At 40.9% G+C, this 144,179-nt stretch overlaps 1 protein-coding gene across 2 annotated transcripts; it reads right to left on the bottom strand.

Moving 5' to 3' along the window:
• Positions 1 to 77,847: 77,847 nt before the first annotated feature.
• On the bottom strand, positions 77,848 to 140,818 carry LOC136867254 (CLIP domain-containing serine protease HP8). Of its 2 annotated transcripts, XM_067144395.2 has the most exons (6): positions 140,754 to 140,818; positions 107,859 to 108,035; positions 92,856 to 92,968; positions 90,559 to 90,732; positions 84,110 to 84,266; positions 77,848 to 78,284 (listed from the first exon to the last, which is right to left on the bottom strand). In XM_067144395.2, the coding sequence occupies exons 1-6, from the start codon at positions 140,809 to 140,811 to the stop codon at positions 78,010 to 78,012; spliced, it is 954 nt and encodes a 317-aa protein (XP_067000496.2). In that variant the 5' UTR covers positions 140,812 to 140,818; the 3' UTR covers positions 77,848 to 78,009. The 2 variants fall into 2 exon arrangements, with proteins under 2 accessions (XP_067000496.2, XP_068083161.1); XM_068227060.1 differs by lacking the exon at positions 107,859 to 108,035 and having other exon boundaries at positions 77,852 to 78,284; positions 140,754 to 140,815.
• Between the last annotated feature and the right edge of the window lie 3,361 nt (positions 140,819 to 144,179).

Raw genomic sequence — 144,179 nt, 5'->3', positions numbered from 1 at the left:
AGGCAGAGGCTTCAGACGTGCATCGAACAGGACGGTCGGCATTTGGATGACATTATTTTCAAAACCTGGTGTGTATGTGTATGTGACGCAAACGGCAAACACTACTCATTCCAACTGTGCATTAAATATTTAAATGGCTTGTTGCGTTGCCGAGTTATTTACGTTTGAAATTCTAACGTATTTTTGCCGCACCCTATACTTCCCAGGCTAAAAAGGTGTTCCAACTCTCAATGACTTTGTCAAAAGCCTCATAACGCATGTCATTCGAAAACTTCCGTTTCCATTCTATAATTCCCTTTCTGAATCTGGAATAGCGATGTTTGAACCTTCTAATCATAGCGTGTGGGGAATGGCTGACTTGTTCTTGTTGGCTCTTATCTGTGCTCATACTAATACTAATCGATGCACAGAAATTCTTATATCAATCTTAACTCCAAGATCACCTCTGGATTGGCCGAAATTGTGGTATGCAGGGTCCAGCTCGATGCTCCTGTTTAAATTCCTTGGATTATTTGTTATCTCCGGGGCCATACTGAACCCATAATTCTACGATGAGAAAAATATTTTTTATTTTTCTCAATATTTATTTCAAATCAACAAGCTACTTTTATTTTTGAGGGCAGCCATGTTTGGCTCCTAAGAGCCTCGATGTCGCGTGGGAAAGATCTCAGCCGCGGCAAGCTCGTGAAATACCGTGACACCTCGGCGGACTTCGAGTGCCCGATAATTCTTTAAATTCACGGAATTCTGCGTGACGAGAGATTTTGGCAATACAGTAAATAAAGAAATAAATAATCTAAATTATTCTTAAACCCTACGTGAAGACAGAACCCCCAGGGTAAAACATAAATGCAGTTGAGCCTAAGTACAAATCCGCGTCAGATCAGTGGACTAGCTCCATGTGCCAAGGTCAATGGATGAAGAAAACCCGCGAAACGCCCGGGCAGAAATAATTTATTTCACCTGTTGCGAGTGTGGAAAAATTATGAGATTAACATCTAAAATAATTACAAGTCTGTCCGGAATTCTGGGACAAGTCTCATAAAAATCGGTCTATTGGACGCGAAATTAGCAGATTACGCAATCAAGCTTAGTAGTGTGTGTAGCGTCCCTCATAAGACTATAAAAGGAACCCCCACTGCACATTTTTCAGTGTCGATCTGGTTTTTGAAGCGGCGGTAGCTTACGCCCGTCGTCAGCAGAAAATTGTACCAGATTGATCTACAAACAACTTAGTACATGTTCGTGGCTAAGGTCCACATATTCGGTTAGAAAGGGAAGGTGACAGAAAATTTCTGAACTTTTGCCGACAAACTGTGAAAGTATAGGCGTCTGTTAAAGTACACAGCAAATTTTATTATATCACCTCATGTGCGTTCGAAAGTGGTAAGAGAGTTGGGAGCTAGTCAGAGTAGTTCTGATTTCGTTATCTGTTGAACACCTGTTATATATGTGGGTGACAACTCTGGGAAGAAAGCAGACAGTCGCAGTTGACTGCAGAACGAGGGAGGTTCGTGGTATAAATTATAACGAGGAAAGTGCGTGATTTGTGTTGTAATTTAATATCGTGTGAAAACGGCAGTGTTTGTAAGATTGATATGTTGAAGAAGATGATGTTATTTGTACCAATGTACGGCTAAAGGCACGAGGTCATCTGGCGACAATGTAGCCAGAATACCGAGGATGACTCCATTTTGCAGGTCTGTCTATATTTGTATTATGTTGTAGTTAGATTTTATTGTTCTGCCCCAACAAATTTTTCAAGATAATTGTCGGGTTGATATTTGTAATTATCAGGCGAAAAGTGTTATAATTTTGGTCAGCGTGTGAAAATTTTAGTTTGTAAATTTCACGTCAAGAAACTGTAAAATGCGACGTTTAAATCTGGTGTTAATGTTCTATGAGATATTGTCCAAAGTGAGGAAAATTAGGAAAGCTATAATGGTAAAATAGTCGTGGCGAATGTTTTAATTTCAAATGTCAGTTGAATTCAGAAATGTTGGTTAATAATAATAATAATAATAATAATAATAATAATAATAATAATAATAATGTCTACCGCGGGATAAAGAAATTTTTCTATGTTAAAAGTGCATTTAACCAGGATATTTTACAAGGATCGCAGACATTTAGAAAATTTCAGTGAAATTCGATAGAGTTATATTTATTCATGGGAAGTAAAATTTTGGGACATCGTGTATATCAATGATACGGAAAATCGCGGTGTGTTCTTGGATTCTCGAGGTCCGAAAGTAGTAGTAACAGTAAAATAAAGAGGTGTAATTTATAATGGTTGTTGTTTTCACTAGAGGATTGAAAATGAAAAGGGTCTTGGAAATATAAGCAAATGGATTGAGAGCGAATAATTTATATATATGGAGATGAGAGGGATAGGAATATTAAAGGGGAAAGGAAGCCTGGATTTTAAGTGATACCGCTGGGATAAGGCGAGGAGAATCAGTTTGAGACAGGCTATGTTTGCCGAGGAAGTATTTGGGAGACAGGCTGTATTGTGACAGGCTGTAGAGTATTCCGCTACCAATCCGAAATTTGAAACGACTACTGTGTGAGGCATCGTAGATTTGTAGTAAGATCCCAAGTGAAAACGACTCTAGTAAAAGGTTAAAAATCTTGGTAGTAAAAGTCAGGTGACTAGTTACGTAAAGCCCGTATGAATATTAAGATAATGTGACCTCAAGGATAAAAGAGCATTTAGAATACATGGTTGGTGTTGTATTGAATTTCGTTTCACTGGATATGTCATTGATATAAATATTTGGAATTGACGGTAGGCGATTTGAGAGTTTCTAATGCGGTAGTGATGATTATTATTTTGAATACATCCACTAAATGGTAGACGTGTGTTGGGAATTATCATTGCTTCCCTAAAAACTTCATTGCACAGGCTGAGATTGTGTTTGAGGTGGAGAAATGTTCGTCACGTATATTTATTTTCGACTTCACGTATTGTAACGAGATGGAGACTTACTGCATTTTTCGAGTTGCATTCGTTTAATAGTAAGAGACGTTGTTCCGTTGTGTGTTACTAGTCTGACCAGGTTCACCATTGAAATGTTAGAGTTGGTTTGAAATTGTTAGTTCGCCTGATATGCTAGGGGATGCGTATTACGCCCCATTTTTACGCCCGACCATAGATTTAGGACGTCACATGTTATCCTTGGAGTTACTGATGGTGAGACGTCCTAGTTTACGCCCGACGATAGAATTTGGAAGGTATCGTGTACATAGAGATTAGTGTTAGGATGTACAGATTTTAAGTGAGCCCGACGATAGGTCTGGGATGTCAGCTGTACATACTCAAGTCTCAGATTAGATGTTTCTTTTGTTTTTGCGAAGTGACCTGGGCGAAGGTAGTATCTGCAGTAAACTATGAAATATGAAGAGGGTTAGATCGATAATAATGAGGCCAACTAGTGCGTAGCTCCAACAGCTGGAAGGTGTTCCCTAAGATAACGGGGCCGCTATCGGTGAATGAGGGTTGCCCAAATATTGGATATCGACCTGATGGAGATTAAATATTTTATTGTAATTCTCCATGCGTGTTGAGTTTTAATGACTTCGATATGTTATTTTATTTTACGGACTTAATTGTTTAGTCGTTCTGACGTCCGTTTCGTTTTGATAGTGTGCATATTGACACTCAGTGTATTAGTGTGAGACCTGAGTTGCGAATGCGGTTTCGATTCGTCAGCCAGTAATATTATATTTATTTTCAATCTTTGTCATACTTTCATTTTATTCGTAGTTGAATTCGATTAAGTAATCACTTTATAGGTAGTGTGTTGGGACAAACAATAAATAGATGGATCTGTAATGGTAGTCATTGTTTTTTTAAGGAAAGAATTCCTTTTGTTGTATTTTTCAATGTGGACTGGTAATTTTATTAAGCGTAACAAAACCATTTCTAACCTGAAAATCGGTTTGAGAATAATACTTTTCAAGTGATTTACCACTTTTTAATTAACTTCAGTGTTTGGCATTTCTCCTAAATGCGTGATGAATAAGTGTTTCCTGCATTTCGCAGTTTTGTTCCTTTAGAACGACGTAACGTAAGATCCTCGCGGATCATGTTGTTGTTGGTTCTTTCCGAACAGCTGTTTGGGTGATGCACATTTAGCATCGGGATTACCTTATCACTTAAGGGTGTCATGAATGACAAATACATGGTGGAATTTGATTTCAATTGTGAATGATGCTGTTAACTCGTAGTGAACACCATGCTTTCCCATAATATTTCGCAACCTATCCAAAGCAACTGATAGTCAATTTGGTTCGATTGGTGAAAGTCAGATTTTCCACGGATCGTGTGGATTAACTCTCAGTTCTCGTTTGGAGTAATAGGTGCCCGGTTTTCAGGTCTTTCCTTTTCCAGTTTTTCAGTTTCGCTGTCCACTAATGTACTAATTTCTCCGAAGCAACTCTTCGATATTGGGAGAAATAAATCAACGCTATGCAATGTGACTGCGTTTGAAACATTCAATAATAAATAATTTATAATTTTTTTTATTTCAAGGATTTATATTAAAATAATAATGTTGTCGTGTCATTTCGATTTTAATAAAAGTTAGTAAGCACATATTTGCTCATTTCAAGTAGTTAGGCTCTCTTCTGAACCCCATCGTTTGGTTAAGATCGCGACCGAATTTATTCCCGCAACGACCCATGATTTAAGAGTTCTATATTGTTCTACTCTAGCAGCCGTGGCCGACCAACGATGGAATGGTAAGTTCAAGGGTTCAATACGAAGTTATTAGTTTGCAGATGTGCGGTACAGGATTGTGACGACCTCCAAGGGCATGTATTAGATGCTTCAGTCGCAATAAGGAATGATGCAAGGACGTGAAAACGTGTGCGAGCAAGTTGCCCCAACAAAGTCAGGAGCACTATTTTCTCTTATTTTATCCTTACCCTCAGCAAACTGAGGAGTTTTATTTTGTTGCTGGTAATTCTCCATTTTTTTTTTTTTTTTTTGCTATTTGCTTTACGTCGCACCGACACAGATAGGTCTTATGTCGACGATGTGATAGGAAAGGCCTAGGAATGGGAAGGAAGCGGCCGTAATCTTAACTAAGGTACCGCCCCAGCATTTGTCTGGTGTGAAAATGGGAAACAACGGTAAATCATCTTCAGGGCTGCTGACAGTGGTGTTCGAGCCCACTATCTCCGCATGCAAGCTCACAGTAATTCTCCATTGAACACAGCGTGCAGATCTTGACAGGACTATGTAACATGTACGTAGGACAATGCTTGACTGAGAATGCATTAGCACACCTACACAGTGGCACATTACTAAAATTACTTTGTCTTTAAATCAATCAATCAATCAATCAATCAATCAATCAATCAATCAATCAATCAATCAATCAATCAATCAATCAATCAACGCTCGCCTGGTGGCCATAATCGCCAAGGCGCCAAGTCTATTTGGTCTGACACAGTGGTTAGCCGGTTCGAGTCCTGTTGGTCGAAAAATATTTCACCACCGGAAGATTGGCCGGCAGGATTGGGGAGGTGGTGGTATACAATTTCTAGTCACTAGATAGAGAGACAAAAGCCTGGATTAAATTCCAAACCTCTCCGCAGTGCTCATATGGAGTGAGAGCATATGACGCTATTGGTGGTGATTCGTCCGTCGGATGGGGACGTTAAGACTTGAGCAGACCACGTGTTGTTATACTACAGGTGTAGGCTCTGTGCCAGCACCTTGTTTCACCCTCTCCCTACTATCATATATCACGTCATTCATTTCATCTCATTAACTCGTCTGATGATGGTTGCCGTCAGAAAGGGCATCCGGTCGTAAAAACCCGCCACGACAGACTCATTTCACTTTATACTCGACTCCGTAGTGAAACTGGATAAGGGTTGGACAAACAAACAAACAAACAAACAAACAAACAAACAAACAAACAAACAAACAAACAAACAAACAAACAAACAAACAGATACCAAATGGTTTTAGATTGAAAAGTGAATAAGGTGGCTAGTAAGTCAGTGGCTACCGAAATGAAAGAAATATAGTAAAATTAGATGTCACAAACGGGGCCGGGTGGTAGGAGAGAATTATTTCGTTTTGACCAGGAAGTATGGTATGTAAGTTGTATGAACAATGTGGTGTAAAATTCTGAAGTCAACACTTCTCGTATGCGGTGGGTGAGTGTTTGAAATAGGTGTGCAGCTACTATTATATTGGTCTGTATTTCGTTTCCCCATGTGGAATAGAATGTTCTCAACTGAGGTAACATGTCAATATTCCAGGGTTATGGTAAGCCTTTCAAAGCATGAAACACCTTTAAAAAGAAATAGAATAAAAGAAGGAAAGGAAGAAGAGACAATAGTGTTGACCGACCTCTTATCTGTAATCTGAAAATTAAATATCCTGTAGAAGGACAAGATCATCTACCGCTGTTTAGAATGTCACTGACCCATATTCGACTTCTTTGGTCATTGCTTTCTTAGTCATAGTCTGAATTACTTTTTCTGCCTTTAGCAGTCGCTGTTTATCAATAGTATGATGACCTGTTGACATGTTTTCCTTTGGTTTTGAAAATCCCCAGCCTGTTTGCAGTCATTCCACCGGGTCAGGGATGAAATGAATGAAGGCCCCATCTAGCGGCGAGGATAGGGATTGTGCCGGTAGCCGAAGCCTGTCGCACTCCTCTGGGGCAATGATTAATCAATGAAAGATGAAATGAAATGATATAGATAGTATTGCTGGAATGAATTATGACAGGGAAAACCGGAGTACCCGCAGAAAAACTGTCCCGCCAACGCTTTGTTCCCTTAGGTTTTGTCCGTAGGAATGACAACACGTCTTTTCCAAGTGCAGTTTCATTATAAACGCTGGTAACTACATCCAGTGCTCCTACTTTGTAACGCTTCCTGTGATACCTTCGGTCAGACTGGAGGGCTGATACTTTATTTCAAGGTTTTGCAAGTACTTATGGAGGAATTTATCACTGAAATCGGACACACCGCTTGATTGCTTCCACCATTGCAGCGATCGGCAGTAAATATTTATGACGATATTCCAAGGTCGAGCGATAAAGTCCTTGCCAAGCACAAATAAAGACACTGTATTTATGACGATATTCCCTTTCTATCATTTCTGACTTTTGATAGCCAAAGCTATAACTTTACCACTGCATTAAGATCAGTGGAAAACTTATGAAAATAGGTTGTCCGTACCCTCTGCCTCATTTGAAGTGTATTTGTATTCAATATTGTTGTAGTAGGGTAATGTGTAATGTGTGTATCAGTCAGTCGACCGCGACCAAGACAGTAATTTACCATCACATATTTTCTCCCTCGCATGTCTTTGTGCAGATTTTACGCTCATATACTTGATTGCAGAATTTAGTTACTTAATAATAATGTTATTGGCTTTACGTCCGACCAACATTTCTTACGATTTTCGGAGGCGCTGAGGTGACGGAATTTAGTCTCGCGGGAGTTCTTTACGTGCCAGAAATTCTACCAATAGAGGCTGATGTATTGAGAGCACTTTCAAATACCAAGATTGAACCCCCTAGTTAGAGTCTGAAGTCAAACCGGGCATTGTTGCTAACTCTGAAGGGAGGAGTTCATTAAGATGAAATACAATAATACAATTTCAGCTGAATACCGCTTAAATTTAAAAATAATGTTCATACTTTGAGACATGATATTGGCAATGAAAGACTGCAAATTTTCAAACCTAATTTTCTCAGATGTAACATGTTTGACCAATGTATTTTGCGTGTTAATTTTGTAAGAGAGAGTTGGTAAAAACATCATCGTAAGAAGAGTATGGCGTTTCCATATGCACCCTCAAACTACAAATCAAGTCCCGAGTTGATGTCATACTCGTAGCTTCTTTGAGATCATAGATAGTTAATTTAGTAGCCAGCCAAAACAGGTTCACAGTATTACGGTTTTACAATTTGCTTCTCTAAAGCACTAATGTTAATAACAAAACCTTCACTTGTATTGATTTAAAACTAATCTTATTTATCCAGAGTCTCTAAACAAGGCTTTTTTTCTTTGTGAATGAGACGTCGGTAATGTGTCAGTTACACTGGTATTATACCTACAACATGATGATATTGTTAATGCTGCATATGTATCACTTGTCGAACCCTTACCGTAAAATTCATGGTTTTAAAATCTTCTTAATCCTGACTATCGTTAAAAAATATACACCAAAGATAGAAAAATCTCTACCAGCGCAATAAACACCATCACAGGTCTCTATAGTAATGGAGATACAACAATGTAAACAAAAGCTGCCTTCCCAGCACCTATGAACATGAGCAACATTTTTGTCGTGTTACCAACATAGAAAACCAAAAACTATTATAAACTATATATTACGATCATGTTACAAATAAAGGCTCCCACACACAGACGCGACGTCTGATTATATTCTGGTAAATGTAAGCCCTCGTACTGACGTGGTATTCCCGAGAGCACTGTGCCATCTCCTCGGTAAACAGTCATGGATCCTTCTTTGAAGGAAGAAGTTTCATTTCTGACAGGTGCTCTTAATGAAGTCGAAGATGAACCCCGGTAATTATTTTGCTTGCACTAATTTTGTATAGATATTCACAGTAAATATAACTGTGTATATAATTACATAAGGAGTTTTAAAACTTAATATCTGCCCGTAGTGACGTTTTAGGCCAAAAATGAGGAGCATTTGAGTATATGATATAAACGTATCGATAGAGGAAGTGGTCAAATTTTATAAATTGATTCATTATTCGTTCGATCACTCATCTAATTACAAAACATGGTGATCGGTCTCCAGTTTCTTAAGTTTTCCGCATCTCAACTATTGTGTTATAGGACGGTTCTGGCTTTCTTGAGAGCGTAGAAGGAAACAGACATATCTAACAGTAGTGAACGTTGAGACGACTCTAGTATTTCTTTGATGTGTCGAAAACGGGATTGTTACACAGAAAATTAAATACAAATTCACCATGGGCGCCCGCAGGATCTTTTCCAGGGGGGGAGGCACATTAACAATTTTCTTGAATATAAAACCAATATAACGTCAGCAAAATTAAATTGTTTACAGAAATTTCCAGTAATAACAGATGCTAGATGACTGTCAGTAAGTTCAGTTTATGAAATAATCTGGTATGCTATTAAACAATTGAACATCAACATTTTTAGAATGGGGCAAGGGCCCCCCCCCCCTTGCCCCACTTGCGGGCGCTCATGAAATTCACCGTTATATTAGTATGTGCGTTCCGAGAACGCTGATTTAAATTCAAATATCAACGTAATAATTAGTTAATAATTATTGTTTCGTCGTATTCCTAGCACGAATCTGAACGTCTCTCATGCGTGTTAATTAATTTCCATGCAGGAAGAGGTCTCTCTCCTGTGTCTGCTGCCCGTACCGTGCTTAATATTATCACCTTATACTGCTGGAAGAAAAACTTAACAAAAGGAGATCGTTATAAGCAATTCAATTACTTGTAACTATGATTAAGATCCCTAATCTGCAGAGAATGGAACTTGGAAACCCCCAAAATGCGCGCAACAATTCGCGATCTTCTCTCTCCGAAAATATCCAAGAGCCAACGTTCTTCACTCACGAATTGTACACCCACCGTTCGAGCGTTCTGCCAGTTTCTGCATCAAAAGGCCTTGGTATTCGGGGAATAGTGAGTTCGAACCACACTGTCGGCAGCTCTGAAGATGGGTTTCCGTGGTTTCCCATTTTCATACCAGGCAAATGCCGGAGCTGTACCTGAATTAAGGTCACCGCGACTCCCTTCCCATTCCTAGCCTTCCTGTCCCATCGTCGCCGTATGACCTATCTCTTTCGGTGCGACGTAAAGCTACTTCTAACAACAACAACAAAAAAAGCCCTTAGGATGGCCGTCATCTGCATAAGCTTTTTATCGAGCACCACGGGTACGCTCTGATCTTTCAAATAATCTTAAAACACCCTCCCTCTAACTAATTAATTAATAATGTTGGAACCATTTGATGAAGCTAACTTCACAGGGGGAAATATATTTAATTATGCCCAGTGATAAATTTTTATGCTATTGGCTTTACGTCGCACCGACACAGGTAGGTCTTACGGCGACGATGGGTCAGGAAAGGGCTAGGAGTGAGAAGGAAGCGGCCGTAGCCTTAATTAAGGTACAGCCCCAGCATTCGCCTGGTGTGAAAATGGAAAACCACGGAAAACCACCTTCAGGGCTGCCGACAGTGGGGCTCGAACCACTATCTCCCGAATACTGGATACTGGCCGCACTTAAGCGACTTCAGCTATCGAGCTCGGTCAGAGACTGTCTGTCGGCGGAATGAAATTACACGACATACAGTTCAAATACGCTGGAATATCGTCCTCGGAATTAATTATATACGCCCATGAAAGAATCAGGAGAAACCAACGTACAACATCATGGTGATCGGAAAAGTAGGCGAAATCTCTGGAGTGAGTCTCGAAGAAATCCGTCCAGCGCTTGTCAAATGGAACGATTGCACCGTGGTAGATAACGCGTGGTACCATGTCCCTTGTGTGCGTATAGGCCTATATAACCTTCTTATAATTTAGAGAAGCAGTGTGCGATCATTAGTCCGAGGTGACGAACCTGTGATAGTCGACACCAAGAAGATGAACTACAGAACTACAGAAATTTAAGTGTCAGAAGCTAGACGTGAAAATCTCACAAGCCAGTTGGCCCTTAAAATAATACGAGTCAGTCAATTAAATAAATTTTACACAATATTATCCGATGACCCTGTCTCGATATGTAGTCCACCGAAAAATTTATCTTAGTACTCGATATAATTCCCACACCTTTTCTTCGACTAGTCACACGATTGTATATGAGACTGTACCAATCCTTTAGCTCTTTACTTCTACCCTCCTTCCATATTGTTTCTCTAACACTCCTCAATTACTTCCAAATACTTCTTGTCTTTGTGCCGACGGTGACTGTCACAAACGTGTTCTCTCTTCTCCCTTATTCTCCTTATTGCTTAGCCCTTGAATTCTTATCATTGCAGTCGGGATCTGCTGCAACGAGCCGCTTGTTGGATGCTCTCTAGCTTTATTCCGCTTTCCTATATCCTCTTCCTTCTATCCGATCAAGTCATGTTTTCAGTCGGAAATACAGGAATGCAGTGGATGGACAGAGTACTTCATAAGATCTTCGAAGAAGAATAAGAAGAATAAGCGTTTGCGGATTGGGGAACAGCTGTCTGATACAATGGTAAGTTGAAACAAGACATCGGAGCAGTCAAAGTTAGCAGGTCTCTAGGATGGATGATAGGAGAATTCAGGCAGCTTAGATTAGATTTGTCAGAGACACGGTTGGAAATGCAGGACGAGAATATTGGTAATGATGAGAGACGTGGCTCAAATTAGCAGACTGCAGGTCAAAATCGAGTTGTATCGAGTCGGCTCGTGTTGTAGGGCCAGAGGAATGTTTCAATGCTAGTAGAATGCCAAGGAAATATGTACGAATTTCACTTGAAAGAATGAAAAGCAACTGGACCACCAAAACTGACGTGGCAACAAGCAACATCGCGGTAAAAGTGCGAGACTGGGACAGCGTTGAAGAAGGAGAAGAAGGAAAAGAAGAGGAAGAAGGATTAAGAAGACCGAAGTTAGTGGGAATGATTCATTCATTTTAGAAACGATAGGAATTGAATACTACTTGGAAAGGGACTGCATAGAGCAGCTAAGAACATGTAAAGAATAGTTCTAAGATTTAATGATATTGAAAAGCGACAAAATGTCACTAGGGGAATTTTGTATCGTAATTGAGATAATGAGGATAAATATGGATAACATTAAAAATAAATAAATGAGGGGCATAATATGGTTGTTAATGGGGTTGCACAGAAATGAAGCATACAGACAAAATAGAGATGAAAATAAATGTTTACTATGTTCTTAAGAAATGGGATGGGCACAACTTATAAAAGATTGTTTAGAGACAATGGAAGCAATGAGGAGGATATGAGATAAATTGGTAATGATTTCAGCTGTATCGATTGTAAAGTTATTGAACAGAGAGTGAATGCATCCGGGAAGAATTGCAAAATTATTCATCATTATTAGGGGAAGTGGAGTGGTAAATTGGTGGAAGGAAAAGAGGTTATACATGCGTGTTACTAACAGAATTGTACCTAAAACAACTAGAAAATATAACTCCGTTGAAGAGTAGAGCAGATAGGTGCGTAGATTTTAGATATAGCATATAATTAGTTTATCGTCGTAGATCTATTTGTCTGCACGTTTTTTGTTTTTCTTTCGGAAGGCAATATTAATATTCATTTCAGGAGTCGGACATATGGAGGTACTGAAGATAACTACTGTGATGACCTCTTTGGAGCGGGTGTCAGGCTTCCTCAACAGCATGTTTCATTTCTTACAATAATATTTCTAACAGACCTTTCAGGCCATTCATTCTCTGTTCAATTTCTAAATCACTCACAAATATTAAATTTTGATTCATATTTTCCGGACACGCACGTTATTCTTTATTTGTGATTTTAGTGCCTGTTTTTCAATTGTACTAAGGGAATGTCGGGAGGTATCGGACACTTTAACTTTTCTGCCATAATTTTTTTATGGTATACGAAAAACATCATGTAATACGTTTTATTAGCATCTACATTCTTATATTAACGTACTCACTAGAATATATCAAATTACAATTTAAAATACGGACAATATTAACAAATTATTAGGTCATTACAATTTCGTAGGTTTGTATAATGGAGGGTGGTATCCGACGATCAATCTTTCTTAACAAAAATCTATTTTTTCACATTCAATGTACAAACGAATTAACGTTCAGCCATTCTGCAAATATCACACTCATTAGCGTTGAAGATTCTTGACGGACTAAACAAATATTTGGTCATAAGGTCATTTAATTTTTCAAAAATTTGTCCTCTAGCTCGTTGTTGAAGCCTACTGCTTTTGCAAGCTGGTAGACTCAGGCGTCCTTAAACGGAGGTCCTGGTGTCTCTTCATAAAATCATTTAAAAAAATGCCTTTCCTGCCATCATTTTAGTTTTATTAAGTTTATGTTCAGCTCTCAATTCTTCAGCACATTGATACACAAGTTTTAAAAATTCTGTTTTTTTGAGTCGCATGAGCTGGCTGTCCGGGCCTCGATATGCGTGTATAGGCTCTTCTTCATCTGAGAATGTTCTCTGATAAGTCTCACTGTTCGCCGTACACGCTTTAATTGGAATCTCTTCACCAGCATCAAGAACTTTAATTATATCACCTAACGTGCTTTTGTGGAACAGAGGAACATTGACTGGCCTCTCCAGTGATTTAGTTGGAACGAAATATTTACAGGAACTCACCTTAGCAATTTACAAATGGACTCGTATTGGGTGTCAAAATTAGCGGCCTCATATTTCCGACAAGTTGTTTCATCATCTGAACGTCTCCCCTTTCGTAGCCATGACTTTACATATGGATGTGGGTTAAATATATGCACAGGAGGTCCAACGCTGCTTATGAAAATAAGTCCCCTTGATCTTGCATCCAGCAGCCCATTTCTCTTTTCGGTGAGGATCTCATTCATGGTACTGAAAGCTCCTTCAGCTTCTGTTGAGATGGGAATGGTCTGTACAGTCTTGATTAAAGGCATGAGCTCCGCTGGAATTTCCTTGGTCTCGACATACTTTCTAAAAGAGTTAATGTACCTTGTCTTGTCTGAAACGTGGAAAAAGTCACAAAGGTTGCCAACACTCTCATCACCATAGTAGATATTCAAAGTAGAAGTGGAGAGCCAGTTATTTTTGTATAGTACCTTTGAATCACTGATACCTTTTGGCATTCTCTCATGTCTCTGCTGACTGGAGCTGGAACCAAAATGATATGATGTGGACACATTTTCCATAAGCCTGTTGTTTAAATTGTTCACAAGACTTCTGAAAAACTGCTTTCTGTCAATTTTTACAACTTTTTTTTTAGAATCATGTAATCCTATGTTTCTAAACATTTTGTTTTCTGCTGCTTTAAGAACTGTTCTGTAGTATTCTCCAGGAGCTGAGTTACACATAGATTCAAACACGTTTATAGTGTGCTTGATTTCATTTTGAGCCTCTGACAGACTTGTCTCTCTTTTCTGCAACTCTAATGACAAATCAGCTAACTCAACAAGAGCATCATACATAATTGCTATACTTTCTAGGAATTCTACACACGTTAACATATTTTCTAGGCCTTGGAATTTTGCCCTTTGGAGTCTCTCTGATGGTCATTTTTTGGGCTCACTAAAATGTTTTACTAGTGCACTATAGTTTTCCCAGACAGCTTTTACAGTTCTCTGGCTCGATGCTACCCATCATATTGTAAATATTTTGGATTCACTTGGATTCACACAAACATAACAAGTGGAAGAAGGTTGTTGTGCTCACTTCCCGCTCTCCGAATCCAATAGCAGTGTAGCCAACATTAGAGAACCAGAAAACCACCCAGGAGTGTAAAATCGACCTATTTTATGAACATAAAACCGTAAGATTCGATATTAGTCCGCTAGAGTACACCAATGACGTTTTAGTGCTATGTATAGATTATAAGATTTTCTTACTGAATGTAAAAATCTTACGTCATTGTAAAGGAGGAAAATATTTTCCGGAACGGCGTTCCGGCCCGTTCCTGTCCAACTAAACCACTGGGCCCCTCTAATACTCATTCTATTGTCCCTGACACTATTCACGGCTAACACTATATTGCTTTCTTCCCATTATGCTCGTATCTTCCCCATGCTTACCTAAAACAAAGGATAGTACTATCAGTAACCTGGACGGGACTGCAACCTATGATGTCCGATACCGCACGCCTGTTTCGTGTCCGATACCGCCCGAATGACTCCCTTAAGAGACAACAGCAAAGGAACGAGAACGTCCGAAAAGAAACTGGTTCTAAACCCACGATATTACAGAGCAACGAATACTGTTTCTGCTAATGTAATTAAAGTTCAATGCAACTTATCCTTATTGCTGCTACTTCTTGGTAAAAATAAATTCGTGCCGGCCGAAAATCATACAAAGGATAAAAATACACGACCACTCATAAACGACCTTGCCTTTCTACTGAATAGGATATACCCACCCTTCAAACATGCAGGCGGACCTGTAACTAAACAGGTTCTACCACATGCTGCTAACAAAGACATCCGTGATTGTCCGACACCAGCCGCCGTCCGATACCTCCCGATCCTCTCCTATATTCAGTTTTGTAAACTGCATATATCGAAAATTAAGATTAAAATAATCAATACCCTCTCCCGGATCTATGGTTTCCGAAATTATGGGAAATGAGTATTATCTTATATTAAATCTACTGTTAACACTAAGGTTTTGAGCTTTTCTATAACCCATCAGTGCAAATACATTTAGCCTTCTTTATTTGATTGAATATAAAAGAATACTGCAGTTAAGAACAGTTATGTTGAATTTTATTTACCGAATATCATAGGGTAGACAAAATTATCCATACATAGATTTTATTACCATCCATTGATACCAATATTTTACAATTGATGCTCTTCACATCAACTGAACATGCGTCATTTTGTCGATTCACCGCACGTTTCTTCTTTCTTGTCAAATAGTTGGTAGAACTTCTAAGTCCATATCACCAAATACGATGAGGATGTCTTGCCTCCTTGACTCAACCCAGGAAGCTTTCGTAGAGGTGATGGCTCCTCCCCGCCATCACCCGTGGCGACCATCCAGTAAGTCGATGCGCTTTGTCGCCCCCGGAATCCTTTCGGACGCGCACCTCATCCCGCGTATTTGTTAATATCTCCGAAGTGTCAGTCGTTACCGACACTCGGGACTGAATCCCCAAACAGAGAAATCTCGTGTTCTGAGGAGCAGTACCTCGTGTCGAGTTCGACTGTCACCCGGACGATGTTAACAAGTACTGCGGGGGAGTACCAACTGCGATCGCAGCAGGCTTCCCCGTAGTGATGGCCCCTCCCCGCCATCACCCGTGGCAACCATCCAGAGAGTCAGCACGCTTGATTGCCCCCGGAATCCTTACGGACGCGTGCTGTGTGAACGGGGAATAGCGAAAACAATTATTACGCTTCTTATATTAACTGAATGCGGACCGCACGGTAAGCGACCTGTTCAACAATAGTATGTTCCTGTGTTGCCTGTGCACCGAATGTGTTGCGACTATAGAGCAGAATGAAGGCTTCTCTCAATCTCATTATCTACTGTCAGATCTTAAAATTATGTTACACTAAGGAATAAAGACATGAGAAAAATGAACAGAGTTTCTCTCGTGCATTATATTGTTTCCTACTGGAGGATTTTTCAATTGGGCTGGGGACTGCCCTCGCATTCAATTCTGGACAAATACTCCTTTAAGGATATCAAATACTGTAGTAGTGTTTCCACCTCAGTCCTGGATATGGTCCATCACACTCAATGATCAGTGATTACTATGTGCCGGATGTATTACAAGCTGCCACTTTCTCATATTAATATGTTTTTGAGACAATAATGAGATTATACGTTTCCTTAGAAACAAGTCCGACATGTGAGGCTTCCAGAAACTGAAAAGTAATATCATTTCCAGTTATTCAGAGCACTTCCTTCGTGATATACAGGCCGTATCAAGGCTTTCATCGACCCGGGAATCCACATGAATGTCGTAAAAAAATGTAAATACTTACATAGCTACATAAAATCTTCCCCTCCCCCCTTATATCAGAAGCAATCATAAATAACATATTCATTTTAACGTAATTTTAACATAATATGTGCATACTTGAGTTCTCGCTCATTACGTTTAATTTCAATAGTCATTCAATAGCCGTACATAATTCTATTCCTTCCTGTAAGAACCTGTGAATCTTATACAAGAACATGAAATCCCCAGGGCTCTTAACTTGCGAGAGTGGGTTGGCGACCCGGGGGCCTTAGCTGAGTCCTGGCATTGATTCCAGGCTACTCCATTTCATCATTCCTATCCGACCTCTCTTTGTCAACACTTGTTCCCTTCCGACCCCGTAGCTATTAGGTTTCCGAGGGCTAGGGAATCTTTCATTTTCGCGCCCTTCGTGGACCTTGTCTTTCCTTTTCCGATACCTTCATTTTCCGAAGTAGCGGATCCCTTCTCTACCCGATTAGTGTGATACAGAGGATGGTTTCCTATTTGTACTTCCTCTTTAAAAAATAATCACCACCATCACCGGATCCCTTCCATTTCTATCTCCGATTAGTTGTACTTACTCTTAAAACAATAGTCACCACCACAACAACATGAAAGTAATTAACATCGTCACGTTTTTGTTCCATTTTTTTTTTGTGGTAGACCTACAACTATTCAAGAACTACAGGAAAGATTGTATGTAGGGTTGGTATATATTTGCGTTTTGAAGTGTTAAATTAAGCAGTTTTTAGCTTTATAAATGTTTAATGAGCTTTTTATAGTGTTCTGAAGAAAGACAGAAAATATTAGTTCATTCATCAAAATGTGTAATATTAACGTGAAACTAAAAATGGCATTTGCATACAGCTGACAGTAAAATAAGAATGGATAAAGTGTAGTAGAATTGGACATTTATTTTAAAATGATATAGACTAAAGCGCAACAAAAGGAAAAACAAATTTATAATTGACTAGCGAATGTACCCGTGCTTCGCTATGGTGTTCTATATTGCTTACTGATTTCTACGTAAATTGCTGTACACGCAGTGAGAAGATTATATTATATTGCATGTCTAAGCGTTATCCGAGAAAAACCACAAGGACGACCGCATACGTTGCTTCCGATGTACGATGCGCGTTGGGAATTTTAATGTTAATGGCAGGCCACGGTACCTACTGCCTAATGCCATTCAAAATGGAGATGGGTGCTTTCATTACAAAGAGAGAAATACACAGCAGAATGGCACCTTGGTGTCTCTCTTGCCTTCTACCTACCGAAAAACCACAAGTTTACAAGAATGACGACGAAAACTATAACTTATAACAAGTGGTAAAAATAGAGGAAAGATATTAGAGACGAGAATAAGGTGGAAGGAGAGGTGCAAGAGTACCAATATGAGTTTAGAAGCGAAGATCTACAGCGGACCCAATCTTCAACGTGAGACAATTAATGGAAAATATTTGAGAATATGGAAATGGTCTGATTAATACACTCATAGATCTGACAAAAGCATACGATAGTGTTCGCAGGGAGAAGTGGTGAAACTATGGTCAAAAGAGACTGGGTGCACAAACTTTAGAAATGATTGAAGCAATGCTCAACAAGTGCGTCAGCAGTGTACAGACTCAGGGTGGAAAGAACTGAAGGTTAACTTAGACAGGGGAGTGTGCTGTCACCTATTCTGTTTCTAATGGTTATAGCCGTAATTATAAAGAAGACAAAGGAAGCCTCCAAGAACAAAGAATTGTTATTGTGCGTAAATGAGAGAATCCACTGTATATGCCAATCACTTTGTTTGGTTCTGAGCTCTCATATATTTCAGCCACCTGTGACACACACTCTTCCACTATGTAACCGTGGTTCTCTGTCCTGTCGTACTACTTACTAGAAACTTGCCTGACGCACGTGATGTCCGGTCTTGTAACACACCACCGCCTCACTGTCCCTGTTTTCCTATTGGTGGAAATATTCCATTAAAAACAATTCCTATATTTATATGAACGGTCAATGTATATTATAATAATCATGGTTTACCTGGATGCTGAAAATTAAAATGCCAAAGCTTTCTTTTCCTACATCATTCAAACTACACGTCACTTATCCATTTACTCTTGCGTGAGCAGATTCAACACCTAACCAACACGTAGCAAGTTGTAGTTCCCAGACGTAACAGTGAAGCTCTAAATGACCAAGTACTCCACTGTACGTGGTTTTAGCATTATATCATGTGTGCATTTTGGAGTTCTCTCCTAAATAAATTATTAGTTTAGATCAAAAGTCTGTGCTTATCGCGTAGAATTTATGAAGGTTGCTCAATCGACCACTGACAGGCCTTATAGAACAGCTGGTGAATCAATAAGTGTTCAGATCTTCATACCTTGATGCAATGTAGAGTCATTTTGAAGTACATTCCGAGTAAATTTGGAAAATAGCCGTTCCAATCCTTCTAGTATTTTTATAGGTTTATCAATCTAAATATTCCAAATCAATAACCAGGCAAAAGTTTCTTCAAAGGACCAAGACTGCTTCATTCGGTGAAACAAGTATAAGGAGATTAAGATGAGTTAACTATAGAGAATGTTCTTCACAGACAACTAACATTATCAGTAATTCGTTGAACATTCACACACTTCAGATGAACAAGAATCTAAATATATTCTGGTCATCACGATGAGAGAGTATGAGAAAGCCAATGTGCATCTTCTTTTTTCTCCTGGTATGAAACGTCCCTGTGCCATTTAGACAGGCTGTCACTGTTTTCTAGTGTATTGAACCCATGACCTTTGTGGACCAAACGGTACAGTATACAGTTAGTTCCTTCCTCGGAGTTAACTGATTGCCTGGTTCCATTATTAGGCTACTTCTGCAGAGACATAGTAGATCCTTGTAGCCAACTACATCTGTGGTATTCCTGTCCGTTGCGTGTCAAACACTTGTTACGGGGTCGTTTATGAAGTCAGATGAATCTTCTTGGCCAGTTTTATGATCAGATGCAACCTTATGAAAGGCGTTAATGAGATGAAATGAATTACGTGATATATGACAGTAAGAGTGGAGAGGGTGATGCCGGAGCCGGCACATAGCTTTCTCCTGTGGAATAGCACCAAGGGGTCTGCGCAAGTGTTAGGTCCCCATTCGGTGGATGAATCACCATAAACAGCGTCGTACCTCTCACTACGTAAGTGTGGTTTGGAATTTAGTACAGTCTTCCGCACACAATCTAGTGATTAGAAATCGTACACCACAACCACTCATTCCCCTCCGGCCAACATTCTAACCATGTCATCATACCATATAGACTTCACGGTTAGCAGTACTCCTAAATGTTACTTAGATGTGGATGAGAATAGGAAAACCACGAACCTGCTACGCAGGCGTAGCAGGGGGAGAGGTGATACTCCCACGTGGCGCGTCCCAGGTGGCGGATAGGGGGGTCCTAACCGGCTTGCCGGCGGACTTGAGGGAAATAAAATACCTCTCGCGGACCAAACACACTTCCCCCTGCGGGTGGGGGACGCACATGTAGAATACACCCGCGGTATCCCCTGCCTGTCGTAAGAGGCGATTAAAAGGGGCGACCAAGGGCTGGCTGAATTAGAACCATGAAACTAATTTTGAATCGTACCATCACGCGGGGAACACCATAGGTTGCCTGTACTTGCGAGTAGTACCACTAAATTCGGTACGAAATAGGTTTGTGTTTAGTTGCAGTAAAAAGCCTGGCCTGGTGGATTCCAGTACCCGTGCGTCGTACCCATGTGGGCAACACCGCGGGTCTGGGCGTAGCCTGTGAGTTGTACCACTATATGAGCAGCACCGTGGGTCTGCGTTGCCTGTGATTAGTACCCACTATGTGAGGAACACCACGGGAATACCGGCGCCCGTGTTTAGTACACCTAGGTGGGGAACCCTCTCGGTTTGCGTTGACTCTGAGTTGGGCCATTGTGTGAGACACACCATAGGTCTGCGTTACTTGTACGTATTGCAATACTTGTGAGTAGTACCATCTTTTGTGGAACACCGTGAGTCTTCGCTACTTCTGATTAATACCCCAACATGACACATACCATGGTTATATTTTACTCGCGACATGTACCATTCTGTGGGGCCTTAGACGTGGATTTTGCACCCCCTTTAGACACCAAGCATCATTGTGCTTTATAAGTGGTTCCTTGTTCGGTAATAATGTTATTTTCGATCTGTATTGAGTCCGATCCACTGGTTTTTGTTTGTTTGTTTTGTGTTTTGTTGAGTTCCTGTCCATCCATTCATTCTTCATGCCATATTTTATTTTTATTTAGGTCAGTGGATGCCTTTGCAATTTTTGCTCCTTCATTTCGTGCCATTAGGGGCCGATAACCTTTGATGTTAGGCCCCTTAAAACAACAAGCATCATCATCATCATCATCATCAGAATAGGAAACTGTTCATCTTTCATGGATACATCCGGGTAAGAAGTGCGAGACCGTTCCTAAATCTTTTAAAGCAGGGCAAAGCGAAGATTACAATTACGTTTAAGGATGTAGAATATTTTGAAATCCTCAATGAATGAAAAAACTACGAAACAGATATTCCATTTTTATATACATCAACGACAGACCCCAAGTATGCCTTAAGTAACACATGAGCACGCTAAAGTTTATAAGTAAGTCTGTGACGGTGTTTTCCGATCTGTAAAAGGCAGCCTTTTATGTCACAGTTTGGAGTAAAGAATCAACCAAATAATTATAAATCTCATTTCGAGTTTAATCGCGGTATGCTTCTCAAAATAAATTCTCTATTCACCTCAATAATTGTGTTATGATTTAGGACTGTTGTGATTTTAGGACTTCAGTGAAAACGCAGGGATGGCCTAATATCTCCCGAGGAGGAAGATGGGAGCTAATAGGCATGTGGACATACGATCCACTGAAATACATACACCAGGAGGAAGACGAGTAATGTTAGCTTCAAGCAAAGCTAGTACATTCTAAACTACTCTGTTGCGAATTGTGCGGGTGGCTAGTTATCATATCAGCCGATATAAGGGATGACAAAGGAGACTCTACTTCTGCAATTATTGTAATCATACAGACAAGAGAAATCTCATGATCAGAGTTGCCGTGTACGTGAAATAAAAATAAAAATGTATCGTCGAGGATTTAAATGAGGTTCGTTACTTATCAGCTGTAAACTTCGTTCCATATACTGAAACTTAAGTTATATTTCAGCGTTCATATCAGCTCATTAAATTGCAAATTACTCAGAACAGTCAATACCATTTTATGTCATTCATAGCACTTTTGTACAAATCTAAGCCTGACACTGAAGGTAAATTTACTGACATGAAAAGCTCAGACGGAAAATCCTTATTTTACAACTTTTCACATCACGTTCATGTCGAAATTATCCTCTCTGTATATTAACAAACAAGAACAATCACACAGCAAACTCTAGAGAAGAATTTTTTCCACTTTGAAGGAAATAAATATGACTGTATTCAGAGACTGAAACACCGGCGAAATCCTTTCAAAGTTCAATAATGGGCAAATAAGTGACAATTGCCATCCTTCATAGAAACAGCCTGGGATGTGCGACATTTAGTACGTAAAATGCGAGACGCCTGGCAGCCCTGCTGTAAATGACAATAATAATAATAAAATAATAATAACAATAATCATTGTACCGGGAGGTACACCTCTACGCCGCAAGTTTAAATATTGCGCCAATTGGAACTCATCTACAGGAGAAACTCTGAACTTTAAAAACTGTATCAACTAACACGTTTTCTCAGAAGATGTCACTACCGTAAATTTTGTGATTACGAAGTTGTCAGTACTGTGTGGAGTTCAACTTGTTTTGTTTTCTATTGATCAAGAAGTGTGAACATTCTCTGATAGATGTCTCTACAAAAAACTATGATCATGCACCCTGGTGCGAAGTAAGGAACTTTTTGAAGAAATTTTGTATTCATAAGTTTACTAAATTTCGTTCTTTCATTTGTGGGTTGGCAATATTAATATTTTCTTTCCGCCAGTTTTGAATTGAGCCAATCCAGAATTTTTGTAATTAATTTTTGACCAATCGTATCTTTCTTCTTCAATTTTGATGTGTAACTTTTAGCCAGAGAATAAAAGCCCGTGGGTGTGGCTGTTTTATTCCTGAAAGGTTTCGAATTTTCCTCGAGGGTATAAAAACTACTGATTTTCTTGTCTCTCGGCCACTCGAACATCTAGCATAGAGTATGGAAGTGTAGTAGGAGGCGGGTAGCGACTCTTTCATCCGGCAGCAGCTCTTCAACAAGGTAATGGCCGCTTAACATCTTTTTCTTGCTAGCTCAGCAGTTTAACCCGCGTGGAAGGTTCGAAACCTTTATTATGTAACCTAACTTCAAACATGTAATTTGCCGTCGCTTTTGTAAAACTTCACATATCTTTAACTGTAAATCGGGGATAAAGAGTGCTTTACCCTCTCGAACTCCCCTTCATTTTGGGATTTGAGGTGACTACGATTTTTTACTCTCCCTTAATGTGTTAAATTTATTTTGTATACGAGTCACCTCCATAATTTGGGAATAGCCCCTGCTTCATCGGCCTAGTGCTTCTTAGGTTTTAAGAAGTTTCATGTGGGAGTGCAGATTCACGCCTCCATCAATTTTTGCATTTTGGGCCACTAACTTAACCTATTATTTTTCTACTAAGGCCCACTAGGTTGGGTACAAGATACCCCTGTTTCTTTGTAAGTGTGCCTTGAGGGCAGTTAAGGGTAAAGTCCGTTGTGGCCTTTGATAGGCTCAGAACGTTGAGAGCGGGTTAGCTCTTTTATATGTGGTAAAAGTGCCTCAAAGAGGCTTGGTATTCAAAGGTTCGAGCAAGCACTCCATGTTATTAGGGGTTTTCTGCCCTTTAGTAAGTGGTTGTGAGCTAAGAGCTCAGAAATTGTAAAAATTGGGGCTTGAAGCCCGGGTTGTTAAATTATCTCTAAATCTTGGCTTTCCTGATCTTGTACCGGATTTGGCTTGGTGTTATGTGTTAAAGTTTGAAATTTTATGTGAAAATTGTTAAGTTTTGCTATTTTCGAAAATATAAACTTTAATGCAATTTTAATTCATATCTCAGCTTTGTTGTTAAACCCATTACAGCCCACACCTTCTTTCACCTCTGCATTCCACGGGTAACCCCGTAATAATAATAATAATAATAATTGTACCGGGCGGTACACCTCTACTCTGTTTATTTAAAAGTTGCGCCAGTTGAAACTCCTCTTCTGGAGGAAGGTTGAACTTTATCTATTCTATTAATTCTCTACTTTCTCAGAAGATGTCACCACGTGGAAAATTTTGAGTTTTTGAACTGTGTCACTTTTGATGTGTTTTTGTTTCGCTTGAAGTAAGAAGTGTGAACTTTCTCTTCTAGAGGACACTACTGAAGATCAACAATAGTGCGACCTAGTGCGGAGTCAAAGAACTATTTTGTTGGAGAAATTTTTATTTCAAGAGTTTGTTCTTTGTTAAATTTCCTTCTGTCATTGTTTAAGTTGGCTGTATACCCCTCTTTTTCCCCTTAGTTTTGATCTAGCCAATCCCGAATTTCTTTAATTAATTTTCCACCAATAATGTGTTTCTTTTTCCTCTATGTAGGGGTTTCTTTTCCCGAACCAATAAAGATTTTGTGGGAGGGTGTTTTCTTTCCCCTAACGCCTAGAATCTTCCGCGAGAGGATATAAACTGCTGATTTTGGGGTCTCCGGGCCACTTCTGTTCCATCTTTCAGTGTATTAAGTACATAGCAGGAGGCGGGAAGCGCCTCTTTCTTCTTCAGCCGTTCAACACCAGGTAATGGCCTATTAATAACTTCTTTTCTTGCTAGGTCGGCAGTTTAACACTCGCGGCGGGTTCGAAGCATTTCCATCATGTAACCTTTTCCTAATATGTAATTACTCTTTTCATCTTTTTCTTGTAAAGCTACATATTGGGATAGAGAGTGCTAACCCTCTCGAGCTCCCACTCACATTTGTTTTGAGGTGAACTTATTTTCTCAAACTATTCTTCGGTTATGTAATGTAAAGGGTTCTTCTCTAAGTCACCTCTGTAGTATGGGATTAGCCCTTGCGTTAGTGGCCCAGAGCCAGATTAGGTTTTAAAAACAAAGTGTATTAGGAGTGCAAGTTCGCCTCCTCTCAAATTGTTATTTTAGAGGTCATGTAATCAACCTTCTTTTTATGTAATAGACCTCCGTAGTTTGGGTATTTTACCCCTGTAAATACGTCCTTAGAGGACAGCTTGAAGGTAGAGTTTGATGTGGCCTTGTGATAGGCTTACAATTTTGAGAGCGGATCGCTCTTTGAAATTTGTTTCTGTATGCCTCGTGCAGGCTTTATGTGTAATGTTTGGAGCCAGTGCTCCTGGGCATGAATGGGGTTTTCTGCCCCTTGGCTAAAATTTTTTTTGGAGTAAGGCGGGGCTGATTGCCCAAGAGTTATGAAGTAAGGGCACTGAGCCCGAACCCAGTAATATTGTACCTACATTTTTGCTACTCTGTACCTGTTATGATTGTTACCTCTTGTTTTTGAAAAGAAAATATAACCTAGTTAAATTTTAAATTAATTTTACATTGCACGTTAATTTCGTAGCTTGAAACCCATTCACACCCGCACCTTCTTTCACCTCTACCTACCACGGATATATCCGTAACAAGTGGTAGCAGAGCGTGGTTGAATGGGTCTCAATTTAGCCCCTTTTGACGGCTAAACATTGCTTTGATTCGAACTCTAACAATTTTCTCAGTTGCTGGAATTTTTTGAGTTTTTCAAAATTGTTCTGTCATCATGCCCGGCCCTCGCGATGTTCTCCTCCTTAACTACTTGCGCAAAGAGGAGTTGATATATGAGTTAACTATCAGAAACGTTCAATCTGGAGGCACGGTTGCAATAGACACTAACAAGCTTAGAGAGTCCCTTGATTTGCCCATTTCCATCCCCAATTTGGGAGAGAAAGAAATTGACGACTCTCTTTCCACGATCACGGAGAATATTACTGGGCTAGCTTCCGTAGTTAGTTTTTTTGATGAAAATGATCCGTCTCCTAATCAAATTAAGCGTGTGCAAGACAGGCTGTATCACTTTGCAAATAGAGTTAATGATCTGTTGTCTCTAAAGGTGAATGACGTTCAGAGGAAGCAAGCTAATACGCTCCTTGAAACTATTTCTGAATTGTCTAATAAGGTCACTCAATTGCTAACCGGCGAAGCTCCTCCCAAAACTGATCAACCCGCCACGGTGAATGTAGGTAACGAGGAAGAGCCTCCTCAGGGAGAAGTCAATAGGATAACCGTTGCTGCTCAAACTATCTCTGCCCCATCGAACAACGAATCTGAACGCCGTGCGTCATTGAGTAACATCCGCTCTGAATTAACTTCTTTGCCCTTGAAACCTTTAACGACTATGTCACCTGGGTTCAGCAGCTTGCCTCATCCATTGGCAATGTTGCTTAGAGGTATCTCTAAGTTTTCCGTCAACACCACCAGTGACGTAATTTCATTTTTAAGATTTCTAGTGGAATTTCAGGATCATGCCCTTGTGTTTTCTCTTTCCCCATGTCAAATTTTGCAAATTATCTATCCTTATGCTATTGGTGTTCTATCTGACAAAATAGTTAGAGCCATCGCCGAGCAATCTTCTATTGAGGATTTCCATGCCCATTTGCTAGCTAACTTCATCCCGGCTAGGGCCAGGTCCTCCCTTATTCAGAAATACTATTATCGGGTACAGCGCTTGGATGAAAACCTGGCAGACTTCATCCAAGATATTAAGTTTTATACTAGGGTGTTTGCTCTCCACTTCCCTGAGGATCAGATCGTGCAAGCTATTGTCGAAGGGATTTCACCACCCTACAGGTCATATTTGTGTTTCGCGGCGTGCCCGCAAACCTTCTCTGAACTGGAAGCATTAGCCGTCTCTGCGGAAGGAGTTAGGTATGCCGATTCCTTGCGTGTGGCGAAAGAACCCCCGCCTTCCTTTAGTAACACTCGGCCTCCACCTCGCCGACCAGTCAATCCCCGTAAATGTTATGCTTGTGGGTCGCCTTACCATCTGCGGAATAAGTGTCCTCTGATCAAGTCAAGTGGGACAAGGAATGGAGCAGGGTCATCACAAGGCTGTTTTAAGTGTGGGGCCTTCTCACATATCGCCAAGAATTGCCCAAACTCAAATAGCACCCCCTCCTGCTCAACTTCTGGTGCAAATTCCAGCTATGCCAATAATAAAAAGTGACTAGTGGCGTCGGCTGAGCCGACTAATCCATATTCCCGAGACTCAGCCCCTAGTAAACAGGTTGTAAATGCAGAGAACGACCAGCCTTCAAATTCATCTTTTGAATGCCCTAAAGAGTGTCTTAGGATTGCGGCGGATACCCCCGCACCTGTTCCTTTTCTTAAGATTGAGTTAAATAACGAGCCTATAACAGCTCTCTTAGATTCAGGCAGTGTTTGTTCCATTATTTCGGCTGATTGGTATTCTAAATTGAAATCTGTTTGTAAACTCCCTGACTATGTCTCTTCTCCTGTTCAATACGTTTCGGCTAATTCATCTCCATTAGAAATTCTAGGTTCCTTACTGGTCAAAATTCGTGTTTTTAAGTTTACATGGAAAGTTAAATTGTTTGTGGCCAAGCAATTGTCTTGCCCCATTATATTGGGAGCTGACTTTATTTCTCACACTGGTCTTGTGCTCGATCTCCAGAGTAGGTCGTGCACATTCAAATTTGCGTCCAATTGTAGAATTCCCTTGTTAAAGTGTAATTCTGTATCCTGTTCATCTATTTCGCCTACCCAGGATGAGATGTTGTTAGACCTTAGACATCTACCTGAGGAGCAGGCTGATAGTATTCGCAAACTGTGTCAGTCGTTTCCCGAGGTGTTCTCTGATACTCTTGGTGTTACTGACCTTATTGAATACAAAATTGAGGTCACGGACTCGATTCCTGTCCGTTTTCCACCGTATAGGCTATCTCCACCTAAAATGAAGGCTCTGAAAGAAATCATCGATCAGATGTTGAAGGATGGTATTATTAGGCCCTCTAAGTCAGCGTATTCTTCGCCTATTTTTCTAGTCCCGAAACCCCAAGGAGGCTTCAGGCCTGTCATTGATTACAGGGCTCTCAATCGGAAGGTGGTGTTGCAATCTGTGCCCCTTCCCGACCTTCATTCTTGCTTTTCATGGTTTCGTAAGGCCAAGTTCTTCACTATCTTGGACTTGAATCAGGCCTATAATCAAATTCCCCTTGCCGAGGAGTCTAAACATCTTACAGCGTTTGCCACGGACTGGAATTTATACGAATACAAACGCGTGCCTTTCGGGCTCCCCACGGGGGCAGCTGTGCTCACTAGGCTACTAGATAGGGTCTTCTCCGACATCAAATTTGAGTACTTATATCACTACTTGGATGATGTCGTTGTATTTTCCGAGACTTTTGAAGAACATCTAGATCATCTGCGAGAAGTTCTCGATCGCCTTCGTAAGGCTGGGTTAACTGTTAAGTTGTCCAAGGTTGCCTTTGCTAAGCCCTCAATGTCATTCCTGGGGCATATTGTGTCACCCGATGGGGTAGCTGTCGATCATTCTAGAACACAGGCCATCCGTGATTTTAAACCTCCTAAGGACATCAAAGGTATCGCTAGATTCATTGGTATGGTGAATTTCTTCAGGAAGTTTATTCCTAACTTCGCTAATAGAGCGGCGCCCTTAAACCTTCTTCGTAGGAAAGGCGTCAAATTCGAGTGGGGACCTTCTCAACAAGCCGCTTTCGAAGATCTTAAATTAGCTCTCTGTAATGCCCCTGTACTTGCTATGCCTGATTTCTCGAAGAAATTCATCGTCCAAACGGACGCGTCGTCGTCAGCTGTAGCTGCAGTCCTTCTTCAAGAGACTGAACTAGGGAGGCGTCCCATCGCCTATGCATCTAGGACTCTATCGGCTCAAGAAGCCAAGTATTCCATCTATGAGCTCGAAGGGTTGGCAGTCTTATTCGCCTTAGAAAAGTTCCGTCTCTATCTGGAACATGTCAAATTGGACCTGGAGACAGATAATCAAGCCTTAAGCTGGGTCTTACGTAGGCCGCGTCGTACTGGTCGTATAGCCCGTTGGGCCATCCGTATTTCTGCCTTCCAATTTGATGTACGACATATCAGAGGTACCGAAAATGTTGTTGCTGATGGACTCAGCCGTATGTTTCATAACGACGTCGAAACCCACGAACCGGTCGACAGTTCATCACCTTCCGAGTCCATACTATCCGAGGTTAATGCCATCCTAACAGATGCTCCCATGCTTTTTAGGGATATTGAGAAATACCAACGTGAAGATCCGACGCTGGCTCCTATAATGGAAACCCTTTCTTCTGGGGAACATGCTGTCCCTTATGTTCTGAGGAATGGTGTTCTATGTTGCCCTTCGAGGCATGATAAGTTGATGAAAGTTGTTGTTCCAGCGGTTCTTGTACCTATGATCTTCAAGTATTATCATGAGACCCCATTAGGAGGGCATCTGGGTATCTTTAAAACTCGTGAAAAGATTCGTGAAATGTTCATCTGGAAAGGTATGGACGGTGAAATCCGTGAACTTGTAAAAGCTTGTAAATCTTGTTTGCTCAGTAAACCAACCATGTCCACCAAGGTAGGCCTCTTGTCTTCGCATCAAGCGTCGCGCCCCATGGAACGCCTGTATATTGATTATGTGGGACCCTTCCCCCAGTCAAAGGGCAATGCCAACAAGTTCATCTTTGTGTGTGTAGATGGTTTTACAAGATTTTCCTGGTTATTTCCGACTAAGCTGGCTACCGCTCAGTCAACCATTACTTGCTTAAATTCTATTTTTGCTTCTTTTGGTCCGTGTCAATATATTGTATCTGATAATGCTAAGGCGTTCACATCAAATTTATTTCGTAAATTCTGTTTTGACTTGTCCATCTCTCATGTAACTACTTCTGCTTATTACCCTCAACCTTCTCTGGCTGAACGGGTTAACCGTAATCTCAGGTCCGCACTCATTGCCTATCATCATGAAGATCCTTCCAGGTAGGACACGTCCCTGCATTGGATAGCTTTTGCTTTGAATTCGGCGGTTCATGAATCTCACAAGTTTACTCCAGCATCCTTGATGTTCAAGTTTGTTCCCAACTCGCCGCTCTCTAACCTCTGGTCTTTGAATGACATTCTACCCGAGACAATAGATCCGGATAACATTAAAGATCTTTGGAAGAAGGCTAAAGCCAATCTTAAAGTGTCTCATGAAAAGGTTAGGGAAAGGTATGATCGTGGACGGAGACCCACCACTTTGAAGGTAGGTGACCAGGTTATGGTCAAAAATTTTGTTCCCGCGGGCAAGCTTGCCCCCAGATTTCATGGACCTTGTATCATTCTCGATTTTCTTACGCCGGTTACCTTATTGCTAAGTAATCCAGCCACCGAGAGGATATTTAGAGTTCACCTGTCCCAGGTGAAACCGGTGTAATTTCTGTGTTAACTTGCTTCATATTATTTTGAAAGGATATGAAGGTTATATTTTTTTTTGAGTTTCACTTTTAAGGCATTCTGCCCCTTCTGTAATATTTTGGTTTTAGATGTAAGCCTTGTGTAAAACCTGCCCCGACCCGTTAAACTGCCATCCTGTTCTTGCCACGGCCATTACCACGCTCCCGTCTCCTGCTTCACCTTACACTGTGGCTTCATAATAGTAAATGCCATGGATATCTACACGCCGCTGGCCCCTCAACCTCTCCACAAGCCTGTACCCTCAAAGAAGATGATAGTCCAACACAATTCTGCCGCCTAGCTTTAATGTTTCAGCGCCCCCGCAGCCGCGCAGCGCCGTGCAGCGACTGGGGAGGGGGATGGGCCCCCTCCTCTCCAGCGAGGACGACATGTGCAAGGCGAGCCGGAGCTCTCCTCCCGGCCAAGGCTGATGTGCGGCGCACGACCTACTACATGCCCGCAGCCTGTATCTGTTCACCGCGGGCGCGGCGTACTTCAACACCTCTGCTCCCCTCATAGTGCGGGCGAGCGGTATCTCAGGGTACTTGAGGGGTCCGAGCGGCCTCCGTTGGACGCAAGCTGCAACGGCCGGTCTGGCCATCCGACTCAATCTACATCAACTACATGGACAGTCACCATAAGCAATAACTACACTTGGGAATTCAACAACAATATTTGGTGGACATTGCAAAATTTTTCTTCACTTTTAAGCATTAAAAGTTTATCTTCAGAAATTCAAATTCTACAAACATAAAGACTTTCATTCACCTGCAACAACAACATTTTGAAACTGAATTAAGAAATTTTGTAAATGCTTCTGCTATCTATCTTCGTATCAACATCATTACTTGGACTTTGTTTCAAACTGATTTCATGTGTCACCCCTGGAGGAACTTTTGGGGGGGGGGGAGGTCTGTACCGGGCGGTACACCTCTACTCTGTTTATTTAAAAGTTGCGCCAGTTGAAACTCCTCTTCTGGAGGAAGGTTGAACTTTATCTATTCTATTAATTCTCTACTTTCTCAGAAGATGTCACCACGTGGAAAATTTTGAGTTTTTGAACTGTGTCACTTTTGATGTGTTTTTGTTTCGCTTGAAGTAAGAAGTGTGAACTTTCTCTTCTAGAGGACACTACTGAAGATCAACAATAGTGCGACCTAGTGCGGAGTCAAAGAACTATTTTGTTGGAGAAATTTTTATTTCAAGAGTTTGTTCTTTGTTAAATTTCCTTCTGTCATTGTTTAAGTTGGCTGTATACCCCTCTTTTTCCCCTTAGTTTTGATCTAGCCAATCCCGAATTTCTTTAATTAATTTTCCACCAATAATGTGTTTCTTTTTCCTCTATGTAGGGGTTTCTTTTCCCGAACCAATAAAGATTTTGTGGGAGGGTGTTTTCTTTCCCCTAACGCCTAGAATCTTCCGCGAGAGGATATAAACTGCTGATTTTGGGGTCTCCGGGCCACTTCTGTTCCATCTTTCAGTGTATTAAGTACATAGCAGGAGGCGGGAAGCGCCTCTTTCTTCTTCAGCCGTTCAACACCAGGTAATGGCCTATTAATAACTTCTTTTCTTGCTAGGTCGGCAGTTTAACACTCGCGGCGGGTTCGAAGCATTTCCATCATGTAACCTTTTCCTAATATGTAATTACTCTTTTCATCTTTTTCTTGTAAAGCTACATATTGGGATAGAGAGTGCTAACCCTCTCGAGCTCCCACTCACATTTGTTTTGAGGTGAACTTATTTTCTCAAACTATTCTTCGGTTATGTAATGTAAAGGGTTCTTCTCTAAGTCACCTCTGTAGTATGGGATTAGCCCTTGCGTTAGTGGCCCAGAGCCAGATTAGGTTTTAAAAACAAAGTGTATTAGGAGTGCAAGTTCGCCTCCTCTCAAATTGTTATTTTAGAGGTCATGTAATCAACCTTCTTTTTATGTAATAGACCTCCGTAGTTTGGGTATTTTACCCCTGTAAATACGTCCTTAGAGGACAGCTTGAAGGTAGAGTTTGATGTGGCCTTGTGATAGGCTTACAATTTTGAGAGCGGATCGCTCTTTGAAATTTGTTTCTGTATGCCTCGTGCAGGCTTTATGTGTAATGTTTGGAGCCAGTGCTCCTGGGCATGAATGGGGTTTTCTGCCCCTTGGCTAAAATTTTTTTTGGAGTAAGGCGGGGCTGATTGCCCAAGAGTTATGAAGTAAGGGCACTGAGCCCGAACCCAGTAATATTGTACCTACATTTTTGCTACTCTGTACCTGTTATGATTGTTACCTCTTGTTTTTGAAAAGAAAATATAACCTAGTTAAATTTTAAATTAATTTTACATTGCACGTTAATTTCGTAGCTTGAAACCCATTCACACCCGCACCTTCTTTCACCTCTACCTACCACGGATATATCCGTAACAATAATAATAATAATAATAATAATAATAATAATAATAATAATAATAATAATAATAATAATAATAATAATAATAATTATATATTATATAATATATATTATGACCTTCCAATGACGTGCAATTACATGTCAGGGAGTCATTGAAGGTCATAAGCATGATAAATGCATGTGGACGGCATGGTGGTAAAATAAACTATTGATGTGCGGCGAATTTATATATTCGTAAGATATGAGCCGACACAACTCGCGAATTGATAGTAGATCTTATGGATGAGAATCGATAGATCAAGCTCGGAACCCCGTGGTACACATCGGACCGCGTATAAAACCGTGTAGTCACAAGCGGGTATCAATAAATACTTGCAGTAACAGTTGAGAAGAAAATCGGCCAGACATCACATCTAGTATAACAGACATTAAGGAGGCCATGGACTGAGCCGGAATTATATGCATTTAATTATCTAACAGGCGTGTGGCGTGACGTATTTCAAGTGGAAAGAACAAACAATAGTAGCGTGTGTTCCTTTGTGGATCTCTGTGATAACGTTCCTCAATGTCAAAACCAGATGTAAAGAAATCAGGATCGTAGTTATGTAGCTTATGGAAAGCAGCCTCGTTTTTTATTGAAATAATGAAGTTGGAATTTGTTTTAAATGTCGATTGTTGAAGAGTACAAAAAGGATCGTGAAGCAATAGAGAGCTCAGCCCGTATATCCGAATTAAAGCTCATAAAATTGAAGAAGTTGAGGCCTAAATACGTTAACAAACTAAGTATAGCATTGAGCGATATAAAATTTACACAGGCCAGTATTAATCTATAACAGTGGATTTAAAAAATATGTACGAATTCGATCTAACCATTCTGTTCAAGTTTCAGGTTGAACTCAAGATGTTGCCTGTATTTGTGAATAAGGAAGTTCATATAGAAGAGATGTCCGAGTAAACTGGTAGGATCCTGGTGGATCCGCACTCTGCCGAGATGAATGAGATGGCTGAAGAAATAACCTGACGACCAATACCCATGGAAAAACGAAGAAGTCAGATGAGTAGTCGAACCTTGCCCTTCTTGTTTACTTGTAGATGCTTATAGTAGAAGTAGATTTTTTTTTAATGTCACACAGGTGATATAAAATGAAATGACTTGAATGTTCTAACGTGCTAACGGTGTTGGTAACGTCATGTAATGCTGCTGCGTATATTAGAATATCGTTTTCCGTTGGTGAATACTAGGGTTAGGCGATCTTTCCTGCGTTGTTTTCGGTGTTTGTGGAACAGTTATAAGGCGTGTGTGATCTTGAATGCCACAGGTAAGTTTTGATGTGCTGATGTGTGAAATATTTGAAGTGGTGATCTTATGGTAATGTATAATTCCGCGGAGTGTTGTGATATGTTTAGTGGATCGACTCAGTGATGGTCGTATGAATAATAGTGAAGCTCTTCAAAGATATTTAGCTCATTTATGTAGGGGATGATGATTTCTCATTATGTGGTGGACATTGTGAAGCGTAAAATATGTAGGGTCATCTAAAGGTATAGTTGACGGTATAAGCAGGGAATGATTTATTGAGTGGTGAATTGCGGTAGTAATGTAATTCTTTGAGATGGCCAATGGTTAGGATAATAGTATTGAAAGGTATTTCCGCCGCGTATATTTGAGTTTATTAGATGAGCGTGTTTCGTAGCGTTGTTTTGAATGCTTTTCGAAGAGTCTGGTTAGGCATGCGAGCTGACATGAGTTTAATTTGGTATCACATGGGTAGCGGAATGTATTTACGAATATACGAGTAGGATCTTCGACAAGCTACTCGAACGACTATTTGATTGTGAGATTATTGTCACCTGTACTGTAGATCAGCTTGTAGTATTGCTAGATGTAGTAAGTTAGCGCTGTAGGTGTATTTTCAGCAGGATGGAATGGAGCCGATGCAACGCAGATCGTCTGGCACTTGATAGTTTGCTTATTTATGTCAGTAGATAGTACCTTTTCGGGTGCAGCCACATGACGCCGTTGGTTGGACGGAGACATGCAGTTAATTGATCATGGAGCACTGATATTATTATGTATTTGATGGATTTTCGGTGTTTATCATGCGCTGTTAGAAAATTCAAGTTATTACTCAGTTAGTTAGGTAATTATAATGAAGTAATAAGAGAAGTAGAGCAGGGAGGACAGGTTCGTCTAGTAATACGTCAGAAATGAACAAACAAGATGATCGATTTGAGACTGAAATTGCTGATTTTCCATTATATCAATTTATATTTATTTAAATGAAACAGTGTTGCGTAATGATGTGATTTTAACTTAATGACTGACAATTATTTTTCAAGATGGACTTGATTCTTTAATACGGTGCGGTTGTGATGCACAAAGTTAATATTTTTTTACGTTGCATATTCAGTTGTTCAGTTGTAGCCAGTTAATTTCATTTTATTAAAATTATTATACTTCCAATTTCTCATTGCAAATATTCATTTATGCCTAGTTTTAGTGAGCTTATTATCTTGAATCTGATGTTAGATTATTATTGGACTAAGTATTGATAGGATGTGACCTCTTCCTTTCCGAAGGGCCATGCCCTGAGTGGAAGATCATGTAACCCCTGAATACTAGTCGAGCGAAATTATAAAATTTATTATCATCTCCGAGTTAGGCGTCCCACGAACGGTCACATAGGGTATATTTAATAGTTTTTGGCTACCCAACAGCGGGGCCTGAAAAGGAAGCAACGGGATATGATAGCAAAGGTTCAGTTAGGCAAATGAGAAATTGGAAGGTTGTGTCGGTTAATCAAAGATCAGATTGTTTGTTCATTCATGTTTATTGCGGTAGCTATCAGTCATTTCGGTACGGGTTCGGGTCCATCAGGGCCTAAATAGTCAACTGATATACTTAGCGGATAGCGAGTAGAGTTAGGTAGGTGACATTTGAGGAACGGTAGGAGAATAAAGACATTTATTGTTCGGTTACCATAACATTAATAATGGCGTCGTTGGCACAAGTCAAGGCACTGTTAGAAGAACTGGCAGGAAGGGTAACGAAAGCGCAAGAATCACAGGAAGTCGCTCTGAAAGAAATGAGAGAATCGCAAGAAACATTGGCGAAAGAAATAAGAGAATTGCAAGAGACAACGGGGAAAGTAATGAAAGAATTGCAAGACACAACGGCAAAAGAAATAAGAGAGGCACAGGAAACAATGGCAATGGAAATGAGAAAAGAGAACCAGGAAAGGCAGGAGGCGACCAACAGAGAAATCAGGGAGAACCAACGGATCGTTTCTGAAATAGTCCAGCAGAATTCGAAGGTAATGCAAGAAGAAATGCTAGCACTGGGGTCGCGGATGTCCGAGATACAGGCTGACATACTAGAGGACATGAAAAATTTGAGGAATGAAGTTACAACGGTCATAAACGAAAACAGGAAAGAAGTCAATGAAATGTTCGCCGAATTTAAGGCCGAGCTGAAGGTGAACGTGAGCGATATCCAAGCACAGGTTGACCGCGATCTAAATGTGTTAAAGGAGGAAGTAGTAATTATACAAGGAAAGATCGTTGAATCGAGCACCAGCTGGGAAGACAAGTTCAAAAAGATATCTGAAGATGTTGGGGAAATCAACAGAGGTGTTCATGAGGAGATGAACACAGCAAAAGAAGACATCAGTAGCAAGTTCCAGTTGATCATCGACGAGTCAGATAAAAACCGAACACTGATTGGTCAGCAAATAAAGAAATTGAGCGATGAGCTTGAGAACGTACAAAAGGACATTCAAAACATGAAAATTGACAGCGAAACAACGAAGAGGCTTGTACTGACCACTTTAGAGAAATCATCGTCAACGGATAACGAAAGGAAGACAGAAATAGATTGCCAATTTGAGATTCCAATATGCAATACTGATAGTAGCGAGAACGGCGTCATGCATACTGGGAATGGTACCCAGATAATTAATGTGATTCGCACTAATGAGGATAGACCGAAAAAGTTCACTGGGAACATTAAGTCTGGAATGACTCCTCGGGGTTTTATCCGAGAAATTGAAGAGTATTTCCGTGAGGCGAAGATAATACGTGAAAGACAACTCAAAGCGGTAGAACGTCACCTGGACGGAGCGCCACTGATATGGTATAAGGCGTTCAGATATGTTTTCGAGGATTATACCGGATTTAAACAGGCGTTTTTAGAGAGGTTTTGGGGAATTGATGTTCAACAGAATGTTAGGTTGGAGCTATACTCAAAAAAATACTCTCTCGGTGGACCAAGCTGCTTTTCAGATTACTTTACTATGCAATTCCACCGTCTAAAAGAGTTAGATTCACCGCCGACAGAACTAGAAATGGTACGAGCTATAATTAAACAATTTCCGCCTGACGTTCAGCGATTGTTAACTGCAGCAAATGTACAATCTGCAGTACATGCTGAGGCAGTACTGAGACAACTTGACAGTACGAATACGCAGGTTGGAAACCGAATAATAAAACACATAGAGCCATCGGTGAATGTCGCTACACCAGTGGAACGAGAAGAAGACTGTCGAGGAAATAATCAATGCCATTGTGCGAAGAGGTGGAAGCAAGAGAGATATGATAACCAAGATAGTAACCAGCAACATAGAGAATGGACATCGCCTCAGAATAACAATGGAAGGTACTCGCGATTTAGGAGAATGGCACACTGGAACTATCATCGGGATAGATGGCCGTGCCGGAGAAACAGAAGCCAGGGAAGACCAGGACAGAGGAGTGAAGATCGAAATGGGGACGTCGATCAGGAAAAAAGGAAATACCTGGAAGAATTGAAACACCAACAAGAGGCAAAGCGTTGGGAGGAAGCAATTAGGAACCAGGAAATGAATGCGGACTGTGTAGGTGCGACAAGTCTCCAATACCAGCAACAGCAAAGGGATGATGCTTTAAGTAGAACGCTCAATCCTGGTGCAATTCCGTTTGAGGCTAATCCCAAAGAGAGGAACGGGGTGAAAAAAAAACAACGACAACTTAGAATTTGAAGAAGATAAGATAGATCTTGATGAACAGCTGAATAGGCAACGAGAATGGATTATCAGCAATATAGAGTCTTGGGAATTCGAGCCCGAAGAGTTATTAGAAGACCGCCAGTCGGGCGAAGTTGAAATAAAAAGAGGACTTCCTATCATCTGGGTAGCAATATTGGGCGTCAGAGTATACTCTTTATTAGATACAGGCGCCAGCATTAGCATTATTTCAAGGGTATTTTTCACGGAACTTCAAGGCAGAGCACGAATTCCTGTCATACCGGTGGCCAATGTAAAGATAAGAGGGATCATACCTGACAAAGTTGCCAGTTGTAAGGTGCAAACCTTTCTACCGGTGGAGATTGGAAGGGTCACATTTGAACATCCGTTCTTGGTAATGGATAAAATCCAACACAATGTAATAATAGGCTCAGACTTTATAAGAGAAAACAACATCGTTATCGATTTGAACAGAGAGGAGATTCGGATCAGACACAATAATGAGGAACGAACGCATGTTACTGCTAGAATTGAAAATAAAAGGGTATGTGAATTACATAAAACCATGAACATTTCGGTCGAAAAGGTAATGCAGTTAGCAGAGGAAATCATGGAGAAATATGACTCAGAAGACCTGCGAGAAACTACGACTGAAGAAGGAATTGGAGGTACGGCTGGACAGGGTCTCTAGATGGGCATTATATGCACAACAATTTGACCTTCAAATACAGTATTTCCCTGGGAAGTCAAATGTATTAGCCGATAGTTTGAGCAGGAATCCTCCGGAAGGTGTGCGAGAAATGAATGTCATAGAAATAACAGCTGAGGACGAGGAATGCCTCCAAGATCTGAAACGTTTATCAGAGTTGCAGATGAATGACCGATGTTTAAGATCAATAATTGAAGAGTGTCAAAGAGTCGATGATAGGCCAGATAATCACGGAGTGAATGCGCTAACGGCTGAGTACGTCTACAATAACAATTTGCTATATAAATTTATAGATAAGGAGAAGAAGAAATTAAGGGTAGTCGTCCCGCATAAACTGAGATGCAAATTAATATGGTACGTACACCGTATGATTGCTCACGGTGGAGTTGATAAATTGACAGCTACAATTGGTGAGACGTTCACGTGGGTTGGATTGAGAAGACATGTTAGGAAAATAATTAGAACATGTGACATCTGTCAGCGTGTGAAACACAGCTCAATATTATTATACCAACAGCCAATTCCTATAATACCAGATAACCCCAGAGAAATTTTCGCAATGGATTTATATGGTGTGTTACCAGTCAGTAAACGAGGTAACCGGTTCATCTTGGTGACCCTAGATCTCATGTCGAAGTTTGTATCGTTACAACCAATCAGGAAGGCTAACTCGAAATCCATCATCAGAGCGTTAGAAAGACAGGTTATACCAGAAATGGGAAAACCGAGTTGCGTAATCACTGATCACGGGACTCAATTTACATCTAAAGAGTTTGCTGAGGCGCTTGCAAGGATGAACATTCAACACAGGTTTAGTTCAATTAGGCATCCAGAGTCGAACGCTGCAGAGAGGATTATGCGGGAAATCTCCAAGCACTGCAGAATTTTCTGCTCGGAACGTCATTGGACATGGGCGACATACTTACCAACGATCGCAGAATGCATGAATAATACTTGGCATGAGTCAATTGACAACATTCCTAGCACGCTTCATCTGAATCATCATCCTCGGCGTCCTTGGAATGATATTATCCCAAGACGTGTAGATGAAGTGCCTGAAGCTGAAGATAACGTTCGACGAGCAAAGTTACGCATGGTAAAACAAGCGGAGAAAAGAGCGAAAAAAATGAGATATAGGAAGTTCCGGAAACCATTGGAGATTGGGACCTATGTTTTAATTAAAAAGCCTGCTGTTTCTGATCCCAAAGCAAGATTTTTCTCGAAGTTTGCCCACCTATACATTGGACCATTTAAGATCGTGGAAGATTTAGGCAATAACGCCTATAGGATTCAAAGTATGGACTCAAAGAACATGTCAATATACAATTCTGCCAATTTGCGTCAATATTACTTTCCTATCACCAGAGAAGAAGAGGAAACTAATCTCGTTTTTGAAGATGGTACGACGGACGACGAACTGAGTGAAGACAATCCTATGGACGGAGAGGAAGACACCTGTTAAGTTTGGCAACGGATACCGCTAAGATAAGGGTGACGAGTTAATAGAAGAATGGATAAGTTCTGATCTGGAAGATAAGTGCGAGTTGTTCGGTCATGAAGTTAGAATTTGGTAACATTAGAAGAAAAAGGAAAAGGAATTTTGTTATTCAGAATCACATGATAAGAAATTTCTCCCTATGTTCAAAATTTCTTCTCCAAGTAAGGGGGGAATATGACCTTCCAATGACGTGCAATTACATGTCAGGGAGTCATTGAAGGTCATAAGCATGATAAATGCATGTGGACGGCATGGTGGTAAAATAAACTATTGATGTGCGGCGAATTTATATATTCGTAAGATATGAGCCGACACAACTCGCGAATTGATAGTAGATCTTATGGATGAGAATCGATAGATCAAGCTCGGAACCCCGTGGTACACATCGGACCGCGTATAAAACCGTGTAGTCACAAGCGGGTATCAATAAATACTTGCAGTAACAGTTGAGAAGAAAATCGGCCAGACATCACATCTAGTATAACAGACATTAAGGAGGCCATGGACTGAGCCGGAATTATATGCATTTAATTATCTAACAGGCGTGTGGCGTGACGTATTTCAAGTGGAAAGAACAAACAATAGTAGCGTGTGTTCCTTTGTGGATCTCTGTGATAACGTTCCTCAATGTCAAAACCAGATGTAAAGAAATCAGGATCGTAGTTATGTAGCTTATGGAAAGCAGCCTCGTTTTTTATTGAAATAATGAAGTTGGAATTTGTTTTAAATGTCGATTGTTGAAGAGTACAAAAAGGATCGTGAAGCAATAGAGAGCTCAGCCCGTATATCCGAATTAAAGCTCATAAAATTGAAGAAGTTGAGGCCTAAATACGTTAACAAACTAAGTATAGCATTGAGCGATATAAAATTTACACAGGCCAGTATTAATCTATAACAGTGGATTTAAAAAATATGTACGAATTCGATCTAACCATTCTGTTCAAGTTTCAGGTTGAACTCAAGATGTTGCCTGTATTTGTGAATAAGGAAGTTCATATAGAAGAGATGTCCGAGTAAACTGGTAGGATCCTGGTGGATCCGCACTCTGCCGAGATGAATGAGATGGCTGAAGAAATAACCTGACGACCAATACCCATGGAAAAACGAAGAAGTCAGATGAGTAGTCGAACCTTGCCCTTCTTGTTTACTTGTAGATGCTTATAGTAGAAGTAGATTTTTTTTTAATGTCACACAGGTGATATAAAATGAAATGACTTGAATGTTCTAACGTGCTAACGGTGTTGGTAACGTCATGTAATGCTGCTGCGTATATTAGAATATCGTTTTCCGTTGGTGAATACTAGGGTTAGGCGATCTTTCCTGCGTTGTTTTCGGTGTTTGTGGAACAGTTATAAGGCGTGTGTGATCTTGAATGCCACAGGTAAGTTTTGATGTGCTGATGTGTGAAATATTTGAAGTGGTGATCTTATGGTAATGTATAATTCCGCGGAGTGTTGTGATATGTTTAGTGGATCGACTCAGTGATGGTCGTATGAATAATAGTGAAGCTCTTCAAAGATATTTAGCTCATTTATGTAGGGGATGATGATTTCTCATTATGTGGTGGACATTGTGAAGCGTAAAATATGTAGGGTCATCTAAAGGTATAGTTGACGGTATAAGCAGGGAATGATTTATTGAGTGGTGAATTGCGGTAGTAATGTAATTCTTTGAGATGGCCAATGGTTAGGATAATAGTATTGAAAGGTATTTCCGCCGCGTATATTTGAGTTTATTAGATGAGCGTGTTTCGTAGCGTTGTTTTGAATGCTTTTCGAAGAGTCTGGTTAGGCATGCGAGCTGACATGAGTTTAATTTGGTATCACATGGGTAGCGGAATGTATTTACGAATATACGAGTAGGATCTTCGACAAGCTACTCGAACGACTATTTGATTGTGAGATTATTGTCACCTGTACTGTAGATCAGCTTGTAGTATTGCTAGATGTAGTAAGTTAGCGCTGTAGGTGTATTTTCAGCAGGATGGAATGGAGCCGATGCAACGCAGATCGTCTGGCACTTGATAGTTTGCTTATTTATGTCAGTAGATAGTACCTTTTCGGGTGCAGCCACATGACGCCGTTGGTTGGACGGAGACATGCAGTTAATTGATCATGGAGCACTGATATTATTATGTATTTGATGGATTTTCGGTGTTTATCATGCGCTGTTAGAAAATTCAAGTTATTACTCAGTTAGTTAGGTAATTATAATGAAGTAATAAGAGAAGTAGAGCAGGGAGGACAGGTTCGTCTAGTAATACGTCAGAAATGAACAAACAAGATGATCGATTTGAGACTGAAATTGCTGATTTTCCATTATATCAATTTATATTTATTTAAATGAAACAGTGTTGCGTAATGATGTGATTTTAACTTAATGACTGACAATTATTTTTCAAGATGGACTTGATTCTTTAATACGGTGCGGTTGTGATGCACAAAGTTAATATTTTTTTACGTTGCATATTCAGTTGTTCAGTTGTAGCCAGTTAATTTCATTTTATTAAAATTATTATACTTCCAATTTCTCATTGCAAATATTCATTTATGCCTAGTTTTAGTGAGCTTATTATCTTGAATCTGATGTTAGATTATTATTGGACTAAGTATTGATAGGATGTGACCTCTTCCTTTCCGAAGGGCCATGCCCTGAGTGGAAGATCATGTAACCCCTGAATACTAGTCGAGCGAAATTATAAAATTTATTATCATCTCCGAGTTAGGCGTCCCACGAACGGTCACAATATATATAATATATATATATATATATATTATAATAATATATTATATTATATTATATTATATTATATTATATTATATTATATTATATTATATTATATTATATTATATAATTATATAATAATAATATTATATTATTATTATTATTATTATTATTATTATTATTATTATTATTATTCATCAAAAAAGGAACTCTTATTGTGTCAAGGTTAGGACTCCCATACACGTGATGACCTTGCGGCTGTCCTACTCCTGAAGAGGAACTATTTCACATTATTTACTTCACTTTATTACCTCTAGATGATCCTGGTCGTTCTCGCTCAGTCTACCTGCTTTCTTAGCTAATGCCCTTAGAGGCTCGGGTTCAATCTCCCACTCTCTTACAGATGTAAGTGTGACAGATTCTGGTATGTAGTTGAAGTTAATGCCACCACCTGGAAAGAGCAGCACGATAGGTCACAGCTGTACTTGACCATCACTATCACTGCGTCCAGTCGTCACTTCAGAACACTTTGATATCTTCAAGTCACTCACGGTCATCTGGTGGTCAACAGAACTTTGCATCCTAAGAAACGCATAATTGAAACGTCCTGTAATGATAAAATTTCCTCTTTCACGCTTCTTAGAGCGAAACCGTATTTTGGTGCTTCTCTGTCGGTCTTTTCTTTTCGTTTTCAACTCGTGTAGACCCGGATATTTTCTCTGCTCATGGCTGCGTTCATAAGCAGGAACTCTCCCTTTACCTCTTCATTCATAACGTCGCTTTTTTCTCAACTAGAAGTGCCGGTGTGGTACAAGTTCACATCAGCTAAGTTTTCGTCCACAGACCTTCCCAATAACTGGAACCACGTCAGAACGCTGCCGGATAATGTCAAAAATTTAGTTACTTGGGGAAATGTTCATTATCTACCGAAGCAATCCCATTTTTGCCTGCTGTGATTGGAGTAATGTGCCCTTTTAGCTATAGCCGACCAGTCGGTGCTGTGTAATGGAACAAGTCAGTCCGATGTATCTTTGTTTTCAAAAGCGTTGATTCCTTATCACAAAGAACTAGACCTACCATGATCCTTCTGATTAAATGTCCTTAATGCTTAATATTCCTGCACAGGTACCTCAAGTATGGGAAACTGTCTACAATCCTGAAAGAAATTATAGTCACTTCGTTGGAGCCAGATGGTTGGCTGTATCCAGGTACTCACTTTTCAGTACTTTATTGAACATTCCTCTGCAGGTTTTGTGTAGTGTTGTCAAAGACGTGAGTGAATAGCAGAGGCCAATAATGCTTATTACTGGTGCACACCTATTGTCCATATAATCATACAAAACGTCGCAACTTGCACCCTGCTAATTAGCGTTTTGAGTATACGCTGATTCCGACGAACATTCTACAGTGTACCACTTGGTGCATCACACGGTCAAAGGCGTTCTCCACATCAATTTACGGGATACATCCGTACATTTGTAGTGTCCATCTAAACTTCCATATTTCAATCTGTGAACTCATCCAATTACATTTTCTTCAGAATGATTACTAACAATGGAATATACATATCATTATCTTCATTTTGTAGTGACTTGGTCTAAATTACACTGACTGACAGTGCAAATGCAACACCAAGAAGGAGTGGTCAGAACTTTATGCCAATTGCAGGGTAGACTGACGTCACTGAGGTATGCTCATGATGTGAAATGCGCCGCTGTGCTGCGCACGTAGCGAACGATAAATGGGACACGGCGTTGGCGAATGGCCCACTTCGTACCGTGATTTCTCAGCCGACAGTCATTGTAGAACGTGTTGTCGTGTGCCACAGGACACGTGTATAGCTAAGAATGCCAGGCCGCCGTCAACGGAGGCATTTCCAGCAGACAGACGACTTTACGAGGGGTATGGTGATCGGGCTGAGAAGGGCAGGTTGGTCGCTTCGTCAAATCGCAGCCGATACCCATAGGGATGTGTCCACGGTGCAGCGCCTGTGGCGAAGATGGTTGGCGCAGGGACATGTGGCACGTGCGAGGGGTCCAGGCGCAGCCCGAGTGACGTCAGCACGCGAGGATCGGCGCATCCGCCGCCAAGCGGTGGCAGCCCCGCACGCCACGTCAACCGCCATTCTCCATTCTTCAGCATGTGCAAGACACCCTGGCTGTTCCAATATCGACCAGAACAATTTCCCGTCGATTGGTTGAAGGAGGCCTGCACTCCCGGCGTCCGCTCAGAAGACTACCATTGACTCCACAGCATAGACGTGCACGCCTGGCATGGTGCCGGGCTAGAGCGATTTGGATGAGGGAATGGCGGAACGTCGTGTTCTCCGATGAGTCACGCTTCTGTTCTGTCAGTGATAGTCACCGCAGACGAGTGTGGCGTCGGCGTGGAGAAAGGTCAAATCCGGCAGTAACTGTGGAGCGCCCTACCGCTAGACAACGCGGCATCATGGTTTGGGTCGCTATTGCGTATGATTCCACGTCACCTCTAGTGCGTATTCAAGGCACGTTAAATGCCCACCGCTACGTGCAGCATGTGCTGCGGCCGGTGGCACTCCCGTACCTTCAGGGGCTGCCCAATGCTCTGTTTCAGCAGGATAATGCCCGCCCACACACTGCTCGCATCTCCCAACAGGCTCTACGAGGTGTACAGATGCTTCCGTGGCCAGCGTACTCTCCGGATCTCTCACCAATCGAACACGTGTGGGATTTCACTGGACGCCGTTTGCAAACTCTGCCCCAGCCTCGTACGGACGACCAACTGTGGCAAATGGTTGACAGAGAATGGAGAACCATCCCTCAGGACACCATCCGCACTCTTATTGACTCTGTACCTCGACGTGTTTCTGCGTGCATCGCCGCTCGCGGTGGTCCTACATCCTACTGAGTCGATGCCGTGCGCATTGTGTAATCTGCATATCGGTTTGAAATAAGCATCAATTATTCGTCCGTGCCGTCTCTGTTTTTCCCCCAACTTTCATCCCTTTCGAACCACTCCTTCTTGGTGTTGCATTTGCTCTGTCAGTCAGTGTATTTACTCCTACATCGCCACTGCATCACATATTTTAAAAATAGTTTACGTAAGATGGTACTTCGGATACAAGAGCGTAACATCAATGTTCCTCACTGCTCGTCGTTCATCCTTTGATAATACTGTAATTAGAGTAATTACAGTGGTCTCTGCATGTTCCCTCCTTGAAAATACTGTGAGGGTCTCAACATATTAGTCTGATGCCCTCGGCTACCGTGAACTATCCTGCTGCAGATACTTCAACATGCACCTTACCGAGGTAAATGATTATAGCAGCTACGTATGACTTCCAGAATTGCAACATTGCCAAAAAGTTCTGCACATGACCTCAATGAACTCGAGATAGAGATTCTGAAACTTCGTTGACCAGACTTTACTGTCAGCTGACACCCATAGCCCATAATTCCGAAGATGCGCTTCTGGTGAAGAATTACTATTATTATTCATGTCCCTTTATCATTTTCCAGTTGAGATGTTGATGAAATATGCTGAAGAGTTCTCCGTGATAATGTGCACATTTCCCAGCCTTCATCATATTGATCTGACGAGTGTTAAGTGTTGGAGAATACAGCGCAAAACTTCCTTGTCCTAGACTCAGACAACAGGATGAGCTGAATAAACATCGACCTGTAACAAAAGAAATACAATAGTGGCCTTAGACAGCAAAAAATGTCAGCTGATATCGTGATCATAACCTAGGGACCTCCAGTTTTGTATGTAATCCAAGCCACGGGGACGTGCATTTCCATTTTAAAACTCCACGAAGAAAGGCCGGGTTTCGAACCATGGAGCCTTGACAAGAAGCCACTCAATCCGCCACTCAGGTATCACGCATCCGGAGCGTAGTGCAATGTAAGGTGTTAATTTAAAGTATTCTTATGTTAACAGAAATATGTTTCGAGAAGTTTGAAAGCTGGAAAAAATGACAGGTGGTGGCTTACGCGGTCTATGTACTGCTTCTTCCCTTGTGGACCGTGTCATCAGAGGAACCATGAGGCTGAGCGCGCACCAGTTAATTAGAACAAGACAGAACATTTTTAGATAGGATTAGTTACACAATGTCATTATTTCCTTATGGAGCAACGCAGACAAGTTAGTCAACGGATTAACGTTTGCAACTTTCTCATAAGTCAGCGTTAGGCTATCGACAAGAACGACTGGTTTTCATGCGATGTGTGATGAAATTTTGTTCTGCTGGCACAGAAAAATGGAGGAACATGAAAACGGAAATCTAATGGAAAACCTGTGGAAGAAAGAGACAGAAAATGTTCACGTGGCAGGTAAGTGGGTTACATGAACGATGTTGATCCACGAAATATCACTGTAATATTTGTCACAAACGAAAGGTAATTATTGATTTACTCAAATAAAGTCTCAAATTCCAGGTTGATTAAGAAATACCGTCGTTACTAGCAAGAAATATCTATACGTATTTACTGGCTGTAAATAGGAGTCCATGGTGTTGCATTCCGCTGCTTGCGCCGTCTTTTGTTTCTTTGTTGAGGTCCAGTACTGGCACCGACGAATGGGAGTGCTATGTCTGCGATTTTTGTTATCTTTTGCCATATGAAAAATATGTCTTGCATTCCGCTGCTCGCGACGTCTCTCTTTTTAGCGAATGGGAGTGCGGCTATTTTGTTGAAAAATAGCATGATCCCTGGACCAATACATAGTTCAATGAATCACTTAATGCACATGAAGTGACATCCCATCAAATTACATCGAATGAGAAAAGTCAATAAAACTACACCAAAGAACTTCAGTGAGCAAAGACATCACAGACGACAGTGTTGGACAAATAAAACACTTACGGAAGCGCTGCGACGTAGCAGAAATAGTTGTTGTAAGGCAGTAAAGTATGTATTCTCTAAAATGAAATATTTCGTATTATTTCTTAATCAACCTGGGATTTGAGACTTTATTTGAGTAAAAGCAATTACTATCTTCCATTTGTGATAAATATTACAGTGACATTTCGTGGATCAATATCATTCACGTAACTGAGAACTTAAATGTAACAATATTTCTTAAAGGCCCATAATTTGCAAAGCTAGTACTTGGATTAATAGCCTTTCACATATAATTTCCTGAATTAAATTTGTCTGCGACACGTTCATATTTATGTATTCAATTTTTCACGAACCTTGTCGTGCCTCTGACAAAAAATAGTTCTTGAATTCGTTTCTTATTTTAAGTTGCCTCATTCGTAAGTCTGTGAATTCAGATATTCCGATAGGACACGACTCTAGAAGGAACTGAATTTCTAAATTTTAGCTTTGTACGCGTTCAGCCATCACAATAATACCTACTATGTCAGGTTGAACGTTTATCTCTGTTGCATAAACTCGGAACCTACTGAGTAATATACCAAGGAAACGGGAGTATCTAGTTTTGTCTTCTATAAAACTGTTGACTATGTCTTGTCTAGGCTATGAGGTGTGTGTTCTAAATCTAAGACCTTCATCACTCCTGTGACAACATCGAAACGAGATCGGTAATCCACAAAATATCAAGATTAAAAGACGGAATTTCTTTACTATAAAAAGATTATAAGCGGTGAGAAGCTCCTTAAATGAAAGACATAATGTGTGTCACTTTGCTACCGATCGAATCTATTCTCATTTCTCTTCTTCCCTGTCCGAGCTAGTGCGTACTATCCTCCTTCCACGAAAGTCGACCAAGTATCTGTATATGAATCAGATACTGTGGACACTGCTCCCTACCAGGATCGTATGCTTATCACTGTGTTAAAAGATGACACATGTTGATAAATGATCGTCAGTCCAACGCTATGTGTCGTGTGTAAACGCGGTTCTGTCGATGAAAATGTGGTCCTTCATAATGTACCGGTCATAATGTACTGGCTTACCTGCGCTGTGGTGTATTTACCATGAAAAGGCCTGCTCCCTGAACCAACAACCGCTGGTCAGCACCGGTTTGTGTTTGACCTTCCTGTTTCGAAGTTATAAATATCCCTGGTAACAACCTGTTGGCATGACAGCGAGGAAACGTGTAACAATGCCCGAATGATCTGTCTAGAATGTGTTCTCGCGATAATATAAATGGATGTACTGGAAGTAGTCAAAATAGCAGACAAACTGTTAGTTGGTTCTGTTGTTCGGAACCAGGGTTGGGCAACATATCGAGATTCAAAGGCGTGGATTGACGACTACGGGGATTAGCTGATTTCTGGCATTTCTTCCAATTACTTGTGCCAGGCTCCTTACTTTCAAGTATCTTATCCGACGTCCCTTGGTCAACTCTTGTTCTTTTCCTACCCCGACAGTAAAATATCCGTGGCCTATGAAATATTTCATTCTCACGCCCTTCGTGGCTCTTGTCTTTCTTCGGCCGATACCTTAATTTTCTGAAATTGTCTTGCTTTGACAAATCGGTGTGTGTTCTACATCTAAGACGTTCACCACTCCTGTGACAACATCTTTCCCCTCTGATCAGTGCTAACATAGGATAGTTTTTTCAGTTGTACTTCCTCTTAAGCAACAATCACCACCACCACCACCACCACCACAACACATCGATGACGACCTAACAACAGATCGGGAGAACAGATTCAGTACTCGAAGATCGCTTGCTATAAGGATTTGAATTAATTTCTACCATGAATTCACATGCCAACCTTGGAAATTTGTTTTGTATTTTCACTTTCAATTGCTCGCATATGAATACGTGGTACAAGGGTTGAAAATAAAATTTCCCTCACATGGGTATGATAAAGTAAGGCTGTCATTGTCATCCTTATTGATTCTGTGAGTCAAAATTGTTTCAGAACCTAAGGAATGTCGGTTTGAGATTCTGCTGCATTCTTCTCTACGGACTGCCGTTGCTTTTCTTTTGAACGCCTGGTCTGCAACAACGTAATTTTGTGACGCCTTACTTTCCAGCATGAACTTCATTCAAAATCGGGTACAGACTCGGTTAACTAATGAACGTAAAAAACTCGGTGTAATCGCTTTCTCACCCTACAAAGGCTATTCTAAACGAAATATCCTGCCAAATGTCACACGAAGTAGAGAGGTGGGTGTATAGTTCTAATTTACATTCATGCCATCTTAATGTCATTGCCTGATGCAATTTGTTTAGTGTTTCTATGTAGAGTTAAAATTCATTGTTTAAAAGATGAAACTATTCGAATATGTTAGGCGATCACTGCAGCATTTAGACTGCTGTCTACTCTCCTAAACAGTGATGGTCACTGTTTCGTTACTTGTGCTGCAACCAGAATGTATGCCTTATTTGCCGACCTGATCTGTGCTAGGAATTGTTATTGTTGTTTGTGAAGAAGAGTTAGAGTGTATTACCAGGTGGGTAGAAACACAGTCACCTAATTCAGTAACAACAGATGTCAGTGGGATTTCTTATGCCGTTTACTGGTTGGTAGACATGAAGATGTCTCGGCAGTTAAAGCTACTGAGAGTCTGATATTAAAATTGAGGTCATTTCCAGACTGAGTGGATCAGATGATAGAAGCGATGACTTCTCAGCCCATGTTGGTTCGATGGTTCTTGAATGTGATCAAATACACCAACCGCAGGTCGCTAGCATTCTTATCACGTAATGGAAAACCTGTGGGGCAATCTTCCAGTACCTTGTTCCTACAAAAATGGCCAAAAAAGGTAGCTAGGCATAATCATGGCTGTCACGTCAGTGGCTACCATATTAGTTCATTTTGAGCAGCTGTAATTTCTCTAAGTTGTATTAACGTCCTAGTATAAGTTCCTGAAAGTCAACAGTGTTTAGCGTTTGCTTCTGCGGTGTGTGTTTGTCCAATAGGTGTGCAGCTACTGGCCTGTATTTCGTTTCCTCCTTTCAAATATAATGTTCTACTCTGAGGAACAATATCAATGTTTTAGTTACGGCATTTCTTTTAAAGAAAGAATTAGCTTAAAATTAAAATAAGAAGAAGCAAAGAAAGAGACAATACCTCTTATACCTCTAATCTAAAAATTCAACATTCTGTAGAAGAACCAGACCATTCACAGCGTGTAAAAGCGTCCCTGCCCATTTTCACCTCTTTAGCTCTTTGCTTTCTTAGTCATAGCCTGAGCTTCTGCCTTTTGGAGTCGCTGGTTACCAAGTGTTGTTCTGTTTCCCTTAGGTTTTTTTTTTCTCTGGGTATTTTAACATGTATTTTCGATTGCAGTTTCATTATCATAGCTGATAGCCCTATCACGTAACCTACTTTTTAACGTTTCCTGTCCAACACACTTTGTCTGTGATACACGCGCTCAGACTAAAGGGATGACACTTTATTTTGAGCGTTTGCGAGTGCTTACTAAGCAGATTACTACAACTGAAATCTCGATACATCGCTTGACTGTTTCCATCATTAGAGCGAACGGCAGTAAATGTCGCCCTACCGTAATTTCACTGTACAGTTGACCCCATCAAGGGAGTGATGTACCCTCAGATTTTTCTCCCTTGAATGTGCGCAGTCGCCGGAATCATATACTAGATTATGGCATTCAGTTGATTAACTGGTAAAACACTCGAGCAGTGGGCGTCTGTGAAGCAACATGATAAAAAATATAATGTTAACAAAAGTGAATAAGAAACTTTATCCCTGCCAGGATGCATTCTCAAACAAAAACAAAATAACAATGTAGGCAACACTAACATGTGGACAAGTGACACCCACCGTTCGAGCGTTCTGCCACTTTCTGCATCAAAATCCCTTGGTATTCGGGGGATAGTGGGTTCCAACCCTTCTGTCGGCAGCTCTGAAGATGGTTTTCCATGGTTTCCCATTTTCACACCACCCAAATGCTGGAGATGTACCTGAATAAAAGCCACCGCGACCCCGTTATCATTCCTAGCCTTCCTGTCCGATCGTCGCCATAAGACCAAACTGTCTCGGTGCGACGTAAAGCAACTTCTAACAAAAAATATCCCCTTGGATTGGCCATCATCTGCATAAACTATTTATTGATTACCACGGCTACGCTCAGATCTTTCAAAATAATCCTAAAGCACCCTCCCCCTCCGCTAGAGTTACCAATTCTGAAAAGAGAAAATTACCAGTACCCCCTCCCAATTTTCCTATAACACACGCGTCCTCCGTTCGGCTCATAGATAGTTCGGTACACGAATTTCGAAAAAAAAAAAATGGTAATTCACTAATCGGAAAGAGCCTGCGTAGCTCAGCCCGCATTGCAAGGGCCTCCCATCGCTGTGTTCTGTGGTTCTAACCCCGGTCACTCCATTTGGGATTTCCCTGTGATCTCTCATTCCAGCAACATTTGAATATCATTTCATATGGCAACGTTAATCTTTGCCCCACAGGATTGCCGCAGGCTTCGGCAGACGGCATAATTTATATTCTCGTCACTAGATGGGGGATTCATACCTTACATTCCTGCCCCATCTAAATGACTGGAAACAGGCTGAGAATTTCAATTTCCACATAGTACACTCTCACTAAAGACGCACTCAAACTATTTTGATCATCAGTTTATAAATTTGCTTATGGCATGCTCAACAGTCTTGTTATAAAATTGCTTTTACCCCAGGTAACCTTGATGCACATTTTCTTGGAAATATTTAGCTCAATTTTCAGTACTGAGACCATAATTCTACATTGCCAAAGGAACCACCGCACGGCTAGGTAGGGCCATCTGCGAGGGGAAAATACCGCTCGTCCATTTTTGTAATACAGCTAGCCTCAAATCCGTGGCTTGTCACTTCACGCAGGAGATGATCAAAATACATAGAGCGAAATCGCGACATTTTGGAAGACGACGGGAAATTAGTAATAATTTCTGGCTAATAACTCATATTATGAGAGATTTCGGCAATGTCATTAGCGTGGAAGTAATTAAGAGCTGTAACAGCATTCGATGAAGCTAACTTCACAGGGGGATATATATTTCATTATACCCTGAGAGAAGTTAGCCTGTCTGTCGGCAGAATTACGTTACATGACATGCAGCTCACATACGCTGGAATATCGTCCACGGAATTAATTAATTACGCCCGTGAAAAAAGCAGGAGAAACCAACGTACAACATCATAGTGATCGGAAAAATAGGCGGAATCTCTGGCGTGAGTCTCAAAGAAATCGGTCCAGCGGTTATCAAATGGAACGATTGCATCATAATAGATAACGCGTGGTACCGCGTCCCTTGAGTGCGTAAAAATACCCTTTTCAAAATTTAGAGCAGCAGTTAGCGATCATTAGTCCGAGATGACGAACCTGTGATAGTCGATACTAAGAAGAAGAACTACAGAACTACAGAAATTTAAATGTTAGAAGCTAGACCTGAAAATCCCACAAGCCAGTTGGCCTTTAAAACAATACGAGTCGGTCAATTAAACAAATTTTACACAATATTATCCTACCACCCTGTATCAATATGTAGGCCACCGAAAAATTGATCTCAGTACCCGGGATAATCCCCACGTCTTCTCTTCGACTAGTCACACAACGGTATATGATGCTGTACCAATCCTTTAGCTCTTTACTTCTATCCTTCTTCCATATTGTTTCTTGAACACTCTTCCATTACCTCCAAACACTTCTTGTCTTTGTGCCGACGGTGACTGTCACAAACGTGTTCTCTCTTCTTCCTTATTCTCCTTATTGCTTAGCCCTTGAATTCTTATCATTGCAGTCGGGATCTGCTGCAACGAGCCGCTTGTGGGGTACTCTCTAGCTTTATTCCTCTTTCCTATGCCCTCTTCCTTCTATCCGATAAAGTCATGTTTTCAGCCGGAAAGCAGTGGATTGACAGAGTACTTCATAAGACCTTCGAAGAAGAATAAGAATAGTAAGCGTTTGCGGATTTGGGAACAGTTGTCACATACGGTGGAAAGTTACCTGGGAAACAAGACATCGGAGCAATCAAAGTTAGCAGGTCTCTAGGATGGATGATTAGAGAATTCAGGCAGCTTAGATTAGATTTTTCAGAGACGCGGTTGGAAATGCAAGACCAGAATATTGGTAATGATGAGAGACATGGCTCAAATTGGCAGGCTGGAGGTCAAAATCGAGTTGTATCGAGTCGAGTCGTGTCGTATGGCCAGAGGAATGTTTAAGTGCTAGCAGAATACCAAGGAAATATGTACGAATTTCACTTGAAAGAACGAATAGCAGCTGGAACACCAAAATTGACATGGCAAGAAGCAACATTGAGGGAAACGTGCAAGATTGGAGAGAGCGTTGAAGAAGATTTAAAAAGACCGAAATTAGTGGGAGTCATTCATTCATTTTAGAAACGATAGGATTGAATACTACTTGGAAAGGGGCTGCATAGAGCAGCAAAGAATGTGTAAAGTATAGTTCTAAGATTGAATGATATTGAAAAGCGATAAAAAATCAGTAGGGAAATTTTGTATCGTGGTTGGGATAATGAGGATAAATATGGATAATAACGAATTGTGGGGCATAATATGGTGGTTAAGCCCTTCCTGACGGTGAGTTAATGAGATGAAATGAATGGCGTGATATATGATAGTAGGCAGGGAGACTGTGAAACCCGGTGCCGGCACAGAGCCTAGTCCTGTCGAATAGCACCAAGGGGTCTGCTCAAGGCTTAACGTCCCCATCCGACGGACGATCACGATCAATAGCGTAATATGCTCTCACTCCACATGAGCACTGCGGAGAGGTTTGGAATTTTATCCAGGCTTTTGGCACGCAATCTAGTGATTAGAAATTGTATACCACCACCTCCCCTATCCTGCCGAGCAACATTCAGATGGTGAATCATTTCTCGACCAACATGACTCGAACCTGCTAACCACGGTGTCAGACCAAATAGACTTGGCGCCTTAGCGATTATGGCCACCAGACGAGCATTGATTGATTGATTGATTGATTGATTGATTGATTGATTGATTGATTGATTGATTGATTGATTTACCTGTGACTGTGTTTAACAACAAGGCTGCAGTGCATTATCATCATAGCAATCTGCGGAATCTGTACTAATAAGTAATTGTTGCTTTATCATATTTCACAAAGTTCAGGCTCTGTTGTCTGATGACATTAACTAAAAGTGGTAATTTAGAAAAATTCTTCTTTGGATACAGAAACACAATAATCTTGTACGATACGAAACCTGATTTTAAGGAACCCCGATAGTGTAATTTTGCCCTACTTTAGAATCCGTTCCCTGTAGTTAGATTGAATGACTCTTTCCTTCTTCCTTAGTTTACACATACTTTTTACCGAAACGTAGAACCTGATTGAACTTGATTGAACGGAGATTGTGAACAGCCTAGGTATAAACTTCTTCTGACTATGAAGTCTGAATTCGTTTGAAGTTGTTCAAAACTCGTGTAGGTAATTTGACTTCAGATTTTAGTTTCCTGTCATTTATATACGAATATCTGACTTCCTTTCCAAACTGCGCCTAATCGTTTCTATTTCAACTCATTTTAACAACTCAAATCATAATGCAGAATTCTCCAGTTCACTTCAGACTTCAAACACTCGTCGTTGATTAATCGAGTGTCATAAGACATAACGACTTAAAGTACGTAGAATAATTATTCAGTAGATACTTGTATGTAAACTATGTAATAGTGAAATTCTTCTATAAATACACTTAAACACTAGGAAATATATTTAAGAAACAGCAATACTAGATTGTAAAATTCCTAGTCCGCCTCTGTGGTGTAGTGGTTAGTGTGATTAGCTGCCACCCCCGGAGGCCCGGGTTCGATTCCCGGCTCAGCCACGAAATTTGAAAAGTGGTACGAGGGTTGGAACGAGGTCCACTGAGCCTTGGGTGGTCAAGTGAGTAGAGGTGGCTTCGTTTCCCACCTCAGCCATCCTGGAAGTGGTTTTCCGTGGTTTTCCACTTCTCATCCAGGCAAATACCGGAATGGTACCTAACTTAGGCCACGGCCGCTTCCTTCTTTCTTCCTTGTCTATCCCATCCAATCTTCAGATCCCCCTGCAAGGCCCCTGTTCAGCATAGCAGGCGAGGCAGTTTGGCCGAGGTACTGGCAATCCTTCCCCGTTGTATCCAAGACCCAGTGTCTGAAGCTCCGGGACTCTGCCCTTGAGGCGGTAGAGGTGGGATCCCTCGCTGAGACCGAAGGAAAAACCAACCCTGGAGGGTAGGCAGACTAAGAAAGAAAGAAAGTAAAATTCCTAAAACCACTTGTTATACTAGGTGGCCTGCCAACCACGTTCTTTCTACTTACAAGTGCACCCCATGCACTAGTGACGAATGGGATGCCTAATCACTGGTTCACAAAGGGGCGCTACAACGTGCTGTATTTCGGATGTGAAGCAAATAGCAATCAATTTACCACACACGTTCTGTAACGGATTCATTAGTAAATTCACCAAAGATGTACCAAAAAAATCATTAAATTTTACACGTAAGGACATTCCAGTGTACAAAAAAGTAGCTTGTGTTTGGTATGTGCCTTGAACGATCTATCAGCTCTTAATTGCAACTCTGTTCAGCGAAATACGTGTATAGAAGCAGAGAATACCGTTTATGTCATTCGAGCGCCCAAACCCACAGGACGATCGAAGGGATCCGGCAGGTTGAAAAATTAGGGTATCGGCCAAAGAAAGACTAGGGAAACGAAGGGTGTGAAAGTGATAGACTCCATAGCCCTTTCTGAATCTAATAGCGTCGGGCCGAAAAAGATCAAGAGTTGACCAATGGAGGTCGGATAGGACAGATGAAAGTGAGGAGCCTGACACAAGTGGAAACAGTGCCCCCTGGTCGCCAACCAACGCTCCCAAGTTAAGAGCCCTGGGGCTTTCATGTTCTTGTATAAGATTCACAGAAATTGTGAAAGTATGTGATGGAGAGTTAAAAAAGATTAACACCGAGCTCGATAGCTACAGTCGCTTAAGTGCGGCCAGTATCCAGTATTCGGGAGATAGTAGGTTCGAACCCCACTGTCGGCAGCCCTGAAAATTGTTTTCCGTGGTTTCCCATTTTCACACCAGGCAAATGCTGGGGCTGTACCTTAATAAGGCCACGGCCGCTTCCTTCCCACTCCTAGCCCTTCCCTGTCCCATCGTCGCCATAAGACCTATCTGTTATTTATTAACTGTTATTTTAAACTGAGACGTAGCTCGTGGGAAGAGCGCGAGAGAGGACAGCGTGACGTATCAAGGGAAGAGAGAGGGTTGGGGACCAGACCCATCCCAAGAAAGGCTTAAGGATGTCTGCACGTGAAGAAGGAGAGGGAAGGAAGTGCGCTGACAATGGATCAGATAGGGATGACGTACACATCGGAAGAGTGTGGCAGGCTGCGTGTTGGGTCTGGTTTCGGCCACAAGTGGCTTGCCACACAAGATAAGGAAGAAACACATTGTCAGTAAGTGTTGGTGAGATATGATATCCGTTCTCACGTGCCGAGGCTGGTGGCTGCGTTATCGGGATGGGTGGGCTTGTGTTCCATACCGGGGCTAACGAAGCGACCAGTCTACGTAACTTCTTTAGGTGGTGGGTAGGAGTACGTGATTAGGGTAGTTTGTAGTGCGGTGGCACCCTGCATGTGTGCAGACTATCCGCGCACGTGTGGGATGATACCGAGTAGATGTAGATGTAGTGAATTTAGTTAAGTAGTTTTAAGAGAGATGTAGTGGCTTTTTTTGTTTCGTTCTGTCTTTATTATCTGTAAGCCGATGGTGTATACTAGGGTGGGCTATGTATGTATGTATGTATGTATGTATGTATGTATGTATGTGTTAACAGGTTTTTACTGGAAGGCATAGAATTATTTACGGCTACTGAGTGGCTATTGAAATTAAACCTAATAAGTGAGAACTCAAGCCTGCACATATTGTGTTAAAATTACGTTAAAATGAACATGTTATTTATGATTGCTTCTGATATAAGGTGAGAGGGGAAGATGTTACGTAGCTATGTAAGGTAGTATTTAGATTTTGTGGGACATGCATGTTGACTCTCGGGTCGATGAAAGCCTCGATACGGCCTGTATATCACGAAGGAAGTGCTCTGAATAACTGGAAATGATATTTCGGTTCGGCATTTTGAAGCTTGACAAGTCGGACTTGTTTCTAAGGAAACGTATAATCTCATTATTGTCACAAAAACATATTCATGATAAACTGGCAGTTTGTAATACATGCGACACATAGAAATCACTGATCACTGAACGTGATACACCATCTCCAGGACTGAGGTAGAAGAACTACTACAGTATTTGATATCCTTAAAGGAATATGTGCCCAGAATTGAATACGAGGGCAGGAGTTTCCTAGCCCAATTCATAATCCTCCAGTAGGAAGCAATATAATATACGAGAGAAACTCAATTCATTTTTCTTACGACCTTATTCCTTAGTGTAACATAATTTTAAGATGTGGTAGTAGATAATGGGATTCTGCTCTACAGTCGCAACACATTCGGTGCACAGTGAACAATAAGACACGACAGAAACATACTATTGTTGAATAGGTCGCTTACTGTGCAGTCCGCATTCAGTTAATATAAGATGGCTAAGAAATGTTTCGCTATTCCCCGTTCACCCAGCACGCGTCCGTAAGGATTCCGGGGGCAATCAAGCGTGCTGACTCTCTGGTTGGTTGCCACGGGTGATGGCGGGGAGGGGCCATCACTACGGGGAAGCCTGTTGCGATCGCAGCTGGTACTCCCCCGCTGTACTTGTTAACATCGTCGGGGTGACAGTCGAACTCGACACGAGGTACTGCTCCTCAGAACAGGGGTTTTCTCTGTTTGGGGATTCAGTCCCGAGTGTCGGTAACGACTGACACTTCGGAGATATTAACAAATACGCGGGATGAGGTGCGCGTCCGAAAGGATTCCGGGGGCGACAAAGCGCATCGACTTTCTGGATGGTCGCCACGGGTGATGGCGGGGAGGGGCCATCACCTCTACGAGAGCTTCTTGGTTTAGGTGAAGGAGGAAAGACACCCTCATCGTATTTGGTGGTATGGACTATTTGACAAGAAAGAAGAAACGTGCGGTGAATCGACAAAATGACGCATGTTCAGTTGATGTGAAGAATTTATATTGTAAAATGTTGGTGTCGATGGATGGTAATAAAATCTATGTATCGATAATTTTGTCTATCCCTATGATATTCGGTAAATAAAATTGAACATCAATGTTCTTAACTGCAGTATTCTTTAATATTCAATCAAATAAAGAAGGTTAAATGTATTTACACTGATAGGTTATTGAAAAGCTCACAGCCATAGTGTTAACAGGAGATTTAAGATAAGACAATACACATCTCCCATAATTTCGGAAACCATACACGGGGGAGAGGGTATTGATTATTTTATTCTTAAAATTCCGTACATGCAGTTTACGAAACTGAATATAGTATAATTGAAAAATAAGCAGTAAAGTCCCAAATAAAGAATAACGTGTCCGGAAAATCATGAATCGAAATTTATTTTTATTATTGATTTAAGCCCACTAAGGAGCGCTAGTGACTAGTTCTTCCTCGATGCTCTTCTTTGTTCCCAATATCTCTTGAGCCCTGCTGATAAAATCTCCTTTCTCTCCTGTGAAAGGGGCTTCCGACTTCTAGGAACTCTAGGTGGTGGGGTCGAAGACTGTACCATAGCACAAAATTTGGAACGATCTTCTATATCAATATCTGAAATCCCAGCCGAATCCCAGTCCTTCTGTACTTCATTAAGCCACAAGCTTCCAGTCTTGTAGCTTTTAACCAAAGAAAAGATCTTCTTGGTAAGCCTGTTGCTGTCCATTCGTTGTAGGTGTCCATAGAACTTAAGCCTCCTACGTCGCATGCTGGTATTGGCTGATTCTAACTGTCGATACAGCTCAGTGTTCGATTTAAGTCTGTAGGTTCCATCTGGGAGCAATCTCGGTCCATGAATTTTCCTGAGGATACGTCTTTCGGCTTTCTCTAGATCATCCATGGTGCCTTTTTTGTTCATCAGGAGGGTCTCTGAGGCGTACAAAAACTGTGGTCTGACAACAGTTTTGTAATGGCAGATCTTAGCATTTTTCGAAATGCACCTCTTATTATACTGGTTGTGGGATAGTTGGTACGCTGCATTGAGTTTGTTACACCTTTCTAGGATGGATGTACCGTCTCTACCATTGGGGTGGACCCATTCACCAAGATAGCGGAAGCGATTGACTTTCCCAATCGTTCCATGTATGGTCGTCAAAGGGGAGTTACCGGGATGCCGAGTCTCAAAGTACTTAGTTTTGTCATACGATATGTGTAATCCAGCCTTCACCGCTGTCTCGTGCAGGGCTTCAATAGCAATGACAGTATCCTTAGAGTTGTTGGTTAGGATTGCAATGTCATCTGCGAATGCTAGGCACCTGATCTCAATCTTTCGAGTCCCGGCTCCAATGGCAACTGGTTTGATTTCTAGATTCCTCAGTGTACATTCCCAGTTCTTGATGACTTTATCAAGCAGTAGATTAAACAGAATGGGTGAGAGGCCATCACCCTGCCGTACTCCAGTTTTTGTCTTGAAAGTCCGAGATAGTTCTCCCCTGAACTTCACCTTAGATGTTGTATCCGTAAGAGTCTGTTGGATGAGGGTGCGTGTGTTGTAATCAACACCTCGTTCTTGCAGTACGGAGAAGGGTGTCTGGCGGTCGATGGAATCATAAGCTTTTTTAAAGTCGACGAAAACCACAGCGATGTTCATACTCCTTACTTGTTTTAGTTGGAGAATGGTTTTTAGGTTGAAGATCTGCTCGGTACAAGACCGTCCCCGCCGAAATCCTCCTTGATATTTACCAATCGTTCGATCACATTGGCTTTCTACATTGTCCAGTAAAATCCTTGACAGCACTTTGTATGCTACTGACAGCAGAGATATCCCTCGGTAGTTGTTGACATCACTGTGGTCACCTTTTTTTATGTAAAGGGTGTATGATAGCTGATTTCCAGTCATCAGGGATCCTGCCAGTCTCCCAGCAATCGATCAAGATCTGGTGTATGGCTTCTGTGATCTTATTTCCACCTGCTTTTAGAGCTTCCGCAATGATGCCATCTTCCCCGGGTGCTTTGCAGTTCTTAAGATGTCCGATGGCATTAGCAACTTGGTGCATTGTTGGTGGGTTAGATGGGAGGTGTATCTCTGGAGGATCTTCAACAGGTAATCTTTCCGTGGGCTCTTCGCAATTGAGCAGCTGCTCAAAGTAGTTTGCTAAAAGTTCCACGTTCTGGCTGTTGCAGGTGACCAACTCCCCGTCTGTATTCTTAAAGTGAAGACATTGTGGTTTATAACCTGAAAGTTCCTCTTTGAAGGCCCGATAAAAGTTTCTGGTGTTGCACATTTTGAATTCTTCATCTAACTCTCCAGTCTTGACCGATCGTAAGATCTTTTCACACGTCTGATGGTCTTACTCGACAGTTTCCGCATCATTCTGAAATTCTCCCAATCTTCCTTTCGTTTAGTCGAGTACCACTTCGTCCACGCTGCGGCACGCTCATCAACTGCAAGATCGCATTCAGTATTCCACCATCTATGTCGTCTCTTCCTTCGAGGTTGTCCGAGGTTATTGGTCGTTTCGCATATGGTGGACTTCAGTTGGTTCCAGTCTTTCATATATTTTTGCAAGATGTCGGTTGCAAAACGTTCTTTATTCTCCGACAGGAATTGGGGATCTATCCTTGGTGGAACTGTGGTAGAAGGTATATTTCGTTTTGGCAGTAATCTGGTCTTTATTTGTGTGAAGAAATGGTCAGAATCAACATTCCATCCTTTACGAACTCTGACATTCATGATCTCTTTCCTGCATTTTACACTGATTGCAACATGATCGATTTGAAATGATCCTATAGCTGCGTTCGTTGATTGCCAGGTGGTCTGATATTTTGGCTTTCTGGGGAAAACTGTGGACATGATCTTCAACTGATGTAATCTACACAGTTCAATTAAGCGCTTGCCGTTGGTGTTTGTTCGTCCATGTGCTGTGTAAGGCCCCAGTATATCTTGGTACTGTCGTTCTTTTCCTAGTTGAGCGTTGAAGTCACCTACGAGTATTTTGACATGGTGACCGGGGATCTTACCGATCTCGTCTTCTAGCATCTGCCAGAAACTTTCGACCTTTTCAGGGTTCTTCTTATTGTCATCATTAACTGGAGCATGTGCATTTACAATAGAGTATCCCTTGTTGCCACATCTTAGAGATAACACAGAGATGCGTTCGCTAGCTGATGTAAATCCGATGACAGAATCCATTATATCACGACGTACTAAAAAAGCTGTACCAAAAACGCTGGAACCATGTGTGTTCTTAGATGCTGGTTTCCCCTTGATTACTCTATAACCTTCTGACTCAAAAGCCACATCATCAGTAAATCGGGTTTCTTGGACTGCTGTTATTGCAATTTTGCGTTTATGCAGGATGTCCGTCAATTGCTGAGTTTTCCGGTCTTACAGAGGGTTTGAATATTGATGGTTCCAAAGTGTGTGACAGTTTTGGGTCTCAATAGGTTGGTGATATTGGGGAACTCCGACTTTCCCCGCACGATGAGGTCAGGCTCCCCAGAATCCGAAGGCCTGAATGCGCCACCATTGGTGACGGGAGATTGGATACTCCCTGGGGTAGTGACATCTGCGTCGTTGTTTATCATCGTATGCGAACTAGTAAAGAAATTTACTAGGGGTGAAGACTAAACGCCTTCAGGGTTGGCCACTCCGAATCTTATTCAGGAGCGTTGATTACAATGGGGTCGCCACTCCCAAAGGCATTTTAGAGCTACTGCCAGCAATTATTTAGGCCGCCCCTTACATGGGGAACAGACGCCCTTGCAGCCGCCCCTGACATGGGAAACAGACGCTGCTGATGCCAAGTGTACTTATATTATTCCCTAAGCACTGGGCTGCCTCTTCCGCAATCTCCACCATTCAGAAGTCCATCTTCTCTACTGTAGATTCCGTTGAGGGCTTCACTCGTAACCCTGAGCTGGGACCCTTACCAGATGCTACACACCGGGTCAGTGTGCTCTGGGACTCACATAGGCAGGGGCGCCAATCCCTGGGCAGGGCTACCTCCGAAGAGGGTCCCTACCTGCTACCTAAATCGAAATTTAATATTTGTAAGTAATTTAGAAATTGAACAGAGAAGGAAAGGCCTGCTAAGTGTGTTAGAAATATAATTGTAAGAAATGAAACTTCTCGGACCTGCTATCGAGTAAGCATGACACTCCCCCCCCCCCCCAAGAGGTCATCAAAGTAGTTATCCTCAGTCCCTCCATATGTCCGACTCCTGAAATGAATATTAATATTGATTATCGAAAGAAAACCAAAAAAGCGTGCAGACTAATAGAACTACGACGATAAAATAATTATATGCTATATTTATAATCTACGCACCTGACTGTTCCACTTTTCAACGGAGTTAAATTTTCTACTTGCCTTAGGTACAATTCTGTTAGTAACTAGCAGGTATAACTTCTCTTCCTTCCACCAGTTTACTACTCCACATTCACCTAATATTGTTGAATAATTTTGCAATTCTTTCCGGATGCATTCACTCTCTGTTGAATAAGTTTACAATCGTATAGAGCTGAAATCGTTACCAATTTTTCTCATATCCTCCTCATTACTTTCCTTGTCTCTAAACAATCTTTTATAAGTTGTGCCCATCCCATTTCATCAGAAGATATAAACATATATTCTCATCTCTATTTTGCCTGTATTTTTTATTTCTGTGTAACCCCACTAACACAATGTTCCATACTCCCGCGCTACTCCCTGGTCAGCTGATTGAGATCTTTGCTTCAAGCCATCTATTGGATACATGATCGACGCTCGACCCCACCCCTCTACTTAGCCCCTGTAAGTCCCGGCTGTTATGTCTCCTAGCAACGTCTTGCTAAGAATCAACTCTCTTTTCTTTTTTTCTTTTTTGCTTTCCGTCGCACCGACACAGATATGTGTTATGGTGACGATGGGATAGAAAAGGCCTAGAAATTGGAAGGAAGCGGCCGTGGCCTTAATTAAGGTACAACCCAGGCATTTGCCTGGTATGAAAATGGGAAACCACGGAAAACCATCCTCAGGGCTGTCGACAGTGGGGCTCGAACCCACCATCTCCCGATTACTGGATACTGGCCGCACTTAAGCGACTGCATCTATCGAGCTCGGTAATCAACTTTCGTATACGTACCGTATGTTATATTATTTGCAATTTTACACCCAGTAAAATTATTACACACTTAATCACTGCATAGACTCTTAATTCGATTACCATTATTATATTGATTTACGTGATAATTAATGTTCCGGAGTTACCCGTGGAACGCAGAGGTGAAAGAAGGTGCCGTTGTGAATGGGTCCAACTACAATGTCAAGTAAAATATAAAACTCAAACTGAAGGTTATATTTTCTTAAAGAACAAAATGTTCATAACAACAAAATATCCGGTACACTGAAGATTTCTAGACAATACACAAAATTCAAAATTAGTGACTGTTTAAAAAAACGGGGCTTCAAGCCCCTCACTTTACAATTCTTGAGCTCCTAACTCAAATTTACTATAAGCACAAATTTACACAAGGGCAGAAATCCCTCAGTACATGGAGCGCTTGCTCCCACCTCACAATTTCAAGCCTCCCAGAGGCACTTTTACAACACAAGAAAAGAGCGAACGTGCTCTCAGTTTTCCAAGCCTATTCAAGGCAATATCTGAAAGTTACCATCACTCGCCACCAAGGCACAACATACAAAATTTGAAACAGGGGTATCTAGTACCCAACCTATTGGGCCTTAGCGGAAACAAACAGATTAAGTAAACGGCCCGAAACACAAATTGAAAGGAGGCGTGTACTTGCACTCCTAGATATGAATTCTTAAAACCTAAAGGGCACTAGGCCGAAGAAACACGGACTATTCCCTAACTATGGAGGTGACTCGCATTAGAATAAATTAAGACATTACGGAAAGGAAAAAACTAGTTACAAAGCGTAGTCACCTCAAACCGATATGAAGGGGAGCTCGAGAGGGTACATCACTCTCTATCCCCGATTTACAGTTAAAGATTTTATGAAGTTATTACATAAGCCGGCCAAAGTTACATTTTCAGAAATGTAAGTTACATAGTTAATGTTTCAGACCTCTCCCTCAGGTTAAACTGCAGAGCACCGGGCGAGTTGGCCGTGCGCGTAGAGGCGCGCGGCTGTGAGCTTGCATCCGGGAGATAGTAGGTTCGAATCCCACTATCGGCAGCCCTGAAGATGGTTTTCCGTGGTTTCCCATTTTCACACCAGCCAAATGCTGGGGCTGTACCTTAATTAAGGACACGGCCGCTTCCTTCCAACTCCTAGGCCTTTCCTATCCCATCGTCGCCATAAGACCTATCTGTGCCGGTGCGACGTAAAGCCCCTAGCAAAAAAACTGCAGAGCTAGCAAGAAATAAAGATGTTAAGTGGCCATTACCTTGTCGGTGTACTGCTGCGTGATGAAGGAGGCGCCTCCCGCCTCCTGCTTGACACACATACTAGGTTAGATGGCGATCAATTGGCCAAGAGACGAGAAAATCCGCAGTTTATAAACCCTCGGGGAAAGTTCGAGACCTTTCACGAATAAACCAGCCACACCCTCTCAATTTATTGGTCAGTTTGAAAGGTTACACTCCAAATCGAAGAAGAAGGCTGTGATAGGTTGAAAATTAATTACAGAAATTTGGGATTGGCTGGATTCAAAACTGGTGGAAAGAAAAGATAAATATTGTCAACTCAAAAATAAATGAACATCAATTAGTAAAAAAAAAATGAATACAAAACTTCTTCAAATGAAAGGTTCTTTCACTTCGCACCAGGGTGCATGATCATAGTTTTTCAGCAGTGACATCTATGGAAGAATGTCCAAACTTCTTGATGAAGGGCAAACAAAGCACGCAGAAATTCACACAGTACAGGAAACTTCACAATAACAAAATTACATCAAATTTCTGTGGTGACATCTTCTGAGTAAAGTTCTACCTTGTTGTATTATTGGTTTCACATTTGGTAGATAGAGGAGTTCTTTTAGGCGCTCATTTTGAACGCGCGGCGTAGAGGTGTACCTCCTGGTACAATTAATTTCGTATTTTGCGCATAATATGAGGCGTATTTTACATACCGATGCTCTGTATGAATGTCCGTCGTGGCATTCGGTTGAAAGAGTCCAGATTTCGATTCCCGCCTGTTCGGGGCTAGTAGGCCAGTCTAGCCCCTCTGACTCAGGAACATTTTCGTATACACACCACAATCACCACCAACACAACAATCACCACCATGACCACAATCATCACCACCACCACGATCACCACTAGTAAGCACATCCCTCGGCATAGAGTTAGCGTCGGGAAGGGAATCCACCGGTAAAACAGAGGTAGGACAACTTGTGTGACGCACTTCGCACCCGGAACGCCACCATGTGTGGAAAGGCAGGAAGAGAAGAAGAAGAAAAAATCACGGAAATTTTTCTACATTTCGGCCGAGAATGGTGTTCGAACATTCCTACATCGCCCGCATTCAAGCTCAGAGCTATATTAATCAAACCGTTGACCAACTCGCTCGGTGGAATAATAATAATAGTAATAACGTGGAAGACAAATGATCCAAGGTTCAAAGGGCATTTTAAAGTGGAGCAAGGCGCGCCTGTGGTAGAACATCGACGAGAAGCAGCACAGGAAAGAAGGGAGTGTGACAAAGTATTGGTTTGTCACAGTCAACGTCGGCACAAAGACGGGAAGTGTTTGGATGTAATTGGGGTGTGTTCAAGAAACAATATGGAAGGGAGATAGAAGTAAAGAGCTAAAGGATGGATTTATCCTCATATTGTGGTGTGACTAGTTGAAGGAATGGCGTGGGAATTATCCTGGATACTAAGACGAAGTCGTCTGTGGTCTACGTATTGAGACAGGGTTGCCAGATAGGTTTGAACAAAATTGGTTTAAAGTAGTCAGTGCCTATGGTACACAGTTGAGCTATGATGAGGAAAAAAAGGAGCAGTGGATTCAAAGGTGAAATGGTATGATCTTCAAGAAAAGGAAAACAGCAGCAGATCAATGAGGCAGTATCCAAGACCTGGAACTACGTTCAATTTAACGAGGTGTGGGATACATCCTAAACAAAGTCTCTCTGCCGCAGATTAGATCCTTGAAAAGAAAAAATGACGGAGAAGAGCGAAGAAACAGATGTGGTGGTGAGGTCAAGATTTGTAGGAATGTATAAGACAGAAGGAAGAGAAAACCAAAATGTAGCAAAAGCAGCGCACCGTGTACACCTTCAAAATTATGGGATTGCGAAGAATGAAACACAGAGGAGGGTAAGAAAGGCAAGAAGTTGGATGGATGGACGGATGGATGGATGGATGGATGGATGGATGGATGGATGGATGGATGGATGGATGGATGGATGGATGGATGGATGCCGCTAACAGACCGGTGATACGAAGAGTTAAACACAAGAGAAGAGAATGAATGATACTCAAAATAGGTATGCTATTTGCTTTACGTCGCACCGACACAGATATGTCTTACGGCGACGATGGGATAGGAAAGGCCTAGGAATTGGAAGGAATCTGCCGTGGCCTTAATTAAGGTACAGCCCCGGCATTGGCCTGGTGTGAAAATGGGAAACCACGGAAAACCATCTTCAGGGCTGCCGACAGTGGGGCTCGAACCCACTATCTCCCGATTACTGGATACTGGCCGCACTTAAGCGACTGTAGCTATCGAGGTCGGTACTCAAAATAGGTAGGCGTGGGGTAAAATGAGGGAAGACTTCAGTGAGGTGATCTGTTTGAAGGTTGAAAATGGGAGAGATCTCACTGTAGCCTCTGAAGGAATTAAAATTTGAGCCAGCAGATGATTCCTCGTGTCTTTGGGAAGAGTGGAACTGTGTGAGAGAAACGCTTATGCACAGTAAAGCTAGTGAGCCTCTATATGAAGTGAGGGGGGCTTCGTGAATGATTGGAGACCGAGATTTAAAAAACCAACTGGGGCTCACAAAAGGCCGGGGAACTGTGCAAGAGGTACAGCGCGAGTTTCAGAACCCTCTGCATTATGTTTTAATTGACGATGAGAAGGCTGACGATTACATTCCAGGAAGTATCGTCCGGGAAACTCTCAAGAAACAGCAAGTACCACATCGTTATTTTTCAGTCAGTCAAGGTATATGAGAGTAGCAAGACGAGAGTGAGAAGAGCAGCTGGACGGACCTCAATCAGGGGTCACACTTCTCACCAATCATTTTTAACATCATCATGGACACCGTGACGCGACGAATCCAGGGTCACTCTCCAGGGAGTTTACGCTTCGCAGATGACATCGTGCTGATCTTAATGCCCAGAAGAGAAGCCCAGGAAGGGATGGAGGATTGAGTGGAAGCACTGGTACGTGAAGGTCTGAAACTGAATGAAGGAAAACAGAGAACATACAATGCAACATGCAGGGGGATGGCTCTGTTATTATAGGTGGTGATGACATTTATAAAACTGAAGTAACGGGCGCCAGGAAATGTTCTCCGCAGTGCCTGCGTGCTGCTGGGTAATAGAGTAAGACTTGCAATGGCGGTGTTTACGTCCACTGGAATGTCACCCTTTTTAAGAGAAATGGAAATACCATAAAGGCTTTCCTTCTTATCTCTCTTAACACTGCGATTCGTCACCACTTAAGGTAGTGCTAATATTTCCTTCCTCCCCTCAATTTTCTTAGAAATGTCAACATAGACAATTTTCGGGACTTAATATTTACCTTAACAGTGACAGAGCTGACATGAGGAAACCTAAAGAAAGTGTAGTGAAAGTGTTAAATTAAGAAATAGCGGTGAAGAGTTCGGGAATGAACGTTTCTCTACTAAAATTTCTCTTCTGCAAACTGTACTAAGTGCCATAAAGCGTTTTAATGTCCAGAAGCACAGTGACATTGCTAGACACAAAAATGTTGAGATGAATGGGGAACAATAGGTGTGTATTATTGTGTCTATATTTTACTTCAATTAAACATTTTGTGCACACGGCGGCTGTAGGCGCATTCTTAATTACGATAACAAATACGATTTTCATTGGTTTGCAGGATCAGAGATGTGGTCCCTGTCACCACTGTGTAAGACTGCAATGTTAATTATAAATATCTTTGGTACTGACCACAGTTTAATGGCTGATAACAAAATTATTGGAATTAAGTTAAGAGAACTAATAAAGTAATTAACTGAAGTAGAGCAATAACATTGTATAATGAATGATATCTTTAATATAATGATAATGATTCTAATATATACATTAAAAGAGTTTACTAAAAATAGCTTTACCGGGCGAGTTGGCCGTGCGTGTAGAGGCGCGCGGCTGTGAGCTTGCATCCGGGAGATAGTAGGTTCGAATCCCACTATCGGCAGCCCTGAAGATGGCTTTCCGTGGTTTCCCATTTTCACACCAGGCAAATGCTGGGGCTGTACCTTAATTAAGGCCACGGCCGCTTCCTTCCAACTCCTAGGCCTTTCCTATCCCATCGTCGCCATAAGACCTATCTGTGTCGGTGCGACGTAAAGCCCCTAGCAAAAAAGAAAAAAACAGCTTTGTTTGGCAAATTCGTCTGCCCGTTCTACTGGACCTATTTGCTTCATTTTTGTTTTATCCTCTCAGGAATTACCTGCCGGTGAATCATGAGACTATGATAGGTCTCTAACTTCAGCCAACTTCGAGAAATCATAAAATGATCACTCCAATAATTGCAGATGAAGGCTTACCCTAACCCGCAATACATTCTGTTACTAAGCGACTAAAACTCTCATTAATATTTGGAACCTTAGTAATGCCATTGCGTCCGCCTCTGTATTGTAGTGGTTAGTGTGATTAGCTACCACCCCCGGAGGCCCGAGTTCAATTCTCGGCTCTGTCACGAAATGTGAAAAGTGGTACGAGGGCTATAATGGGGTCCACTCAGCCTCGGGGGGTCAACCGAGTAGAGGTGGGTTCGATTCCTACCTCAGCTATTCTGAAAGTGGTTTTCCGTGGTTTCCCACTTCTCCTCCGGGCAAATGCCGGGATGGTACCTAACTTAAGGCTACGGCCGCTTCCTTCCCCCTTCCTTGTCTATCCTTCCAATATTCCCATCCCCCCTCAAGGCCCCTGTTCAGCATAGCAGGTGAGGTCGCCTGGGCGAGGTACTGGTCATCCTCCCCAGTTGTAACCCGCGACCCATAGTCTCACGCTCCAGGATACTGCCCTTGAGGCGGTAGAGGTGGGATCCCTCGCTGAGTCCGAGGGAGAAACCGACCTTGGAGGGTAAACAGATTAAGAAGAAGAACAAGTAATGCCATTGCATAAGCTCGCATGGTGGCCATGATCATTGAATTCTAAACGTCTGACACCGTGGTTAGCTGGTTCGAGTCCCGTTGGTCGAAAAAAATGTCACCTTCAGAATGTTGGCCTTCAGGGTAGGAGAGGTGATGGTATACAATTTCTAATCTCTAGACTGCGTGCCAAGAGCCTGGATTAAATTCCAAACCTCTCCGCAGTGCTCATATGGACTGAGGACATATGACGCTGTTGATGGTGATTCGTCCGTTGGATGGGGACGTTGAGCTTTGAATAGACACCTTGGTGCTATTCGACAGGAGTAGGGTATGTGCCGGTGTCGGGTTTCACCCTCTGCGTTCCAAGTAGGAGAAGGAAGAGGGGAAGGGTGAGGAGGAGGAGAAACGAAGGGTGAAGGGGGGGGGGAATAGAAGCATAATAAGAGGATTTTTTAAATGCTATTTATTTGGGGCGTCGACCTAAGAAAGTCTTTTACCCCTACTTTGCACCATATGTTATGAACCTGCGTGTATTTGGAAATGTTGGAAGTGTAAAGTGTTGAATGTGAGGAAAGGAACATTAAGGACGACACAAACACCCAGTCCCCAGGCAAGGAATATTAATAATTTACAATTAAAAACCCCTAACCCGACCGGGAATCAAACCCGGGGCCGCCGGGTGACAGGCGGACGCTTTTCCCCATATACCGCGGGGCCAAAATTCAAGTCCTATTATAGAGGAATTACTATAAGAGTTAAAAGTATCCATTTGAGCAATGTGATAAAGATGGGTGATAGTGGTGGGAGGAGAGAAAGGGCTAATTAACTGACGAAAGGGAATGGGCAGCATAGAATCGTACAAGAGAAATGAGTTCTTGAGGGTGTTCAGATATAGCCAGAACATCTGAAAAACCAGCAAGAGAATCTAAAAAGTCATAGGTTGATTAATCTGGGCGTTGATGACGACGTAAAAAGAAAGAACTTAATTGCTGTCGATTTGCATATGGAAGAAAATAAGTATGCAAGATGGAACGAAATTGCACCCAGTCATGAAAATCAGACATGTGTTGTAAAAGAAAATTACTAAAATGACCAGATGTTTTAGAGAACAAAAGAGAAAGTAATTGAGAAAATGAAACTAAATTGGTATTTAAAAATTTACGGTTCCGTATAACCTTGGGATGCGTAGAAGTAGGTTGGGGAACTAAATCTTAACGTTTTTTAATGTTATGAAAATGAATTGCTTGTGAATGTGAAGTAGTAGGAGACTGGTTGGAAGATTCATTTTAAAAATGTGTAGAAGGGGTAGGTGGTGGTGTTGGATCAGGGTGAGAGGCCGGTATGAAAGGGTTAAGAGGAGAAAGAGGTGACTGACATAAATTAGGTTTGGTATCAGCAAAGAGAGCAGTATAATAAATAGATGGTTCAAGTTTCTTGGGAGACGAAATATATGAAGGCGGGTTGGAAGACAGAGTAGTAGAATCTGTTGTAATATATGAATCATGGGAGGATAAGTCTGAAGAAGGAACGTGATCAAGACGCGGGTTTGGGGCGGACAAGTTGAGAGCAATAGAGGTACCAGATTGATATGGAGACAAAATATCGGAAAAATTTGCCATAGTGAAGTGACCAAATTGTGATACCAAAAAATGAAAAAGAAGACAAGTCAACAAATAATTACAGTAGTTTAGATCTGCTACCAAACATGTAGCTCTGCTACCAAAAGTTGTAATAGGGTAGGTGGCGTACGTACTGTAGTGGCGTAGTAAGCAAATACGCAGAGAGAAGGTGACGGGCCCCAGAGGATTAAAAAAAGGCTAGAATAGAGAGAACTAGAATATTAACAGTGAAAATAAATATTTTTAATGATTGCCAACAAATATTTCTATTGATATGATTAGAACACAATATGAAATAGCGAACAAAAAATCGTAGGAACAGCTCTGAAGCCAAACAAAAATAATGCCACATTTACAATATCACACACATAGTGAAAGTACATCGAATTAGTAAATATAAATTTTGGGGCATGACACAGATATAATTACAGAAGTTGTGAAGGCACTCCAAATAAAAAAGATGAAAAGAAAGAAGCGAAATGATGCAATAGAAATGTAAGGAAACGGGAGGGTGGCTAGGAGGAAGAGATTCTTCGCCGGGTAGCTTTATTTTCTGGAGAAATGCGAGTGTTGATGAACCAGTAGATATTGCAAGCAAGTAAAATAGGTTATTCCAATTAATATTCTTCTGTACAGAGTATCGTTGCCATAGTAAGTTAAGTTGAAAAGAATGAAGTTTAAATATTAACACTGACACTGACTGGCTGGCTGAACGAAAAGTACATAAGAAGCCAGATATAAAGAAAAGAAATAAGGCCAGACGGACCAAGGAAAAGTCTAAAGTCCAAATAACATATGCTTTTCTTGCACACCAAGCAGTCTGATGGAAATAGCCCAAGATGGTAATGATCAAATAATTAGACGGTACACAGGTCTTCGGTGTTCCGCCACTCCGTAACGATGCGAGACTGACTTCGGAGGGGTGGAGCCCGGAAAAGTATAGACGAGAGAGAGAGAGAGAGAGAGAGGGAGAAGGAAAGAACAATTACGTCATGGTCACATGTCCATAGGTATACGTGGCAGCAGGCGAGCAAGGCAGTACGTAGCGAAGGCAGCAGCAGAACAGTCGAAAAGAGAAGCGGCGGGAGAAGGTAGGACGTCTTGGTCTACCTGCGAGACGTTCTAGTAGGTTGATCAACGACCAATGATGTTGGCGTATTACCTGTCCTGCCGAGCGGTTATGCAGGGAGGTAAAATGTAAGTGCAAACTTTGTCCCGCAACTCCCGAAATAAAAGATGAAATAAATTCACTGCCCTTTATTACCCAGGACGACTATGTAAACTATATACAAATGCGTTTACAGGTTCTGAATATGTTGGTCTGACGAGAGCTTGCTTCACGAGCCTAGCCTACGGGTACGCGCTAAGTCCGAATTCTACCCTGCGGCACGTATGTACAACTTCACTGTCACGACTGACAGCTCGAAAGAGCCTAGTCGAGAGAGCACGAATTACTGGTCGAGAGACAGCCCCGCGCCATCTTGGCTTAGGGTTATATCTGCTCTCCTTGAAGCAAAGGTCGGTCCCTTCCCACTACCTTAGGGTTTGGACCCATAGGCGTTACCTGGCTGATCGCCTTGTAGGTGGCGCCCTCAATTACTATTATGAACTAATTGTCCCAGTAGGTGCTGCTCTCTGGTCACTACTGTTCCTGTCCTTCTCCTTGCACTCTTGTTTCCTTGTATTTACTAGAGTACAACTGTACTGGCTTTTATCTCTTTTGGCGAGCTGCGTGCTCCATTACCGACTATTAGACTCTGCTTGTCAATAAGCAAACAAGCAAATATCCTCTGTTGTAAACATTTTTCGGTAGGCGCGTTTCACAAGCTCTCTGCCTGACTAATGCTCTCCTCTACTTGTAACTTCACTGAAAAGTTTCTTCTTCCTTATAATTATTAAATCTTAATACAATTAACATACAAATGTTCTGACACTACAAGGTGTCCCGTATTACTGGTTATTACTCTGACACTGATTTATTTCGTCGTCACAGGCCAGTCAGTTTGACATGCATTGCATGTAAGCTTTGGGAAAGCATTCTTTCTGATTATATTAGACATGTTCACAAAATTAATAACTGGTTTGATATAAGGCAGTTTGGGTTTAGGAAAGGTTATTCCACTGAAGCTCAACTTGTAGGATTCCAGCAAGTTATAGCAGATTTCCTGGATTCAGGAGGTCAAATGGGCCGTATCCTGATTGGCCTATCTAAGGCATTTGATAGGGTAGATCATGGGAGACTACTGGCAAAAATGAGTGCAATTGGACTTGACAAAAGAGTGACTGAATGAGTGGCTAAGTTTCTAGAAAATATAACTCAGAGAATTAGAGTAGGCGAAGCTTTATCTGTCCCTGTAATAATTAAGAGGGGAATTCCTCAAGGCAGTATTATTGGACCTTTACCGACTGGCCTGTAATTTTCAGCTTTATGTCTATCACCATTTCCCTTGTACACAGTGGAATCAGAGATAAGGCTTTTTGCAGATGATGTTATTCAGTACAGACTAATAAGTAAGTTACAAGATTGTGAGCAACTGCAAAATGATCTCGATAATGTTATAAGATGGACAGTAGGCAATGGTATGATGACAAACGGGGTTAAAAGTCAGGTTGTGAGTTTCACAAATAGGAAAAGTCCTCTTAGTTTTAATTTACTGCATTGATGGGATGAAAGTTCTCTTTGGTGCTCATTGTAAGTACCTAGGTCTTAAAATAAGGAAAGATCTTCATTGGGGTAATCACATACGATTTTAAAAAATGGCACAGATCTCTGCACATGGTTATGAGGGTATTTAGGGGTTGCAGTAAGGATGTAAAGGAAAGAGTATATAAGTCTCTGGTAAGACCCCAACTAGCGTATGATTCCAGTGTATGGGACCCTCACCAGGATTACCCGATTCAAGAACTGGAAAAAATCCTAAGAAAAGCAGCTCGATTTTTTCTGGGTGATTTCCGACAAAAGAGTAGCGTTACAAAAATGTTGCAAAGTTTGGGCTGGGAAGACTTGGGAGAAAGGAGACGAGCTGCTCGGCTAAGTGGTATGTTTCGAGCTGTCAGAGGAGAGATGGCGTGGGAGGACATCAGTAGATGAATAAGTTTGAATGGTGTCTTTAAAAGTAGGAAAAATTACAATATGAAGATAAGGTTGGAATTCAAGAGGACAAATTGGAGCAAATATTCGTTTATAAGAAGGGGAGTTAGGGATTTAAATAACTTACCAAGGGAGTTGTTCAATAAATTTCCAATTTCTTTGCATTCATTTAAGAAAAGGCTAGGAAAGCAACAGATAGGGAATCTGCCACCTGGACGACTGCCCTAAATGCAGATCAGTAGTGATTGATTAATTGATTTGACGTCTATACTTCATATCACCCAGGATAACACTATCGACAATTGACTTATAACGTTTGTTGATTGTTGCCTGTGATTTTATGAATGAAACAATTACTTTTCCTTCAAAAAAACCGTAATTGTAAGTTTATAGTTCCCAGTTGAATACATAATACAAGACTGAATACAACCTTTCTTTAAAGAAAGAAGGTAATCCTGTGTTCTCTTGAGTTGTCAAATAAGCTGTGATAGAAGTGTAAAATATCGTACGTAATAGTGCATTCTAACGAGTAATATATAAGTGTATAAGAAAATGTTTCGTAAATGTCTTAAAGATAGAAACACAGTATCCAGTATTCGGGAGATAGTAGGTTCGAACCCCACTGTCGGCAGCCCTGAAAATGGTTTTCCGTGGTTTCCCATTTTCACACCAGCCAAATGCTGGGGCTGTACCTTAATTAAGGCCACGGCCGCTTCCTTCCCACTCCTAGCTCTTTCCCGTCCCATCGTCGCCATAAGACCTATCTGTGTCGGTGCGATGTAAAGCAACTAGCAAAAAAAAAAAAAAAAAAAAATAGAAACAACTTCGGTTATGTGTGTGGTGAGCTCTCTTTAAAAGCGCATAGGCGAAATTTTACTTCCGTAGTTAGAAGAGCTTATGAGTTTAGTTTTGGCAAAATAATAGACGACAACAAAACATGGGTGCCGAACTTGTGTTGTTGCAAATGTGTAACACTTTTAACCGGCAGGTTAAAAGGATCCCGTGATTCGCATTTTGCAGTCCCTATCATATGGTGCGAACCTAACGACCATTTGACAGACTAGCATGTGTACCCTTCCTTGGCACGGGAATTGGTGATCGAATTCACGATTCCTTCATGAATTTATGCGAAGTTATAACTGATATTCTTCTACGAAAGCACGTGGCAGTAACGTGAAGTACGATAAAGCTGAAGAAAGTGGAGAGAGAGAGAGTGGGGTAGATCAGAGTTTATTGAAGGATACAGTTCCTTGTCCGAAGTTGTGCGTAATTATTCCTATTTCTCGGCTACATATTGCTGTTAATCTAAAACCAGCAGTGGCGTTTTGGCTGAAGACTCATGAAACCTATCGTTGACTAGAATTTCTCTTATTATCTATTCTATCGAAAATAGTAAAATTGCTTTTTAGGTAAACCCTCTATTCCACCTTGAAATGACATGCTTGTAAAACAGTCCATTAATGATACCTCCCTTATCAATTCTCGTATCGAAATGATGTACATGAGAATATTTTTTAGAAATTGATTTCCATACAGGCAGGTAGATTACCATTAAGTTGGGTTGTGTATATTTTGTAAGAGTACAAAATCACGGTTTTGTTTCCGTATAAACCCCCAGTCGATTCAGGGATTTAGAAACAATGTTGGTCCTAAAACCTACCCAAGGAGAGGTCGATTCTAAATCTGAAGTTTGGTAGAAATGTATCTAGCAGTTTTCGATGTATAAGAACTCAGACAAACAGACAGACAAACACCAAAGCTAAAAAATATGCAGATGATCATTACTACACGTGAAACGGATAACTGAACGAAAATTTCGCCAAAATAGTCAATGTACAGACACAAGGTCGTTACGATTTTATTTATATAGATAAGGAATCACCTCTACGTACAACACCTTTTAGGCTGTGTTCATTGGACATAGCTTGTAAAACCGTCCGTTAATGATATCTCCCTTAATCATCCTATCGAAAAAGTGCACATTAGAAAAAAGTTTTAGAAACGGATTTCCTTCAAGGTTGGTCGATTCTCATCCCTGTTGGTCAGGTATATTTTGTGGGAGAGTAAAATCACTGTTTCGGTTTCCTATAAACCCCCGTCCAGTCCACTCCGGGAATTTGAAATGCTATGGACCTGAAAACCTAACTTTGAACAGGGGGATGTTAAATATGAAGTTTGATTAAAATATTTCCAGTGTTTTTCAGTTGTAAGAAATACGCTTTACACGCACCCGCTTTTAGGCTATGTCCACTCGAACTTAGACTCAAAAACGATATAAATGATACCTCCCTTATTGATCCTTGTATCGAAATGATGCACAAGAGAAAAGGGTTTCAGAAATTGATTTCCATGAAGGCAGGCAGATTTCCTTTAAATTTGGAGATGTATATTTTGTGGGAATGCAAATCACGGCTTCAGTTCCATATACACCCCCAGTCAATTCAGGCATTTAGAAACAATATTGCCCTAAAACTTACCCGAGACCAGACTGATTCTAAATATTAAGTTTGGTAGAAATATATGCAGTTGTTTTCAAGTTATAAGAACTTGGACAAACGAACAGATGAACAGACACCAAAGGTTAAAAAATATGCAAATGGTCATTACTACACCTGAAACGAATAACTGAACGAAAATTACGCCAAATAGTCAATGTACAGACACACGGTCGTTACGATTTTATTTATATATATTGCTACGTCTGCTTGACAAACATAATTATATGGAATAATTTCGAAGTCCAGATACACTGTTACATACCCTGCTTTAGATTCAGCAAATCGATCAGTGCTTCATAGGCCAGGACTTCCCATACCAAACCCACCAGACAACATAACATTGCCTGAAGTAATTGGAAGTTTTCCTGGTGTTCAAAATGTATTACAGGATGATCTAGATTTCGTGGAAGATGTTATTATACACGAACGTCACCTTCTAACACAGTGTGCAACAAAATTAAGGAAATGTAATTTAAACTAAGGGTTTAGCTCACCATAATTCAGGTTGCAAGTTTTTATCTAAATGGGACACACAAGAAAACGAAAAAATAGGACACATTCAGTCACAAATAAACATAACTTACATTTAATATATTGTCCCGCTAGATGGAAAATCTCAAAAATAACTTTGTGGAACACGTGCGTAAGATGACAAGAGCAAAAATACAAATATCAGATCGTAAATACAAGAAAAGACGAAATACAACATAAACCAACTGAAATTAATTCTCCCAAAACTGTAATTATACACGATTGAAGATTTAAAATGAGACAGGAGGTGTTGGTGTTCAATCCTATAAATTAATTAAAATATTCTAGATGTTTGAAAACTAGAATGAAATCTGCACCTCAAATTATATTACTGTTGAAAACGTAAAGTTAGACACGATACAGTAAATACTGTTTAGAATTAACATAAGTCTACAAATAAACTCACTTTTTTATTGTGCATGTACTTTAATGAATACATAAATAAAAATTGAATATAAATAAATAAAACTCCAAGCAGTTGAGAAATGTGCGTGTTAATAAGTTATCAATAATTACTTCCTCTCATAATCAGGTGGTGGTCAGTCAGAAGGAAACACAATGACATCTGGGTCGATAGTCTTTTCTGTCTGTGTCAGCGGGTTACTCAAGCTCTCCCCTATTAGAACGAACTTCTCCCGCAACCACGTCCGGTAGCTGCTGATACTCGTGAATGCCGAGAACTGGGCTTTGCGACACTTGCTCTTGGCGTCAGGCTGCACTCCGACGCTCACAATTCCTCGTATATACCACTTCTTCTCAACGATGTCAGCAAACACCAAACCACCGCCACTGTCGCCGGGACACACCGTGGTACCTGAACAAGAAAGCATGCCGTTCAGGAAAATGAGTTCAAGATATTATCAGCCTCCCTTTATTATTATTATTATTATTATTATTATTATTATTATTATTATTATTATTATTATTATTATTATTAATATACGAAGTACGTCTGAGGCCAATGTAAAATTGTGGCCTTTTATTTTACTAGTGGTTTAATCGGGCGTGGCCTAAATAAAATTAGGATTGACTGGTGTGAACATCGGAAACCACGGAAAACAATTTTCAAGGCTGTCGACGGGATTCGAACCCACCATCTCCCGAATGCAAGTGCTCAGGTAAACGATCATACCGTGCAGCCTACTCCCTCGGTATTTTGAGTTTTGGATATTGGTTTATGACCCGATACAGTTCCTGACGCTACGTGATATTTCAAGTCAAAATTCCAACATGGGATCGGTCGAAATGCCAACCTCAGTCGTTCAGATTGAGAGCCAGCAGCTAAGCCACTGGGCTTCTCAGGTCACCAATAATAATAATAATAATAATAATAATAATAATAATAATAATAATAATAATAATATGTGTTTATCATCCTTTATGGCTGTAACAGACTTAGCACCTAATTCATAGTCGTTGCTTTTAGAGCGAGGTGGTGGTGGTGGTGGTGGTGATTGTTTTAAGAGGAAGTACATCTAGGCAGCCATTCTCTGTTAATAATCAGATAGAAAAAAATTGAAGGGGTCAGACACTTCGAAAAATTAAGCTACCGGACAAAGAAAGAAAAACGGCCACGAAAACTATGAAATAGAAAAATTCCCTAGTCCTCGTAACTTAATGTCGTCGGGGTCGGAAAAGAACAAGAGTTGAACAAGGGAGGTCGGATAGGATAGGTGAAAGTGAGGAGCCTAGCATAAGTAAGTGGAAGCAATTTCAGGACTCAGCTAAGGGTTCCGTGGTCACAAACTACGCCTCCAAGTTAAGTGTCCCTGGGGCCCCTTTTAGCCGTCTCTTATGACAGGCAGAGGATACCGTGGGTGTTATTCTACCACCCCCCCCCCCACAGAGAACCTGTATCAGCATTTAGTATTCGGAAATATCGTTTTTACAAAATTGTTATCACTCACGGGAGGATAGGGTGAACACTGCCAGTTCAATCAATCTCATAGGCAACGATCAAGCAAGAGATTTCCGCATTTTATTTATTTGGGATCCATATTTCATTTTATTACTATACTATTACGGAAGCTAATATTGTTTTGTATTGTGATTACCTCCATTATTATTTCAGCATAGGCCTCAGTAGCACCAGATGGTAAGTTTTATAATTATACCTGAAGGAAAGCTTTTCAACAAATGAAAATAGAAATCAGATTAGAGACTTATTTTGAAATTTGAAGAAGTAATAGAATGTAGAAAGTCCGATAATATAGTCGTAACAGTTCTAAAACAAAGAGATAAATGCATATCACGTAAATGTCACTGTTACGCAGTACAGTATCATCAACATAACGTAAATACCAAAATAACCTTAACCTATATTGTGATCAAATTACTGTTATGTATTGTGAAAATGGTTAACAATATTATAAGTTACAAGTAAACAGCGGAGTTTCCTTACCGGAAAAGGGGTTTTCCTAGATTTCCTCAGTAAGGAACAATAACGAGTTGGAAAGTTACTCTTTCAGGGTTTCTTTAACATAAAATGGACCTATGATTTCCGCCCTTATACACATGTGACAATATGTTTTACGTAGGAGTTATTTAACATGCTGGTAGCCAATGACGCGAACTTGTCACACATAAACACTAAGAATGATCTTTCGAGACGCCCAGATGCCGAAATATTGTCCCACCGGAGTCGTCGCAGTCCATCCACTAAGAACATGACTGGCATTTTTAAATCTTTAATGGTATGTTCGCTGGCACATCAAGAGGCTGCAATATTTGTGTGAGTTCACAAAAAATCATATTCAAGTCCTTTGTATCCTCAAGGTGTGACCTTGGATCCTTGATAACATGGACATGGAAACTATCAAACACAAGGATACATATGGCGAAAAAAGGTTACACCTCAGAAATTCACTACCACACTCTTTTAATACAACATTTAATCACTTGTTGTGCCACGATATACAGTAATATTAATGTATTGCACATTGTTACGAAGGTAAAAATGTTCCTTCTTAGTATATCAATGAATATTTGACAATCAGTCACCGCAGATCTGCATTTAGGGCAGTCACCCAGGTGGCAGATTCCCTATTTCTTGTTTCTCTAGTTTTCTTAAATAATTTGCAAAGAATTGCGAAATTTTTTGAACATCCCCCTCGGTACATTATTCCAATCCCTAACTTCTCTTCCTATAAACGAATATTTGCCACAGTTTGTCCTCTTGAATTTCAATATATTTTTCCTATTTTTATAAACACCACTCAAACAAATTTGTATGCTAATGACATTCCACGCCATCTCTGCACTGACAGCTCGGAACATACCAATTAGTCGAGCATCTCGTCATGTCTCCCTAAGTCTTCCCTGCCCAAACTTTGAAACATTTCCGTAACGCTACTCTATTGTCGGGAATCAGACAGAACAAATCCAGCTGCTTTTCCTTGGATTTTTTCCACTTCTCGAATCAAATAATCCTGGTGAGGGTCCCATACACTGGAACCATACTCTAGTTGGGGTCTTACCAGAGACTTACATGCCCTCTCCTTTAGATCCTTACTACAACCCCTAAATACCCTCATGACCACGTGCAGAGATCTTTACCCTTTATTTACAATACTGTTTATGTGATTACCTCAATGAAGATCTTTCCTTATATTAAAACCTATGTACTTGCAGTGACCCCCATAAGGAACTTTCACCCCATCAACGCAGCAATTAAAACTGAGAGGACGTTTCGTATTAGTGAAATTCACAACCTGACTTTTAACCCTTTTTATCACCATAGCATTTGCCTCCTGTTCATCTCACAACTTCGTCGAGGTCGTTTTTCAGTTGCTCACAATCTTGTAACTTATTTATTACTCTATACAAAATAACACAATCCAAAAAAGCCTTATCTCTGATTCCACTTCTTTACTCATATCATTATATATATGTGACAACATGAAGGTCCAGTATTAGTATTTGTGTGAGTTCACAAAAAATCACATTCAAGTCCTTTGTATCCTCAAGGTGTGACCTTGGATCCTTGATAACATGAACATGGAAACTATCAAACACAAGGATACATATGGCGAAAAAAGGTTACACCTCAGAAATTCACTACCACACTCTTTTAATACAACATTTAATCACTTGTTGTGCCACGATATACAGTAATATTAATGTATTGCACATTGTTACGAAGGTAAAAATGTTCCTTCTTAGTATATCAATGAACCTGACTTTTAACCCTTTTTATCACCATAGCATTTGCCTGGTGTTCATCTCACAACTTTGTCTAATTCTGCTCTAATTCTCTGAGCTCTGTTTTCTAGAAATATAGCCACCCATTCAACCACTCTTTTGTCTAGTCAAATTGCACTCAGTTTTACCAGTAGCCTCCCATTATCTGCCCTGTCAAATGCCTTAGAAAGGTCAATAGCGACAAAGTCCATTTGACTCCCGAGTTCAAGATATCTGCTACATCTTTCTGGAATCCTACAAGTTGAGCTTCAGTGTCATAACTTTTCCTAAACTCGAACTGCCTTCTATCGAACCAGCTATTAATTTCGCAAACATGTCAAATATAATCAGAAAGAATGCTTTCCTAAAGCTTCCATGCAACGCATGTCAAACTGACTGGCCTGAGCTTTATGTTTTTCACCCTTTCCTTTACACACAGCAACTCACCATTCATTTGGTACGGTATAGTTCCTTCATGAAAATAGTAATCAAATAAGCACTTCAGATATGGCACTATATCCCAACCCATTGTCTTTAGTATATCCCCAGAAATCTTTTCAATCCCAGCTGCTTTTCTAGTTTTCAAATTTGTATGTTATTGTAAATGTCTTTCTTATCGTAGCTAAATTTCAATACTTCGTTAGTATCAGTCAATTCTTCCATCTGGACATTATCCTTGTAACTAACTGTCTTTACATACTGCTGACTGAATACTTCTGCCTTCTGTAGATCCTCGCATACACACTCTACTTCTTCATTAATTATTCCTGGCATATATTTCTTGGAACCTGTTTCTGGCTTAAAGTACCTATACGTACACTTCCATTTTTCACTAAAATGTGTATGACTGACAATTGTGCTTGCCATCATGTTATCCTTGGCTGACGTCTTCGCTAGATTTCTTAGTAAATTCCTGCATTTCTCCTTACTTCCACAACCATTTCTAATTCTATTTCTTTCTACCCTGCACCTCCTTCTTAGTCTCTTTAATTCTCTCATACTTCTCATAGCGGGTATTTACCATTCCTTATCACTTTTAAAGGAACATCGTTGTTTTCAAATTCCTGAACAATTGCTTTAAACATATTTCACAGTCTGTTTACATTTTTATTTACCGTTTTCCACTTATCATAATTACTTTTTAAATATCCCTCAAGCCTGTTTTATCAGCCATATGGTACTGCCTAATAGTCCTACCTTCCTTTCTATCACATTTAGTTTTAACTGCGATAAAAACAGCTTCGTGATCACTAATACCATCTATTACTTCAATTTCTCTATAAAGCTCATCTGGTTTTACCAGCACCACATCCAAAATATTCTTCCTTCTAGTTGGTTCCATCACTTTCTGATTCAGCTGTCCTTCACAGATTAACTTATTTGCCATTTGTTGGTCATGCTTCCTATCGTTCGCATTCCTTCCCAATTGGCATTTGTTAAATTGAGATCACCTACTACGCGTTCCTTTCCTTATCGTTTTCCACATAGCTGATTATCTTATGAAATAATTCCGAATCAGCGCCTGCGTCATCCTTTCAGGGTCTATTCCCTCAGATGAATCTTACACCTAGAATTTCATGTTTGTCATCTTTGACCTTTATTGTAGCTTACAAATTCTTATTTCACCAGAATTAATTCTCCCCCTCCTACCATTCCTATTCTATCTCTAACGATATATACTCCAGTTCCGTGAGCAAATGTCTGCATACATTATATCATTTCTCAGCCATGATTCACCTCCTATTACAATATCTGATAAGTATATATCTATTATATTACTTAATTCTATTTCTATCTTTTTAGTACTTCTACAATTCATCTCTAACATTTTTTATGTCATCCCTATTTGACGTCCAGATCCCTTTAACATAATTACCGCTCCCTAGTCCATCCCGTTTCCCTGAATGTACCTCCCTATAACCCTTCCAAACATACATCCTAACTTATACGTACCACTGCAGTTCAAGTGAAGGCCATCTGAGCGTAGATCCCTACCTCATACCCACTCTCAGATGTCTGTATCGATGTCGATTTGTATCGAAAAGAGTAAAATGTAATGTTAAATATTGATAGTTGTCGAAGTCTTCATTTCAAACGTAACATATACAATCTTGAAAACCTTGAAAAATAATAGAAATATTACTACAGAGCGTACGAATGAACTTTTTATTAACTTTTCCTCCAAGGCGAGATAGTAGTTATTATTTAAATATTACCGCCAAATTCAATACTGTATAGACATTTCCATCTACAGTATATATACAGAATATAGGAACTTTGAACTTTGTAGGTGAGTCACATGGATCAATATTGAAACACTATTATTGGCCCAGAAGTCACGAAATGAACCACCGGCTCTAGCAAATCGTAATTGCTTTCTTTGTTTCAAAACTTTAAGTTAGTTTGCAGTTCGAACTTTCTTTACCAAATAGACGGTAAAAATCCGGAATATATACTCACCGTTACGAAGTCCCGCGCAGAATTTGTCTGGGGTAATATAAGAACGGAAAGCCCGAGGAACAGTTTTCCAACATGTATCAAAGTCAATGTATGGTAGATTCACGGCAATCCTAGTGTAGCTTGGTTGATCAAACTCCGTGTATCCCCACCCCACAACCTGAAACATGCATAAGAAAATCTTCACCGTAAAACAATTAAAACAACTAAACTTAAGACACAGAATTAGTATAAGTATGTTCCTAATTAGAAAGATACATATATCACCTTCACTGAAATCCAGATACGCCAAAATTGGTCCCATGAAAATGATAAATTCTGAAAGTTCATAATGCAGTATTTTTGTGATAATTTAGTCGAAATGGGGAACTGTGACTGAACGAAGGCAGTGGTAGCTGTCACTGAAGACACAGGAACCTGGAGTTCCACGTTCACAGGTCTGTTTCTAGTATGCAAAGTCATGTTCGAACTAAGCAGTAAATCCACGCAATTGGCATACATATTTAACCCTACGATTGACATTTATTTTCTGTAGCAGATCCTACAAACTGGGGTCTCACAGACTCGAACGATTTTAATACATAATACAAGATACAGTAATGATTTGTAATTCTTAAGTGTGTTGGTGTATTGGCGTAATAACATCTTATAATTTTGTCTGCCAGTAGGGCAGCAGTGCAGGCTAGAAAAGTTGACGAAAAAATTTGGTAGGAGTTTGAAACCTCCGTGCGATTGGAAGTTACTGATTTAGATGTCAAAGTGAGGTGTATATCCCCCACTACGCGACTACGTGTTGTACCCTGGACAGAGGCTCTCGCAGCTCGTACTAGTTCGGTGAAGGCGATCTAGCTCGTCATCCTGACACCTAGAATGGCTCGCGCAACACGTTGTGACGAGCTGAGTACTGTACTCGCTTGTATGCATGGTAGCAGTGCGCCAAATGTTTGCTGTGATGGTCTCCGTCTGGTAGTTGACAGTGCCAATCCAATTCAGTAGGGGCAAGAACATTAAGGTTGCCAGGTATTTAAAAGGATAATACGCGTCATGTCTGACTTATCTTCCCCACCCTCGTCCATCCTATCGTCGTGCTGTCAAACTTATCTTGATCTTTTGCTCTGGTTTTAGAAGTTTTGTTTTCACCAGATTATTTAAGTCAAAAGTTATTGAGCTTATTAATTTATGCCTGTCAAGAGAGATTTCATTGTCGAAGTTAATTCCTAAATACTTGATTCGTTCATTGTTTGTTTTTATCGATGGGATTAGTGATCCTTCGACTGTAGTGACGTTTCCTTCAGTTAATTTTCCTTTCTTCAGGATTATAGATTTGCTTTTAAGAGGATGGATATGTAAACCTATTTCTGCAAAGCTGCTTTCAGCCAAATTTAACAAGGTAGTAGCATCATTTTCGGTTTTGCTGAGTATGACTAGGTCATCTGCGAAAGCAACTGAGGATAACGGCAGTAGATCATCAGATAAAATAAAGCCATAACGTTGGGATATGTCATGGTCAGTGAGATTTTTTATTACAGTATTGATTGCTAAATTGAACAGCAGTGGTGAGATAGGGGACCCTTGAGCTACGCCACACTTAATTTCGATAGGTTTTGATTTCTTATGATCAGCTTCCACTTGAACTGTGTTCGTTTTAAGAAATGCTTCAATTAACCTACACAAGTTAGGAGGAATTTCAGACTGTCGAAGAGATCGTTTGATATGTTCATGTCCAATAGAGTCAAATGCTTTTGTGACATCTAAAAAAATGACGCAACAGTCCTTTTTGTTGCGTTTCGCATCCTGGAGGCAACCATTCACGAGGGAAGAGTTGACATGAGTACCAGGTAATGGCACGAAGCCACGCTGGTGAGGACTTAGTGTGACATATGAACGCAGTCTCATATCTAGTACTCGTTCAGTTATTCTCCTAATCACCGAATATATGGTTCTAGGTCTCCATTCTTCAATATCATTTATGTCTCCACCCTTATGTATTAAAATTGTTCTGGCCATTTTGAGTTTTGAAGATACGTAGGAGAAATGAAGCATCGTGTTGATGAGTAACGTCAGAAATTTAGTAGCCTTGAGGTGCCGTAATACACGAACTGTAATATTGTCTGGGCCTGGTGAGGTGTCAACTTTAATGTTGTATAATGCCTTATGGACATCATCTACTAAATATTAATAACCGAGCTCGATAGCTGCAGTCGCTTAAGTGCGGCCAGTATCCAGTATTCGGGAGATAGTAGGTTCGAACCCCACTGTCGGCAGCCCTGAAAATGGTTTTCCGTGGTTTCCCATTTTCACACCAGGCAAATGCTGGAGCTGTACATTCATTAAGGCCACGGCCGCTTCCTTCCCACTCCTAGCCCGTTCCTGTCCCATCGTCACCGTAAGACCTATCTGTGTCGGTGCGACGTAAAACAACTAGCAAAAAAACAAAAAGAAATATTAATATCAGCAGGTAAGTCAGTGCTTTTTTCCATAAGAAACAGAGGCGAATTATTATTTTCGGTAACAAAAGTATTTTCAAAATGATTCGAAATCGTAGTTATTGGGATTTTACAAGAATGGGCCTTATTAGTTTTGTCCAAACTTTTGCGAGCAATTTTCCGCCTCTGATTATAGAAATGATATTGGGCTACCTCGTAGGCATAACGCTCTCTCTTCTTCTCTCGTTGCCTTTTAGACCTCCGCTCTGGGTTACTAGAGGTTTTTATGGGCATATTTACGATTATTTTGTAAATTTCTACTTTTGTAATATCTAACAGCAGGATGTTGAGGGCCAGGTAATTCATTAACCTGATCTGCGAAGAACTGCATAACCTCAGGAGTAAAAGCTTCCAGCTGATTAGCATCAGCCAAATTTAACAAGGTAGTAGCATCATTTTCGGTTTTGCTGAGTATGACTAGGTCATCTGCGAAAGCAACTGAGGATAACGGCGGTAGATCATCAGATAAAATATAGCCATAACGTTGGGATATGTCATGGTGTTTGGGGGGTGTTTTTCATATCATGAATTGCATGATGTTTGAAATCCTATCTTCCCAAATCTTCATAGGATTACTATTTTCAGTTTCATGATCAGCGACCAACTGTAAGCATTCCCCAGCATTCGTGTTACTAGCATATTGTGTTATGATTTTATTTCTCCTTTTCTCAGCGTGAGCTTTTCCTATGTGAATATTTACTCCTAACGCCGACTTACAACATTTATTACAGATAGGGCATGGAATTTCGTCACCAGACTGTGAATCAACGTTAGGCATTTTAATTCAGTATGTTATTTTAACGTGGCAGGAGATGAATATTATTTTGTTTCTCATAGAGTAGATATCAGAGCAGTGGGTCAATGGTAGTTTTGAAAATATAAGATGGTAGTGCGTTATAACTTCCAAGATTTGGTGTCGTTTAAGTTAGTCTGCCTCGAGAAGAATAACGTGCAGGCAATGCCAAGCAATAACATAAAGATGGCTGTTGACTTTGGCACTAAATTAGCTTCACGATTAAATGAAGAATCTCCTAGCAGGAAGATCGCGTGAGACGGACAACACTACTATTTACGTAGAACATATTCTTGCATCCTAATTTTGATCAAATGACATTACGGAAATCATAATTTTCTTGATCGGCGTTAGTAAACACCAGCACCGGGCGTGTATCACTATGTGTAACCGGAGGTCACTTCTCCTACCGAATAATTGTTGAAATCCTGACATTGAAAGAGCCTTTCCCCGTTATGAAGAAGCGCGTGGGTGCGAAGATTACTACTAAGTAGACGAAACGTGTTATTGCACTCCGTGTTATCGGAGGCTATCCCTAACTTCAAACGCTTTATTGCATTTTTAACATTAGGATAGCCTTGCTCCAGTATGCATCATGGTGTGTTGCTTAGGAGACGGGCTTTGACCAAACGTTTATTTGCATTACTGACACTGAAGTGATGTGTCTCTATTATCAGCAAACGGGTGTTTTTGTAGATTATCTCGCTGGGTAAACGTTTTCTGCATTTCCAGCGCTGGAATAGCCTTAATCCAGTATGTATAACCGCGTGTGTTCGCAGTTTACTGTTAGTTCTAAACGCCTTGTTGTATTCTTGCAGCGGGTTGGACTGTCTTTAGTATGATGCGTCATGTGTTTTCGGAGGCTAGGTCTTTTAGTCTTTCAAACATTGTTACAATCTTGGCACTGGGAGTACCTTTCGCCATTGTGAACAGACTGGAGGGTTTGGAGCTGAAATTCTTCGGTAAACGTTTTTTTTTTCTTCGTTCCCTGCACTGGAATTACCTTAATCCCGTATGAAAAATTTCGTGTCTTTGTAGAGTCTCCTTTCTGTAAATCGCCATATTGCTTTTTTTTTTTACAGCGGAACAGCCTGTCTCCAGTATGCATGTTGGCGGAGTTTACCTTTGGTAGTAAACGCTTTATTGCATTCGACACAATAGGACGGTTTTTCTCCAGTATGTGTGCACTTTGTGTTCGTTGACTAACCTGGACCCTTGGATAAGAGTACACAAAAGAATTCTTCGTATTCTTGATTAATGAATGACTAAGCATAGTAGAATTATAGTTATGTATGTATGTATGTATGTATGTATGTATGTATGTATGTATGTATGTAAGCTCATCGGACAAAAAATTAGTCACCTTAGTGCGCACGCACAGATGGATCGTTAAGCCTGTACAGATGGCGCAGCGAACGAGTCCCGTGTTCAACCGCACACGTATTGTCTCTACGTGAGATAAGGCAGTAGCGATCAGTGAGACGTAGATGTTTCAAGCGGACAGTGTACGTCAAGATGGGTAGATGTTAGGATGTGACAGAGTGGCGAAACCCGGCAGTCGCTTTTGGTCGTGCCCAAAACCATACGGTGCGTGAAGATGTTGGATTTGATACACCATCTCGGCGGGCTGTTCAACGTGTCTACAAGCAGTTGTGTACTACACGTGGCCACGAAACACGACGTCAGAATTGTGGTCGGAAAGAGGTCCTGACCGAGAGGGACCGGAGATGCGTATCACGGTTTGTGAATCAAAATCGCTTCCAAACCCGACAGCAATTGCTGCAGTCAGTGAATGAAGGTCCATCCCAACCTGTTAGCGAGAGAACATTGCAACGGGAACTGCATGTAATGAACCTCGCAAGAAGCCATTGCCACACAGGCACCTAAAGGTGCGCGTCTTCAATGGGCTAGAAATCATCGAACGTGGGCAGTAGCTGACTGGCGGAACGTAATGTGGTCTGGCGAATCATGATTTTTCCTGTAATCCAATGACGCACGTTGTCGAGTGCACCGAAGGCCAAATGAAGCATTTCATCCTGGATGTGTGCAAGGTCAGATTCAAGCCGGAGGTGGGTCCGTGATTTTTTGGGGGTGTTTTTCATTTCATGAATTGGACCCGCTCACTGAGGTGACCACTAACATGAACCAGCATGCTCATTTAAACATTCTGGATGATCAGGTGTTGCCTTTCAGTCAACATCTGCATGATGAGTATGCTACTGATACCCCGATTTTTTAAGATGACAACAGAAAAGTCCATCGGGCTGGATGCATATGTGCCTGGTTTTATGAACATTCCCCCACCTTATTACATCTCGACTACCTTGCAAAAGCACATGGCTTGAGCTCCGTTGAAAATCTGTGGGACATGTTGGAACAGCGGGTAAAACGCCGACATCTGCATCGCCGCAATTTGGTGGAACTGCGCGAATGGATTAACCTGGATGCGTCGTACCTGCACAACCTTGTGGACTCGTTTCGTAACCGAATCAAGGCGGTTATCAAGGCCAGTTGCGGAGTTACAAGGTATTAAATGATGCATGTAATGATTTCTACAGGGCTGACTTATATTTTGTTCGGTGAGCTCATGCCTGTCCGCCTCTCTGGTGTAGTGGTTAGTGTGATTACCTGCTACCCCTGGAGGCCCGGGTTCGATTCCCGGCTCTGCCACGAAATTTGAAAATTGATACGAGGGCTGGAACGGGGTCCACTCAGCTTCGGGAGGTCAACTGAATAGAGGGGTGTTTGATTCCCTCCTCAGCCATCCTTGAAGTGGTTTTCGGTGGTTTCCCACTTCTCCTCTAGGCAAATGCCGGGATGGTACCTAACTTCAGCCCACGACCGCTTCCTTCCCTCTTCCTTGTCTATCCCTTCCAAACTTCCCATCCCGTCACAAGGCCCCTGTTCAGCATAGCACGTGATGCCGCCTGGGTGAGGTACTGGTCATCCTCCCGAGTTGTATCCCCGACCCAAAGTTTCACACTCCAGGACACTGCCCTTGAGGCGGTAGAGGTGGGATCCCTGGCTGAGTCCGAAGGAAAAAACAACCCTAGAGAGTAAACAGATTAAGAAAGAGCTTATTTCTAACCGTTAGTCCCGTACGGAGTCAGCGTGTAGTACTATGAGTGCAATATACATATAATTTCCTCAGATCTTTGGTTTGGAAAACTTACCGTTCCACTTTGACCCATCAGGTCTTCGTCCTTGAATGAACTCCTCCAGTCAATAGCCACTGGTTCCACCGTGGGAGAAAACTTTACTCTCTTCATCAGACGAACAATAACAATGTCATGAGCGAAATTCAGTTCGCTGCCTCGATATCGCTCATGGAAGAACAAATCTCTTATCTGAAAACAGAAAATAACCATACAAATAGAGATTTCAGGGGGTTAGTTATTCTGCGTAATTTTGTATTTAATATGATTCCAATCAAGAGATGATCTAAAAAAGAATAAATTTAGCCAACTGAAAGTGCTCCAGTTCAGTGACCGATGAAATAATATCGATCAGTACTGAATGGAAATGCAATTGTCCTTATGTTGTTATGTATGTAATGCGAACAGCAGAGTTATAGAATGATGTCCTCACGAGGAAGTTAGCGAAAGTTACGGGACGATTGCCAGTAAGTTGTGGGTTAGGCCTATATGAAAGGAATTCATATGTATATGACAAGTACACAAAGAGCATATGCCATCGACAGTATAATGTAAGACACAGCCACTATAAGTTTCGCAATGTCCTCTCACTAACAGATTGGTATGGACGTTCATTTATTGACTGCAGCAATACGATCAGAATTATTCCTCCCGGATTCACACCGTTTGTTCAGGTACATATGCAATCTATTTTTGGCGGTTCAAGGCGGTGCTGAAGCAAATGTGTGTAATACACAATCACATCTGTTCTTTTGTTTTCGCAGACTTTTTTAGATACTCCTGGATTGTAGCTGAATATGGGGACGTCACCAACAGAGCAGAGACGTCTCAGACACTTTGAAAAGCAGCGTGATTCGGAAGATTGCCTGCAAAAAGCGTTCATGAAGTTAGTCTACTGTGATCAGAAATTCCCTTTTCGGTATTTTTTGCACTGTGGACATGTGCGTCTTCACAACCTTTCACCAATAGCCGCCAGCAATCTGTTGGTTGAACTTGATAAATGAATATGTTCCAATTATACATTTTTTCTGAAGTGTGATATAACTGTCGATGGCACATAATGCGTGCATATTTGTAAGCTGCAGATTAATCCAATTCACATAGGCGGAAGCTCAACTGCATTTACTATTGCAAATTCTGCTAACCACCTCCTGTGTCAGCGTCATATTTTAGAATTTATAATCTAGCTGAGACGATTTGTCGTACTTCTTCACCGCCATTTCTAACCACCATTACTATAATCTTGAAATGAATTTTATACTACTGGTACTATGAAAGACTAATAAGGGAGAGAGGAAAGAAAGAAAGAAAGAAAGAAAGAAAGAAAAATAATAATAAGGAAGAACATATGGAGATTTCGATGTATTCTAATCACTGATTGTACTTACATGTGATCTGATTGACTCAGAAATCTATCCTGCGTGGGATATTAAAAGCCACTGTTTTATTTCCTATATGGCTAATATTTGTCACGAAAGGGATCCCCCCCTCGCACTCCTTGCCGGACTAGTAAAGAGAGGTGACGCACTGCTAGAGTTTTTCAATAAGACACGTTCTGACTTTCAAGTATTAAAAAGGCAGAGGCAGAATTAAAACATACGTGTTTTTACATTTCTTGATAATTTTCATCAGTTTATAATATAAGTATTTAAAAATTAAAAGTGTGATTTGATAGAATCTGACGATGTTCTTTCAAGAACGAAGCATGTCATTCTCTTTCTCTTTTTCTTTTTTTATTGCTAGTTTTACGTCGCACCGACACAGATACTTCTTTCGGCGACGATGGGACAGGAAAGGGCTAGGAGTGGGAAGGAAGCGGCCGTGGCCTTAATTAAGGTACAGCCCCAGCATTTGCCTGGTGTGAAAATGGGTAACCACGGAAAACCATTTTCAGGGCTGCCGACAGTGGGGTTCGAACCTACTATCTCCCGAATACTGGATACTGGCCGCACTTGAGCGACTGCAACTATCGAGCTCGGTCATTCTCTTTTTAATTAATGGTGTCTCTTTCATGAATAATCTGTTAATACATGTTTTCATTTTCAGGTATTTTTTACATTTGTGTTTTACTGAATTAGTTTCTACAGACTGGTTATATCAAAGCAGGTAAATGTCCAACAGAGAGATCGTAAAAACATTGAGAAAATAAAAATATCTGACAGTCGTGTACTGTAGGCATTAGAATAACTCGAGTGCATGAAACAAGGCGTATTCTTTCAAGCAGTGATGTTTCCAATGTGATAGTTTTAAGGGTTTTCATAAAAAGTAAAAGAAATTCATCATTCCTTGGATTATTTTCAAGAAAACTCACTTACCATTTCTTTAGTATCGTTGGGTGAGTGGTCATACTCTCGAAGTAAATTCCCCACCGTCATTCTATAATCGTTTAACTCAACTGCTCGACCATCATTCCAGAAGCAGTGGGCAGCTGAAGGAAAAGAATGGCATGTTACATTATATTAAAGTTCATGAAAACTTTACTTGTCTATGCAAATTTACTCCCAACAGTCGACTTCATTCAGCAAGATATTATATTTCACATATTAAGCAAACACAGTGCGACGCAGGGATTTTGTTAAGAATTTCTCATTGAAGGGGTTCCACTCTACACTGCCGACTTTCAATAAGTGGGAGTGTTGCGTTCAGATCTCTAACAGTGATTTGCTTCTCGAACAAGGATAACGTAGTAATTACTGTGTAGGTGCATTTATTGACTAAATAAACTTTAAAATGAATTTGCAAGTGCTGAATTGGTTCCTTAGAGTGTGATAAATAGAGCTGGGACTTTTATGTAGTATCAAGTGGCATAATATGTACATAAATATGTAACAAAAGCACCAAAATATGTAGCAAAATATGTAGAATGGGCAAAATATGTAATATCATATAATTAATATAAACTTATCATTTTGTCAGTTACAACACACTAAACACGCTTTATATTACATTTTGTAGCACAGTGAACAATTAAGTATTTTTCAATATCTTTGTAGTCATATTATATGAATATATCACACACATATTCAATAGAAACTTATTATTTTCAACACTCAAAGCACGTTTATTCCTTAAATTTTGTAGCACAGTGAACTATTAAGTATTTTTCGATGTTCTCTGCGGTCATGGAAAGGCGTTTGTCACTTATGATGTTCTTATATGCAGAGAAAGGTCTTTCAACGTTACATGATGTAACTGGCGCAAATTTTAGGACAGTGATGGCAATAGAATCTTGCAGTGGCATTCCTGATGTTTCTAGACGTTTGATGGTTTCTGGAAGCCAGCAGATATTGCCCCTGATGTAGATGATTGAGGAGACCACTTTGGAGTCCCTAAAGGCAGTTTGTGATTCACTAATAGATACAGCATTTTCAGGATCAAAAGAATCTACCACAGTCTTTATAGCATTTAGATACTCACTATAGAATTTGACTGCTTCTATCCATGTCCCCCACCTCGTTAACACTGGTTCCGGCAGCAGTGGTATCTCTGGCAATTGCTGTTTGTAAGATAGCACTCGTTGTGAAGCTTTTTAAAAAAAACTTTTTTGTTGCTGAATTTAATCTATTCACTTGTGGAAACTTAGCTCTAATATCTTCGGCAACACGTTGCAGTCCATGAGCCAAGCATGTAAAATGGAGCATATTGGGGTAAAAAAACCTTCAAAGCAGTTGCAGCCTTAAGCATGTATGCTGGAGTATCAGAATACATCACTAATTCCTTTTCCTCTTTCATCTCAGTCAGCCACAGAGCTTTTAATCCATCATTCACAAATCTCGCAATAGTTGAGTGATTTGTATAGTCTAGCTCTTTACAGTAGATCAAACATGGTTTTGAAGCGCTGTCAGACTGTAGCTTCCCCACCACAAGATTTGCAATAAATCTACCCTTACCAACTGTTGTTTCATCAACAGCAACCCATATGAAAGAATTTCCTATATGCTGTCTTATGTTGTACATTACCTCGTCGTAGCAGACTTGAAGATAATCCTTGCGTAGTGTTGATTGGTTAGGAACATGTTGCTTGCAGTATTTTTCCAGAACAGATGTGATTTCAGGCTCTTCAAGTTTATACCATGGAATATTGGCTGCAATCATTGCACTGCGTAAGTCTTTATAAAAAGGGTTACTTGAAGGTGAAGGCTGCATCTGTGTTAAAAGGATTTGTTTCTTTTGTAGACCTAACTGTTGTTTTTTTCTATGCAGAGCACTTTGTGCATGTTGCTCAAGCTGGGATTTCATGGAACATGCGATATGTTTGTTGCATGCTTGGCAAATCACTACTTTGCCATCAGTTGCAAAGGACTCTTCAACTGCAATCCATGATTTTAACTTTGAAGCAAGCGAGGACGCTACTGGTGCCATATTGACTCTAGAGCAAACTGATGTTCATGAACTATGTTCTTCAGCTGTTCAAAAGAAACTAAAGCCTAATTGAGACATTTCAAAGGAAGACAGCTCTAACAACAGATTCGGAAATTCCTAAGTACATAAGAAAGAGGTTACAGAATTGCGCTTAGAAAAATATTCCTGGAAACTCTAATATGAAAGTGGCTAGTTTTAAAGCAATTAACTCTAAAAGGGATGAAAGATTTAAGATAGGCACATGTAAAGTAACAGTTTTCCTGCAGATAACTGGAACCTTTAGAATAACCTATTTTGCAAGGGTCTCTACCTGCACCTATCATCCTCTCAAATACATGTCACTCAATTACCTTAATCCCACTTTTGAGAGAACAGACAACAGCCATATATTAAGTGTAAAACTTCAATTCAGCAATTTATTATATATGAAAGCAGGAAAACGCTAAAATATGTAATTTTATGTAATATCACTAAGAATATGTAGAATACCCACAAATATAAAAACAATATGTAAAATGAAATTCGGTAATAATAACCCTAATAAAGTGTTCTATGAACATATGACTTTTTCCAGCACCTAAATAGCAAGGAACAAAATATGTAATTACATAGAAATCCCAGCTCTAGTGATAAAGGACTTCAAGATCGGATGTAATTTTAAGGAAAAGTTTGCTGACCTTAATTAAAGACCGTAAATATCAATTCAAACCATCATCATCCTCATCATCTAGTATGGATGTATGTGTGCTCCAGCGTAGCTGCTCAACCAAACTTGGTGCACATAATAACATACTATCTGGAAAAATACTGTGACGGTAAGACACTCCGATCACTCCTTTGGAAACACCACAATAACCATGTTTGTGTCAGGCTATCCCGAGTAATACAGCCCACGTGATTACAATTGAGGAGCTATTTGATGGTGAGATAGCGGCCCCGGTCTACAAAGCCAAGAATAACGGCAGAGAGGATTCGTCGTGCTGACCACATGACACCTCATAATTTACAAGTTCGGACTGAGCAGCGGTTGCTTCGTGGGCCAGCGCTGTTGCGCCATGATTGACCTTTTATCCCGAGTAAAGTACTTACTCCGTCATCTGAAGCATGCAGTAACTACAGCATATGTGCGTTCTGGATATTTTATATATTTTCAGAGTATTCTTGGGTATAGTCTAATATGTTTTTGGCAACAGTGCGCACATAAGTGATATTTTAAAGTCACAAAAGAAAGCCATTCGCACCATCGCCGGCGTTCCCCTTCACTCTCATTGTAAACCACTTATCATTGAGCTGCCTATCTTAACAGTAGGTAATCAATTTATACGTATATAATCTTCTGATATACACTGTCTGACAAAAAGAAGTTAAGCACCCAGAAGGAGTGGTCCTGCCGTGGCCAGCAAAATCCCCGGACCTTTCCATCATTGAACGGGATGACATTGGAAGGGGGTGTCCGTCTCAGTACCAATCTATGGCATCTGGAGGGACAGCTGCAACAATTGTGGACGAACTTGTCTCAGGAGAGGATCAAAAGGCTGTTTGACACCATTCCGAACCGCATAAGAGTATGTATTACGGCCAAGGGGGGTGCGACACCCCACTGACCTGGCGCCAACATTCCACCTGTAACTGCCAACGGCCTTCTCTTTTTCATCCCATCTTGTAATCAATCCAACGTCCGCCTCCATAGCGTAACGGTTAGTGTTATTAGCTGCCGTCCTCGAAGGCCCCGGTTCGATTCCCGATACTGCCAGAAATTTAAGAATAGCAGGAGGTCTGGTATGTGGTTAAAATGGTACATGCAGCTCACCTCCATTGGGGGTGTGCGTGAAAAGAGCTGCACAGCCTCGGAATGAGGACACGAGTTTACTTCTTATCAGTTCAATAAAGGCACATAGTCTTTTAGCATATGTAGTTTCATTCACTTTCAGTCACCCTTTCTGGGCGCTTATCATTTTTGTCAGGCAGTGTACAGTATATGAAGAGCAGCACAGTAGGATTTACCAGGATGTCGAAATACCATACATCTTATCATCTGGATATGCCGTAGTGTAGATTAAAGAAAACTCAAAAATGTCATGTTAAGTATAACCCTATACAGCGTGATTCAGCCGCCCATTCCAATGTAGTTTTATGATTCTTCTTCTTATTATTATTATTCTTTATCTGTTCACCCTCCAGGGTAGGTTTTCCTCGGACTCGGCGAGGGATCCCAACTCTACCGTCTCAAAGGCAGTGTCCTGGAGCTTTAGACTCTGGGTCGGGGATACAACCCGGGGAGGATGACCAGTACCTCTCCCAGACAGCCTCACGTACTATGCTGAACAAGGGCCTTGCAGGGGGATGGGAAGATTGGAAGGGATAGACAAGGAAGAGGGAAGGAAGCGGTCGTGTCCTTAAGTTAGATACCATCCCGGCATTTGCCTGGAGGAGAAGTGGGAAACCACGGAAAACTTCCAGGATGGTTGAACCCACCTCTACTCATTTGACATCCCGGGGCTGAGTAGACCCCGTTCCAGCCCTCGTACCACTTTTCAAATTTCGTGGAAGAGCCGAAAATCAAACCCGGGCCTCCGGGGCTGGCAGCTAATCACACTAATCACTACACCACAGAGGCGAGTAGTTTTATGCAACCCACAATATTCATTCGGTCCTGAAAAATTCTGCCCTGCCGGTATGCTCAGATAACACAACCGGCTATCTTAGTAGTTATGCATCAGCATTATAGAATGCCGTAATGTTATACTCGTATTAAGCACTGGAAGACATGCGTGTGCCTTCTAGATCATATGAACCTGACACGCCGGCGAAACACTAAATTGATATTGTGACCGCGGTAAGCCTTATACTTGCTATAAGCTGTCCAGTGTGTCGTGCGGAACCGTAGTGCAGTTGGTAAAGGCGTGGCGGAACGGGCTTGCATGTCAGGTGGGAGGTTCGAGTTCGCGGAGAAGATTGCAAGTTTTTGAAATATTTGTTTAATACGTACTGCACGCAATGCAAGTTCAATACCCGCTTTCATGCAAATTGTGTGTGAGTGAATGTGTTTGTGGCCCTAATAAAGGCCGATTAGTTATTAGGCCGGACATATACAGACCAGAAATAATAGGAACACAACTCTCCTGACAATGTTTTATCGCAGGAAATGCTCGATGTTATGATCGTTTTGGTTTATGACCATTCGGGCCCGGTGTCCAATAGATCGTCTTGAGCGCTGAAATACTCCAGGTATAATTGCTGGGCAGGCGTCCGTGATGAGTAGACGGAGCTGGTCGAGGTTTTCCGGCGCTACAGTGAAAACGACGTTCTTCAAATGTCCCCACAAGAAAAAGTCTAACGGCGTTAAATCCGGTGATCTGGCGGACCAAGAAACAGGGCCCTCTCGTCCTATGCATTGCCCTCGCAGTTCCTCGTTCAGATGGTTACGAACGGGCAAAGTCGAATGTGGTGGAGCTCCATCCTGTTGCAACCACATCGTCAAACGATCGTTCAAGGGCACATCCTGCAGCAGCAGTTGGAGTTCCTGTCGCAGAAAGTGCAGGTAGGGTGGGCCTGTGCAATAGCCCTCAAAGAAATAAGGTCCAATCAGGCGATCCCCCAAGTTTACACACCAAACATTCACTCCGCATCGTACTTGATGGACCGCCTGTCGCACCCAGTGAGGATTGTCCGGACTCCAGTAGTATATGTTGTGGCGAATGACGTTCCCATTATTGTGGAAGCGCGATTCGTCCGCGAACAAGGTATGCGATACGAATGTCACATCTTTGTCCAGCCTGCCTAATAGCCAGCGTCAGAACTGAGCTCCGAAATCCCGCCCATGGAGCTCTTGGTGCAGCACAAGATAGTATGGGTGAAATTTATGTTCATGCAGTATTCGCCAGACGGATGGATGGCTGGCTGGTGTTCACATGTCGTGCAATTGCCCTTGTACTGATGTGTGGATTATTACGAGCTGCCCCCAGAACGGCCTCTTCTGTTTCCCCCGATGTAACGGGCCTATCGTGGACTGGTGGCTGGTTGGAAATCACGCCTATTGTTCCTAGGCGTCTTTCAACACGGCGGAATGTCGAAGCAGCCGGTTGTCGCCTAACGAGATACCGTTCCTGGTATAGACGTAGTGCCTCGCACGCATTTCGTCTTGCTTCCCCATAAATGAGGAGCATGTTAACGTACTCCTCTGTGGAAAGCATGCCGAATGACAGCAGAGATTACAGTACATTCAGGCCCTAACCAGCGAAATAGGCGCAGGGCACAAGATGAATAACAGTGTCATTCTACTGTTTGAATGTGGCAAACGTGGGCCTGTGTTAACGTATTCAAACATCATACCGATGCAATAATATTTAAACGATGCAGGATTCGAATCGCCGATGGCACATTGTATCGATGGCTAGGCGAACGCCTAACCACATCCGCTCGCTACACTGCTAGAAACATTCTGGTAGTATGACGAGAGCCGAGTACATGCGCCATCCGGTTCGGTGCTTAAGACATTAATTACTACACTGTTAATTCGTTTTGTGCATTGATTCTCCTCTTCTTTTCATCCGGTCACGAGGCACGACACATTAACATAGCTGCATGCTAAAAGGACGTTGCTTCATCATTTCAAGCGTCGTATTTTGCGAACGGTTGATATATCATTTCGCTAGGGTTCAGAATCATGTGCAAAATGTGCTCACTAAACATTAGTAACATACGTGTCCGGCTCCATGGCTAAATGGTTAGCGTGCTGGCCTTTTGTCACAAGGGTCCCGGGTTCGATTCCCGACAGGCTCAGGAATTTTAACCATAATTGGTTAATTTCGCTGGCACCGGGGCTGGGTGTATGTGTCGTCTTCATCGTCATTTCATCCTCATCACGACACGCAGGAAACCGAAAGACCTGTACCTGGCGAGCCAAACTTGTCGGACACTCCCGGCACTAAAAGCCATACGCCATTTCATTTCATTTCATTTCATTTCATTTCATTTCATTTCATTTCAGTAACATCCCACGTATGCCTGCAAGGGAATAGCACCCTTATAACTATGTGCACGTTAGTTGAGCTGCAGCAAACTCTATTGGAAGGGGCTGCTGAATCACACTGTATAATAAATTACAATAATAATTATTAAATTAATACCGTATGGTCCACCTTTTTCAATACTATATTATGCAATATTATTGAATTACATTACTAAACCAGGGACTAGTTTCGGCCTTGGCTGGCCATCTTCAGCCTTAATGTAATACATCTAATAACTAAACAAATGTAAAAACACACAATTGACATGTAAACTAATGTAAAAACACACAATTAACATTAAAATATGGGGTGAACTGAGTGTAAGTTCTGAAAAAAAAATTAGGCTCTAAATTCTTAGCATCTGGAGTACGCTCATCATCTAGACTCTTTCTTGTATTGATATTCATATAATTGTTAGTTCCATCACTGCTAATCATTACAATTTCAATTGCAAAACGGGAACTGGTAAATGTTAATTCTGTAGTCAGATCATCAATCACCAAATCTACTTGAGTGGTGTTAGCAGCATGCAAGCCACTGGATGCCACTGTAAATAACCTCCAGCTGACGCAGAACTGCTAGATGGTGTTTCCACATCGACCAACGAAAATAAAAGGTTGACGTAGTGTTTGTTAAAATCATGCTGAAATGCTGTTGGACATTGTCAGGACGGCATATGAAGATATGGTTAAAACTGACACATTGTTATTTTTGTGGTTGGTATAAATTTGCAATTTACCGGGCGAGTTGGCCATGCGGTTAGGGCCGCGCAGCTGTGAGCTCGCATCAGGGAGATAGTGGGTTCGAATCCCACTGTCAGCAGCCCTGAAGATGGTTTTCCGTGGTTTCCCATTTTCACACCAAGCAAGTACTGGGGCTGTACCTTAATTAATGCCACGGCCGATTCCTTTCCACGCGTAGCCCTTTCTTGTCTCATCGTCGCCATAAATCCTATCGGTGTCGGTGCGACGTAAAGCCAGTTGTAAAAAAAGCTCTATTTAATTGTAATTCAGTAATATTGCATAACAAGGTATTGAAAAAGGTGGACCATGTGACATTAATTTAATAATTATTATTCCGATCGCAATTCACTATGGATCAAAACCATGAAGTTTATATCCTATGATAATAAATTAGATGAATAATTCCGTCAGCTCCCATTGAACATTTTCAAACAACGTCTTTATAAATGGTTGTTGATAAATCCGTGGTACACCATTGCCAATTGTATTAAAAAGGACTGGGACGGTCTACATTAACTTCGAGTGTTAATTCCTAGGTTTCTGTACCCTCAGAATGGGTAATGTCTTCCACCGTATTTACTTAAATATAATGTATATTTAGTTATTTAAATGCGCTATGTATAAATTGATTCATCGACGATATATTGAACAATTTTTGTTTGTTCTTATTGCATTTGAATGGCCACTACACTTTTAACGCGTATAAGATGCCTCTGCCAGATATTACCAGGGTTCAAAGCCCAGATGGACTGACTGACAGCGTGGATGGTGAACATCACTACACTGCCGATGGGCTTTCTTCTTTTTACAATATTGCAATTCGTTTGTTATTGCTCGCATATCTGTCAATTTACTTTGGTATAATTGTGTAGCTTCTACAAACCATAAATTTGTATCGATACAGAAGTGTATCCATTGGATTTTGCACTTATTTAATGCCAAATAAACAATTCATGATTCAATGATTCCCATTCCTAACTCTTCTATGATCCTTTGATTTACAGCTTCTTCACATCGGTGGCGTTTTGTCCCATTTTTGAGAGAGCTGACTGTCAATCTAGGTCTTCTTGTTGGTTTAATTGGAATTTTAGCCATGTCTACATTCTCATGAGATTGTGATCCGTTGCCAAGTTGAGCCATACATTTCTTAGTTTGCTTCCTGTATCGGTGTTTTACCAGGATAAAGTCTAGCTGTTGCCGATGGCGGTCTCCAGGACTAATCCATATATACAGACGTCTCTTAGGAGCTTTGAAGAATTTGTTTATTTTGATAGAGCCCCTCCTCTGGGAACCATCTGAACTTGCCACAGTGAGGTAGCTTGTGCGACCCAGTGAAGCAGCTAACCGAGCCGTAGATGCAGCTATTTCGGATGGGTAACTGTCGAGAGACCAAACTATCGAAAATAGGGTAGTAGCCTTTCGGAAGTTGCAAGGTCTGGAATATTAACTGATATGGCCTTGTAATAATATTTAATATAGCTTAACAATGTTGATTCTGCTACTCGGCTGAAAGCAGCGGTAAACTACACCCATAACTAACTCCAGAGGACATGCAGCTCTCTTTGTATGTACTAATGATGGCTTCCTCCCGGGTAAAATATTCTGGAGGTAAAATAGTCTCCCATTCGGATCTCCGGGTGAGGACTACACGAGAGGGGGCAATCATCACGAAGATGGATATTGGCATTCTAAAAGTCGGAAAGTGTAATGTTAGAAGTTTGAATAGTTGTAGTAGATTAGAGGATATGAAAATGGATAGGCTAAAATTATATTCAGTTGGTATTCGTGACGTACGTTGGCAGTATGAGCAGGATTTTTCGTCAGGCGAGTACAGAATTATCAACACAGTGTCGAACAGGGAAATGCAGGAGATGGTTTAATAATGAATAAGAAAATAGGGCATCGGGTAAGCTCTTACAACCAGCGCAGTGAACAACTTTTTTAATAGACACCAACCCAGTACCCACCAAAATAGTGCAGATCTATATGCCTACTCGTTCAGCGGATGATGAAGAAATCGAAATAATATATTTTATCAGGAAATTATTTGATAATAAGGCACGACTAGATATTTCGGAGAGTAAAGTTATCTTATCGCAGGGCAAACTGGGTGTAGACCTGGAGCTGGGTACAAAGAGAGGTCCCAGCTACAATGAGTTCCAAATTCTTTAAACCGAATTTGTTCACATAAGGTTCACCTTACAATTGTGCTGGTTACAGTTGAAGTTGTTTCCATAGATCTTCTTTGATGGACAGCGACTCAACCATGGAAACACAATCCCTCGTGTGCAGCAACCAAACCATGGAACTACGGTCCCTTATAGACAGCAAACAAACCATGGAACCACAATCTCTTGTAGACAGCGATGGGTCGTCGTCAATTCTTGAAGGTCCCGGCGCCGGGGAACCACTCACTGATTCCGTTACGCGAGTGTCCACATCTAACTGTCCCCCCAGTATCGGAATGATTCACATAAACCACAGCACTTTGTGAATTGTTATCGTTGACTCAGTTTTAACTTGGAACCAAGACGTAAAATTAGAAAAATAAGTTGCACTTGGGAAACTCGTGTTGATTTTCCACAGGAAGGAAAGTTTGACTTCTATCACTTGCGTAGAGTCTTTTGGCAAATTAATACTTGCACTGTCCATTGGAACTCATCACAACACAGTTTATTCCTATTCACGTCGATAAACAGAACGTCTGATGGAATAACTGTACTCTTAGAATTATAATTCTAAAGAAACTGAATGTTTGGAGCGACCTACTAGAAGCAGAGTTCACTTGGAAATTTCACTTGCATTACATAAATGTACACTTGTGTCTATGTCGTGTAAATCACTAGGAAAAATCACTATTATTCCTAACTACTGCATTCTATGTGAAGCAATTATTATTATTATTATTATTCTTATTATTATTATTATTATTATTATTATTATTCACACACTTCTCCACAGGAAATATGGGTAGTAATGGGGCACGGGATGCACCAAGTGCCTTACATAATTAAAGTATTTACACATTATAATACAAACGTTAATGTACAGGTATATACAAAACTGTAGATCACGGGATCTTCATTATTGTGAGAGGAACGATCGCACAATGTTGCATGTTGACAGAAGGACAGAATGTTGTATAATTTTGTAGATGTTCGGTGGAAGACCCAGTTCTCGCAGACTCTTGTGAAGTGTGTGTGGAATGAGGCCGTTGACTGACAGAATCACAGGAACTATTCGTACCAGTTTCATCTTCCAGATCCTCTTTATCTCTTCTGCAGTTCTTTGTACTTGGAGATTTCATCACTGTACTTCCTGTCAATGTTGGTGTCATTGGGGATAGCGATGTCAATAATGAAAGTCGTCCCAGTTTTCTTGTTTACCAGTATGATGTCTGGCCTGTAACGGTTGACTGTTTTGTCTGTCACTACAGCAGTGTCCCAATAAAGCTTAATCGACTGTTTCTCCAGGAATGGTGTTGGATGGTACTTGTAATAAGGGATACGCTCCTGAATTAATTGGTTTTCCTGAGCAAGTGCGTGGTGTATGATTCCTGAGACATGATTATGAAGTCTCGTGTATTCTACGGGGGCAAGCAGCCCGCAGTGATATGGTCGATGGTCTCGAGATGAACGGAGCATCGTCTGCATTTGTCGGAGAGTACGCTGGTGTCTTTGATGTACTTTTTGTAAGTGTTTGTAGCTATTACTTGGTCTTGTATAGAAACTGCAAATCCCTCCGTCTCTCCAAATAAGCGCCCACTTTGTAATCACATACACGACGCATTCTTGTCTATGCTCTGTTGGTTTAGATTGCTGTAGTATTTTCCATGGAGGGTCTTATCTCGCCATGTCCTTTCTTTCTCCTGCAGGGATACTTGGTGATTTGTATGTGGGTCAGAGGCATTGTATGGATACAGAACAGTGTACTTATCAGCAAGTACTACAGCTTTATGGAGAAGGCTGTGTTCTTGCTTTTTATGGAAGTATCTCCGTAGGTTCTTTATCTGATTCCGGAGCATGACTTGAAGATCCAGTACTCCTCGGCCTCCCGATTTTCGTGGGAGAGTGAGCCTTTCCATGCATGAATTGGGATGATGTAATCTATAGGTGGTGAGCAAAATTCTCGTTTTTCTTTGTATGCTGTCTATTTCTGTAGCAGACCATTTCAGAATTCCGAATGAATAAACAAAGGTTGGAATAGCGTACGTGTTTATTGCTTTAATTTTGTTCTTGGCATTTAGGTAGCAGTGCAGAATCTGATGCAACCTCGATGTATATTTATCAGTGAGTTCCTGTTTGATTTTCTTGTGCTCCAGAGTTGCATTCTGATCAAATCCAAGGTACTTGTATGTCTCTGTTTGTGTCATTCCCTCAATTAAAGATCCGGTATGGAGCTCATATGATTGGGAGTTCGTGTACCGACCACGTTCAATTGTTAGCAGCTTACATTTCTTTACTCCCAACGTCATTCCCATATCAGATGAGTAAGAGTCTATTATATTCAGCAGGGCGTTCATTTGTGTTTCGTTGTGGGCATACACTTTCAGATCATCCATATAAAAATGAGATATTCTGTGTTTCCCATTGTTATATTTAATATCATTTATTATTATTATTATTATTATTATTATTATTATTATTATTATTATTATTATTATTATTATTATTATTATTATTAAAAGCCTTTCGAAGAAACACAGCATATAACTTTCACTACCGCATTTGATATAATGTCTGAGTGAATGATTAAACACTTGTACGAACAGTAAACCCTCTGAATATTCTGCTATTCACATCGTAATATTAAAGTTTAAGTCAAGTTCACTTGGAAAAATCACTATATTATGGCTAACTGTACCCCGATCCCTTCACAGTGTCAAATACCGCGTGAGTTGCCCGCTTTTACGTGTATTTTTTCTTGAACATATGTAACCTGCAACAAATTAAATCTTAGGCGTGTCTTGCATGACATCTTAGCCAACAGCAATGTTGTGTACATACAGCTTGATGTAGACTTCCCAATACAAAATCTGTAAAAGAGGCAGTAAGTGAGGTTCATGGCTCGTCTTACAATCACTGTACCCTTTAATGTAGATCGGAGCTCGATTCTCTGATCATATTTATAAAATGTTATAGCATTGTACACTCCGGCTCCATGGCTAAATAGTTAGCGTGTAGCCTTCGGTCCAGAAGGTCTCGAGTTCAATTCACGGCAAGGTTGGGAATTTTAATCTTTATTGGTTAATTCCGATGGCTCGGAGACTAGGTTTATGCGCCGTCTTCACCATTACACTTCATCATATGTAGGACCTCCCCCTCATAGACGCACAGGTCACCTATTCGATGTCAAACTCGAATGAACTGCAGCAAGACTCTTAGAAGGCCTCACGCCATTATTATTATTATTATAATTATTATTATTATTATTATTATTATTATTATTATTATTATTATTATTATTATTATTACTGTATTGTACAGACTATATCCACCCCTATATCTGTCATTAGAGAATTGCAAATCTGTTTGGGCTAAGCAGCTATATTTTTAAGAAAATGGCCGAGTGGAATCACAAAAGACGTAATAGGCTGCGACCAATTCCAGACCATACCGTGCAGTCTTGTCTCGTCGTAATTGATAGAGAAGTGTTTTGTTTTCAAATGATGATATAAACTATGGAACGTAAATGGTATACAGCAAATGTGATAGCTTAAACATCTTAATATTGTTAGAGCATTCAATGAAGGCTTAAAACTGGGCCATTATACAGTACCACATATTTTTCGAAATGAGAACTTTCGGTCTCCTAGTGAATACAGAGATATAATGCGTAAAACTGTACGCTTGTAAAGGATGTGTGGAATTATGCACGGTAGATATACCTGGTTTCTCAGAATAGTGAGGGTTCGAGTCCTTATTTACTCATTATATATTTTAAATATTCATTTTGTACTTATGTAGCGATCGTTTAAGACAGGGCCCCTCAAACGCCCAAACTCTCACGCGTGCAAACTGCGGGGCAGAGTTCCTGTGCACAGTGTATCGGTCCCACTCGGCTCGGCTTGGACCAACACTTCGATTCTGGGCTACTCGGCTCAACTCAGCTCGGATTTAGAGAGCTAAGGAGCAAGCGAGGAAGAGGGAGACAAGCGGAGCGAGCGAGACAGGCGTGGGGAAAGAAAGAGACAGCGCTATTGTTTTAAATCGAGGAGTGGGGATCTGCACTCTGGTCAACCAAGCGAAGTTGTGTTTTGCACCGTGCACCTGGTGCATGCACCCTGAGAGACCCTGGTTTAAGACAACTTGACATTCTCGAAGTCTCAGATATCCTTATAAAAAACCTACAACCTGTTTTCCAGTCAGTGACCGGGTCAGGGATGGAATGAATGAAGCCCCCAACTTGCGGCGAGGATAGGAATTGTGCCGGCTGCCGAAGCCTGTCTCACTCCTCTGGAGCAATGATTAATGACTGACAGATGAAAATGAAATGATTCTGGAGAGTGTTGTAGGAATGAAAGATGACAGAGAAAACCGGAGTACCTTTAGAAAACCCTGTCCCGACTCCGCTTTGTCCAGCACAAATCTCACATGGAGTGACCGGGATTTGAACTACGGAACCCAGCGCTGAGAAACCGACCCGCTGCCGTCTGAGCCACGGAGGTTTCTCAGATATCCTTATAACGAAGTTATAATAAATAAAGTAGATTTGATAAGTATCGCAACCTAAACATCGACTAAGGACATGCGCAATTACTCACTAAATATATTTTAACCATTTCAACGAGCCCAATAGGAAAGGCAACTCCTATGACAAATGATTTGTTAACACCAAGAAGGATCTACAAGATATGAGCATCATGGATCAAAACATCCACAACAGGATCACTTTCAGGAAAAAGATAACACATTTGAGGGGTTCCTATAGCCAGAAACAGCGACCAAGAAGAAATAACATTGGACGGCTGGAAAGAAATAAGCTGTAAGCAAGGGAATGAAGGAGTACTGGTGCCAAAGAATGCTCAAGTCATGAAAAGTTATTTACGTGGTCCATAGCTGGTCAAAACCGATTATGAAAAAAGGAATCAACACTAACGTGAAACTAAGTCTTACTCATATCGACAATTATGTAAGCAAATTGTTGAGAAAACAGCGTGAAGAAATATTTGCAGTTAATTACAGTAACATCGAATCCTCACCTGACAGTACTAGTTGAGCAGTAACTAAAGTTCCTCCACATATATGGTCAAACCGCTCCCCTGAGTTCCTTTTGTGGACACCCACGGCCCATTTGTGTTCGTATTGGCTTGACGTCCATCCAAAAGCTACTTCAGCAGTTGCAGATGTTGTAGGGATGGTATTGGAAATGATGTCCTCTGAAGAAGAAAAAATACATTTGGCTTATTTTAAAAAGCATATGGTTCTTACTGGTCATTTACAATAGAGTCAATACTATTGCCAGAACGTAATACACTGAAGAAAATGGAAATTGCAACACCCAGAAGGAGAGGTGCTACATTGCTGCAATTGAACATGCAGGACAAGTGTTCGGTTGTGATTCGATTATTACACTTTCAGGTCCCTCTGACCGCAAGTTTGGACAACAATCAATACAGGATATGCCCACCACGAGCTGCAATTGATGAATTCGTCGAGGCATGGAGTCAATAAGGCCCTGGATCGCTTCCTGAGGAATTGTGGCCCAGGCTTGTTGCACTGCACGGGTCAGATGTTCCAGAGTTATGGGTGGCTGAGGACGGTTGTCCAGTTGTCGACCCATCATGTCCCACACATGCTCAATAGGACTTAGGTCCGGGGATCTGGCGGTCCATTCTAAGGTTGTGATGTCGTGGAGAGCTTCTCTGGAGATGCGTGCAGTGTGAACCCGGGCATTGTCGTGCTGGAACATCCCATTAGCAATGTTCGCCATCATAGGGACAACCACTGGATTGAGTACCCTGTCAACGTACTGTCGAGCAGTCATAGTGCCCTCAACAAGCACAAATTGTGATTTCACATTAAAGCCAATAGCTCCCCAGACCATAATGCATGATGTTGGCCCTGTGTGCCTCTCGACAATAAGATCGGGGCGGCCCCTCTCCCCGGTACGTCGGCGCACACGATTCCGTCGATCACTGCGGGCAAGACAGAAGCGCGATTCATGACTAAAGACGACCCTATGCCATTCGTCGACGCACGTCGATCTTTCTCGACACCAGGCCAGCCTTACACGTCGCTGTTTTGGGGTCAATGGAACACCTTCTGCAGAGATACGGGCTCATAAGCCAGCTGCACGCAGGCGATTACCAACAGTTTGTTGTGTAACGTGGGGTGCCACAGCTGCTCGAATTTGCGCTGCTGTTGCATGGGATTCCACCCGGGTCATCCGAATGATGCGGCGATCATCTCTCACAGTTGTCTGTCACGCTGGGCCTGTGCCAGGTTCTACGAGTGTGGGTACCTTCATTTGACCACTGCTGCCATACATGTTGTACAGCAGATGCCTGTCGGCCAACACGTGCAGCGACAGTCCTTAGCGAAAATCCAGCCTCACACAGCCCAATTATCCGAGCCCTCTCAGACGGCGACAGTTGTTGATAGCGTGCTCTTCTCTGTCGTCGAGGCATGTTTGACGGGGAACACTTCACTGCACAGACTGCTAGTCAACTACGCTACACCAGAGTCCGTATACTGGAGTTGATTCCTCCGCGACCAATCACGTGGGGAGACCTATAGCAACAATCCAATGGGTCTGAAACTTTGATCGTTTACATACCTACATGGCATCGTTCCATATCTTGAAAATCAACACAAACGACCAATGCCTTCATGATGTTGCAATTTCCATTTTCTTAGGTGTATGTTAGAACACGTTGACTATGGCACCAAGCATTGGATGTCTGTAAGGCCATGTCACACCCGGTTCAACAGTTGTGTGTGAAGCTAGTGTCAGGTATTAACTAATCATTGTTGCTGTGGCCAGTGCACTGTTGTACTTATTTCAGGATTGTACGACGTGAATCAAAAGTCAGGTGACTACTAACATGAGCCAGCATGTTTATTTAAACATTCTGGATGATCAGGTGTTCCCTTTCAGTCAACATGTGCATGATGAGTATGCTATGATACCCCGAATTTTCAAGATGACAACAGCAAAGTTCATCGGGATGAACACATATGTGACTGGTTTCATGAACACTCCCCCCCACCCTATTACATGTCGATTGGCCTGCTAAATCATCTGACTTGAACCCCATTGGTAATCTGTTTGATAAGATATTTTTAAGTTCTCTAGAGCATCAAGGGGGAAGATTTTAGAAAATTTTTCAAACTTAGATATATCTCCTAAGCAAAGAAATTGGAGCTTATCTTCTGCGTATTTACGGAGATTAATTCCAATGTCTGAAAATAAAGCACTCGATACTTAAGAAAATTTCATTTTCTGTTTTTAAACTTTCTTTGAAATGCACAGAAATTATAAAACAATGTAACACTTGGCTAATAATTACAACAGTCTGAATCTGGAAACTTACTTGAAAAAATTCACTTATTGCGGTTGTTGAATCAATGAGAAGGGAGGTGCTGTTTTCCAAAGACCAAACGTTTTACAAACATAGTCACTCGAGCGGAAGATCAGCATCTACATTAGCTCTGTTTCTGTACTTCGTTTTCATTTGTGCGAGAGCAGAAAAGGTACACTCAGACAGGTATGTTGTCGTGAAAGGCATTACATGCAGTATTTCCTTTCTAGAAATTGAAGGGGAGAGTGGATTTCATGGACCCAAAAGTCAATCAGAGACCTGGAGTTTTGATATATTCATGGAACTTCCTGGAGCTAAACATCATATTTCAGAACTCTGCCAAGATACTTCGGCAGTTGGTCTTCCTTAAGGGAGGGCAGTTGAAGTTCAGTTTCAAAGAAGACATTTCTGATCCATGAGATTAACTCGACCATAGGCGAAAAATATATTCTGAGTTCTGAGTGTGGATACCAGTAATTCCAAGTGTCTCACAATTACATCACTTACACTGCCCATAGTATTTCTTCCTTTTCCCGCTGATAACTTGCACCACCCTTCGGCCAAACTAAGAGTTACACATACTGTATGCAAGTTATACAACAGTGAAGACATAGTTACTAAATTTAGTACAATGGCCTATGAATTGTGTGTATACGGTGAAATTCAACTCTTCAAATACTTACAACTTACACTATTATTGCGGACCCCTTGGATTATTGTCGCGGCCCTCCAGGAATCCGCGGACCACAGTTTGGGTATGGATGCTCTAGACCAAAATGGTGGTTAGTTGAAGTATTTCTATGGCAGTTACTATCAGACCTCTTAACTGGTATTATAATTAACACCATGAATCCTTACTTTTATTTTCATCAAGCTGAGATCTAAGCTGCGTGTAAACCAGAGACTCACTGAGTCCACGAATTCCTTCAGTCGGTTTGACGTTATATTTACGTCCAGCGAGGTCGAATGTTCAGAACTTCCTTTCTTGTAAACTGTTATCCGCAAATGATGATGTTTATGTCATTTAACTTAATGAATTGACTATCTTTACCACATCTGTGCTGGATTTCAGTAAATATTTCAAAAAAGATTCCACCACTCTTAGAATCTATCGAAGTTAAGCTCATGATCTTAAAATGCCAATGAATCTATATATATATATATATATACTAGCAAATGTACCTGTGCTTCGCTACGGTATTCTATATTGTATACGGATATCTAAGTGAATTACTGTACATGCAGCGAATAAGATTTTTTTTTTTAAATTCCATGTCCCTGAGCGTTATCCGAGAAACAGCATAGGGAGATCCGCATACGTTGCTTCTAATGTAGAGAGCAAGTTGAGGAGTTGTGGCGATAACGGCAGATCCACTTACCTACTGCCATTCGCAATCGATTTGGGAATTTTCATTATAATGGCGGGCCCCATTGCCTGCTGCGCGGTCACAATATATTTGGGGTGTTTTCCTTGCAATGACAGGCCCCATTTACTACTTCCAGACAGATAACAATAGAGGAATTTTTATTATATTGGCAGGCAACTTCCCTGCAGCCTGTCAAAATTGAGTTATGCTGTTATCAATATAATGAAAGGTCCCTTTTCCTAATGTCAGTCAGCTTATTGCCACTCACACCGGGTTGGTGAGTTTCCATTATAATAGCAGGCCACTATGCCTAACGTCAAGCACATTTTAGATGGGTAAATTTGTTTACAATGGCGAGCACCCTAGCCTACTACCAAACACAATCGGGTAAAGGAGTTTTGAAAAAAATTGCACGTTCCCTAGCCTTCTGCCAGTCAATTCGAGAAGGAAAATATTAGCTATACTGGTACAGAGGAGTTGGAGAAAGACTCCATTCATACTGCCAGTTAAAGTCGATGTGGGGAGTAATGATTACAATAGCAGACGCCCTCCTGCTGAGAGTCATTATCGATTTGTAAATTATTAATTACAAAGGCACGCAAGTAGTATAATAGGACAGTTCGGGCGCCACCGCCACCGCAGGCTCAAAGAGGCCTCCTCCACCACCACCACAGCCAGAGGCCTCCCAGAGGTCTCCTCCACCACCCGCGGGAAATTTGAATTTTTAAACAAAGCCACGTGCTTTTTGAAAGCTATCATCGACAACAACGCATCGCTAACCTCACTGCTGCCATCTTGACGGGCCTAAACCTCAGTAGTACCAACTTAACCTAACTAGCGTGAGATACACAAAGCCACGTGCTTTTTGACAGAAAAAAACGCATCGCTAACCTCAGTACTGCCATCTTGACGGGCCTAAACCTCAGTAGTAACAACTTAACCTAACTAGCGCGAGATAAACAAATCCACGTGCTTTTTGACAGCCACGTGCTTTTTGACAGACAACAACGCATCGCTAACCTCAGTGCTGCCATCTTGACGGACCTAAACCTTAGTGGTACCAACTTAACCTAACTAGCGTGAGATAAACAAATCCACGTGCTTTCTTGACAGCTGTCATCCGCCATCTTTAAACCACAGAGCACTGTGCTGCCTTCTTTATCACAGTAGCTACAAATTCGTCACCTGTCATCGGCAGTGCTGCCATCTTGGCGGGTCTAAACCTTAGTGCTACCAACTTAACCTCACTAGCGCGAGATAAAAAAATCCACGTGCTTTCTTGACAGCTGTCATCCGCCATCTTTAATCGACAGAGCACCGTGCTGCCCTCATGCGGGGTAATTTTGTCAGCTGTCATCCGCCATCTTTAATCCCCAGAGCACCGTGCTGCCCTCATGCGGGACAATTTCGCTGGCTGTCATCCGCCATCTTTAATGAACAGAGCACCGTGCTGCCATCTTTAGTTGACATGTGGTGGCGGCAAGTTCTACATCCACAATCTGAGAGCACCATGACGTACTCTTCGTTGTGACGGACAATTTAAAAAAAGAACATGTCAAGGAATACCTTTGTTCTAAAAGAAAACAAGACTACGGTTCTGAACGGCTTGCGTAAGATAGTGATTGTTATAACCTCCTTTTCTCTGCTCTGTTAAGGCATAGCTTTATCGAACATACAACGCGATCTTACACATAAGACAGCATGCATATCACGTACCTGCAGGTTTAGACTTGAACACATAATACTGCTTATAGATCGACGTTGTTGAACACTGCATTGCATGACTAGAATCGAGCACTGTTTAGAAAGAAAAAAATTATCTTCTCAGCATACTTACTAAGCTGCTCTTTTTCCTGTATCAAGCTACATCTTTTAATCCCAAGAGAATCGATCCCGAGACTACCGGGTGAGAGGCAAGCACACTAAACCAAACCGTAGGAGCTGGTAATTCTCTTTCTATATAATAATTTCATGTAGCTATTTCTAGACAAGTGCAGTCTAAAATAAATCCTAGTCTTGTTACATCAGGAAGGGTAACTGGCTAAATCCTGGTCTTTCAGCGTCAGGAAGGGCAACCGGTCGAAAACAATAGTGTATGATGTAAGAGGCTAGATGCTGCTTTTTAAAATTCTAAGAAGAGCATCTAGCTGTAAAACCCCGATTCTCGTGTTAAAAAGAGCATCTAATTGTAAAACAGATTCTTATTCCCAGTTCTTTGACGTTAGGAAGGGCGACCGACTGTAAAACAATAGTGTATGATGTAAGAGGCTAGATACTGCTAGTTTTGTGTCAGCAAGGGTAACCGGTCGAAAACAATAGTGTATGATGTAAGAGGCTAGATACTGCTATTTAAAATCCTAGGAGGGCATCCAGTTGTAAAACAGATTCTTGTGATTTAAAATCTCGCGTCAGGAAGGGCAACCGGCCGCACCGTAAAACAATATTGTATGATGTAAGAGGCTAGATACCGCTTTTTAAAATCCTAGAAGGGAATCCTGTTGTAAAACGGATTCTTGTGATTTAAAATCTCGCATCAGGAAGGGCAACCAGTCGTAAAACAGATTCTCGCGATTTTTTTTGCTAGTTGCTTTACGTCGCACCGACACAGATAGGTCTTATGGCGACGATGGGACAGGGAAGGGCTAGGAGTGGGAAGGAAGCGGCCGTGGCCTTAATTAAGGTACAGCCCCAGCATTTGCCTGGTGTGAAAATGGGAAACTACGTATTGCGATTTAAACTCTTGCGTCAGGAGGAGGCACTCGGCTGTAAAACATATTTTTAATCCCGGCCCTGCTACGTTAGGAACTACATCTAGCTGTAAAAACAGGACCTCCAAACATTTACAGTGTTAAGCTTTAGGAACGGGTTACGGGTTACATTTTTTGTTCTACCACATAGAACACTATCTTTGAAGTTGTATCGGTGCAGTCAGTTAGAGCGAAGTATGAAATGCATGCGTTGGCTGAAATTGTACACTCGGCTTCCGGCTGTACTAACCTTGAACGAGGACACTGCGTGCTGATAAGCCACTTGTAACTCAAAGAGCGTTTTCTTAGCCGTGTAGCATTTAGCTCGTGTAAGTTCCTAACATAAAATATTATGATTGTACGGAGAGGTTAAAACACAGCGCCAGAACATAGCATACTCCTATCGAAAGAGCCTGCACGGCGCCGGCATATAGGCTACTCCTGTTGAAGGAGCCTGCACAAGGTTTAACACCCCCCTATCAACAGCCCTTACTTAATGCTGGCTTTTTGCACACCCTCGAAACTGCCTAAGAATGTGATATACTACCGTAGGGAGAGGGTAAAACCCGGTGCCAGCACTTAGCCTACTCCTACCGAAGAAGCCTGCACAGGGCTTAACGCCTCCATCCGACAGATGAATCACTCTCAACATCTTATACTCATAATCATTTTCGAAGGAGTCTGCACAAGGTTTAACGCCCCCATCAACAGACCTTACTTAATGCTGGCTTTTTGTATGCCCTCGAAACTACCTAAGAATGTAATATACTACAGTAGGGAGAGGGTAAAGCCCAGTGCTGGCACATAGCCTACTCCTACCGAAGAAGCCTGCACACAGCTTAACGCCTTCATCCGACAGATGAATCACCATCAATATCTTATACTCACAATCATTTTCGAAAGAGTCTGCACAAGGTTTAACGTCCCCATCAACAGCCCTTACTTAATGCTGGCTTTTTGCACACCCCGTCTCTTAGATCATACACCATAGTTTTACGACCGGCCTTCCTGACGTTAAAGGACTAGGATTTTAAATCGCAGTATACGCGATAAATTTGTTGTAGCGGGTTTTATAACTAGATATCCCGGTACCGGCACATAGCCTACTCCTACCGAAGAAACCTGCACAAGGCTTATCACCTCCATCCGACAAATGAATCACCCTCAACACTCTTGTACCCGCAATCATTTTCGCTACTTCGGGAGATAGCGGGTTCGAACTCCTACTGTCGGAAGCCGTAAAAAATAGCAAATGCTAGGCGAGGGGCCTGCGTGATCGTCATAACGTGTAATTACATGATCTAGCTAGATGCGGTTTTAGCACAATACCTTTAAATGCCTACAGGTAAGGTATACCGCGGATGTCGGCTTCTTGCTTAGCTTAGTACCCTCCCGTTTAAGTCCAGAAGTCGAGGATCGCGTGCTAACTTTCCAAGGCTCGATCCACTGCAGAACTCTTAAATTCTAACACCTCGGCATCAACAGCAGGTTCGATCCCGGCTTAAATACGCCAGCCTGCAGAACTCAGCGTAAGTCACTCAGGAGAGCTCTTGTTGCATAAACATTTCATTCCGACTGTACCGCAAACGTCTGCAATTCTTGATATCCGCTTGGTAACAAGGAGCATATTTACTCACTGCAGTCTGCGTGAAGCGCTCGAAGTTCTCTGTATGCGTTTATTACGTGCACATCTCCCGTCTAAGTACTGTCTGCTGTGAATATTATTCTTCAGCCTTTATCTTAAGGTAAGCCAGACCTGTTAGTTACTGTTTGCAAAGCAACTTCTACGCTAGGTAATGGACATCTACATTCATATATGTTTGTTCTTTTCTTTTTAGGTACAACTAGAATATTTATTTCGAGTCACAGGCTTGAAAGTACGCATTTTATTCATCCGAGTAACAGTCTGCAACACGTGCATTTTAAGGTATGTTTTCGAACTTTGAGTTGTAAAGATAACTAGGCTAGCTGATGTACCCTACACTACATTCATATATGTTTGTTCTTTTCTTTTTAGGTACGACCAGAATATTATCATTCGAGTTATAGCTTGAACGCACGCATTTTATTCATCCGAGTAACAGTTTGCAGCGCGAAGATTTCAAGGTATGTCTAACCTCGATACGTTGAAACTTGGTTTCTTCCGAACATCTTAATCTTAAGCTAATCATAAATAGTCGTTCTCTTCAATCCTCATACTATAGACGTGGTTAATTTTATAATTTCAAAAACACATAGCTATGTCTGACCTCAACAGGCTGAAACTTGGTTTCTTCTGAAACATCGTAACTTTAGTCTATTGATAAATAGTCGTTCTCTTCAATCCTCATGCTATAGACGAGGTTAATTTTATAATTTCAAACACACACATAGCTATGTCTGACCTCAACAGGCTGAAACTTGGTTTCTTCTAAAACATCGTAACTTTAGTCTATTGATAAATAGTCGTTCTCTTCAATCCGCATGCTATAGACGAGGTTAATCTTATAATTTCAAACTCACAGCAATGTCTGACCTCAACAGGCTGAAACTTGGTTTCTTCCGAACATCTTAACTTTAAGCTAATCACAAATAGTTGTTCTCTTCAATCCTCATGCTATAGACGAGTTTAATTTTATAATTTCAAACACACACATAGCTATGTCTGACCTCAACAGGCTGAAACTTGGTTTCTTCCGAACATCGTAACTTTAGTCTATTGATAAATAGTCGTTCTCTTCAATCCTCATGCTATAGACGAGGTTCTTATAATTTCAAACTCACAGCAATGTCTGACCTCAACAGGCTGAAACTTGGTTTCTTCCGAACATCTTAACTTTAAGCTAATCATAAATAGTTGTTCTCTTCAATCCTCATGGTATAGATGAGGTTAATTTTATAATTTCAAACACACACATAGCTATGTCTGACCTCAACAGGCTGAAACTTGGTTTCTTCTAAAACATCGTAACCTTAGTCTATTGATAAATAGTCGTTCACTTCAATCCTCGTGCTATAGGCGACGTTAATCTTATAATTTCAAATTCACAGCAATGTCTGACCTCAACAGGCTGAAACTTGGTTTCTTCCGAACATCGTAACTTTAAGCTAATCATAAATAGTTGTTCTCTTCAATCCTCATGCTATAGACGAGGTTAATTTTATAATTTCAAACTCACAGCCATGTCCGATCTCTATACGTTGAAACTTGGTTTCTTCCGAACATCGTAACTTTCACCTAATCTCTATTGGTTGTTCTCTTTTTAGATGTTCCCCTGCTGTGAGGAATGCAATGTAAAGTTTACAAGAGGAGATGCTCTTACACGACATTTAAAAATGAAACATGGAGAAGCGTCTACTACGTTCACCTGCGAGCAGTGTGAGGCGACGTTTACGAGGGTAGTTACCCTTACGCGGCATAAAAAAGTAAAACACCCTAGCATAACATCCGCTTTATGTGAAGTTTGTGGGGTGTATTTCGCTAATGTAGAGCAATACCAGGCTCACTTAGTAGAGGTACATCAAATATCTACTTGCCCTCAGGTAGTAGTAGGGAAAAAGCGTGCAGCTACTGATGTAGCTGTAGAAAGTACTAGTATTAAAAACCCAGGAAAAATGAACTTCAAACTATTCACTGCGAGCACTGTAACACTGATGTACCATCTTCACATTTTCAGGGGCACTTACGGAGTAATGCACATAAAAATAATGCGTGTAGAAGTGGTAGTAACGCAAACATCGAGGAAATTAATACAGCATTTAAAAGTAGGATTTCTAGTTACAGAATTCGCCCCAGTCAAAAGTTTCAGAGCACTTCAAACTTTTTAAATTGTGTTCAACCGGATGTACAACAGCTTCTTGCTAAGTCTTTGTCCAATCATAATTTATTTAAAGTTAATTTTGAACTTTTCGCCTTGTACATTAAAAGCACGGATGAATCCGAAATAACGGACATTAAATCAATTAATACGAAGAATTTTGTCATAAGTGAGTCGACTAATTTTGGTGATGTACTTAGGGATGTCTCTAACATTATTTCAACTAAGAGTGAGGAATTTCAGGAAAAGGAATCAGGGTGGGCTTTAGTTGAAATAATGTATCTAGAAGTTAACATCAATAAGTACAATCCCATGCGAGGTTCATCGTACATCGAGCTGCCGACATGGATTCAGCGAAAAGAAGCTGTTGTAAACATCCAAAACAATGACGAGGCATGTTTTGCATGGGCGGTGATGTCGGCTTTAAATCCTGTGAAAAGGAATGTAGCGAATAGAACATCATCGTATCCACACTATTAAACGCAGCTAAATTTCGATAGTATAGAATTTCCTGTGCAGATAAAGGATATTAAGCGCTTTGAGGAACTAAATAACATTAGCATTAATGTGTATGGTGTAGAGAAAAAGTCTGTAGTAGGTCCTCTGTATTATACATGTCATAAGAAGAGTACTCATGTTAACTTACTCTATATTGAAAACAGTGAAAATAGCCACTTTTGCTGGATTAAAAATCTGAGTAGACTTGTTGGTAGTCAGTTGTCAAAACATGATGGTAAAAAGTGGCTATGTGATGGATGCTTGCAGTATTTTAGAACTGAAGATCAGTTAACGAAGCATTCCAAGAATGACTGCAATCATGTACGTACAGAGATACCTACTACGGGCAATAATGTTTTAAAATTTACAAATTTTCACAAGCAGATGTGGGTACCGTTCGTGATTTATGCAGACTTTGAAGCCATCCTCACGCCATGCAACACATGCTCACCTAATCCTGACAACACTTTCACTAATACTACGCACATGCATGTCCCGTATAGCTTCGCGTATTACATCAAGTGTAGTTATGATAGTACGCTTAACAAGTTAGAGCTGTATCGAGGACATGATGCTGCTAAAAAATTTTTAGAAAGACTTGAAAGTGATGCAGTTCTTCTTGGTCGTATTCTAAATAGTAATATTCCTATGAAGCCACTCATCGAAATTCAGTTAAATGATCATGAACGTGCTACAAAGTGTAGCACTTGTGATGGGGAATTTTCCGAAAATGACCCTAAAGTTTTTGATCATGATCATTTAACTGGTTTCTACAGATGTGCCGCTCATTATAGCTGTAATCTTAAGTATAGAGTTCCTAAATTTATCCCTGTAATTTTTCATAACTTATCTGGTTACGACTCTCATTTCATCATTTCACAATTTGGAGCTTCAGATGAAAAAGTAGATATAATCCCTCAGAATAAAGAGCGGTACATTGCGTTTGCAAAGCCTGTAAAAGTAGATGCGGAGCATTCTATAAAACTGAGATTCCTTGACTCGTTTCGCTTTATGGCGAGTAGCCTCGATAAATTTTCTAGTCATTTACAGCCAGAACAATTTACGGAAATTCGACGCGTTTTTTCCGAAGAAGTGCAGTTTAATTTACTTCGGCGTAAGGGCGTTTTTTGTTAAGAATATCTTGACTGCTTAGAACGCCTCGAAGAACGTGCCTTACCATCGAAACAATCCTTTTACAGCTCGCTGAATTCAGCAGATATTAGTGATGATGACTATTTACATGCACAACATATCTGGGAGCAGTTCCACATTCAAACGCTGGTTGAATACTCCGTTTTATATTTAAAGACGGATGTACTTTTGTTAGCTGATGTTTTTGAAAATTTTCGCTGTGTTTGCAAGAAAACCTACAGCCTTGACCCGTGTCAGCATTTTACTGCACCTGGGTTAAGTTGGGATGCGATGTTAAAATACACGCAGGTGAATTTGGAACTGCTAACTGATATTGATATGGTGCACTTTATAAAATCATCTATTCGAGGCGGTCTAAGTCAGTGCAGCGGGCGGTATTCCAAGGCAAATAATAAGTACATGCCGAGTTTCGATTCTAGTCAGGAATCTCAGTATATCGTTTATCTCGATGCTAATAATCAGTATGGGTGGGCAATGAGTCAGCATCTACCGGTGAGTGGTTTCCGCTGGCTAACGCAGTGCGAAATTGATGCTTTACAGCTGCACGCCCTAGGCGATGAAGCTGATAAAGGCTATTTCCTCGAAGTTGACTTACAGTATCCTAAAGAGTTACACACTTCTCATAATGACTTACCTTTCTGTCCTGAAAATGTGAAGTCCCCTATATCGCATCAACGACGAAAATGCTAATTGCTAATTTGTGTGATAAATCTAAGTATATCATTCATTACCGAAATTTAAAACAGTGTTTGCAGCATGGTTTGAAGTTATCCAAAATTCATCGCGTACTAGAATTTAATCAGTCACCGTGGCTAAAGCCATATATCGATCTGAACAATAATTTAAGAACGAATGCGGTTAACGAATTTGAAAAAGATTTCTACAAGCTCATGAATAACAGTGTGTTTGGTAAGACTATGGAAAATGTTGACAAACGCGTTGATGTAAAATTGATTACAAACTGGGATAATATTAAGAAAAGGTATGGTGCTAACTATTTAATAAGTAAACCAAATTTCCAGAGCTGCACCATCATACATGAGAATTTGGTTATTATACAGATGAATCGTGTTAAGGTTAAGTATGACAAACCTACCTACGTCGGCTTCGCAGTACTTGAATTGGCTAAAACACTCATGTATGAATTCCATTACGATTATATGATGAAGAAGTACGCGCATAATGTGCAATTGCTCTACACAGATACCGATTCGTTTATTTATCAAATCAAAACTGATGACTATTATAATGATATAAAGCCAGACTTGGGTAGGTTTGATACAAGTAACTATCCTGCAAATAATTAATATCATCTACCGCTAGTGAACAAAAAGGTTCTAGGTAAAATGAAAGATGAATGTGCTGGGAATATTATCGATTCATTTGTAGGTACTAAATCCAAGTAATATTGCATAAAACTCTTAAATGGATTACAAATAAAGAGATTGAAGAGGGTTAAAAAGAATGTCGTTCAGAATCAGCTAAGTTTTGAAAACTATAACAATTGCATTAAAAGTAATCCACCTGTTTTGCATAAGCAAATGTCTGTCATTAGAAGCAAGAAGCACCAGTTGTACACTCATTTAATTAGTAAGGTAGCCCTTAATAATGATGATTGCAAGCGGTTTGTCATTCCAAATTCTACCAACACTCTAGCCTGGGGGCATGGTAGTATTGATAGGTACTACTTTACATAAAGCGGATGTGTGTAAACATTATACTAGAGGTGTGTACTTACGTTACGCTGTCTTACATCACAATTCACTGTACATATTGTAGGGAGAGGTACGCTGAGAGCGTAGTACGGCAAGTTTAAACTTGTACATACAAGAATTGCGTCGAGAAGTACGCACTACGGTAAAATGATTCGAGATAAAACTTGTACATACAAGATGTAAATAAATAATGTAGAATTGGCATATTCTTTTATTTTAGATTAGGTATTATCTTCTTCCCGCTCCTTATTTGCAAGATAGATTTTCGTTTATTACTCAAAGAAGAAAAGCAAGAAAAAAGGTGTTGAGCAGATTCGTAAGTATGGAGAATTCTTTTTCTTTTTCTAAACAGTGTTTGATTGCAATGCAGTGTTCAACAACATCGAACTATAAACGGTAGTATGTGTTCAAGTCTAAACTTGCAATACTCTTGCTTTTGCAATGCATGTTCGATAGAGATGTAGCTTGATAGAGGAAAAAGAGCAGCTTAGTAAGCATGCTGAGAAGATATTTTTCTCTTTCTAAACAGTGCTCGATTCTAGCCATGCAATGCAGTGTTCAACAACGTCGATCTATAAGCAGTATTATGTGTTCAAGTCTGAACTTGCAGGTACGTGATATGCATGCTGTCTTATGTGTAAGATCGCGTTGTATGTTCGATAAAGCTATGCCTTAACAGAGCAGGGAAAAGGAGGTTATAACAATCGCTATCTTACGCAAGCCGTTCAGAACCGTAGTCTTGTTTTATTTTAGAACAAAGGTATTCCTTGACATGTTCTTTTTTAAATTGTCCGCCACAACGAAGAGTACGTCACGGTGCTCTCAGATTGTGGATGTAGAACTTGCCGCCACCACATGTCAACTAAAGATGGCAGCACGGTGCTCTGTTCATTAAAAGATGGCGGATGACAGCTAACGAAGTTGCCCTGCATGAGGGCAGCACGGTGCTCTGTTCACTAAAGATGGCGGATGACAGCTAGCGAAATTGTCCCGCATGAGGGCAGCACGGTGCTCTGTTCATTAAAGATGGCGGATGACAGCTGACGAAATTACCCCGCATGAGGGCAGCACGGTGCTCTGTCGATTAAAGATGGCGGATGACAGCTAGCGAAATTGTCCCGCATGAGGGCAGCACTGCCGATGACAGGTGACGAAATTACCCGCATGAGGGCAGCATGGTGCTCTGTCGATTAAGATGGCGGATGACAGCTAGCGAAATTGTCCCGCATGAGGGCAGCACGGTGCTCTGTCGATTAAAGATGGCGGATGACAGCTGTCAAAAAAGCACGTGGATTTGTTTATCTCGCGCTAGTGAGGTTAAGTTGGTAGCACTAAGGTTTAGACCCGCTAAGATGGCAGCACTGCCGATGACAGGTGACGAATTTGTAGCTACTGTGATAAAGAGGGCAGCACAGTGCTCTGTGGTTTAAAGATGGCGGATGACAGCTGTCAAAAAAGCACGTGGATTTGTTTATCTCGCGCTAGTTAGGTTATGTTGGTACCACTAAGGTTTAGGTCCGTCAGGATGGCAGCACTGAGGTTAGCGATGCGTTGTTGTCTGTCAAAAAGCACGTGGATTTGTTTATCTCGCGCTAGTTAGGTTAAGTTGGTACTACTGAGGTTTAGGCCCGTCAAGATGGCAGCAGTGAGGTTAGCGATGCGTTGTTGTCGATGATAGCTGTCAAAAAGCACGTGGCTTTGTTTACAAATTCAAATTTCCCGCGGGTGGTGGAGGAGACCTCTGGGAGGCCTCTGGCTGTGGTGGTGGTGGAGGAGGCCTCTGGGAGGCCTCTGGCTGTGGTGGTGGTGGAGGAGGCCTCTGGGAGCCTGCGGTGGCGGTGGCGCCCGCACTGTCCTATTATACTACTCACGTACACCCTTTCTGGATTGCTACAAATCGACTTCAATGAATAAATATAGATCGACATAGGAAAGTATGTGCATTTTTACCTTCATTTGAAGATGAACTGCTCTAAAAGGTACATCATATCGACAAAAGGATTGTAGGCATACGATAAGACGCCATATATAACGGTCTAAATGGCTGGTCCTATGATATGTTCTAGTATCTCATCTATTTATGGGTAAGATTAAGTTAGAAAGGTTGAATACGGTAAGGTTTTCTCACACTGAATTACTTTTCGGACACATATGTGACAGTTACAAACATAGAATTTGGTACACATATAGCTACTGTGTGTGCTAAGGTTCACGTAGAAGTTGATGATCATATCTTTCGGATAAGTGAATCAAACTACCAATTATACGTGTAAAAAAAGTGCCAAAGAATAGAGCCACATTTAACGTATAAGGGATAGAGATACGACAAAAAGTCATAGGACCAAAGTTGTAGATCACTCCAAATTGAACAGAGGACGTGACATCCGTTTTGTGATACGACTTACCGTTTAACCACCAAATACCTCAAAAGGAAGGTCTGTACTTTCTTTAAATTGCCTCATGCCTCCATATTTCGATATTTTTAGGGGGGAGAGGAAATAAACATTTTAAACATCTCGTAAATTTTCCGTCGGTTACAGGCTGAAAGCTATAATTTTGCTAAATTTCAATTTTTCTAGCTCGTCTGGCAGATTATGCCACCATCTTTATATGGGGGAGGCAATTAAAAATTAGGACATCCAGGAATCTTTTAAGCCCATGAAACCTATAGGTTATCGTTTAGGATAAATATATCCGACTGCGTTCTTATGCTGAGCCCCAAATTTGAGACTCCCAGCGAGGCCCCTCAGAGTAATTTGAAAATTTTCTATTTTTCTAGAGATCCTGAAGTCATCAGCTTTTCTGGTACCAAGTTTTAAGTTTCTCATTAATTCACGTCCATTTTAATTTTTATACCTTAACTTGTATATACAGTGCAGCATACTACGTATATAGATCGTTCCAAACCGACTTCCATTTATTATTTTAGGTTATATTTAACCCCCTTCCCTAGAAGTTCTAGGGACGTCTTTCCCCCGCAGTATATTTTCCAGATAGTAGGTAATATTTGTACGCCTCCCACCCCAAAGAGGGCCGAACTTGTACTTTAAAAATATCCTGAGTGACACTCTTTATCTCAGCAACTCCCAATAGTATGGATCCGACACTATTTACGATTATTTCCATATATCACTAACACCTCGCCCCCCACCCCAAAGGGGGCTGAAGTTCGACTTAAAAATTCCGGAATGTCACTATTCACCTCAGCGACCACGAAATCTATAGATTCGTCACCATTTTGGGTTATTTTTATACATCACTCCCCCTCGAACCCCCCACTCAAAAGGGGGCTGAAGTTGTACTTTAAAAATTTCCGGAGTGTTACTATTCATCTCAGTGACCCCGAAATCAATCGATTTGACGCTATTATCGATTACTTTTATATATCACTCCCACTCGCCCCCCTTCACGAAGGGGGCTGACTTGGACTTTTACAAAATCCAGCGTGTCACTGTTCATGTCAACGAACCCGAAAACTATATATTCGACACTATTTTCTATTCATTTTACATATAACCCCCATGACCCCTAACCCCTAAGGGTGCTAGGGATGGCTTACCCCCACAGTGCTCGTCTCCAGATAGTAAGTTATGTGTATACCGAATTACTTTGATTTTGCTCCAGTGGTTTAGGAGATGTGTCATTTACATAAATACATACATACAAACATACATTCATTTATATAATACTAGCAAATGTACGCGTGCTTCGCTACGGTATTCTACAATGTATACGGATATCGAAGTAAATTGCTCTACATGAAGTGAATAAAAAGTTTCTAATTGCATGTCTCTTGGCGTTATACGAGAAAAAGCATAGGGAGGTCCGCAGACGTTGTTTCCAATGTGAAGTGCGAGTTGCAGAGTTGTAATGATAACGACAAGTCCACTTGTCTGCCGCAATTTACTATGCGTAACGTCAGTCACATTTTGATGGGTAAATTTGTTTATAATCGGGGGCACCTCTACCTAATGATAAAGAGAATCAGGTAAAAGAGTTTTTAAAAATTGCACGCTCCCTTGCCTTCTGCTAGTCAAATCAAGAAGGGAATATGCATTACAATGGTCCACAGGCTAGTCCTATTGCTAGTTAAAGTCGATGTGGGGAGTACTGATTACAACAGCAGACGCCCTCCTGCTGAGAGTCACTATTGATTTGTAAAGTATTAATTACAATGTAAGACACATCCCTTTCTAGATCGCTACAAATCGACTTAATAAATGTAGTTCGACATACGGAAGTATATGCATGTTCACCTTCATTTACAGAATAACTTCTGCTAAACGGTGCATTCATATTTGAAAACGGATAGTATAAAAAGACGACTCTGGCCTCATTTAGCTATCTAAATGGCTAGCCCTATGATATTTCCTCGTATCTCATCTATTTAAAGGCAAGATTATTTTAGAAACGTTGAATAGGGTGAAATTTGTGTAAGGTTTTCACACAGTGAATTATTTTTCAGATACTTATGCGACAGCTTCAAACATAGAATTTGGCTGGGTGGGCCTATATTCGTTTAGAATTTGATGATCCCATCTTTCTTATAAGTAGACCTGGGATTTTAGGCTCTATAAAAATTAGTTTTAGGCGCCTAAAATAGGCTTTTAAAACAAGTAAGTAGGCTTTTAAAAGAGAAAATAGACACTTAAAATATGTTTTAAAATGTGGATAGGCAGGAAATACACTTTAAAATATTACAATATACACTTAAACTGTAACGTGATCGTTTTTTACTTTAACAAACGTGGTATCCCTATTCTTAACCGAAATAACTGCAAAATTAAGACAGAATAAAAAAAACATTTATCAAAAACAATATAAAAAAGTCATGTCAAAAAAGTTATGGATTATATGATATATCATTATCTGTACTGATCTAAAACCTTAATACTAAAATCACTGTACACAATTACAGTACTGTAGGCATCCGATAACGGTGTAAACACGAATGGAGTATGTGTTTATTATTTGTGAGGAACATCCCTACTGTACTTTCATTCGCAGTTTGCTTTACAGTATATAACAATAATCTTCTCCAAATTTTCCACAGTCAGGCTGTGTCTTTTGTCTATTAAAATTATTCTGAAAGCAGAAAAAGAGTGCTCCACATTCAAAGATGTTAGAGGCGCAAAGGAAAATTTACCTACATTTTTCAATTCAATTTTACTTAGTAAGTCTACCTTTGTCCGCCTCTGTGGTGTAGTGGTTAGCGTGATTAGCTGCCACCCCCGGAGGCCCGGGTTCGATTCCCGGCTCTGCCACGAAATTTGAAAAGTGGTACGAGGGCTGGAACGGGGTCCACTCAGCCTCGGGAGGTCAACTGAGTAGAGGTGGGTTCGATTCCCACCTCAGCCATCCTGGAAGTGGTTTTCCGCGGTTTCCCACTTCTCCTCCAGGCGAATGCCGGGATGGTACCTAACTTAAGGCCACGGCCGTTTCCTTCCCTCTTCCTTGCCTATCCCTTCCAATCTTCCCATCCCTCCACAAGGCCCCTGTTCAGCATAGCAGGTGAGGCCGCCTGGGTGAGGTACTGGTCATACTCCCCAGTTGTATCCCCAGACCAAGAGTCTGAAGCTCCAGGACACTGCCCTTGAGGAGTTAGAGGTAGGATCCCTCGCTAAGTCCGAGGGAAAAACCGAACCTGGAGGGTAAACAGATGATGATGATGATGATGATGATGATGAAGTCTACCTTTTCCCCATCCATTACCTGATGTACCCTTTTCAGCACTGAATAACCTGGGTTCTTCTGCAGTACACAAGACTACTTGTCTCTTATTTTACCCCTACCTTGCGCCTAGCACTTCGTATGTTATTCTCAGCCTCCTCAATTACAGAAAATTGCTGTTTGAGACTGTTTCCTTTTTCCTCCATTTTTGTAATGATGACTGGAAGAAATGAAACATTTGCCTGAATATACACAATGTCTCTCTGAACACTGGAACAATCATTTAACAGCTCTTTGGCAGACAACACACATGCAGATGCTGTCCGTTAAAGGCAAATTGTCTATCACAGTCATGATTTCCTCAAGATGTTCTGAATAATACAGGTCAGCTTCCATCCAGGAACCCCAACGGTTGATGATTGGCTGTGATGGAAGTGGAATAGAGGGGAGTTTCTCTCGAAAGATGGCTATTCTTGACGGAGCCTTACAGAACACTTTCTTCATTGTTGAAATGAGAGTATTTACTGCAGGAAACTCGGCCCTAACTGTTTCTGCGAGTCTATGCAAGGCATGGACCATGCAAGTAACATGAATTAAAGAAGGATAGAAAGTTTTGAGGAGAGGTGCAGTGGCAGTCATGTAGGAAGCAGCATCGGAGACAAGGAGCAGGACTTTAGAATCATCAACACTCCCAGGATACAACAATTGCAATCCCTTGTTGAAGAAGTATGCAATGCTTTGACTATTGACTTTCTCAAGCTGTTCAGAGCAAAGAAGGTGAGCGGTAGATGCCAGATTGGGTTCCAGTTTTCCTGCTATAAGGTTAGCAATGTACCTGCCCACAGAGTCGGTGGTTTCGTCCAATATCCTCCCTGACTGACAAAATGACCTCATTGTAACACATATCCAAGTAGTTTTTCTTTAATGTAGATGCTGATGAGATGTGCTGCTTGGTGTATTTCTGTAAAAAAAAAAATTCTGAAAACTGGATTATGCACAACATTCCAGGGGATATTTGCTGCAACTAGGGCTCTACACATATCAGCATAGAAACCATTATGGGTTGTAGGAGATATAGTTTGTGTGAGCAGAATCTGTCTAATGTTACTTTTCATGGCTGCTTTCGCTTTGTGACTGGCAGTATCTGTATGCTGCTGAAGGTGGCATATTTTTCTCATGTGAAATCTAAAACACAATAAAGCGATGTCAATTAGAGACTAAGATGAGGAATAGAAAAGGTGAGCTATTGAATACAATTTGTAATTTTGAACTATTTAAATTAAGCCATTATTGCTCTAAAGTTAATTAAGAACAAGAACACTACAGTGCCCGAAGGGCCTTGGTTTCAATAACGGTTGCTGCCCAGCTAATGGCCTGCAAATATTGGGTGGCGTGTGGTCAGCACGATATATCCCTCAGCCGTATTGCCTTGCCTCCGTGACTCCTGCCCACTGTAGCTCCTCAATTGTCCTCACGATGCTGGATCAACAGCGTTCCAGACCTCATAGACTTCTAAATTACTGCCGGTACTGGAAATCGAACCCAGGTTGCCTGGGCTAGGTCCCTAAAATTAATTAGAGGAGCCAGTATCAAAACCTTAGTTTTAGATTAATATGAAATTTAAGATATATCGACATACCTGTTTACTGCAGTACTGGCAGAAAATAATCTTGCCATCAAAAGTCATCCCTGGAAATTGTACAAGCCATTGTTGTATAAGCGCTCTCTTAAATGATTTCGTTTTAGGCATGATGAACTATATTCACTTAAACAGATGTTCTTTCACTGGCGACTTGACACAGTATGTCCCTTCTTACTACCTGCTCCTTGTTCTTCCTAGATAATCCTCCCCCTCACCCCGTCACAGTAAGTCCTTTACTACCTGCTCGTTGTTCCTCTGAGCTAATCCTCCACCTCCACCCTTCACTCAGCATTCCTTTGATGACAGTTGTCTGGGAAGAGCACATTTCTGTGAAAAACCCACCCTCTGCTGTTCTGCTCGTTCCAGGGATGTCCAGTGTGTGATTGTAAAAATTAAAGAAGTTGAATTTTATTTTAAATGTAGAAAATAGGCATTTTTAGACACTAAAATAGTAAAATAGGCTCTAAAGGTCCAAATAGGCATTTTAGGGCACTATAAAACTCTATTAATGTAAGGGATTTATCATGAAACGTCAACATATTTTAAAAAATCATGTTATTTCGTAAGGAACGAAATAGGCATTTGCCTTAAAATCCCAGGTCTACTTATAAGTGAATCAAACCATCAATTATACGTGTAGAAAGTGCAAAATTTAGGTAAATTCAGAACTAGAACCAAATTTAACATAAGGGATAGAGATACGACAAAGTCATAGGACCAAAGTTGTAGATCACTCCAAATTGAAGTGAGATTGTGCCATCCGTTTTGTGATACGACTTACCGTTTAGCCACCAAATAACTCGAAAGGAAGGTCTGCACCGTCATTAAAATCGCCTCCATATTTCGATATTTTTGGGGGGTAAAAAATATTTTTTAAACATCTCGTAAATTTCCCATCGGTTACAGGCAAAAAGCTATAATTTTGTCAAATTTATATTTTCTAACTCGTCTTGGAGATTGTGCTGCCATCTTGATATGGGGGAGGGGGTTAAAAATTAGAACTTTCAGGAAACTTTTAAGCCCATGAAAACTATAGGTTATCGTTCAGGATAAATATCACCGACTGTGTTCTTATCCAGATTTGAAACTCCCAACGTGTCCCTCTCAGAGAATTTTGAGAATTTTAGATTTTTCTAGGGATCCTGAAGTCATCAAGTTGTCTGGTACCAAGTTTTAAGATCCTAGGATGCCTAGAATGGTCTCACTAATTCACGCCTGTTTTCATTTTTATGCCTTAATTTATATATGTATAGTACAGTATATATAGATCGCGCCAAACTGACTTCTATTTATTAATATGGATTATATATTTCACCCGCTTCCGAAGTGGTTCTAGGGGCGTCTTACTCCCATAGTATGTTTTCCAGGTAGTAAGTCATACTTGAAAGTCATGCTGGAACATACACACGTCTATTACCTTGGGCATTCTTGACCATTTATTTTCTCACCCTTTTTCACCCTCTATGCCAAAGGGGGACATTTTTGACTATTTTTTCACCCTTTCTCACCCTCTATGCTAAAGGGGGCTGAAGCTGAACTTTAAAAATCCGGAATGTTACTATTCATCTCAGCGACCCAGAAAACTATAGATTAGGCACTATATTCCATTATTATTATTATTATTATTATTATTATTATTATTATTATTATTATTGTATCTCACTCCCCCACTAAAGGGGGTTAAACTTTGAGTTTTAAAAATCGGGAGTGTTACTATTTATCTCAGCGACCCCGAAAACTATGGCTTCGACACTATTTTCGATTATTTTTAAATCTGAATCCCCCTCACCCCCCCCACCAGAAAGGGGGATGAACTTGGACTTGTAAAATATCCGGGGTCTCACCATTCATCTCAGCGACCTCGACAACTATGGATTCAACATTATTTTCGTTTATTTTTATATATCACTCTCCAATTGCCACCCACCACGAAGGGGGCTGAACTTAAAAAAAATTCCGGAGTGCCATTATTCATCTCAGCGACCCCGACAAGTATGGATTCGACACTATTTTCGATTATTTATATATATCATTCTCCCATCCCCCCTTACCATGAAGGGCTCTGAACTTGGACTTAAAACAATTCCGAAGTGTGACTCTTCATCTCAGCGATCACGAAAAGTATGGATTCAACACTACTTTTGATGATTTTTGTATCTGAGCTCCCTTGCCCCACCTACCCCTAAGGTTTCTTGGGGTGTATTACCCCCAAGGTTTGTCTCCCGATACTAAAAATCCGGAGTGTCACTATTCATCCCAGCGACCCCGAAAAGTATGAATTCGACACTATTTTCGTTAATTTGTATATATGACCCCCCTCACCCCCGCCCCTAAGGGTTCCTGTGCTGTCTTACCCCCACGTGGTTATCTCCTGATACTAAAAATCCGATGTCTACAATTCACCTCGGCGATCCCGAAAACTATGTATTCGACACTATTTTCGTTTATATTTATATATCACTCGCCGCTCTCCCCCCAAAGGGCGCTGAACTTGGACTTTATAAAACCTGGATTGTCACTATTCATCTCAGCGACCCCGAAAACTGTGGATTCGACAATATTTTCGTTAATTTGTATATCTGACCCTTTTGTCCCCCTCGGCCCTAAGGTTTCCTGGGCTGTCTTATCCCCACGTGGTTTGTATCCTGATCCTAAAAAATCGGAGTGTACAATTCACCTCGACGACCCCGAAAACTATGTATTCGACACTATTTTCGTTTAATTTTATATATCAGTCCCTCTCGCCCCCACCCAACTAGGAGTAGAAATTTCACTTTTAAAAAATCGGGAGGGTCACTATACACCTCAGCGACTCCAAAAACTATGGATTCGACACTATTTTCGATTATTTTTTTACCTGACCCCCATAACCCTCACCCCTAAGGGGGCTAGAGGCGGCTTACCCCCACAGTGCTCGTCTCCAGATAGCAAAGAATAAGTTTCAAAATTCGATTGAAATTGCTCCAGTGGTTTAGGAGATGTGTCATTTACACACATACACCCATCATCAGTCCCCCCTAGCCCCCCACCAAAATGGGAGCAGAAATTTCACTTTTAAAAAATCGGGAGTGCCACTATTCACCTCAGCGATCCTAAGAACTACGGATTCGACACTATTTTCGATTATTGTTTTACCTGACCCCACTAACCCCCACTCCTAAGGGGGCTAGAGGTGGCTTACCCCCACACTGCTCGTCTCCGGATAGCAAATAATAAGTGTTCAAACTTTGCTTGAAATTGCTCCAGTGGTTTAGGAGGAGATGTGTCATTTACATACATACATACATACATACATACATTTTCGTTTTATTTTTATATATCACTCCCCCCTCACCCCCCAAATGGGGCTGAACTTGGACTTTAAAAAATCGGAGTATCACTATTCATCTCAGCGACCCCGAAAAGTATGGATTTGACACTATTTTCGTTAATTTGTATATCTGACCCCCTTGCTCCCCGCTCCTAAGGTTTCCTGGGCTGTCTTACCCCCACGTGGTTTGTCTCCTGATCCAAAAATCCGGAGTGTACAATTCACCTCGAAGACCCCGAAAACTATGTATTCGACACTGTTTTCATTTAATTTCATATTTCGACCCCCTCGCCCCTCATCCAAATGGGAGCAGAAATTTGACTTTTAAAAATCGGGAGTGTCACTATTCACCTCAGCGACCCAAAAAACTATGGATTCGACACTATTTTCGATTATGTTTTACCTGACCCCCACTAACCCCCACCCCTAAGGGGGCTAAAGGTGCCTTACCCCCACAGTGCTCGTCTCCAGATAGCAAAGAATAAGTTTCAAAATTCGATTGAAATTGCTCCAGTGGTTTAGGAGATGTGTCATTTACACACATACATCCATCATCAGTCCCCCCCTCGCCTCGCCCCTCACCCAAATGGGAGCAGAAATTTGACTTTTAAAAAATCGGGAGTGCCACTATTCACCTCAGCGACCCCAAAACTATGGATTCGACACTATTTTCGATTATGATTTTACCTGAACCCCTTAACCCCCACCGCAAAGGGAGCTAGTGGTGGCTTACCCCCCACAGTGTTCGTCTTCAGATAGCAAACAATAAGTGTTCAAAATTTGATTGAAATTGCTCCAGTGGTTTAGGAGATGTGTCATTTACACACATACATCCATCATCAGTCCCCCTTCGCCCCCCACCCAAATGGGAGCAAAAATTTGACTTTTAAAAATCGGGAGTGTCACTATTCACCTCAGCGACCCCAAAAACTACGGATTCGACACTACTTTCGATTATTTTTTTACCTGACCCCCACTAACCCCCCACCCCTAAGGGGGCTGGAGGTGGCTTATCCTCACAGTGCTCGTCTCCAGAAAGCAAAGAATAAGTTTCAAAATTTGATTGAAATTGCTCCAGTGGTTTAGGAGATGTGTCATTTACACACATACATACATCATCAGTCCCCCCTCGCCTCGCCCCTCACCCAAATGGGAGCAGAAATTTGACTTTTAAAAAATCGGGAGTGCCACTATTCACCTCAGCGACCCCAAAACTATGGATTCGACACTATTTTCGATTATGTTTTTTCCTGAACCGCCTAACTCCCCACCCTTAAGGGGGCTAGTCGTGGCTTACCCCCACAGTGCTCGTCTTCAGATCGCAAATAATATGTGTTCAAAATTTGATTGAAATTGCTCCAGTGGTTTAGGAGGAGATGTGTCATTTACACACATACATCCATCATCAGTCCCCCCTCGCCCCTCACGCAAATGGGAGAAGAAATTTGACTTTAAAAAAATTGGGAGTGTCATTATTCACCTCAACAACCCCCAAAACTACGGATTCGACACTATTTTCGATTATATTTTTACCTGATCCCCTGACCCCGCACTCCTAAGGGGGCTAGAGGTGGCTTACCCCCACAGTGCTCGTCTCCGGGTAGCAAATAATAAGTGTTCAAAATTTGATTGAAATTGCTCCAGTGGTTTAGGAGGGGATGTATCATATACATACATACATACATACATACATACATACATACATACATTTTTATATATAGTAAGATAAGATAAGATATGGCATTGTATGTATGTATGTATGTATGTATGTACGTACGTACGTATTACATTTCCTCCTAAACCATTACAGCGTTTTACACCAAACTTGGTACACTTACGACTTATCATCAGGAGACAAACCGCGTGGGGTAAGACATCCCAAGTACCCTTAGGGGTGGAGGGACGAGGGGGTAGGCATATAAAAATATTTGAAAATAGTGTCGAATCCATACTTTTCGGGGTCGCTGAGATGAATAGTGTCGCTCCGGAATTTTTTCAAGTGCAAGTTCAGCCCACTTTGGGGTGGGGGCTAGGGTGTGATATATCAAAATAATCGAAAAAAGTGTCGAATCCATACTTTTTGGGGTCGCTGAGATGAATAGGGACACTCCGGATTTTTTTAGTCCACGTTCAGCCCCCTTTGGAGTGGGAGCGAGGGGGCGTGACATATCAAAAAATCGAAAATAGTGTCGAATCCATACTGTTCGGGTTTACTGAGATAAATAGTGACACCCCGGATTTTTTTATAAGTCCAAGTTCAGTCTTTTTTGGGGTGGAGGGTGAGAGGAAAGTGAGATATAAAAGTAATCGAAAATAGTTCGAATCCATTTTCTAGGGATCGCTGAGATAAATAGACACTCCGCATTTTTTAAAATTCTATTTTGAGCCCCTTTATTGTGGGGCGGGACTTACGGGGGAGTGAAATATAAAAATAAGTCGAAAATAATGTCGAATCCATACTTTTCGCGGTCTCTGAGATGATTAATAACACTCTGAAATTTTTAAAGTCCAAGTTTAGCCCCCTTTGGGGTGAGGATGAGGGGAGAGTGATATATAAAACTAATCGAAAATAGTGTCAAATCGGCAGTTTTCAGGGACAGTAAGATCATTTGTTTCACCCCGGAATGTTTATAAGTTCACGGGTGGGCGGAGATGGGGGGAATGATAATATATATACAAATAATCGAAAATACTGTCAAATCCACAATTTTCGGGGTCGCTGAGGTGAATGATGCCAATCTGGATTTTTTATAAGTCCAAGTTCAGCCCTCTTTGAAGGGGGGTCGAAGAATATACAAAGAACCAAAAATAGTGTCGAATCCATACTTTCCGGAGTCGCTGAAATGAATGGTGACTTTCGTATTTGTTAAAGTCCAAGTATAGACCCATTTGGCATTTGGATTGAGAAAGGGTGATGAAGAAATTGTTCAAAATGACCAAGATAATGGACGTAGCATGTGTATGTTCAAGCGTAGCTATCAAACAAGATTACTATAAGGAGGAAGTACTGTTTGAGATAGGACACACCTAGAACCACTAGGGGAGGGGGTGAAATAAATATGGATTATATAAATAACTAAAAATGAACAATAATAATGTCGAATCAATAGTTTTCGGGACTACTGGAGCGATTCCAATTAAACCTGGTACACTTATGACTTATAATCAGGAGTTAAACCACGTGGGGGTATGAAAGCTTTAGCACCCATAGGTGCAGGTTTTGGAGGGAGTGAGATATAAAAATAATCGAAAATAGTATCAGGTCCATAGTTTTGGGGGTCACTGAAATGAGTAGTGACACTCCGGGTGTCGTTTAAATTAAAGTTGAGCCCCAACTGGCAGGCAGGTAAAAAGGAGTGAAGAAAAGAAAATGTCCAAATGACCGAGATTATGGATGTTAGTATGCACGTTCCAGTATTGCCGTCAACTGAACTTGGTTCAAATATTACCTACTATCTAAAAAAAATTGTGAGGGCATGACACCCCTAGAAGCCCTAGAGGGGGCTAAAACATAATTTTAACTAAAAACGCTCGATGTTGGTGTTGAATCCGTAATTTTAGGGACTACGGGCGTGATTACAACTAAGTTTAGTTCACTTATGATTTACCATCAGGAGGCAAACTGCGTGGTGCTATGACAACCCTAGCACCCCTACGACGGAGTGAAATGTAGAAATAATCGAAAATAGTGTTGAATCCCTTATTTTCTGGGTCGGTGAGATGAATAGTGACGCTCCGGATTTTTTAGAAGTCCATGATCAGCATCCTTTCGCATAGGGGTGAAAAGAGGTGAAAATCCAAAATGACCGAGGTAATGAATGTATGCATGTATGTTCCACCATAACTCTCAACCAAAATTGGACTTACTATCTGGAAAAAATACCTTAGGGGTAAGAGACCTCTAGACTTTAATGCAGGGGCAAAATGTAAAACTTAACCGAAAAGAACGGATATTTGTGTCTAATCCATACTTTTCGGTGTCGCTAAGACAAACTGTGACACTCTGTTTGCAATTTAAGATAACGTTCGGTCCCAATCGGCAGGGGGATGAGAACGGACGAAGGAAGGAAAATGTCCAAAGTGACCAACTTTAAGGACGTATGTGTTTATATTGTAGCATATTTCTCAACCAAACTTGGTACACACATGACTTACTATATATAGAAGAAATTTCTATGGGAGTAAGGTACCCGTAGCACACCTAGAGGCGGGGATTAATTATAAAAAAACACAGAAAGACGGGTGAAATATAAAAATAATAGACAACGACAAATATTAATGTACAGATCATAGCTTTCGGAGTCGCTGATGTGAATAATGACACGCCGGATGTCGTTGTTCAGCCCCCATCGGCATGGAGATGAGAAAATGTTCAAAATGACCAAAATTACCGATGCATGTGTGTTTCTTCCAGCATAGCCCGCATACAAAAGTGCTACACGTATGACTTACTATCTGAAAAAAATACTGTTGAGGTAAAACAACCCTAGCACTCCTAGGAGATGTGGTGAAATATAAACATAAACGGAAATGACTGATATTAATGGCGAATACATTGTTTTGGAGGTCGCTGAGTTGAACTGTGACACTCTGGATGCTGGTTAAGTCATACTTCAGCCGCAATCAGAATGGAAGTTGAGGAGAGGAGAGGAGAGGAGAGGAGAAAAATAACCGAGATTATGGATGTATATGGGTATGTTCCAGGATAGCTCTATAGTCACCACTACCACTCAACGAAACTCTGTACATATTTCACTTACCATTTGAAAAATAAAATACTATGAATATGAAACGTCACAGCACCCGCTGGGGGTGGGGAATGGAAGGATATGACGTGTAAAAATAATGGAAAATAACCTATATATGTCGAATCCGTTGTTTATGTGTCGCTGATACGAATTTTGACGCTCTGGATACCGTTTAAGTCCACGTTGAGCCTTCATTTAGACGGAGGGCTGAGAGGGGCTTAAAAGTAAACAGTCTAAAATGAACGAGATTAGTAGTGTTGAATCCACTGCTTTTGGGGTCGCAAGGCTGATTGGTGGCAGTCTCAATAACAGGTGAAATCTGTACATTATATCTGTAACGCGATGGGTAAATATAGTTAACACTTATTACTTTTTGAAAGGATCAAATACTTCCCAGTCAATTCGTGCTTCCACAAGGACAACGTTTTGCTTAAAAATTAAATAATCTAAAACTTGAAATCAAACACATTTAAATAAATCTAAAACTACATAATGGCTCGTAAAATATCAATCAATATCTCAAAAAATGAATGCTATAAAAATTCACTTCACACATAACTAACTGGTAATACAAATCTTAAAGGTAAACCTTCAGAAACTATCCGAGCAACGCCGGGTACTACAGCTAGTTAGGTTTATAATCCTGTATGTTGCTATGATACGACTAAAGCGAGAAGAATCACAAAAGTAATCGTCCGTCTTTTGCAACAGCGATGGTCTGGACACTTTAAGATTACAAATGCAGTATTTTCAAACTACAAAGAGATTATGTGTGCTTTGGATAGGATACCACGAGAAAAGTGATTTGATGTTGATGATATTGCTGAGAGCAAGGGATTAAAATCAGTTATTTCTCTAATTTAGTCAGGTTAACATCACAGTTGTTTTATAAAGCGATTAGCAAATAACATGAGTGTTAACAAGGCAGTAGGCCTACGTTAAGTAAATGAGTTGTAGGGGATTGCAGATTTTCATGATGCAGAACTAGGCCTGCTGTATTGTACACCAAGTAAAAAAAAAAAAAAAAAAATACAAGTATTGAAAAGGATTGTTCGATTACGCTGTCGTTTGATGATGTAGAGGCTGACGTCACTTTCTCACAAACTTTATTTACCAAGAACTTCACTGAGTTCGTTATGTATTACGTGAAGTCCCTTCATAAAGAATGTCACAAATCATTCCTGGCATTTACCATCGAGAATGCTTTTTTGCTAGTGGCTTTTACGTCGCACCAACACAGATAGTTCTCTTGGCGACGCATCGAGAATGAACCACGAAATATTGTAATTTGTATCACCAAGATCATATTCTGTAGACATGATTTGGGGAGGATATGTAAGCCTGGTATAAATTGTTGCGTGAGAACCAATGAACTTAAAGTTATTTTAAATACACATTCTTCTTGTTATTCTTCTTCCACCGCTTGTCCTCTGCACTATAGTGGGGTTACACATGTGGATTTGATCCTTTTTTTTCGGATGCCATGCTTCTGTGGTAGTTGGTAGTGTATATATGAAGAGGAATGTATTGTGACAAGCAAAAATACTCATTCCCCGAGTCAGATGAATTAGACGCAGAATCGAACCCGGGATCATATGAACCGAAGACCTCGACTTTGACCTTTCAGGCAAGTATGGTGATGGTGGTGGTGGTGGTGATTATTATTTTAAAATAAATTATAACTGTGCAACTATCACGGTTCATCGGAACCATCATACTTTGGCTCTCCTCCATCGAGCTCTTACTACATCTAACCTTTCTTCACATTTCTATTACTTTTTGTGAAATTGAAAGGCTCCCTAGGCCTCGCAAAACTAATACCGTCAGGATCGGAAAAGAACAAGAGTTGACCAAGCGAGGTCGGATAGGATAGATGAAAGTGAGAAGCCTGGCTCAAGTAAGAGGAAGCAGTGCCAGGACTCATCTAAGGGACCCAAGATCGCCAAACCACGCTCCCAAGTTATGAGGCCCTTAAGCCCCTTTTTGCCGCCTCTTACGACAGGCAGGGGATACCGTGGATATTATTCTACAACCCCACATCCAAAGGGGGATTTCAGTCAAGGAATCGGACATTTAAAATACATATTATGAAATGATCCCGGTCAAATATTCTGAATAATTACACAATTATTGCTATGTTCTTCGTCACTTTGTAAACCAAAAAAAAAAAAAAGAGTCATTTCAACCTATTTGTTGCTCTGTTAAATACAGATTATGAAAGTGATACATGCTACATATCAAATTATTTACCTACTAACTAATTCGCTGGCCCTGCGGTCTAGACAAAGCGGAGGCGGGGCAGGTTTCCCTCCGGGCACTCCGGTTTTCCCTGCCATCTTTAATTCCAGCGACACTCTCCAATATCATTTCATTTCACCCGTCAGTCATTAATCATTGCCCCAAAGGAGTGCGACAGGCTTCGGCAGTCGACACAGTTCCTATCCTGGTCGCTAGATGGGGGCTTCATTCATTCCATTCCTGACCCGGTCAAGTGACTGGAAACAGGGTGTGGATTTTCATTTCATTATTAAATGATAAGTTCGTTCTTTATCCCGATGAACCTTAAACTATTTTAAATACATGCTATAAAAAACTAAATTAATTCTTTATCCTAAGGAACTTAAAATAGACAGTATATTATTAAAGGCTAATTTAAAATCGTACATTTTGATGTGTCTTCACGGCCTAGGATACATACTCGATTAGTATTGTTGATTTATGCTATTTGTAGCACAGAACAATCTTGGGCGTTTCAAAGAGCAAAGAATACTGTTATCTTCAATAGAAACCCTAAGTTAAGTGCATACTTACATTTTCATTCTAAACCATTATACAGTATTTGTCAGAGGCAAATGTATAAGGCTGTGTGAATGAACTAGAGCTCAGCGTGTAAACCGTGTTTTTGTATTCGGAGAGAGAAAAAGAAAAACCAAACATGAACACAGATGAACACGAATATTTCACTGAACACGTAAACGAACTCATGCGTAGGTGGTTAAAAACGTTTATACATGGAAAACGCGAGCTAGCAGAGTAGTCGAGATGTACCACTTCGGCCTCTCAGTCGGGTGATTGGGGTTCTATTCCCACTGATAGCAATAATTTTCCTGGCATAAGAATATGTTTTCTAACAGTCTGGAATTTTCTCGACTTTGCTACAATTATCGTAGCCAACCTCATGGTGTTGGGCTAGCATGTCCGCCTCTTATTCAGAGGTCCTAGGTTCGATTTCCAGCCAGTCCAGGAATTTTAATTGTGAGTTGGAACAGAGTTCACTCAGCCTCTTAAGAATCATTGAGGAGCCGTTCGATACGAAAAGCAATGGAGGCGGTCAAGAAGACCAAGCAGAACAGTTAAGGATGTCATTATGTTGAATTCAGGCCATCCTACTAAGTATTTTTCTAGTTTGTTTACAAGAGAAGCTATTCGTAACAGGTTGAATCTATATTTATTTATTTATTTATTTATTTATTTATTTATTTATTTATTTATTTATTTATTTATTTATTTATTTATTTATTTAAAGTTGCCTATAGAAATGGCACTAATGAATTCAAAGAGGTCTCCAAGAATTTTACATTTTACTGGCAAAACGGTGTTTGAAGTCAATATTATTTTTTCTCACCCACTTGTACTATACTTCGGTACATTCTTCATATCATTAAATGCATTATATCGTAATCGGATGTTGTATACCACCCCTTCTGCTATCCTACAAATGACGAGATTAAGAGAAATTTTAACTCATTCTACAATCAAGCCGAACTGACCTAACACCTATAGCTATGGGTACTGGACCTTACCATGAAAGATAATCACTCCCTTTATAACCGATATTGTGTGAAGTTTAGCTTGGTCCAGATTATCTTACAAAAATATAAAAGTATGTACAGTACATTAAAAACATTATGTCAAAGTGTTACTTACGTGCTAACGTCCTCCACACTCCCACTAGGAGGATCACTAATATATTCATAGTAGTCATCGCAGTGGAGTCCTCAGGCACACTGTGTGTGCTTCACAGTAGGCGGCCTCGCATAAGGAAAACAGCTTGCGGTCGAGATACTGGAGTGAATTCCCGCCGTGTCTAATTAGTAGGTAATACCCAAGCCTTGCTTGTTTGTTTTGTTTGTTATTTAAAAAGGGACCTAACAGCTAGGTCATCGGCCCACAGGCTGTCTGGTGTCTTTTTCATGTCACAGACTTACCAAAGACCATAACTTATTTATGGCCCTAGGAAATGTAGATGCTGCATACAGGGAAATCAAGGAAACCATTGGAGAAAGGAAAACTAGGTGTATGAATATTACGAGCTCCGATGTAAAATCCCTTTTAGGGAAACAAGACAAGGCAGAAAGATGTCAAGAACATATGCAACAGTTGTATCAACGTAAAGAAGTAGAAGGCAGGAACATATCCAACAGTTGTATCTTTTTGTTTCTATTTGCTTTATGTCACACAGACACAGAGAAGTCTTATGGGATAGGAAAGGCCTAGGAGTGGGAAGGAAGCAGCCGTGGCGTTAATTAAGGTACAGCCCCAGCATTTACCTGGTGTGAAAATGGGAAACCACGGAGAACCATCCCCAGGGCTGCCGACAGTGGGTTCGAACCCACTATCTCCCGGATGCAAGTTCACAGCTGCGCGCCCCTGACCGCACGGTCAACTCGCCCGGTAACAGTTGTATCAAGGTAAAGAAGTAGATGATAGAGTTCTGGAACAAGAAGAGGCTGTTGATACTGAAGAATTGGGAGACCAAATTTTGTGGTCAGAAGTCGACAGAACGTTGAGAGACCTAAATAGGAACAATGTACTGGGAATTGATTTCATACCCTCAGAATTACTGACTGCCTTAGGAGAAACAAGCATGGTGAGGTTATTCCAGTTATAGTATAAGGTGTATGATACAGGAGAAGTGCCATCCAATTTTCAGCAGAATGTTGTACCTACCTATCTCAAAAAGGCCGGTGCATACAAGTGTGAAGACTACCGCACCATAAATTTAGTATCTTACGCCTGCAAAATTTTAACAGGTATTATTTACAGAAGAATGTAAGGACAAGTTGAATCTGAGTTTGGAGATCAATTTGGAGTCAGAAGATATGTAGCAACACATGAAGCAATTCTGACTTTACATCTGATCTTAGAGGACCGAATTAAGAAGGACAAGCTCAAGTACAAGGCGTTCGTAGATCTCTTCATAGTTTACAAAAGCATGGCCCAGTACCCGTCGCAACAACCTTTTGACTATCTGAACGACTCGTTCCCACCACCCACCTCAATTTTCAAAATTGCTGTTTCTTCGGTTATCTTCTTCCAGTTAAGTGTCATGAGTAAATTCTCCGTTCCACGGACGTTTGTGCCATTGTCGCTATATATAACATACGGTCTACCTCGTCTAGATATTAATCGTCTCAATGCCAACATAAAACTAGACACAGAGAGCGAAGTACCTAGTTCAAAGTGAACTTCCCTGACAACAGCACATGTAAAGATTACTATTCATGATTTTATATTACCTCTTAGGTGCAATGGACCCGCTAGATCAATTCCGACCACTTCAAATACGGACGCTTCTCTTACTCGAGTTTCCGGAAGTTCCACAGGTTCTGTTTCAGCATTCGTTGATTAAAACCTTCCACATTGTAACCGTCCAGACTTCTCCAGCCCTACTAATTTAATATAATATCATTTTACGCGATATCATTTTATATCAAGTTTATCCGCCATCGGCAATTATTTGTAATAACATATTTATTCAACGTTAATCATTTGTAATCAAGGCCTTTTGGAATCATATTGTATATATGATAACATCGTTTTATTATTTAAATTATTGTATTATGTAGGATAAGAATTCATTATGTTGTAAATACGGCCAATATGTTGAGACAGAGTTGTTTTCATTTCATCTCATATTTGTGTATACGGAGGGTTATTCTTGAAGCTTGGGATTTTGCGTGAGTCATGGGTTTATTATATGACCAAGGCTAGTAAACAGCGACCCGTGCGCGAGGCTTGCAAGCTGGTCAGCTATATCATCGCCACGCCTTCTGGATTTGTCCAGGAAGAAGAAAAGGGGAGTTGATGCTTCGATCTATCGAATCAGATACTTCGTTGTATATGAGTTTTGAGATGGAACTGTTACCAAGAGTGGGGGTGAGCCCGGATATATACTGATTCTCAACACGAGAACGGGACCTTACGACCTTACAACCTAACTACGTATACTCCATCACTACTATTTCTACTGTGAACATCTACTTTGAACGACGTGATTTGATTTTTGAAACAGTGTGTGGTCGCTCCGCGACATAGTTATTTTGTACAATGTGTTGTCGCTTCGATACAGTACTTAGTTGCGGTAATGTTATCGGATCTACGAGAAACAGAACAAGCTTATGGCTTGTGTTATTTACAGTAAATATTCTGGACGAAGAACTATGTTTAGTTCAAGTCTACGGAATTTGGTACAAGTCTGTACCGTATAAATAGTATAGCTCAGTTGGATTGAGATTTCTGCTAATATGGAAAAATTCATATCTCTGAATTTTCTCCTCATACGATCAACGCTGATCAGTTTTTACAAGTATAGGGCCAATGTCTAATTTAAAGACTAGGCAAGCAGGGAGTGCTAGTCCAGATAGCCCGTACCATATCAGAGAAGGAAGGAAGGATGTCCATGGAGCAAAGTCTACATCGAGAAGAAGAGAACGAGTAACCACGGAAACCAGATGACGTCAACGAAAGCTGCAATTGGTGAGCTTCAATTAGATAAAGCAAGCAATAGTAAATTCAGTAAATTAAATTCTAAATTCCTCCACGCTTTAAGGAAACTTTTCCGATTCATCTCATTTTTTTGTATAATAAATTCATTTGTATTTTATATTGCGTTAATTTTCTTTCTTAAGCGATACTTAATGGTTAATTATTTAACATCCTACCCCTGTGATCTAAGTATAAGTCTCTATGCTAGTAAATATAAATTTTGGTTTACAGTTTTATTTAAAACTGTAACCATGGCGCCCAAACATTACATAGAAAAATGGGGAACCATGGAATGTTAATTGTTTCTATTTGCGTGGCAATTTGCGGGCAAGCCACAAATCGTTTATTTAATATTCATGTGTCCCAAGATAATAACTTTCATCTCCCCAAGTGTTAGGACGAGGTGGAACAGTTACAGCATCTGAGACACTTGGCCAGAATGCTACGAATTGTCTTCCTTCCCTTGATGATCCAAAACCGTTCTCTAAATAGCCTATAGATAACAAGATCTGTACTCCTGCATGAGAAGCTTTCAAGTGCTCTTCCATTACAGGTAAGGCTCTCCGTCGGGGTCACCAATTTATG

The sequence above is a fragment of the Anabrus simplex genome, chromosome 3 (genome assembly GCF_040414725.1).
Source record: "Anabrus simplex isolate iqAnaSimp1 chromosome 3, ASM4041472v1, whole genome shotgun sequence".
Classification (NCBI taxonomy): Eukaryota; Metazoa; Arthropoda; class Insecta; order Orthoptera; family Tettigoniidae; genus Anabrus; species Anabrus simplex.
This window is presented reverse-complemented; position numbering and strand designations above follow the sequence as displayed.

Coding starts and splice junctions, on each gene's coding strand:
- LOC136867254 (XM_067144395.2), bottom strand. CDS start 140,811: ATGACTACTATGAATATATTAGTGATCCTCCTAGTGGGAGTGTGGAGG. Junction 84,267..90,558: donor TGATGGGTCAAAGTGGAACG/GTAAGTTTTCCA, acceptor TGCATGTTTCAG/GTTGTGGGGTGGGGATACAC. Junction 78,285..84,109: donor CTGCGCGGGACTTCGTAACG/GTGAGTATATAT, acceptor TTTCTTGTTCAG/GTACCACGGTGTGTCCCGGC.